Below are 141,363 nucleotides of genomic sequence, written 5' to 3'. Positions count from 1 at the left end.
CTTCATTCTCCTTTGCTCCAGGAGAGTTCAGTCCAATTGATGCATCTTAGGTGGCCACTTGCTAGTATTTAAGACCCTAGACGCCACTCAGCAAAGTGGGATGCAGAATCTTTTCTTAATAGATTTTATTATGCCAATTGACCCAGATGTCCCCTGAAACCAGGGTCCCCAAACCCGCACCCCTGCTACGCTGGCCTTAAAATTGTTCAGATACGGGATCTTTTAACCTCTGACCTGGAAGATCTCCACAGTCACCAGCCCACTCTGCTTGTCAGTAATTTCTGAGTTGGGTGCTTTAGTAGTGGGCGGGGCAGGGAGGGTCCGCGATTCCCATGTTTTCCATCTGACCTGAGCTGAGCCCAAGGCCAGGAACTGTAGACAGAGAGGTATTTTTCCAAAGGCTCGTTCCCCAAGCCACAGCCCCCATTTCTAAAAGGTTGCCTTCTCTTTGCTGACAAGTGGCCCTTTGTCTTCCCCTCTTCCTGGGTATCTCCGTAATCTAAGAGGGGAACCTGGCGAGTAGAGAACTCCGTATGTTCTGTTCTGTGCTGGAGGGAAAGTGGGTGCTGTGGTGGGGCAGTTACAGAGGAGGGGGAGGCTGGGGGAGGGGCAGCAGGCAGCACGAGAGACCCTTCCCCATCCCAAGCCTGGTTGTTCCCAGGATCCCTGATTCTCCACTCATTCATCCAAAAGTTGTTTAGTGAAGAGGTGCTCAGCCCTGGGAGGCCACCCACCTCCCCCGTCTGCTTTCCCACGGTGCTTGCCTGGCACCATTAACCAATGACCACGCAGACAAGACGCACTGAAGTTAGGAGGAGTGCTTTTCTAAACTGGTGTTATGGATTGAATTGTGTCCCCCCCTCCCCGAATATGTGTGGGGATCCTAATCCCTGCACCTGTGGCCACACTCCCATTTGGGAATAGGGGTTCTTTGTTATGTCGATGGGGCCATGTTACTGTAGGTGTGCCCGAAACTCAATCACCTCTGAGTTACAAGGAGCAGCAAGACATCGACACAAGCAAGCACCAGTGGGTGAAGATAGATGCCATGTGACAATCACTCAGGAACGGGGCAACAAGGTGTCAGAGTAGAACTGTGTAGCACAGGGTTTTCATGGCAGATTTTTCGGAAGTAGATTGCCAGGCCTTTCTTCCAAGGTGCCTCTGATGGGCTCCAACATCCAACCTTTCGCTTAGCAGCCGAGCAGGTCCATCGTCTGCACTACCCAGGAACCCCAGATACTCAGCTGGGCAGTGATAAGTGAATGTTCCTCAGACTGATCTCGTGCCACACACATCTCCACGGGGCACAGATTCGTTGTTCCTATTTATCAGTGAGTGAGCCTCATGGGAAAACAAGTAGGTGAGGGGACTGCTCTAGAAAGAGGTTCAAGAGACACAGCGCAGGCCTCAACGCACCCATGGAAAAAGGCGTTGGGGACATTTGTGGACATCTGATTGTGGAGTGGGCATGGGACATCAGGGAGCCGTGTTTACGTTGGAGGCCGTGGTCACCACTGTGGTTACGGAAGGAAACGTACTCCCAAGCATGCAGGGGTGAGACAACATGCTTGGAATCTTCACTGTAATCCCTCGTCATGGAAAAGGGGGATGGACAGATAGTGCAGCCCAGCCCTCGTTGTTCTAGGAGTGTGAGGGGTGGGGGCACACAGCTCGCTCCTTAGTGTGCTGGAAAAGCTCCTTAATACAGGAACAAAAGCCCCCTCAATTCAGATAACACCCACCCACTCAGCCCTGGTCAGCCCGAGGCCTGGAGTCCTTCCCCAGCCCGCCTGGAGCCCATTTGCTCTCAGTCACTGATCACTGCAGAGCCTGCCCTCGCTCCCACTCAGCCTTCCTAGAGGAGGTCCACCAGAGGGGTGACTGACCGCTGGTGCAGACCCCAGCTCTGCCTTCGCCCAGCCTGCACCTGGCAGCTGGCACCTCCTCAAAGGGGTACAACGGCACCCACACCTTGGAGACAGTTACACGAGGTAACCTGGCAAATCCCGAACCTGGCCCCGCTTTGCTAAATGCCTAACGACTATGTGCTATCTCAGGATTCAAGTACCCACCCGATCACATCAGGCTCCTGCTGAAACCATCAATGGTTCCCACCGTTAGGGGTTGCATTGTGTCCCCCAGCAAGATGTGTTGAAGTCCTAGCCCTTGTAATGTGAATGTGACTCTGTTTGGAAATGGGGACTTTGAAGATGTGGTCTGTTCAAATGAGGCCATTGTAAGAAGGTGATCCCAAACCAACCTGAGTGATGTCCTCATGAAAAAAGAAGAGACACAGAGGGAAGACGGCCATTGACAGCGGAGTTGGAGATTGGAGGGATGCAGCCACAAGCCAAGGAATGCCAGGGGCCAGCAAAAACTGGAAGAGACAAGGAAGGATCCTCTCCTAGAGCCCTCAGAGGGAGCATGGCCCTGCAGACACCCTAAATTTGGACTCCCAGCCTCCAGAAGTATGAATATATTCTTTTCTTATAAACCTGAAAATGACCATCAAGGCCACCCCTTCCGAGACCTCCCCTTTACCCTCTTGCCCCATGACAAGCCTTCATCCCTGTGGGGAAAGTGGCCACCCCGAATGCTGTCATCATCCTTGCTGTTCCCATCAGATCAGGAGTAGAATGATTGGGGGTGACAGGGAGGGCCAGTCCTAATGAACTCCTGGTGGGTCCCCGCAGTGTCTGACAAAGATTAGCCCCTCACAGACATGGTGCCTGTCCTCCCCATCGAAGAAGACTCTGCCTTGCTCATCACAGAACCAAGTGCCAACACCCCACAACATGGTCTGGGGCCAATGATGATGATACCCGCACCCCCTCAGCCTCCAGGATTTCAGGTGTTGGGTGGGACTTGCACCCTGTGGATGGAGCCCCTAGGCCTGGCCGACCTACCCCTAGACAGAGCATTACTCCTGACATGGCGTCTATGGCCAATTTTCAGTCCATTTCAACAGCCCACTCCATTTCTCCTGAGCCTGGTGCCACTGGTACCCCAACCATGTAGGTTCTGGGTGGGGCTGCCAGGGTGGGCAGCCCCTTCCCAAAACGGAGCCCAGGGCCTGTCTCCAAAGCCCTTGGTCTGATGGGACATGTGCACCCCTGCAGGGTTCTAGGCAACACCTCTCAGTCAGTGCCATGACAGAAAAAAAATCTAAAATACCAACAGTCACATCTCCTCAGATAGGGGGAAAAACTCACATGCTAACCACCACCTCCTCAGACAGGAGGAAAAACATAGCAACAGTCACACCTCCTTAGACAGTGATAAAATAACACGCACTCCCCGACATTCATATCTCCTTAGACAGGAAGAGAAAATCACATGCCAACAACAGTCACGTCTCTTCAGACAGAGACACTAACACAGACAATCACGTCTCCTCAGACAGTGGTAAAATAACACACAGTCCCCGACAGTCACATCTCTTCAGAAAGGAAGAAACATTAACACAGCAACAGTCACACCTACTCTGACAGGGTCATGGATTGAATTATGTCCCCCCAAAAATGTGTATCAATTTGGCTGGGCTGTGATTCCTGGTACTTTGTGATTTTCCTGTATGTTGTAAATCCTGCCTCTATGATGTTGAGGGAGGATGGGCAGCAGTTGTGTTAGTGAGGCAGGACCTCAACCTACAGGATTGGATTGTGTCGAGGCAATCTCTTGAGATATAAAAGACAAAAGTGAGCAGAGAGACAGGGGGACCTCACACAACCAAGAAAGCAGCGCCTGGAGCAGAGCACATCCTTTGGAAACGGGGTCCCTGCACCTGAGAAGCTCCTCGACCAGGGGAAGATTGAGGACAAGGACCTTCCTCTAGAGCCGAAAGAGAAAGCCTTCCCCTGGAGATGATGCCATGAATTTGGACTTGTAACCTACAAGACTGAGAAAATAAACTTCTTTGTTAAAGTCATCCACTTGTGGTATTTGTTATGGCAGCATGGTGACTCAGACAGAAACTCTAACACACGGACAGTCATGTCTCCTCAGACAGAAACAGTAACATACAGTCACATCTCCTCAGATAGTGATAAACTAACACGCACCCCCGGACAGTCACGTCTCCTCCGACAGGAAGAAACATTCACACACCAACAGTCACACCTGCTCAGACAGAACTACTAAAATACAATCATGTCTCCTCAGACAGAAACACTAACACACAGACAATCACGTCTCCTCAGACGGCGATAAAATAACACTTGCTCCCTGACAGTCACATCTCCTCAAAAGGAAAAGAAACTTTCACATGGACAGTCACATCTCCTCAGACAATGATAAAATAACATGCACTCCTCAACAGTCACGTCTCCTCAGACAGGAAGAAACATTCACACACCAACAGTCACACCTGCTCAGACAGAAACACATGGACAGCATGTCTCCTCAGTGATAAAAATCGAAAACCAACGTGATTTGGCAAAGGCCTTTTGTTTTTGAAATTTTTTTAAATAAAAAAAACAACCATTCCCACACATAAGATTCATCTTATCTGGTCTGAGGAAAAACATTAAAGATGGAGTTAAAAAAAAAAAAAAGTAAAACCCCAAATAATGATAAAAATAAGACACATCCTCCATAAAAACCTGGACTAAACTATCTAACCATTCACGTTTAGTCAGTATTCACAGCGTGAGTGGACCACCAGAGTATAAAAATAAAGCCGCGAGTCGCTGCTATGTGGAGTCCGTCCAATGTCTGCCGGCCCCCTGGACTCAGAGCTCCTCCTTGGCCCGACCCAGCTGTGTGGCATGCTCCTCGATGAACTGACTCAGGTGCTCCAGGTCCCTGTCGGCGCCCTCAAACCTGATGGGGTTCTGCTTGTCCCCACTGGGCGCAAAGTAGATGGTGGGGAAGCCATCCACCTTGTAGTGGTCGCTGGTGGCCTCGTTGGCCGTGGCGTCCATCTTGGCGATGACCAGGCCCTTGTGGCTGCGGTACTTCTTGCCCAGCGCGGTATACACGGGCTCCAGCTGCTTGCAGTGCCCGCACCACGGGGCGTAAAACTCGATGAGCACGTCCTTGCTGGGGTCCAGCACGATGTCCTCAAAGGTCTTTCCTACCACCACCTTGACCGGCCCCTTGTTGTTCTTGGGCACTGGCTGCGACTTGATGACTGGCTTCAGTTTCCCTGTAGGGGAAGCAAGAGGGGTGGGTCAGTGCACACAGGCCGCCAGCCCAGGAGGGGGCGGGGATGGCAGGGGGCCCCAGGGTGGGGGCGGGGGTGGCGGGTGGCCCCAGGGTGAGGGAGGGGGTTGCAAGCGGCCCCAGGGTAGGCCAGTGCAACCCTGCCAGGCTGGAAGGACCCAGCCCTAGAAGCTGAGGGCAAGGCCGGTCCTGGCCACCTATCTGGGGCGGAACGATCTGGGGACGCTGGCCCCACAGGACAGCGGACTGATGAGGCCCCAGCACCACGGAGAAGGAGGAGCCATGACTAGAAGACCCGAGAATGGGGGTCTGCCACAGCTCTGCCGGCTCCACCGAGCTCGGTAAAATTTCCCTGAAGCCTCAAAGTGAGTTGCCCACCTTTGCAAAACTTATGTCTACGTCCAAAATACTTCCAGTATTTTAAAAATAAGGTTCCTAAAAATTTCCAAGATATGCCTGCCAACTTTCTTAAGAAAAAAAGAAAGGAAAGGAAAGGAAAGGAGAAAAAAAAGGAGGAGAAAACGAGCTGGCGCTGCCCCAGGCCGCCCTCCCGAGGCCAAGAGGGTGCTGACGAGGCTCTGCGTCGAGTCATGGGACCCTACGTGGCTGCCCCTTCAGATATGTCCCACACCTCCCGGCTCCCAGATAGACACCCTGCCTGTGGGTAACCTGAAGAAGCTCTGAGCTGGACCCCAAAATCCTGCTTTTACTTTCAAGCTGACATTGTAGGGATCGCCCCAGAGGAAGAAAGAGGTTCCCACATGTTAGTGAAGGCTCTGCTGCACCGTCCTCCCCCTACTCTGGGGGCCACCCTGCCCCCGCTTACAAGATCGCAGGTGTGTTGTGGGGACCTGCTTTCTCACTGCAATGAGGATGTGAGTGGGGCCTTTGGGGGTGCCGCAGGCTGGCGGTGGGACCCTGATCTCCCACTGCAATGAGGACCTGAGGGAGGCCTCTGGGGGTGCCGCAGCCTGGCGGTGGGGGCCTGTGGGGCCCATGTGCTCACCCTCCTTGAAGGCTGTTACAAACTCGCGCAGGGCATCGGCGTCGAACTCAGTGGGCTCCATGGCGAACCTGCGTCCACCCTCATCCAGCACAGCCGCGTTGACGTCCTCCCCGCTCTCGCCAAGCCCCAGGTCCTTCACCTCCGAGGCATAGTCCTCCTCGTCGGCGATGGCGAACGTGTACTCGGGGAAGTCCTTGGCCACCTCCAGGACTTTGCTCCGCCAGAACTGCGTGGCTGGGGGGACGGAGGTGTTCCTGAGAGTCTGCTGGCTGCCCGCCTGACCCCCTTGACTCCCCACCTGCCAGGGCCCATCCCCCTCATCCCCACCTGCCAGGATCCTTCCCCCACATCCCCTTCCTGCCAGGATCCTTCACCCACACCCCCTACCTGCCAGGGCCCGTCCCCCTCACCCCGATCTGCTAGGGCCCTGTCCCCCTCACCCCCGCCTGCCAGGGCCCGTCCCCCTCACACCCTGTGTCCCCTGACCCCCACTCACCAGCTCTGTAGTCAAAGCTGAAGTCCACACTGAGGTAGACTACCACCAGAGGCCTCCGGGTGTAGCGCTTGGCCTCGGTGGTGACCCTGCGATGGCCTACCAGTGGCAGGGCGTGCTGCACCACGTGGTCCCTGATGACCAAGGCCTCCGTGGAGCCCTGGTGGGACGAGAAGGCGTGAGGGGGCACCCACACCCCAACCCCTGCTCATGATGGCTGTGGTCAGGCCTGGAGTATGATAGGAATCCTGGGTTTGCCTGTCAAGTACACCCGGTGGGGACACTTGGCAGGCTTCGGAAGTATAGGCCAATCTCACAGGTCAAGACTGGATTTACTAGCCGCTGACCCACTGCCCATGCAGGACCCTGCTACAGGCCCCCACCCTCACAGCCCTGGGTCTGGAAACACCCCAGCCACAGAGAAAAGCGCAAGACAGGCTGCCCTCCAACCTGAGAGGTCTCTACACCACAGTGCATTGCAGATGGCTTGTGTTTCCCAAAATATGTGCTGAAATCCTGTCCCCATATCTGCAAATGCAACCCTGCTTGGAAATAGGGTCCCCCTATCATGTTAATGGAAAACCTGGTGGTGTAGTGGTTAAGTGCTACAGCTGCTAACCAAAGGGTCGTCAGTTTGAATCCGCCAGGTGCTCCCTGGAAACTCTATGGGGCAGTTCTACTCCTTCCTATAGGGTCGCTATGAGTCGGAATTGGCTCGATAACACTGGGTTTGGTTTTTGGTTTTATCGTGTTAATGAGGTCATGTAAAAAGGTGGGCCCTAAACCTGATGCCTTCAGTTATCAAACAGCAAAAGAGACACAGACACACAGGGTGAATGGGAGGCCACGGAACTTTGAGGCTACAAACAAAGACCCTCCCTAGAACTGTTGCTCTAATTGGACTTCTAGTCCCCATAACTGAGACAGATTTCTGTTTCTTAAAGTCCCCTATGTGTGGTATTTCTGCTACGGTGGCCCTTGGGCACTGAGACAGGGTAGGAGTCAGGCAAGACAGCCAAAGGCTGCGGGGGGGGGGGTGGCGCAGGACTGCGGTCCAGCGGGGGTTCCGGGCTGTGGGGTTCCCGTTCCGGGAGTCACAGGGTACAGACTCAGACACATGCAGCAGTGGGGTCCTCTCGCCTAAAACCACCACCCTCCATGAGCCCTGACAACACACTGGGAATGGGGCTAAGATGGGAAAGTCCCAGGTTTCCAAACCTGGACACTCCCGGCCAGTGCCCACACTCACCTGAACATCCATCACATGGCTCTTGGGCTCAAATCGAGACTGGAACCTCTCTGGCTGCATCACGACTAGTTTCCCTGGGGTGACTTTCAAAAACTTGGCAATCTCGGCACTGAAGGTGTGGTGGAACTTGTAGTCCTCTCGTAGGCTGTTGGCTGAAGGAGGGATCGGACGACAGCAAGAATCTACCATGTTTCTTAAATGCCTGGGTCCACCCCAGCCACTCCGGCCACTTAGATGCTGGGGAGCCAGGAACCTAGAGCTGTGTATGCAGGTCGGAGACCTGAAACCCACTCAGAGTCTGTGAGAGAGACAAGCTGAACGTTCGTGGAGCCCAGAGCTGATGCATGGAGAGCCATCAGCTGCAATGCGGAGAAGCCGTGACAGGGGCAACACATGGTTCACAGACGGGGTTTCCGGGTTGGGTGCCTCCCGGGGGCTGTGCCCTCCTCCTCAGTTATGGGGGCCTGAACGTAGCACTTTTGCTCCAAACCAAAACCCACTGCCATCAAGTTTATTGCAACTCATAGCAACCCTATAGGCCAGGGTAGAACTGCCCTATAGAGTTTCCAAGGTGCACCTAGTGGATTCGAATTGCCAACTTTTTTGTTAGCAGCTATAGCTCTTAACCATTACACCACCAGGGTTTCCCTGGCACTCTTGCCACCCACACTTTTAAAACACTTATGAAAACTCCAGAGATGAAACTTCACTATCTAAGGACATTCTAGAACAGGAGTTGGCAAACTTTCTGCAAAGGATCAGATAGTATTTTTGGCTTTGTAGGCCATGTGGGCACCTCAATTCTTCTATGGTCATGCAAAAGTGGACGCTGTAAACACGTGGCAGTTGCTGAGAGTCAATCTAGCTTTATTTACACAGCCTCCTGCCCGGAACCTAGGTCAGCTCACCTTCAAGCCCTTGCCATCTGCCTGGCTGGTTCTATGATTAGCGCACAAGGCTAAGCCTCACCAGGGCCAGTTGGCCTATGAAGACCACGCGGCTCACCCACGATGGCCCCTGATCCAGGGGTCTGGGGTGTCCACGCTGGGGGGCAGGTGGGCCAAGAATGGGGCTGGGACACCAGGCGTGGGGCAGCCTCTGGACTCAGATTTAGATTTGATCATACCCGTGCCCTGCTGTGCGCCTCCAGGTACCCCTCCGTAAAAACAAACACTCAAGTCTCCCTCAGGCTGTTGTGAGGATTAAGCAAAGCAGCCCACCTCAGGACCCCCAAACACGGGTCTCTCCCAGTTCTAAGCCTCCTGGGGCTCTGAACCCTTGTGCTGACGGAGCTGCAGGTGGAGACGGTCACCACAGATGTCACCCCCCCGCCACAATCAGACCCCCGCAGCCCCCCAGCTCCCTCATATGGAGGGGAGCAGAGTCCACAGTGGCCTGGATGTGGCCAGTGTTGCTCCATCTCACACGCGCTGGACCAAGTGTCACCAGAGCAGCCAGAGACCGGCCTCCACCTGGCCCTGCCCCAGGCTCCACTCACCTGCCTCCTGGTACTGCTGGTAGGCTGGGTCACTCTCCCCCTGGAAGACCCCGATGATGATGACATCATCCCCGTCCTTCAGGAATTCCTGCACCTGCTTCAGTGCCACGACCGCCTTGGAGGGAGGCCCGGCCTGCTCCACCATGTAGTTCACAATGCCTGGGGGCAGGGGATGCTGAGGGTGGGCTCGGGGCCACGGTCTACCCACATCCACCCCATTGTCCACCCCACAGCCCAGGTCTGCCATATCCACCCCATTGTCCACCCCACAGCCCACATCTGCCGTGTCCATCCCACCGTTCACCCCACAGCCCAGGTCTGCCATGTCTACCCCATTGTCCACCCCACAGCCCACGTCTGCCATGTCCACCCCACTGTTCACCCCACAGCCCACATCTGCCATGTCCACCCCACTGTTCACCCCACAGCCCACGTCTGCCATGTCCACCCCATTGTTCACCCCACAGCCCAGGTCTGCCATGTCCACCCCACTGTTCACCCCACAGCCCATGTCTACCTCATCATCCACCCCACAGCCCAAGACAGCCCACGCCTGCCCACGTCCACCCGACTGTCCACCTTGCAGCCCGTGCCTGCTCACATCCACCCCATGGATGGCCCACGTCTACCATGTCCACCCCACTGTCCACCCTGTGGCCCCCTACCATATTTTTCTCGAGGACCATTGTAATCAAAAGGCTTCCCACGGCGAAAGATCTTCAGAGTCGGGTAGCCAGAAACAGAGAACCGTTGAGCCAGGTCTGTCTCTGCGATGGCATCGACCTTGGCCAGGGGGATTGGTGGTGAGCGTCGGCTGAGTTCCTTGGCTGCCTTCTCATACTCAGGGGCAAGCTTCTTGCAGTGCCCACACCTGCAGGACAGAGCCGGTCTGTCAGGCCTGCTGAGGAGGGGTGAGCCTTGGCCAGCAGGCAACAAACCCCAGCAGAGTCCCCAGAGCTGCGGCTCCAACCTGCTATGGCCACACATCCCAGGAGGGGGCAGACAGCCCTGGGAGGTTCACAGCCGTGGGGGAGGCATATAGCCGTGGGGGAGCCTTATAGCCCTGGGGAGCCTCACAGCACCTGGGGGAGGCTCACAGCACTGCAGGGGTGAGGCAACATGGCGGTGCAGCACGTGGTACAGACACCATAGGGATACAAGTCACTGTGGCAAGATGAGGGAGACCCCCATGGGGGAAGGGGTCTTCTGAGGGACAGAAGAGGACCTGACTCAGAGCAACGACCTCACAGCAGATGGTGGGAGCCAGCACAGGCCTACCGGGGCACAGGATGGGAGCAGAGGCACAAAGAGACACACAGAACACCAGCTCACACAGTGGGGCATCGCAGGAGGCCAGGCATTGGGACCCTGAACTCGGACCATGGACAGGAAGCCCAGGCAGATGCAGTTAGAACTGGCTCTGCTACCAACCCAGCCTCCAGCAGAGATGAGGGAGAAACTACAGTTCTACCCCAGGAGGAGCGAGGGGCTGGACCAGGCCAGGGAGCCCCGCTGCCCTCCCCAGTCAAGGCCAGATCAACATCAGCCACCAGCCAGCACGCCGCCGTGTCCTGGACTGTGGGGCCCGGCAGCAGCCGTGGCCTTGGGCTGGAGTGACTCCGTGTTACTCTCCACCCAGGAGTACACAGCGTCTCCTCAGGCTCTGTAGGATCTCCCTTGCTGGCCCACTTACGTCCCCGGCCCCATTGGAGGGCCCGCAGGCTGCAGCATGGCCCAGCAAGGCTGTGACGACAGACACCCCACAGCACCCCCTTACCACGGGGCATAGAACTCCACCAGGATAATGTCTGCCTCGTCCACAACACTGTCAAAGTTCTCCGCAGTCAGCACCAGCGTAGCCTCAGGCGGGGGTGTCCAGGTGGGCTGGGCGACCTCTCTAACCTTGGCAACAATTTCTGGAAAAAACAGATGAGTGTGACCACAAGCTGAGGATCCTGGCGGGGTGGGCAGGGGCAGACAGGCAGCAGGTGCCATGAAGGCCCGTGTCTACAGCTGGTGCCACCTGCAGTTAGAGGACCCAGAAAAGTCCAAGAGCCCTGTTTTCAGTGACTGGGAGCAGCCTTGCAGCCACCCGCACAGCCCTGGCTCTGCAAAGCCCCTCTGTCCAGGAAGGCAGTGCCACCCAGGGCCACCGGGCCCCTCTGTCCGTGCATGTACACGTATGCAGTATGCACAAACCCAGGGGACGTGCCTGAGGAGTCCCAGTAGCCGGACTCACGGACAGGGCACAGACAATGTTCCTCCAAGGAACTTCCCAAGAACCACCGGGAACAGCGCCCGCAACTTCCTTCTTCCTTTTCCTTGCAGAGCCCAGGCCCTAGGGGGTCCTGGTGCTCCCAAAGGCAGACCCTGTGCCCGACACACCCAAGCCTGGCCCCTCACCTCTGGCTTACTTAACTCCAGACCTTGGGCACCAGGGTCTGGGATGGGACACTACCTCCCACCTGAGTGGAATTTAGGCCTCAGTCCCCAAAATGTCACCACAGAGAGTACCTGCAGGGCCTGGGGTGCCCAGGCAAGCCTGCCACATTCTGACGACTTTTCTTCTTGTCTCTGTGGTGGATTCTGCGTGTTCACTTGGCCAGATTATTGGCACCAGCTGTTTGGTCCAATATGGTCCAGGTGTTGCTGAAAGGTGTCTTGTAGACATGGCTAGCATCCACTATTAGCTGACCTGAGTAAAGGACATCACTCTCCATAATAGGGGTGGGCCTCATCCATCAGCTGAAGGCCTTGAGCGCAAACATTGAGGTTTCCCCGTGAGAGGGACTAGGCCTCAAGACAGTAACAGAAATCCTGCCAGAGTTTCCAGCCTGCTGATAGCCCTACGGATTTCGGACTTGCCTGCCTACAACCATGTGTGCCGTTTCTTACCGGTTCCATTTCTCTGGAGAACCCTGACAGTCTCCACTGCCCAACCCCCACCTCCACTCTCTGTCCAGGGGAAGCACCCTGGCCACCTCCTGAGTGCGGTGCCTGCTCACCTTCCTGCGTCCTGGCACCCTCATAGTCGACAGCCTGCCCCTTCTTGAGGATCTTGATGGTGGGGTAGCCGTTTACGTCAAACCTTCCAGCCAATGTCGATGCTGTGGTCGCATCAATCTTGGCCACAGGGATGGGGGGATCGTCGCCCTTCAGCGTCTCGGCAATTTTTTCATATTTTGGCGCAAACTGCTTGCAGTGCCCGCACCTAGAGTTAGATTTAGGAAAAGCTAGTCACAGTACCCATGGAGGTTAGAATCCAGTCGTGCTCACAAAAACGGAGGCTCAGGGGTCAGAAACACCCGAGTTAGGAGGAGAGAGGCAACAAGCATGAGGTAGGCTGGGGGCTTTGAGGGCAGAGCCGGGCCGGAGCACCCTCACCACCAGACAGAGCCAGGCTCGAATGCCAGGTCTTCCTTGGCAAACACTTCCAGCAGCACCAAACTTCACATCTAAGTTTCTCACATCTGATCCTGGGACACTTCTGGGGGGTCTGTGAGGTCAAAACTCTGTAGCAAGCCACTGTCTATTTCTGTCCCTCACTCCTCAGGCAGGGGGCTTCCAGGGGCCGTGGGCCTGGAGCGTGCCCGCACACTGACATGAGATGTGACAGGCCACTGCAGTTAAAAACTCAACAAATATTCTAAAAATTTCTAACGTGGCAACACTGGACAGACGTGACCCACAGAAAAGCTCTCTGGGGCCTCGCAGGTCCTGAGACCTGCTGACTCATCAAGAAGGGACAGCACAGCCACCTCGGACACCTGCCATGAGGACGACCGAGTCAGAGGTCTAAAGTAAAACACCGTGTGGTGCCAGAACAGCAGGCATGCACAGGCCACCTGCACAACCTGACGACTCACAGGACGGAGGCAAAGAAAAGGTGACAGAACACCAGGTATTGCACAGGCTACCTGCACAACCTGAGACTCACAGGACAGAGGGAAAGAAGAGGTGACAGAACAGCAGCAAGGGGAGGGACAGAACACCAGACGTGGTTAATGCAAGGTGCCACACTACAGGGTTGAAAGACGGACAGGAGGTAAGTTTGCAACTGTCTCCCCAGGGCTATGTGCACACTTGGGGGGCCAGTGGGAAGGGGGTGGGCTGAGAAGTCTCTGTCATGACTCAGTGCCCCTTCGTTGCTCCCGGCACTGTCACCACCTGACAAACTCAAACTTCAGGCCCTTGGACGCTGGCGCGAGGCGTCTTCGTCCAGAAAAGTAGCATGTCAGGGCGGGTCGGTGAGTGACCGCACCCAGGGCTGCTAAGCCTGTCCCAAGCCCTCCTGCTGACCCAGTCTGAAGCCTCGGATGGGCCCTGGCCCACCCGGAGCCTGATGCCCGACTCTCACCAGGGTGCGTAGAATTCCAGCAGCACTGTGTCCCTGTCAGCCACGAAGGTGTCGAAGTTTGAGTCGTTCAGGACCAGGACGCCGTTTTCCTCCTTCACTTCCGAGTCACCGTCCACATCCTCCTCCTCGTCCTCTGCGTCCTCATCTTCGATGGCATCTTCTATGCTGGAAGAATCTGAGAGGAAACACCGGGTGTCAGGGAACTGGCTACTAACCCGGCTGCTAACTGAAAGGTTGGCAGTTCCAACTCACCCAGTGGCTCCACAGGAGAAGACCTGGTGATCTGCTCCTGTGAAGATTTCAGGTGAGAAAACCCCCATAGGGGGCAGTTCTCTTCGGTCACATAGGGTTGCTGTGAGTTGAAATCGACTTGACAACACCCAACAGCATTTTACGATGTGTAATCTTCAAGTTCTAAAACTGCTGTCACTCTTTTGAGATGCTAGGAACCTTCAGTGTGGACCCTTTCAAGAGCTTTACTTGTGTCCAAATTTTTTGTCTATTTTCGCTCCCGCCCTAGGCACTTCGCCTCTACTAGATTTTTTGACTAACTACGGCTGAAGACCCCAAGTAATACAGTTTAATGAATAGTTGATGAAACAGCTTCCTGGAGCCGAAAGCCTGGAAATATGTCGAGTCCTGGGGCACCTGGCCCAGCCATCCCACTCACCCGCACGCTGGGTGCCACTGAAGGCTGCATGTTGAGGTCTGGGCACTGCTGGTCCAGGGTCCACACTTGTCAGTAGCACCGAGGGTGACATATGCCCCCCTCTGCAGACCCGGCCCCACCTCCCTGATACCACTCCAGTACAGGTCCCTCCCGTTCCCACTGAGATCTGCCGCCTCAGCCCCACAGACCCACCCTCAGTGCAGACCCCCACATCCCTGTGCTGAGCAGCACCTCATCCTGCAGTTCCCCCCACGCCTATTTCCTCAACTGCTGTGCTTTCTCTGGGTGAGGGAAGGCCCGGCCTGGCTCCCAAGCCCTCCTAGACCCAGACGGAAACAGCTCCTTCCTGCTTTTCATGCTGGAGGAAGGGTACGAACCCCAGCTCTGAGCAGGGACGATTTCACTTCATATTCATAAGGCAGCCTAAGGGTTTGACACTCCTTCGGGGGCAGGAGAGTGGAACCACATTTCACTTCCATGGTCCCCCAGCCACCTCCAGGGTGGGAGCTACTCCATGAGGAATTTAGGGCCCGCTGAGCCAGATGCACCAAACACCCACAGGTTCTCTGCTTCAAAATGCTTCCCCCAGAGCACAAGAGACCGCCACATGTCATTACCAAGGTAGTTTGATTTTCCCAAACAACAGACACGTGGCATCATGGGGCTTTGGGTCTTACGCATCACCTTCTCCAGCCACTGTCCCACCGGCAGCCAGAGCAGAGCCACAGAGCATGGCAGTCTCGTTAACTCTGAGCTGCAAAGTGTCAGTGGGCCAAGGATTACTCCTTCTTGGAGATGCTTCCTGGGAGATGAGTCGACATGGCTTGTCACTCTGTTTGGGGCTGAGACGAGGTGAGGGCTTGAAGACCTGCCTTCAAAGGTGGAGGTGATGGAGGAGGGGGAGATGGAGGTTGGAAAGGCGGAAGTGATGGGCAACCTGAGGCTTGAGTCATTGGAGTTTGAGCTCATTTAGTGTTTGTACTTTGGGGACATTTAGGTGCTCAGAGACTACTGTTCTGTTTTAACCTAAGGAGATGCGAAAAAACAGGAAAAGCTTAAGGCTTAGAAAATCTGGGGTGGGGGTGGGTACAGCCTAGTATACCGGTTTTGTCAATTTATTGAAATGAAACGGCCAGGATGCCCTCAGAGGTGGCAAGAGGACTCTCCCTGGGAGGCTAACAAGCCAGGCATCCTGGACTCCCCCCAGAGGCAGCTCCCCTTCATCTCTCCTGTATTAGTCATCTGTGACCCACAGCAGGGCCGCCAGGGTACAGATACACCTGCAGGTCCTATCAGCCTGGAGGTGCACCCCACTTTGCCGTCCTCCGCCCCAGGCCTCTCAAGTGCCCTCCAAAAGCAGTGCAATGGATTGAATTGTGTCCGCCAAAATATCCTAACCCCTATACCTGAATTGGGGTCCTGGTGGTGGAGTGGTTAAGAACTTGGCTGCTAACCAAAAGGTCGGCAGTTTGAATCCACCAGCTGCTCCCTGGAAACCCTATAGGGCGGTTCTACTTTGTCCTATAGGGTGGCCATAAGTCTGAATCAGCTGGATGGCAATGGGTTTTGGTATACCTGAATTCATTCCTTCTGGAAATAGGGTATCTCTGTCGTGTTAACGAGGCCCTATCGGTACAGGGTGTGTCCTAGACTTAATCACTTCTGAGACATAAGCAGCAGCACAGACAAAGATGAGAACCACAAACTGGGAAAAATGCTGTGTGAAGTCGCCAAGGAACAGAGAAAGAGGCTGAGACAAGGACCTTCCCCCAGAGCCAACACTGTCTTCCCCTAGAGTCGGTGCCCTGAATTAGGACTGGGAGCCTCCTGAACCGTAAAAATAAATATCTGTTCTTTAAAGTCACTCACTTGTGTTACAGCAACACTGAGAAACTGTGATGAGCATGTTTGTTGGACCCAAGACAAACCTAAGACAAACTCATTCTGATTATTAGCTATGTTCCAAAAGGTACCCTCCAACCACACTGAGCCTCAAACTTAACCTGCTTCTCCTTTTATCCTGCCTAGGAATCAAGGAGGAACTACTTAAAATGCAGTTCCTGCTGCACTCCTGGTTCAGTACATTCTGGGAGTCTGCATTCAAATCATCCCAGGTGTGTGTCCGGAAACACACTTGTGGGCAACATTAGCAGAGACAGGTGCCTTTCACCACGTGCTGGTTTCACTTTTTTTTTTTAAAGACTACTGAGCTGGTAAGTGACCTGCACACACGTTACTTAACCTGTTTAAAAAGTATAAAGTTCACACTTCCCTGCAGAGGATTACTGGAAAATAGGGCTTATTTATTTTGGCACAAACTCTCTTGGAAAAAACTAGTGACGAAAAGAGCAGAGCAAAAGGAGATTAAGGGCAGTAATGGGACGCTGTCCTCTAGGAAGTTCGCCCTCAAATTTTCAAAGTTCCCAGGTGCCGCTGGCTGATGTCAAGAGGCGGCGGGGACGCTGACCTGCAGCCACGTCCTGGGTGTTTGTCCTGCCCGCGCAGCCGCTTTGCGCAGCGCCTCGCGGGAGGGTCGGCACCTGAGCCAGAAGGCCGGCGCCTCCTGGCTCCAAAGAACGCGAACAACGTCCCTTCCTCACTCAACCCAGAACCCTCGGCCCGCTCGCTCCAGCTCCGCCAACCGCGGTTCAGCAAGTACAAGCACCGTCCGCGCACTCCCGGGCGCGCCCTCCCCGGGACCCTGTGTGACAGCCCAATCCCCAGCCCCCATCCTTGGTCCGCTCACCTGCGCCTTCCCTGCTCACCTGCCTGCTCCCCTGCGCTCTCACCCGCGCCCTCCCTTCTCACCTGAGCCCTCCGCAGCACCTGCCCGCAAAGCGCTCGCTCACCTGCACCTTCCCTGCTCCCCGGCGCTCTCACCCGCGCCCTCCCTTCTCACCTGCGCCCTCCCCAGCACCTGCCCGCAAGCTGCCCGCTCACCTGCGCCTGGCTCCTGCGCACACGCCACGGCCAGCAGCTGCGCAAGCGCCAGGAGCAGGAGGAGAAGGCGCGCGGTAACCGGCCGCATGGCGGCGGCGACGGCTGCGGCTCCCGGTTCCCGGCCCGGCTGCTCCGACCCGCGACCCGCGGACGCTGCCTGCACCCCGCGCTGCCGGCACTTCCTCTTCTATGGCCGGAACGTGAGGTGCCCCCTTCCGATTGGCTGCGCCGCGACCGCCAATCCGGGGCTGCCACTCGGATCGCTGGGAGCGTGCGCGCGGAGGGGGACCGGGACGGTGCTGGCGAAGCGGGCGGACCGCGTCGAGCGGCGCCGGAGACGCCTCGTGGCGCCATTGGCTAGTACCGGGTGGGCGGGGCGAGGTTGGGAGACGACCCGGGGCACCATTCGCCGGTAGCGTGGTGTGTGGGGCGGGACAGGCTATGCTTCAGGGCGCCATTGGCCGGCAGCTCGGCGTGCGTGTCTGTTTGGGTGGGGCGACGCCCTGCGCCGCCATTGGCTGGAAGCGTGGCGGGGAGGCGGGGCGGGCCGAGGGGCGGGGCAGAGCAGGAGAGGAGGAACGGAAGCGCTACGCCTCGGGGCGCCATTGGCCGGCACCATGGGGGTGGGGCAGGAGACACCTTGTGACACCATTGGCCGGCAAAGTGGAGGGGGGCCGGGCGGCGCCGAGGCCACGCGGATGCGCGCGCCAGCTTCCGTCGCGGAGCGGCGCAGGGTGCACGTGCTGACGGCGTGCTGCGGACACGTCGGCTGGACACGTGCCGATGCTCTTCCTCGGGACGGGGAGCAGGGCGCGAAGGGAGGGGATGGCCTCTGTAGGTCGGAGAAGCACCTGGGCGCTACCCTGGGTCGAGAACGGTTGTGCCTGAAGGATGAACGAGACAAGGAGGCCAAAACACTAGACAGACAGGAGAAATCGGACGTATGCCTGTCTGTGCCGGTCGTTGAGTGAGGACCAAAGAGCAGGCCGGCCAGACTAGCAGTTCGTAAGCGGACCTGTTTAGCTTCTAGTTATTTGTCAGGTCCAGTTTGTCTTCTCAGCATTTCTTTGGCATTTTTTCTTCAGACTCCCTAAACCCTTATTTTCTAACACACTTTTATCACTTGGGCTAAAACCAATTAAGTAATTATAAACATACTTATAAAATATAAGAGAGTAACATAGAGAATAACATATTTGAGCAAATAAGTCATTCGTATTTTAATTTTTCTTTGTTGTTATTGGAAACCCTGGTGGCGTAGTGGTTAAGTGCTATGCCTGCTAACCAAAAGGTCGCAGTTTGAATCCGCCAGGCGCTCCTTGGAAACTATCTGGGGCAGTTTTACTCTGTCTTTTAGAGTGGCTATGAGTCGGAATCTACTCGACTTGGCAACAGGTTTTTGGTTTTGTTGTTAAGTGTGGTCCGGTCACTTCTGACGCATACTGACCCTGTGTACACCAGAAGGAGATACAGCTCAGTCCTGTGCCGTCATCACAGTCGTTGCTGTTTGAGTCCATTGTTGCAGCCACTGTGTCAATCCATCTCCTCAAGGGTCCTCTTTTTTTGCTGACGCTCTGCCATGCACGATGTTTTTCTAGATGAAATTTAAACTCTTCCTATAAAGAGTTTGTTTAAATGAAAGATGGGGAAAGGATGGGTATTGCCTTAAGATGAAGGCACAAGGAGATAGGGAAAGCCAGGGCCCTAATATTGCTGAAGATTGGAGTGAGGTGGAGAATGTATACTTACACAGAGAAGACCACACAGCCTTAGAACGTTTTATCTCTGCTTTGGGTCTTGAGCAGCCAAGAAATCAGATTTTAAAAAAGGATACATCCCCAAAACCCAAACCCATTGCCGTCAAGTGGATTCCGACTTCTAGTCAGCCCTACAGGACAGACTAAAACTGCCCCATAGAATTTCCAAAGAGTGCCTGGTGGATTTCAACTGGCGACCTTTTGGTGAGCAGTTGTAGCAGTTAACCTCTATGCCACCCAAGGATATGTCCATTCAGTGCTTTTGTCAAAGTCTTTGCCAGGCACTGTAAAAAAAAAAAAAAAAAAAAGGACACTAAAAATCAGAGCAGATCACTGTCTAAAAGGGCTTGGGGGTGGGGGTCAATTTAATTAAATTAATGTTTATAGAACTCCCCCGAAGTTTTGTAAGGCAGAAAGTCATGCAATTAACTTTAACACCGGGCAGAGCATACACTGAGTCATTTATTACAGTGCTATGAAAGTAGAATATTAAATAGTTCAATATCATTTTAAACAGAGAAATGAGGGCCTATTTACCCAGATGTGGGGCAAATACAACCAAATTTACTAAGGCCCTTTGTTGATACAAGGTATGGGAAGAAACTTCTCAAAATGCAGTGTGTGTGTGTATGAAATATATACCAAAATATGTCTGTATTCTCCAGTCCCTGGAGAAGGACATCATGCTTGGTAGAGTGGAGGGTCAACAGAAAAGAGAAAGACCTTCAAGGAGATGGATTGACACAGTGGGTGCGGCAATGAGCTCAAGCATAACAATGATTGTGAGGATGGAGCAGGACTGGGTAGTGTTTCGTTCTGTTGTGCATAAGGTCGCTGAGTCAGAACCTACTTGACGGCACCTAACAACGACAACATGTATGTGAAATACACATGTGAACTCAGTATTATATAAGTGAAGTCAGTATCATATTATTTGTGAAATTAAAGCAATATGTTCTTTTTAAATGCGTTTAGAGTATAGCAGAAGTTCATTCAACAGCAAAACACTGAGTTGGAAAGCCTCTTGTTCTTTATCCCTAAATCTCACCTCATCTGGTTATGTGTACAAACAGGCTGGGAGACCACTGTGTTGAGGCTCAGAATGGAAAGGGATATTTTCATGCTATCTCCGAGATCTCCATAAACAGTTGTATAAGTGGACCCCAGCTTGGAAACTTGTTGATATAAATGAACCTGCCTGGCTGTCCCCAGGGCTGTTGTCAGGCATAGTTTACAGGTCATTTAAACAATGATTTCCTCTACTCTCGCCAAAGCACTCCCTGGAGATGAGGCCTATGGGGAATAATCTTCCCCATCTAGATTGTCTCCAGGGGCACCTTTGACAAAGTCATTACCAGTCCTGGCACTTACATCAGCCATCACAGTGAGAGAACACGTGGTTCAGAAAGCTGTCAGCTGAGACCAGACAACCCCACAATCTGCATACCTTACAGGATTTTGAAACTTATGGTCAACCTTATTGAATTCCATCACGTGAGATGAATCAATTTCTTATATATGCTAGAGAACACAGGAATGGTCCTGATGACCTTTCTGTGACTCTGACATAATTCTCTTTCAGCACAAAGAGAAGGGGCAGAAGCCTTCAAAAATCTGTGCACCATGGATGACCCTGCTGGTTATTTGAAACACCAGTGGCATAGCTTCCACCATCACAGCAACACACAAGCCACCACAGTACAAAAAACTGACAGGTGGTAGTATGTATGATGTTAGCTATAGGTTTTTAGTAGATGCTCCACATCAGGTTGAAGAAGTTCCCTTATTTTTCTAACTTCCTTAAAGTTTTTAACAGCAATAAACCAAAACCCATTGCTGAGTCGGTCCTGACTCATAGCGACCCTATAGGAAAGAGCAGAAGAGCTCCATAGAGTTTCCAAAGAGCGCCTGGTGGATTTGAACTGCTGACCTTTTGGTTAGCAGCTGTAGCTCTTAACCACTACGCTACCGGGTTTCCTTTAAGAGGAATAGATGTTGGATTTTATCAAATCAATTTTATGCATCTATTGAGATGATCATAGAGTTTTCTAGTCTGTTAATATGGCTCATTACATTGATTTTTTAAATATTAAACCAACTTGAAGAAAAAAATTCAAGCCTCTAGTTGTGATATTGATGGATTCTATAGGGAAAATGCAGGAAGCATCAAAAGAAGACGGCATATACAGAGTCACTGTACCAAAAAGAATTGGTCAATGTTCATCCATTTCAGGAGCTAGTATATAATCAAGAACTGATGGTAATGAAGGAAGTGGTCCACTCTGCACTGAAAGCATTGGTGAAAAACAAGGCTTCAGGAATTGATGGAATACCAGTTGAGATGTCTCAACAAACAGATGCAGTGCTGGAAGTGCTCACTTGTCTATACCAAGAAACTTGAAAGATGGCTACTTGGCCACCTGACTGGAAGAGATCCATATTTATGCCTATTCGAAAAAAAGGTGATCCAACTGAACAATTTCATTAATATCACACACAAGTAAAATTTTGCTGAAGATCATTTAAAAGTGGCTGAAGCAGTACATCAACAGGGAACTGCCATAAATTCAAGCTGGTTTCAGAAGAGGACGTGGAACCAGGGATATCGTTGCTGATGTCAGAGGGATCCTGGCTGAAAGCAGAGAATACCAGAAAGATGTTTACCTGTGTTTAATTAACTATGCAAAGGCATTCGACTATGTGGATCATAACACATTATGGATAACACTGGGAAGAATGGGAATTCCAGAACACTTAATTGTGCTCATGAGGAAACTGTACATAGATCAAGAGGCAGTTGTTCCAACAGAACAAGGGGATACTGTGTGGTTTAAAGTCAGGAAAGGTGTGCATCAGCATTGTATCCTTTCACCATACTTGGTCTGTATGCTGAACAAATAACCCCAAAAGCTGGACTATATGAAGAAGAACAAGGCATTAGGATTGGAGGAAGAGCCATTAACAACCTGTGCTATGCAGATGACACAAACTTGCTTGCTGTCTTAGGCTGGGTTCTCTAGAGACGCAAAACCAGTAATGCTTATAAATATATAGAGATTTATATCAAGGAAACAGCTCACACGATTGCAAGGGTTGGAAAGTCCCAAGTCCTTGGATCAGGACAGAGTCCTTTCCCAATTCACGGAGCCACAGAAGCTGGTGAACCCAAGATGAGCAGGTCAGACAGCAGGGCTCCTGCTCACAGGTTGTGATGGTTGAGGAATCCCCAAGGTTGGCAGGCAAGACCAAAAGGTTTCTGCTGAGTCACTTAGCTGCAGGGGCTGGCGAACCCAAGACAGGCAGATCCAGGAGGACTCTTGCTCACAGGCCATGAAGATGGGCGAATCCCAAGATGGACAGGTAAGCTGCTAGCTCAAGTCCCAAGAACCAGAGGTCAGACAAGAGACAGCTGCTGGATCCAGAACAAGCCAACAACCTTTATAAAGCAAGCAGGAAGAAAGTAGGTGGCAGAAGGTGAAGAAATGAAGGCTGAGGGGGGCAGTGAGCTGCCACAGGCCCCACCCCCACCAGTACCACTCAGCAGATTCCATTATAGGAGTGATCACATATCAAATTTTGACAGGGAAACGATCACGACATTGTACAGCTGCCAAAATGCTGAGAATCATGGCCCAGCCAAGTTGACACACAATCTTAACTATCACACTTACTGAAAATGAAGAGGATTTGAAGAAATTACTGATGAACGTCAAAGACCACAGCCTTTAGTATGGATTATACCTCAACATAAAGAAAATAAAAATCCTCTCAATTGGGCCAGTATGTGACATCATGATAAATGGAGAAAAGATTGAAGTTGTCAAGGATTTCATTTTACTTGGATCCACAATCAACACCCATGGAAGCAGCAGTCAAGAAATCAAAAGATGCATTGCACTGGGCAAATCTGCTGCAAAAGACTTTTTTAAAGTGTTAAAAGCAAAGATGTCACCTTGAAAATTAAGGTGTCCCTGACCCAAGCCGTGGTGTTTTTACTCACCTCATATGCATGCAAAAGCTGGACAATGAATAAAGAAAACTGAAGAACTGACACCTTTAAGTTATGGTGTTGGTGACGAATATTAAATATACCATGGACTGACAAAAGGATGAACAAATCTGTCTTGAAAGAAGTACAGCCAGAACGCAACTTAGAAGCAAAGATGGCTAGATTATGTTTCATATACTTTGGATGTGTTATCAGGAGTGATCAGTCCCTGGAGTAGAACTTCATGTTTGGTAAAGTAGAAGGTCAGCAAGAAAGAGGAAGACCCTCAATGAGATGGACTGACACAGTGGCTGCAAGGATGGGCTCAAGGATAACAATGATTTGTGCGGATGGCACAGGACCAGGCGGTGTTTCGTTCTGTTGTACAGAGGGTCACTATGAGTCAGAGCCAACTCGATGGCACCTGACAACAGCAACACATATACATCTACTTTTTCTTGAGAGAGCTTTGCTAGTTAGTTGAAATTTGCCCACTTATATAAACTGTCAAATTTATTGGCATAAAAAGTTGTTCACAATATTATTTTACTTTAAATGAATATAGGATCTGTAATAATTTCACCTCTCTCATTTCTGATGTTGATTGCTTGTGTCTCCTTTTTTCTGATTAGCCTGGCTAGAGGTTTATAAATTTTTTTGATCTTCTCAGAGAACCAGCTTTTGGCTTCATTGATTTTCTTTATTCTTTTTCTGTTTTCCATTTCTTTGATTTTTTCTCTGATGTTTATTATTTCCTTTCTTCTGCTTACTCTGGCTGTCACTTTACTTTTATTTTTCTCCTAATTTCTTAAAGTGGAAACTGAAGTTGTTGATTTGTGGCTTTTCTTCCAATATAAACAGTTAGTGCTGTAAACTTCCTGCCAAGTACTGCTTTAGACCTTGAGTTAGGTGGGTGGAGGTGATGGATAGTCCAGACTAGGCTGGTTCGTGCGAAGAGATGGAACAGGAAGGATGGAAAAAGGTCACTTATGTACTTGGATGTATATTGTTGTTAGTTGCTAAGGAGTCAGCTGTGACTCATGATGATGTTACATATAACAAAGTGTTACCTGGTCCTGTGCCATCTTCATGAGGGATATATAGTGAGAGATACTCCATGAAAGAGGGGTCCTTCCAAAGACTTAGGATCAGGGAGAATTCAGAGAAATGCAGGTCATTTGACATAGCTGAACATAGTGATAGTGTAGCTGATAACATAGTGATACTGTATGGTATGTAAATAGTATAGCTATATATAGTTACAGGAAGTAGAGCAAGGGATCAACCTGGAGGAGGAGGGGCCAGATAATTAAAAGGCTTTGTCCTGAAGGTAATAAGGAGCCAGTGAAGGTTTTAAGCAGATGAGAGACATGATATTATTTGCATTTTATAAGATCACTTTGGCAGCAGTATGGAGTGGAAGCAACTATAATCAAGAAAAACAGAAATAGTCTGATAGTAATTTTTTTTTTTAATCCAGATGAGAGTTGGTGGTTGCAGTGGAATAAAGAAAAGTAGACATACTAAAGTGATAAGAGGTAAAATCAGTGTGGAAATTGGTGATTGACAGATATGTGTGGGGAAGGGCACAAAGAGTCCAATGGGTGGCTAGTGGTACCATTCAGTGAGACAGGGAACACAGAAGGAGGAACAAGATGTTGGCAGGCTGGAAGTAGGGTAGGAATGGGGTCAGGAATGATTTCAGTTAGGGACACGTTGAGTTCAAGGTGCCCATGAACCATCTAAATAAAGATATATAGTAGGCAGCTGTGTATGTGGATTTGGAGCTGAGGAGAGATACCTGTCCAGGAGATAAATTTGCAACCACCAGTAAGGAAGACTGAAGAATTGGTAAAGAATGTTGAATATACCATGGACTGCCAAAAGAATGAACAAAACTGTCTTGTTAGAAGTACAATCAGAAAGCTCCTTAGAAGCAAGGATGGTGAGACTACGTTTCATGTACTTTGGACATGTTATCAGGAGGGATCAGTCCCTGGAGGACATCATGCTTGGTAGAGGGTCAACGAGAAAGAGGAATACCCTTAGTGAGATGGATTGACAGTGGCTGCAACAGTGGGTTCAAACATTGCAACGATTGTGAGGGTGGTGCAGATGGTGCAGGAGTGGGCAGTGTTTCCTTCTGTCATACATAGGATCACTATGAGTCAGAACCAACTTGATACTGAAGGGACTTCCTATGTCTTAATTCAAGCTGGGATTTCAAAGGTGGCTTAGCATTTTGGGGAAAATTACTACTTAGGATGGTAAAAGGGCAAATGTTGAGATAGGATTAGGCTGGAGCAGGGCTGGTTGCCCGCCCCTGCCAGCACATAAACCAAAACCAAACCCAGTGCCCTCAAGTCGATTCCGACTCATAGGGACCCTATAGGACAGAGTAGAACTGCCCCATTGAGTTTCCAAGGAGCGCCTGGCGGATTTGAACTGGCGACTCTTTGGTTAGCAGCCATAGCACTTAACCACTAAGCCACCCCAGCACATAGGCCAGGGAAAAGGTCAAGCAGGACAGAGAGTAGAATAAACAACCTGACCCATTGGCGCTGGTTCAACCATAACCCACCTGGAGATGAGATGGGAATGCACAGGCTCTGTGGGGCAAAATGCTCCAGCTGTGGGGTAAAACTAACTGAAATGTTCTACGATGTTACCAATAAACTGTTGAGGTAGAGCCTGCAGGACTCCACAGGCGCAGAGCACATGCAAAAGAAGTAAGAGCAACGGCTGTTTGTCTTTCCTGTGCCTGCAGAAGGTGGCACTGTGGCCAAGGGACCCAGTGTGCCTGCATCACATCCCATAATGAGTTACGTCAAGCGGAACCAAACGACCTCCATCTTGAAGAAACCCTGTGTGCACACGTATATTTGCATAACCCCACCACTTCTCAGGAATCTCCACCCTTTCACCCCCCACCCGAAAAAAAAAAACCTCATGAATAGACATCAAGACCCCTCCTCCTCGAAACCCTTAAATACTTGGCTCTTAGGCAAATCGGAGAGACAGTCTCTCTGAAGGTTCTAGCCCTTACTGTCTCCTTTTGCTAGCTGCTGACAAAATTAATTTGCTTGTGTGACTCCAGACTGCCTGAACAGTCTTACTGGGAGGTGCCAATCCTGTTGGGTTCAACCAAGGTAGGGGCCTTGGTAACAGTGTCTCTTTTTATCAATGGATAGGAAATATAAGTGGTCATCTTTTAAATTCTTAGTGGTTTCTCATATTCGTAAGTACTATTACATTCTTACGGAGCCTTTCTGGTACAGTGGGTAAAGTGCTTGGCTGCTTGCTGAAACCACCACCAACACTCTGCAGAAAACGATGTGACAGTCTACTCAGATTTAGCCTTGGAAACCCTACGGGCATGTTCTACTCTGTCCTATAGGCTCTCTGAGTCGAAATGGACTCGACTGCAGTGGGTTTGGATTCACACTCCTGCTCAGAAAGGGCCCTTTTCAGAAAATCTGTCTACGAGCTGGGTTGGGCTGTGTTGCTGTCGATTCCCAGGCTGTCAGCTGCTCCGTCTGCCTCAACTCCAATCTGCCTCTATCATTGCAAGCAGCTGACTGAGCCTTTTCTGAATTTCAGGCTCACGTGGCACACCAGTGGACTTGGCGTGCACTCTGGCGTGTTCCGCCAGTTTGGACTTATAGATGAAGCCCTTGCCGCAGTCACCGCAGGAGAAGGGCCGCTCAGGCCTGTGGATGCGCTGGTGCCTCAGCATGTGGGCCCTTTCCCGGAAGTTCTTACTGCACTCGGGGCAGTGGAAAGGTCTCTCCCCCGTGTGCAGGCCTTGGTGGCTGAGCAGCTGCGCCTTCAGGCGGAATCTTTTGTCACACGTGGGGCACTGGAAGGGCTTCTCGCCTGTGTGCGTCCTGACGTGTTCCACCAGCTTGGACTGCTTGGCAAAGCCCTTGCCACACTGGCAGGAGAAGGGCATGGCGCCGCTGTGCAGGCGCTGGTGCGCCTTCATGTCGGCCTTCACCCGGTAGCACTTGCCGCACTCCGGGCACGGGAAGGGCCGCTCCCCCGTGTGCAGGAGCTGGTGGCTCTGCAGCTGGCCCTTCAAGCGGAAGCTGCGGTCGCACTCGGGGCACGGAAAGGGCTTCTCCCCACTGTGCACGCGGAGGTGTTCTGTGAGCTTCGACTGCCGTGTGAAGCCCTTGCCACACTGGCCGCAGGAGAAGGGCCTCTCCTCGCTGTGCGTGCGCTGGTGGGCCTTCAGGATGCCCTTGAGGCGGAAGCTCTTGCGGCACTCGGTGCACTGGAAGGGCCGCTCTCCGCTGTGCACGCGTTCGTGCTCGCGCAGCTTGCAACGGTGGGCGAAGCCCCGGCCACACTGGGTGCACGAGAAGGGCCACGGGCCCCAGTACCACCGCCGGTGGACGCGCAGCTGGAAGTGCGCGTCATACTCAGGGCCCAGGAGCGGCCTGTCGCCAGAGCCAGGACGCTGTGCCCTCGGGTGCATGTTCCTGACACAGGCCGCACAACAGGCGGCCTTGTCCATGCTGCGGGCTTGGCCGAGCCCCGGCGGTCTGCTTGTCCCAGGAAGCCCGCGGCCACAATCCTTGCAAGATGAGGACACGTCCGAGTCCCGCCTCGTGCCTGCGCCAGTATCCCAGGCTATCTCCTTCCCCAGGCATAGCCCCGGGGGCACAGCCCCTTCAGCGGCCGCCGGCCTTGGGTGCCCCTGCCAGGAGGCCTGTCTCTGTGGAAAGCGTGGGCCACGCTGGGGGACTAGCCTGGAACTCTCAGCCCGGGGCCCGTGGGGGCCGGAGTGCACAGCTGCCTCCGGGCACCGGGCTGGGGCTTCCCACACAGACGTAGCCAGAGGCCGCTGCAGACCCAGCTCCAGGGGAAAGGCCGGGCCACTCCCTAGCCGACACCACCTGGCCTGCGTGCCCACCCCTGCAAGGCTCTGCCCACGTTGCTTCTCCCCGCACACGTAGCCTGGGGCTCGGTCCCTTCTAGGCACCTCCCTGGAGCTGTGGGCGGTTGGAGGTGGCCCCGAGATGTCGCTTCCGTGGGATCTCCTGAAGGTGTCAATGGAGTCAGGTGGGAAGGACCCCTCTTCCCCTTTTCCTAGTAAGGCTCCAAAGGAATACTGGCTGTGCGGAGGTTCTCGACGGAAACGCCCTTGACTTTCTTCTGCCTTCACAGCTTGCCAGCACCCTGAAACTGGAAACGTAAGTTTAGTCAGCATTCCTGTCTACACCTTGGTACAACCAAGAGTTTATGTCGCCAGTGCCCCCGAACACCCAGCCACATGCATTTCTGGACCTCGTGGCAGGAAGATGCAGGCCCATGTAGAGCCTGACTGTGGACCTGCCCGCACGGAGCCCCACTGATGCCCCCAGTTGACTTTCTCAGGCCATACTTTGATACTTCCAAGAATCCAAAAATCTAGACTGCTCCCATCATGCCAGGAAACAAAAGAAGAGAGCTCATGTTTCAGCACGCAGACATAAAAAGCGGCCTCCAGGGAAGAAGGAAGCAGTTGAGGTCACAAGGCTCCAGGTAACCAGCGGTTGATTTTATGGTTTCCCAACCACTGGTAAGAAGAGCTTAGTTAACTGAGCCCTTACTGTGTGCCAGGTGTCATTTTAACACTTTTCATACATTTATCCATTTAATCCTCATGACAATCCTATCATGCAGGTACTTTTATTATCTTCATTTTACAGATCAGGAAACTAAAGTACAGACAGGTTGGATAACTTGTCCAGGATCACCAGAAGAGGTGAGATCCAGGCTCAGCCTCCAGAGCCTACATTTCTAACCAGGGGCACTTCTAACTGCCAGGATTAGAATATGGTAGTGGTGTCAGTCACCATGGAGTTGGTTCCCACTCACGGCAGCCCCAAATGTACAGAGTAAAACTGCTCCAGTAGGATTTTCAAGGCTGTGACCTCTCAGCAGCAGATCCCCAGACCTGTCTTCCAAGGTGCCTCTGGGTGGATTCGAACTCCAACCCTTCTAGGACTTAACCATTTGTACCACCCAGGGACTTCTCCAGAATATACCAGATGGCAAGCCTCATCCCAGCGGAACAGGAACACAAGACCTGAGAATGGGAACTGAGAAACTAAATGTGGTATCTTAAGGGCCAGACCCTAATTTTTTTTTCATTTTGCTTTAAGTGAACGTTTACAACTCAAGTCAGTTTCTCATACAAAAACTTATACACAAATTGTTATGTGACCCTAGTTGTTCTCCCTACAATGTGGCAGCATACTCCTCCTCTCCACCTTGTATTCCCTGTGTCCATTCAACCAGCTCCTGTCCCCCTCTGCCTTCTCATCTCATCTCCAGACAGAAGCTGCCCACATAGTGTCATGTGTCTACTTGAGCCAAGAAGCTCACTCCTCACCAGTATCATTTTATGTCTTATAGCCCAATCTAATCTTTGTCTGAAGAGTTGGCTTTGAGAACGGTTTTAGTTTGGGGCTAACAGTGAGTCCAAGGGCCAAAACCTCTGGGGTCCCCCCAGTCTCAGTGAGACCACTAACAGACCCCAATTTCTTAATACTCACCCCGAAACAGCTGTCCTTCAAAAACTGCATCAAAATGCATATTAGTGGAGGAACAAATTATGTTTTCAGATTTCTGGGATTCTCCCCAATTCCTGAAGGGCTCTCTGCCCTGTTCAATCCAGGATATTAGTTCCGGTTTGGGAATTCCACCACCTGCACAGAGAAGTCAGACAAGGTATATGGTTTCCTTGAGCACTAAGTTTAAAGCACACCAGCTTGTTTCTAAACTTCTCCAAATTCACTCCTGCGGCAATGTATGAGAAGAGCTGTCAAAACATAGGTCAGGCTGCTGGCTCATGGGCTGCAGAGGCTGATAAATCCAAGATCAGCAGGTGTCTTAGTCATCTACTACTGCTATAACAGAAATACCACAAATAGATGGCTTTAACAAAGAGAAATTTATTTCTTCACAGTAAACTAGGCTAAAAGTCCAAATTCAGGGTGTCAGCTTTACGAGAAGGCTTTCTTTCTGTCAGCCTTCTCATCAATGTTCCCCCAAACTAGGAGCTTCTCCATGGAAGGACCCCTGATCCAAAGGACTCGCTCTACTCCTGGCACTGCTTTCTGGGTAGTACGAAGTCCCCCCTCTCTGCTCGCTTCCCTTTCCTTTCCTTTTTATCTCTTGAGAGACAGAAGGTGGTGCAGGCCACACCCCAGGGAAACTCCCTTTACACTGGAACAGGGATGTGACCTGGGTAAGGTTGTTACAATCCCACCATAATCCTCTTTAACATAAAATTACAATCATAAAATAAAGGACAATCACACAATACTGGGAATCATGGCCTAACCAAGTTGACACACCATGACAGCAGGTAAGAAGGCAGGCTGCTGGCTTACAGGCTGCAGAGGCCAGCAAGCTTTGCCAGAATGTCCATATATATTGGATACAGGCCACATCCCCAAGGAAACTCTTCTTAAAATTGATTGGCTGATTATATCAGATCACATCATGAAAGTGATTACATAATATCACAAAAGGGAGGATAACTATATCATTACAGAACTGCCAAATTACATCATTACATAAGTGCTAAACCACATAATTATATAACTGCCAAATGACTGAGATTCATGGCTGAGCGAGTTGATACACAGCCTTAACTGTAACAGTCCACCCCTTGTCAACCTGGAACCTGTACCCATCTCCTTAAACGATACATAATCTGTAAATAAAGACAACTGGACCAGTAAGCAACATCACCATAAACAGAGAAAAGATTGAGGTTGTCAAGGATTTCATTTCACTTAGATCTACAATTGCTTATTGGTCCAGTTGTGAGGATTTTGTTTTCTTTATGTTGAGGTGTAATCCATACTGAAGCCTGTGCTCTTTGATCTTCATCAGTAAATGCTTCAAGTCCTCTTCATTTTCAGCTAGCAACATGGTGACATCAGCATAACTCGGGTTGTTAATAAGTCTTCCTCCAATCCTGATACCCTGTACTTCTTCATATAATCCAGCTTCTCGGACTATTCACTGAGCATACAGGTTGAATAAGTATGGTGAAAGGATACAATGCTGACACACACCTTTCCTGAGTTTAAGCCATGCAGCATCCCCTTGTTTTGTTCAAATGACTGCCTCTTCATCTATATACAGGTTCCTCATGAGCACAATTAAGTGTTCTGGAATTCCTAGTCTTTGCAATGTTATTCATAATTTGTTAGGATTCAAACAGTCGAATGCCTTTGCATAGTCAATAAAACACAGGTAAACATCCTTCTGGTATTCTCTGCTTTCAGCCATGATCCATCTGACATCAGCAATGATATTCCTCGTTCCATGTCCTCTTCTGAATCGAGCTTGAATTTTTGGCAGTCACCTGTCAAGGTACTGCTGCAACTGCTTTTGAACGATCTTCAACAAAATTTTATTTGTGTGTGATATTAATGACATTGTTCAATTATTTCCACATTTGGTTGGATCACCCTTCTTGGGAACAGGCAAGTGGTTGGCCAGGTAGCAGTCTTCCAAATTTCTTGGCATAGATGAGTGAGCACTTCTGGTGCTGGATCCATTTGTTGAAACATCTCAATTGCTATTCTATCAATTCCTGGAGCCTTGTTTTTCACTAGTGTCTTCAGTGCAGCTTGGACTTCTTCCTTCAGTACCATCAGTCCTGATCATATACGCTACCTCCTGAAAAGGGTGAACATCAACCAATTCTTTTTGATATAATAACTTTACGTATTCCTTCCATCCTCTTTTGATGCTTCCTGCATCATTTAATATTTTCCCCATAAAAACCTTCAATACTGCACCTCAAGCCTTGAGCTTTTTCTTCAGTTCTTTCAGCTCAATGCCAAGCATAATATTCCCTTTTGGTTTTCTAACTCCAGGTCTTTGAACATATCATCATAATACTTTGTCTTCTCAAGCCGCCCTTTGAAATCTTCTATTCAGCTCTTTAACTTCATCATTTCTGCCTTTCACTTTAGCTACTCGACATTCAAGAGCAAGTTTCAGAGCCTCTTCTGACATTCACTTTGTTCTTTTCTTTCCTTCCTGCTTTTTAATGACCTCTTGCTTTCTTCAAGTATGATGTCCTTGATGTCATTCCACAACTCATCTGGTCTTCGGTCACTAGTGTTCAATATGTCAAGTCTGTTATTGAGATGGCCTCTAAATTCAGGTGGGATATACTCAAGGTCATGATTTGCCTGGTGGGATGATCCAAACCTTCATTCCGGAAGGGTCTGGACCATTAGTAGTCATGACAGAATTGCGTTTCTGTAGTTTTCCATTGAGTTTAATCACAGGACATGGAGTACTAAGAGATGTCCTAAGGAATCTTCTGTATTTGAGACGTACTCTTTTTTTTTTTTTGAAAGTAGCCTTAAAAAAATTTTTTTTATTGAACCTTAGATAAAAGTTTACAGAACAAACTAGTTTCTCATTAAACAGTTAGTACACATATTCTTTTATGACATTGGTTAACAACCCCACGACATATTAACACTCTCCCTTCCTGATCTTGGGTTCCCTATTACCAGCTTTCCTGTCCCCTCCTGCCTTCTAGTCCCTGCCCCTGGGCTGTTGTGACCCTTTAGTCTCGTTTGTTTTATGGGCCTGTCTAATCTTTGGCTGAAGGGTGAACCTCGGGAATGACTTCATTACTGAGCTAAAAGGGTGTCCGGGGGCCATAATGTCAGGGTTTCTGTCTGGGGGCCATACTATCAGGGTTTCTCCAGTTTCTGTCAGGCTAGTAAGCCTGGTCTTTTTGTGTGAGTTAGAATTCTGTTCTACAGTTTTCTCCAGCTCTGTCCAGGACCCTCTATTGTAATCTCTGTCAGAGCAGTCAGTGGTGGGAACTGGGCACCATCTAGCTGTACTGGACTCAGTCTGGTGGAAGCTGTGGTAGATGTGGTCCGTTAGTCCTCTGCTAATCTTTCCCTTGTGTGTTTAGTTTTCTTCGGTCTTCCTTGCTCCCAAAGTAGTGAGACCAGTAGAGTAGCTTAGATGGCCGCTCACAAGCTTTTAAGACCCCAGATGCTCCTCACACCAAAGTAGAATGTAGAACATTTTCTTTATAAATTATATTATGCCAATTGAGCTAGATGTCCCTGAGACCATGGTCCCCACAGCTCTCATCCCAGCAATTCAGACCCTCAGGGAGTTTGGATGTGTCTATGGAGCTTCCATGGCCTTGCCTTGTACAGGTTGTGCTGGCTTCCCCAGTAAGAGACATACTCTTTTTTACCTCCATTATGCAACATCAATCCAGCTTCCCCTTGGTAATCAGAGTTATTCACACCAGCAAATATTGTAACTCACTTCTTTGCCTGCTGATCCAGGGGCATGAGAAGCCCAAAGTGGCCAGGTAGCATTCTTAACTTCCAGTTCAATGGAATCCCTACTGTGTCTCCAGGTGGGTGCACTCCTCCCCTTAGAACTAAGACTTCTAGACTCACAGAGCATAGGACTGCGGGGTTAAGAAGCAAGAATTTTGGCAAATGGGTCACTAGGCACGATACTGAGTGGTGCCAATCACATCTCCACCCCTTGATTTTTGGGACCGTGAATCCTGGCTATGGAAGAAACAACATTACATACTGGACATTGGTTTAAAGCACATACATCTTCCTGAAGAACACTGCCCCAACCCTGCAAAGTGTTGTCACCTAGCTAGCACTGAAATTGTGTTTTTAGAAGGTTATTCCATCATTCTATCAAGCCAGATACTTCAACATGTTGGGAAACATGGTAAGACCAATGAATTCCACGAGCATGGGCCAACTGCCATACTTCATATGCTGTAAAGTGAGTCCCCTGATGCAAAGTGATACTGTGTGGCATACCATGACAGTAGATAAGGCATTCTGTGAGACCACGAATGGTAGTTTTGGCAGAGGCATTCTATGCAGGGAAAGGAAATCTGTATCCAGAGTGTCTATTCCAATAAGAATGAAAAGCTTCTCTTTCCATGAGGGAAGTGGTTCAATATAATCAACCTGCCACCAAGTTGATGGCTGATCACCTTGAGGAATGGTGCCAACACTTAGTTTTGGTCTCATCTGATGGCAAATTGGGCATTCAGCAATGGCTGTAGCCAGGTCAGCCTTGCTGAGTTGAAGTCTATGCATAGCCCCCATCCCTGCCACCATGGCCACTTTTTCATGAGCTCATTGGGCAATGACAGGAGTGACTGGGGAAAGATGGTAACTGGTTTCCACAGAAAGTGAAATCCTATCCACTTGATTTTTAGAAACCTCCTCTGCTGAGGCCACGCTTTGGAAAGCATTCACCTGAAACCAGTTATCTTCGTTTCTTTGGCCCATTCAGAGAGTTTATCCACATAACTCTTCCCTATACCTCCTTGTGTCCAATTTTCCAATCTTGCTCAGTCAATTCCCTGACCATCCAGACAAACCATTGTCCATAGCCCATAATCAGTATACAGTCGCACCTCTGGCTATTTTTTCTTCCAAATGAAGGGAACAACCAGGTGCATTGTTTGGAGTTCTACCCATTGAGTGGATTTCCCTTCAGAGAGGTCCCAGAAAGGGGCTGTAGTGCTGCTCCTGTCCACTTTCGAGTGGTGTCTGCATATCGCACAGAGCTATCTGTAAACCAGGTACGAGTTTTCTCTTCCTAAGTTAATGGATCATAACGAACTCCCCATGAGGCCATAGGTGCAGATTGGGAGAGGGCAGGTAATGTGACAGAAGTGGAGGCTATGGGCATTTGGGCCACTTCCTCATGCAACATAATGGTGCCTTCTGGTCCTGCTCAAGCCTGGTCTCGTATATACCACCTCCATTTAATGATGGGGTGCCACTATGCATGTCTGACTTTATAGCTCTGTGGGTCAGACAACACTCAGTTCATGATGGGCAGCTCAGGCTGCATGGTGACTTGGTGGCCTATGGTTAAGCATTCAATCTCTACGAAGGCCCAGTAACAAGCCAAAATCTGTTTCTCAAAAGGACGGTAGTTACCTACAGAGAATGGCAGGGCTTTGCTCCAAAATCCTAAGGGTCTGCGCTGTGATTCACCAATAGAGGCCTGCCAAAGACTCCAAACAGCATCTCTATCCGCCACTGACATTTCAAGCACCATTGGATCAGTTGAAGCATATGGCCCAAGTGGCAGAGCCACTTGCATGGCAACCTGAATCTGTTGCAAAGTCTTCCCTTGTTCTGGGCCTCATTCAAAACTAGCAGCTTTCAAATCATTTGAAAAATAGGCTGGAGTAACACACCTAAATGAGGGATATGTTGCCTCTAAAATCCAAAAAGGCGCACTAGGCATTGTGCCTGCTTTTCAACTGCAGGAGGGGCCGTATACAGTAACTTATCCTTCACTTTAGAAAGAATATCTCGACATGCCCCACACCACTGGACCCCTAGAGATTTGACTGAGGTAGAAGGCATCTGAATTTTTGTTGGGTTAATTTCTCACCTCTAGCATGCAAATGTTTTACCTACCAATTAACACCAGAATCACTGACACATGTTCCTTACTAGGTCCAATCAGCATAATGTCATCAATGTAATGGAGCAGTGTGATGTCTTGTGGGTGGGAAAGGCACTCAAGATCACTGCAGACTCAATTATGACATAGGGCTGGAGAGTTACCGCTGAGGTAGGACACTGAAGGTGTATTGCTGGCCTTGCCATATGCAGGCAAAATGCTTCCAGTGTTCCTTCGAAACCAGAATCGAGAAAAAGGCATTGGCCAGATCAACAGCTGCATAGCAGATGACATGAAATGTATTAATTTGTTCAAGCAAAGAAACGACATCTGGAACAGCAGCTGCAACTGGAGTCACCACCTGGCTAATTTTTTGGTAATCCACTGTCATTCTCCAAAATTCATCTGTTTTTTGCACAGGCCAAATAGGCAAATTGAATGGGGATATAGTGGGAATCACCATCCCTGTATTCCCTCCAGGAATGTGGTATTGCTTTTGATTTACTATTTTCCTAGGTAGGAGCAGGTCTAATGGCTTCTACTTGGCTTTTCCTACCATAGTTGCCATAGTTACTCCACTTGTCAGAAATCCAGTGTGGTGGTTCTGCCAGTTGCTGAGTATATGCATCCAGTTATGCATTCTGGAACTGGGGAAATGCCTACAGCATGAGCTGGGACCCACTGGACCCACTGTGGACAAACCTGAACTAAAACTCCATTAATAACTTTACTTCTATATGACTCCACTCTGACTGGTGGGCCACAGTGACGTTTTTGGTCTCCAGGAATTAGTGTCAGTTCAGAGTTTGTGTCCAGTAATTCCTGAAAAGTCTGATTATTTCATTTTACTGAATGAACACTCACTCTTGTAAAAGGCTATAGATCTCTTTGGGGAGAGCTGGGAAAAAGATTAACAGTATAAATTTTTGATAGGGTAGTGGGGTCCTTTCTCAAGGGAACATGGCCTCCCTTTCTTTCAAGGGGTTATAGGCCTATAAACTGGCTCCAGTCTGGGAACTGATTGAGGGGACATGACTCTCTATTCTGGCAATTCAAATGAGACTACTGTTCACTTGACCTAGGATTCTTCTGCTTTTACAGTTCAAGTAAATATTTAATAGATTTCCCACCTATTTTACTTCTAGGAACACTATGACTAAGTAGCCAACACCATAAGTCCATACAGGTCAGAGTATTCTGATTACTGCTTGGACTCTGCTGTCCAGTACAGTAACCACACCCACTTTGTCTTTGTTGACTGAGTGCAACTACTTGGCCCCCACCACCAAGGAGGTGAATCAGCCCCATTGTAGTTAGGTGTCTGAATTAAGTTAAGGCAGTTCCCACTGTTAAATCTGACATACATAAAATAGCAATCACAGCAGTCTCCAAGGATGTTGGGGCTTCCTTCACGAATTTTTTCCTCACCATTGTAATAAAAGACTTGTCCTCTGAGCACTCCAGTGTGGGTCTGTGGGTTTAACCTGATAAATCCAGTCTAACATGTCAATTTCCCTAAGCCTTCTGATACCTTCTTCTACAGTGCATGATGGCAGGTCTAGTACTTCAACCTGATTTAGTGTAGGCCACTACTTAGTCCATGCTTCAGTGAACCAACCAAATAAACTTTTATATCCATTCCTAACCTCTCCAGCCAAAACACTGAATGAAGAATCTGTGATTAGTGGGACCATATCAGTAAACTCAGACTGATTCAACTTTATGGTCCTTGCACCATTAATAATCCCTCACCTTTAACAGCCATTCCCACACATATTCCCCAGGTTTCTATTTGTACATATTAGAAAAGTCAAGGCGGTTCTTCTGGCGTGTAGCTTATCTCCCCCTGGGTCATACTTTGTACTTCAGCTTTTGAAGCTTGCTGGGACTTAAATCTAGTTATAGTTCTAGAAGCAAAAATGGGTGGTGGGGATGTGTTCTGAGAACATTTAGCAATGTCATGTAAGGCATCTGCCTCAGGCAATGCCCCCAGCAATGACTCAGATGTCTCAAAGGCTCTTCATACATGGCTGGGTTAATCTCATCAGATGGGGGTAGAGGGGCTAATGGTTTTATTGGGGAGGTTGGCTTAGCAGACAAAGAGGGAGTAATCTCTTCAGATGGGAGTGACAGAGCTGGCTCTGTTGGCAACAGTGATTCAACTGAATTTAGGAGCTCTGTGTCCCCTTCTCAAAAAAAGCAAACCTGTTGCCATTGAGTCGATTCTGATTTATAGTGACCCTAAAGGACAGAGTAGAGCTGCCCCATAGGGTATCCAAGAAGTAGCTGGTGGATTCGAATTGCTGACCTTTTGGTTAGCAACCATAGCTCTCAACCACTACGCCACCTGGGTTCCTCAGCTTCCTGATTAATTGCTCTTATGTCCCCATTCCAAGTTTCAGGATCCTGATTCTTCCCAATCAATCCCCTTCCCCTCACTTTAACTTCAGACACCATTTGAGTTGGGATTTCAACTGGAGTTGTAATTCAGCCACTCTTACAATAAGACTGTGGATTTGGTTTTTGGTAATATCAGCTCTGTTACAAGAAATAAGGCTTTCTTTTTCAGGGCACGAGTGGCAACTTTGAGGTTGTTTATATGGCGCTTGAAGCTGTGACCCTGAAGCCCTGAGCTAATCTCTTTCTTTCACTTCTTTGTCTAGCAAAAGCAGTACCAACCAGCCAACTTCTTTATGCTTCTCATTCTGATAAAATTGTAGAAAAGTATCAAACATGTGATCACCCAGAGCCTCGCCTCTCACCAATACTTGACCTATTGGTGGTGATATTTTGCATTTTTCTATTGCCACCTCATGCCATGGATTAGTAGTGCCCTCTTCACTACTGGAAGTGGAGTCCTTGACATCTTTAAGACTAACCAGACTTGAGAACCAGTTTTAAAAACTCATAATTTTGTCTTTCTAGAACCACTCTTGATACTAAATGTCTTAGGCTGGGCTCTCTAGAGAAGCAAAACCAGTGAAGCATAGATATATACATATATATTCATAGATTTATCCACGAAAATGGCTCATGTGGTTGAAGAGTCTGGTAAGTCCCAAGTCACGTGTTAGGCTGGAGTCTTCTCCTGACTCATCTAGCTGCAGGGGCTGATGAATCCAAGCTCTGCAGCTAAGATGGCAGGCTGCTGGCTCAAGTCCCAAGAACCAGAGGTCAGATGATAAGGAGCTGGAATCAGGATCCAGAACAAGCAAAAGCCAGCAAGCTTTGCCAGAACATCCATACATATTGTATGCAGGCCACACCCCTGAGGAAACTCCCCTTACAACTGATTGGCTGATCACATCATGTAGATGATAATATTATGTCACAAAGTGGAAGATAACTACATCATTACATAACTGCCCAATTATATCATTATATAGCTGCCAAACCACTGAAAATCATGGCTCGGCCAAGCTGACACACAGCCTTAACCATCACATAGTCTACAGGTTTATGCAAAGAGGAAAACTGCTCACATATCATAACAGTGCTTCCTAATCTATCTGGACCTGTTGGGCCAGTTGCATTGTTTTAATTTTGCTCTGGTCCCCCTGTATCTCACAACGCTGCATTTCGTCATGGGTTTAATAAACTCACTAGTATTTTGCTCTGGGAATGGTGGGACAACCCATCAGATAATTGGAAATATCATGGGAAGAAGGGGTATAAAAAAAATAAGAACTAGAATGAATGTTGTAGGAAATTTCAAAATAGGTAGGCTCCAACTAAAACATTCTCAGAAGTACTTCTAGTGACAATGCTAATCACAACATATGTCACGGTTGAGTCCTGTTCAGAACAGGAGTTGCAATGAATGAAAATAGTTACAAGATTCTCTTATATTTGACTCCATTCCCCAAAATCCTCACAACTGGACCAATAAGCAACATCATGACGAAAAGAGAAAAGACTGAAGTTGTTAAGGATTTCATTTCACTTGGATCCACAATCAACACCCATGGAAGCAGCAGTCAAGAAATCAAATGACATATTGCATTGGAAAAATCTGCTGCAAAAGACCTCTTTGAAGTGGTAAAAAGCAAAGCTGTCACCTTGAGGAATAAGGTGCACCTGACCCAAGCCATGGTATTTTCAATTGCCTCATATGCATGTGAAAGCTGGACAATAAATAAGGAAGATCAAAGGATTAATGCCTTTGAATAATAGTGTTGGTGAAGAATACTGAATATACCATAGACTGCCAGAGGAACGAACAAGTCTGTCTTGGAAGAAGTACACCCAGAATGCTCCTTAGAAGCAAGGATAGCGAGACTGTGTCTTACATACTTTGGACATGTTATGAGGAGGGGTCAGTCCTTGGAGAAGGACATCATGCTTGGTAAAGTGGAGGGTCAGCGAAAAAGAGGAAGACACTCAATGAGATGGACTGACAGGCTGCAACAATGGGCTCAAATACAGCAACGATTGTGAGGATGGCACAGGATGGGGTAGTGTTTTGTTCTGTTGTGCATGTGGCCACTATGAGTGCGAACAGACTCGACAGCCACTAACAGCAACAACAGCGATCACCATAAGAAATGTTTGCTCTATGTACTTTCAAGTAAAAAACACAAAAACATAAAACTGTCTTTTTTTCAATAATACATATATTTAACAGAACTAAAAGTATGCTTTGTAGATCACTAAAGGGTAATTAGTAGACAGTCCAGATTCCTCCTTAGCCCTCTGAAATCTGATCTCAGCCTCAAAAGAATTTGAAGGCTGCTCTTATGAAAAAAAAGAATCACTACCTTTTATTTAAATGCAAACACCAATTCTCAATCTTCATCTGGGCTAAACTCCCAGCATCTTTTAAAACATAACTATTTTTCCAAAAATAAAGTTAACAAAACCTTAAGACTCATATGATGAAAACTACAAAACATTGAAAAAAACTTTTAAAGTCCTAAATAAATGGAAAGATATCCATGTTCACGGACAAAAACAAGTAATATTGTCAAGATGGCAATACTTCCCAAACTGATCAAAGAATTCAACGTAATGTCTATCAAAATGTCACCTGCCTTTTTTTTTCTTTTGCAGAAATTGACAAACTGATTATAAAATTCATGTGGAAATATACCAACTCAAAAAAACCCATTGCTGTACAGTCGATTCCAACTCACAGTGACCCTACAGGACAGAGCAGAACTGCCCCACAGGGTTCCCATGGCTGTTAATCTTTACGGAAGCAGGCTGTCATAGCTTTCTCCCAAGGAGCAGCTGGTGGATTTGAACCGCCAACCTTTTGGTTAGAAGCTGAGCCCTTAACCACTGCACCACTGGGGGCTCAAACTAACCAAACCTGTCTTGAAAAAGTTGGAGAACTCGCACTTCCTGATTTCAAAACTTACTACAAAGCAACAGCAATCAAAACAGTCTGGTACTGGAATAAGAACAAACACAGATGAATGGAATAGAGCTGAGAGGAGAATAATATACAGTCTTACCACACTGACATACTTGCTTCAGGTTTTTTAAAGATATGAGACATTCCAAGTTTAAGCCTCTATATATCCCACTCTCCAAAAGTAATCACAACCAGAATTTGGGGTTTATCATTCTCATGGATGTTTTCATTTTTTAAATACATACATACGAATAAATATTTTATTAGTGGTTTTAAATTTTGCATAGACCATACTGTATCACACTGCAACTTGCTTTTTTCCCCTCAAATTATGTTTTCAAAATTTCTCCATGCCGTCTCCATGTCACACCCACAAAGCTGAACTGTTCTCACCTAGGGAAGCAAGAGTCTCATAATTGGCTCTCATTACGTGCTTGTAAAGGTCCTTCTGCCAGGCCTCCAGATTCTGCCACTCTCGCTCGGAGAAATAAACAGCAACATCCTCAAACGTCAAAGGTAACTACAATCATAGACACAATACATACAGTCACAGGTGTTTCCAAATGACCCCAGCTCTTTCTCATCACTCATTTAAGAGACTTCTGTAGTAGACACTGTTTTGTCTGTTCAGCAGCCTCTCTCTTAGGGAACGGCTCCTCCCCTACTCATCATGTGGTTCCCCGTTAGCCACTGTAATCCTCTCCCTGTTCCTCTCGGCTCATCCAGTTCTATATGCACATGCTGTTGGGTGCCGTCAAGTCAATTTTCGACTCATCGCGACCCCATGTGTTAAACAGCGGCACTGCCCCACAGGGTTTTCTAGGCTATAACCTTTATGGGAGCAGATCACCAGGTCTTTCTCCTGTGGAGGCATTGGGTAGGTGTGAATCGCCAACCTTTCAGTTAGTAGCAAGAGCTTAACCGTTGTGGAAAGCTTTTCCCTTTTTAACACAAATGGAAATAAATTACCATGTAACTACATTCACTTAGTATGTCACAAACGTCTTTCCAGGTCAACATACACAGGCACACGTGGTTTTTTCCCAAGTTGCATTATATTCCACAGGTAGATACACGATGGAGACCTGGTGGCTCCGTGGCTAAGAGTTCGGCTGCTAACCAAAAGGCAGGCAGTTCAAATCCACCAGCTGTTCCTCGGAAACCCTATGGGGCAGTTCTACTCCGTCCTATAGGGTCGCTATGAATTGGAATTGACTCAACGGGAGTGGCTTTGGTTTTGGCTTGGTTTAGATATATACTACAGGTTAGTCAGCCATACCCAACTGAAGAGGCATGAAAAACTTTCCATTTCCTTTTCAAATGACGATGTTGTTCTGGTATGCTTTCTTACATAATAGTGTTTTTCCTTCTGTAGGATAAAGTCTAAAAGAAGGAGATACTAAATCAAAGGGTATAAACATCTTCAGTTTTAACAGATACTAGATTGCCTTCTAAAAATAATGCAGCACTTTATACCCTTGCCAGTAATGTAAGATAAACCCTCCTGTTCCTTTTCACCTTTGCCAGCGTAAGATGTTCTTAAAGCTCTTTTTTTTTTTGCTAATGCGAGTAAAAAATTGTGTTTTATTTTAATTCGCATTAATTTGTGAGGCTGAGCATCCCTTCAACTTTTCCTTGGCTTTCTGCGTTTCTTTGTGAATGTCTGCTCACATCCTTTGCTCAACATTCTAGCAGCCTTAGTATCCGAATGAGCTGTTCTTATATTAGGGTTAATAACCCTTTGGCTGGCAAATATTTTCTCAGTTTATCGCTTGTCTTTTGATTTCATCTTTTGCCAAACAGAATATTTTGATCCTTTTATTTAGTTAAATCTGTCAGTCTTTTTTACACTGTTTCCATGTTTTTCTCTCATTTAAAACAATGTTCCCATATCAAGGCTATACAAATATTCTGCTAAATTATGTTTTTTTACATTTAGATTTGCAATTCCCTACAAGAGATTGGAATCTTACTTCATTTACATACATATGTATAGCCAACCATACAACACCATCAAATACATTGTTCTTTTTCCTCTAAATGAAATATCAACTTCCAACAACTGCAAACATTAAATTTTTGTATGTATGTGAATCTCTATATTCTGAACTCTGTGTTGTTGCACTATCTATATGTATTTGATTACAGTACTTAAGCAATGTTGTATGGAGCCGTGGTGGCACAGTGGTTAGGAGTTCAGCTGCTAACCAAAAGGTTGGTAGTCTGAATCCAGCAGCTTCTCCTTGGAAACCCTATGAGGCAGTTCTAGTCTATCCTATAGGGCCACTATGGGTCAGAACCAACTCCATGGCAATGGGTTTTATGCATTGTTGTACCTGCAGGGCAAGTTCCCCCTCCCCCATTCTTTTATAAGCTGTTGTTATCAACTGCTGGAATATTTATTCTTCCTTGTAAATTTAAAAATCATTTTGTCTAGTAAGAACTATTAAAAAAGTACACTGGGATTCAGTTTGAATTGCATTATATTCGTATGTGCATTCAGGAAACAACGACGTCATCTAGGGACATGGTATGTCACTCCATTTATTTAGGTCTTTCATGATTTTCTTTATTAAATGTTCTGAATCTTTTTATTGACTTTATTTCTGGTATTCTGTAGTTTTCTAACAATCGTAAATGGGATCACCCCACTAGTATTAAAATAAGTTATTGATTTTTGAAAATTTATTTTGAATCCAATTAATGTCCCACGTTTGCTTATCAATCTTAATAAATAAGTTTTTGGTGAGATACAATCATTATAATCTTCAAATAAGAATAACTTCCCCTTCTTTTCTTAAAGTATAAACCAAAAAAAACCCAAACCCGTTGCGGTGGAGTCGATTCCGCCTCCTAGCGACCCTATAGACAGAATTGAACTGTCCCACGGGGTTTCCAAGGAGCGCCTGGCGGACACCGCCTTCATTCCCTAGTCTTGCTGCATTTATCAGAGCCTCTCCTGTGGCTTCAGGGTTAGCGCCCCGGCTCGGAAGGCTTCTCTCATTCTAGGCTTGTAAGAGATGCTCTCCTAACGTTCCGTAGCTTTTATTGCTTTATTAGAAGGAGGTCTTTACCCGGGACTGACTCCTGCGTATGGTATGAGGAAGGAACAGAATTAGTTTTACAAATGGATAGTGAGTTGTCACAACTTACTGAACAGGCTGTTCTTTTGCCATTGATCAACCAAAATGCAAACATGCGCGACCTTCCATCACCTCCCAGCTGCCTCAGTTTACCCCGTGTGGCTGCCCCCACCCATGCACACGTGCTGTTTGGTACAGCGCCCTCTAAAGCGCCAAGGCCCCACTCTTCAACACGACAACCACCGCCGTGCGCACCGCCTAGGTTTTCCGGCCTCTTCTCGTCCTTCTTGCTTCTCACACTCAGAACAAACTTCAACCCGTCGGCGGTTCGACCCCAGACCACCCCTGGGGCGCCGCGGCCACCGGCTCCATCAGGCCCGGTCCTGTGGATCCCGTCGCACCCCAGACCGCCCGCCCGGCCTCCGCCTCGCCCGGGCCGGGACCCTGCTGGCCGCGAGGCACCGGCGTCTCGGCGCCCGCTCCTCACCGTCCCGTCTTACCGGGGCCGGCCGGGCCATGGCCTCTGCGCTCCCGCCCGGCCCTGAGGAAGGGACCGGCGCCTGCTCCCGCCCGGCCCTGAGGAAGGGACCGGCGTCTGCTCCCGGCCGGCCCCGCCCCGGTCAGGCCGTCCCCACAACCCCCCGCGGGCCCGGCCGCACGACACACGCTGGGATTGGCCGCCAGCGGCTCGGCTCCCACAGCGCCGCCTGCGGGCGGGAGGAGTAAGAGACGTCCAGGCTCAGCCTTAAGTGTCTCTCCCCGCCTGGGGGTTCTTGGTGAGCGTCCTCGTGAGTGCGCGACCTTCAGCCTGCGGCAGTTTGCCTGTCATGGATCCTGGGACTGTCCTGCGGCTCCACAAGACTTTGGGGTGGGGTGACCCAGGGAAAGGGCCACTTCCCTCAAAGCTGACCTCCATTCCGAGTAGACGGCACACACACCAATACAACAGGCAGAGGAAAAGGAGCCTGCGTGGCGCAAGCGGTTTGGGATTGAAGGCTAACCTAAAAGTTGGCGGTTGGAACCCACTCTGCGACTCCGCGGAAGAAAGACCTGGCTAACTGATTACAGCCAAGAAAACCTTATGGAACAGTTTTACTCTGTAAAACAAGGGGTTGCCTGTGTCAGAATCAACTTGATGACAACTGGTTTAAGCAGAGGGAGAGATGGAGAGTGTGACACGAAGTAAAACAGGGAGGGAAACGGAGAAACTGAAAGGGTAAATGGAGACGGAGAGAGAAAGATGGAGATGGAGAAAGCTAATTGACAGAAAGAAGAGAGAGAGAATAAAGTGAGCGGCAAGAGGCTACAAAAATAAAAAACCATTGCGGTGGAGTCTATTTCAACTCAGAGCAACCCTATAGGACACAGTAGAACTGCCTGTTAGGGTTTCCAAGAAGCACACCTAGTGGATTCAAACTGCCAACCTTTTGGTTAACATCCGTAGCTCTTAACTACTACACCACCAGGGTTTCCAGCAGGAGGCTAAAAAAAAAAAACTAGTCCCCCAAAAATCAGCTTCAAACCAGAATGAACTGATTTGAAGTCCTGCCTCAAACTCTATCCTAGTAATATTTTATCCAGGTCTTAGGCTAAGGAAATGCAAGTGGAAAGGTGGGTAGCTTGGGGAAGGTATATATAAGAGACATAGTCCCTGTGTAGATATTGCCTGACTGTGTGTATATCTGTGACTGCCATAGACTCGTGAAATGTGTTATTAGGTGCTGTGGTTCTGACTCCTAGTGACCTGTGATGGTTAAGATTGTATGTGAACTTGGCTGGGCCATGATTCTCAGTGTTTATATGTGATCACTCCCATGATGGAAACCCTGGTGGCATAGTGATTAAGTGCTACGGCTACTAACCAAGAGGTCGGCAGTTCAAATCCCCCAGGCGCTTCTTGGAAACTCCACGGGGCAGTTCCACTCTGTCCTATAGGGTCCCTATGAGTCGGAATCCACTGGAGGGCAGTGGGTTCACTCCCATGATTGAATCTGCTCTGAGTAGCCAATCAGTTGAAAGGGAGTTTCCTTGGGGGTGTGGCCTGCATCCAAATATAAGTAGATAGTTCTGGCTTTTTTGCCCCACCTCCACTGGACTTGAGCTATCAGCTTATCTGCAGATCTTGGGATTCCTTAATATTCACAGCCTGAGAGCAGGAGACCTGCCAACCTTGGGTTCGCCAGCCCCTACGGCTACATGAATTGAGAAGCCTCTATCCTGATACATGGACTTGGAACATTTCAGCCTCTACAATCGCGTGAGCCGTTTCCTTGACATAAATCTCTATATATATTTATACACTTACTGGTTTGCTTCTCTAGAGAACCCGGCTTAAGACACGAACTTATGTACAACAGAATGAAACACTGCCCAGTCCTGCACCATCCTCACAATCATTGCCGTGTTTGAGCCGATTTTTATGGCCATTGTATCAATCCAGCTTGTTGAGGGTCTTCCTCTTTTTTGCTGACCCTCTACCAAGCGTGATGTCCTTCTCCAGGGACTGTTCCTTCCTGATAAGATGTGCAAAGTACATGAGACAAGTCTTGCCATCCTCACTTCTAAAGAGCATTCTGGCTGTACTTCTTCCAAGACATATTTGTACACATAAATTATTTAAATATTTTTATTTTTAAATGATCATACCATAAAATTTTTCTTTGGTGTAAAGTTCTGTGAATTTAAACACATGTATAGAAAAAAAATTTTTTTATAGATACATGTAACAGGCACCATGATGAGGATACAGAAAAATTCCATCATACCCCAAAATGCCTTTATGCTCTTCTTTATATCACCCCTCCCAACACCCATAACCCAATGGCAAGGACTGATTTGTTCCTATGCCTTTTGGAGAATGATATCTAAATGGAACCATACAATATGTAGTATTTTGAGACTGACTTCTCAAAAGTACAAGGCTTTTAAGATTCATGCGTTGTTGGGTGTGACTTTCTTTTAATTGCTGAATCGTATTCTACAGTGTAGGAAATCCTGGTGGTGTAGTGGTTAAGTGCTACGGCTGCTAACCAAAAGGTCAGCAGTTCAAATCTCCTAGGGAGTCCTTGGAAATTCTATGGGGCAGCTCTACTCTGAGTCAGAATTGACTCAACAGCAATGTGATTTGTTTATTCCATAGTAGGTATGTACTAAAGTTTATTTACCCATTTACCTATTGAAGTGTATTTGGGTTGTTTCCAGGCTTTGACAATTATAAATAAAGTTTCTAAAAACGTTTGTGTGCAGGCTTTTGTTTGAGCATAAGTTTTTTTTTTTTTATTTCTGTAGCTTAGACATCCCACACATCTGTTGGTTTGCCATACTGTGGTGGCTTGTGTGTTCCTGTGACAATGGAAGCTATGCCACTGGTATTTCAAATACCAGCAGGGTTACCCATGGTGGACAGGTTTCAGCTGAGCTTCCAGACCAAGACAGACTAGGAAGAAGGACGTGGCCATCTAATTCTGAAAAAATTAGCCAGTGAAAACCTTATGAATAGCAGCAGAAGAGTGTCTGACATAGTGCCAGAAGATGAGCCCCTCAAGTTGGAAGGCACTCAAAAGACAACAGGGGAAGAGCTGGCTCCTCAAAATAGAGTTGACTTTAATGACGTGAATGGAGTCAAGCTTTTGAGACCTTCATTTGCTGAGGTGGCATGATCCAAAATGAGAAGAAACAGCTGCAAACACCCATTAATAATAAAAATATGGAACTTACAAGGTATGAATCTAGGAAAATTGAAAATCGTCAAAAATGAAATGGAATACATAAAGATCGATATCCTAGGCATTAGTGAGCTGAAATGGAGTGGTGCTGGCCATCTTGAATCAGACAATCATATGGTCTACTATTCCGGGAATGACAAAGAGGGATGGCATTACAGTCATCATCAAAAAGAACATTTGAAAATCTATCCTGCAGTACAATGTTGCCAGTGATAGAAAATTATCTATATGCCTACAAGGAAGACCAGTTAACATAACTACTCCTTATATTTGTGCATCAACCACAAATGCCAAAGATGAGGAAATTGAAGATTTTTACCAACTTCTGCAGTCTGAAATTGATCAAACATGCAATCAAGATGCATTGATAATTACTGGTGATTGGAATGCAAAAGTTGGAAACAAAGAAGAAGGAACAGTAGTTGGAAAATATGGCCTTGCTGATAGAAAAGACTCCAGAAATTGAATGATAAAATTTTGCAAAACCAATGACTTTGTCATTGCAAACATTTTTTTTTTTTTACTAACATAAACAACAACTATACATGTGGACCTTGCCAGATGGAATACACAGGAATCTACTACATCGGTGGAAAGGGATGATGGAAAAGCTCAGTATCATCAGTCAGAACAAGGCTAGGGGCTGACTGCAGGACAGAATATCAGTTGTTCATATGCAAGGTAAGTTGAAACTGGAGAAAATTAAAACAAGTCGACGAGAGCCAAACTATGAGCAAGAGTATATTCCACATGAACGTAGACACCATCTCAGGAATAAATTTCATTCATTAAACACTGATGACCCAAGACCAGATGAGCTGTGGAATGACATCAAGGACATCATACATGAAGAAAGCAAGAGGTCATTAAAAAGACAGGAAAGAAAGACCAAAATGAATGTCAGAAGAGACTCTGAAGCTTACTCTTGAACATAGGGTAGCTAAAGCAAACAGCAGAAATGATGAAGTAAAAGAGCTCAACAGAAGATTTCAAAAGGCAACTCAATAAGACAAAGTAAAGTATAATGACTTGTGTAAAGATCTAGAGCTAGAAAACCAAAAGGGAAGAACACTTAGCATTTCTCGAGCTGAAAGAACTGAAGAAAAAATTCAAGCTCGAGTTGCAATAGTGACGGATTCTACCTGGAAAATATTAAATGACACAGAAAGCATGAAAAGAACACACAGAGTCACTGTACCAAAAAGAATCGGTTGACATGAAGAGTATGTTTGTAATACAGGAGATTCCTTAGGGCTTCTCTTAGTACAGCCATGCTTGGGATTAAAGTCAATGGAAAACTACAGCAGCCCAATTCCAACATGACTGCTAATGGCCCAGACCGTTCAGGAATGGAGGTTTAGGTCACCCCACCAGGCAAAGAACCATAACCAGCTGAGATGCTTGCTGACGGCAAAGGGAATATAGAATGTGTGGTGGAAGAACATAGTTCTAAATATAAGCTACGACCTTGTGACCAGTTGCAGAAATGAGGACTGTAAATGTTTTGAAAATTTCTTCCTTGTTTTCTTATGCACGTGTGTACATAGATATGTATATATAGTAAATATTTGTTTTCTTTCCTCCCTTATCCCATTACTCATTATAAAATATAAGATTTAAATAGGGTTAATGCATTTTCAGTTGATACATGTTAGTTGTATCATGTTGGGTTCAAGTATGACTCTATAATTCTCTTTATTTAGAGATTATGTATGATTTAAAGAGATGTGTGCAGGTGCCACGTTCACAAGAGGTGGAAAGTGGTGGTTATTGTTATGTGTCAACTTGGCCAGGCTATAATTTTCAGTGGTTTAGCAGACGCTGTGTATCACCTTCCATTTTATGATCTGATGTGAGCAGCCAATCAGTTGGAAGAGGAGTTTCCTTAGGAGTGTGGCCTGGATTCATGATATAAATGAATGTTCTGGCAAAGCTCATTCTCTCTCGGTCTTACATTGGTCTCATCATTCTCAGACCTCCGGTTCTTGGGACATGAGAAACCTTCAGCCTACTGCCTAACCTGCAGATATTGGATTCAACAGCTCCTGCAACCCCGTGAGCCAGCAGCCTTCTGCCTGACCTGCAGATTTTTGGTTCATCAGTCCTGCAACCACCTAAGTCAGGAGAAGCCACCGGCCAGCTGCCCAGCCCACGGATTTGGGACTTTTCAGCCTCCACAATTTTGTGAGCCATTTCCATGAAATAAATCTCTCTGTTTATATATATATGTTTCATTGGTGTTGCTCCTCTAGCCTAAGACATATTAAAAAAACATTACTCGTGTATCTCTATTCCCTTTTCCCCATTTTTGTGGTGTTATTGTTATTCATATTACATCTATTAATGTTACAAACCCAACAATGCATTGTTGTATTAGTTTACCACTTTTCATATTTCTTTAGCTCAATATAGTTTTGCTTCCACCCACCTTCTTGCTGCTCTTATTGGCAAATGTATTACATGTATACTGTACTTCTATATGTCATAGCCTAACATTATATACTTGCTTTTAAAATCAGTTATGAGAAGAAAGGAGAAAAAAATTAAGTTATACTATTTTTTGGAATTACATAATTGCCTTTACTGGTTGTTTTTAGATGCCACTGAGTCAGTTCTTACTTGTTGTTAGTCAGTTATGACTTATAGAGACATGACCCACAACAGAATGAAACACTGCTCGGTCCTGCACCATCCTCATGATGGTTGTTAAGCTTGAGCCCATTGTTGCAGCCATTGTGTCAATCCATCTTGTTGAGGATCTTCTTCTCCTTCACTAACCCTCCACTTTACTAAGCATGATGTCCTTCTCCAAGAACTGGTCCCTCCTGATAACATGTCCAAAGTATGAGAGATGAAGTCTTGCCATCACTGCTTCTAAGAAGCATTCTGGCTGTACTTCTTCCAAGGCAGATTTGTTCGTTTAGAGATCATCTCAAAAATAGATTTGATGCATTGAACGCTAATGACCGAAGACCAGATGAGTTGTTGAATGACATCAAGGACATCATACATGAAGAAAGAAAGAGGTCATTAAAAAGACAGGAAAGAAAAAAAAGAGCAAAATGGATATTAGAAGAGACTCTGAAGCCTGCTTTTGAAGGTAGAGTAGCTAAAGCAAATGGCAAAGTTGATGAAGTAAAAGAGCTCAACAGAATATCTCAAAGGGTGGCTTGAGAAGACAAAGTAAAGTATTATAATGACATGTGCAAAGACCTGGAGTTACAAAACCAAAAGGTAAGAACACTGTCAGCATTTCTCAAGCTGGAAGAACTGAAGAAAAAATTCAAGCCTTGAGTTGCAATAGTGAAGGATTCCATGGGCAAAATACTGAAATGACACAAGAAGCATCAAAAGAAGATGGAAGGAATACACAGAGTCACTGTACCAAAAAGAATTGTTTGACGTTCAATCATTTCAGGAGGTAGCATAAGATAAAGAACTGATAGTATTAAAGGAAGAAGTCCAAGCTGCACAGAAGGCACTGGCAAAAAACAAAGCTCCAGGAATCGATGGAATACCAATTGAGATGTTTCAACAAATGGATGCAGTGCTGAAAGTGCGCACTTGTCTATGTCAAGAAATTTGGAAGGCTGCTACCTAGCCAACTGACTGAAAGAGGTCCGTATCTACGCCTATTCCAGAAAAAGTTCATCCAACCAAATGCAGAAATTATCAAACAATATCATTAATATCACATGCAAGTAAAATTTTGCTGAAGATCATTCAAAAGAGGCTGCAGCAGTATATCAACAGGGAACTGCCAGGAATTCAAGCCAGATTCAGAAGAGGACATGGAACCAGGGGTACCATTGCTGATGTCAGATGGATCCTGGCTGAAAGCAGAGAATACGAGAAAGATGTTTACCTATGTTTTATTGCCTACACAAAGGTATTCAACTGTGTGGATCATAACAAATTACAGATAACATTGCAAAGAATGGGAATTCCAGAACACTTAATTTCACTCATGAGGAATCTGTACATAGATCAAGAGGCAGTCGTTCGAACAGAACAAAGGGATACCGCATGGTTTAAAGTCAGGAAGGGTGTGTGTCAGCACTGTATCCTTTCACCATACTTAATCTGTATGCTGAGCAACTAATTCAAGAAGCTGGCATACATAAAGAAGAATGAGGCATCCAACTCATAGCAACCCTCTATACAACAGAACGAACCACTGTCCAGTCCCACACCATCCTCACAATTGTTATGCTTGAGCCCATTGTTACAGCCACTGTGTCAATCCATCTTGTTGACGGTCTTCTTGTCCTCTGCTGACACTCTACTTTACCAAGCATGCTGTCCTTCTCCAGGGACTGGTCCCTCCTGCTAACATGTCTAAAGTATGTGAGTTGAGTTCTTTGGTTAGAAAATCAATAATATCAGGTATCAACCCAAGACTAGAACACTGGACAGATTAATCAGGTGTTAACCCAGACAGGGAAATCACAAAAATAAATCAAGATAAAAAAATGCTCAAAACAAGGAAACAGCAATGTCATTACGTAAAAGAAGACAACATTAAAATAATTAAGAGAGACTAAGAAATGTAGTCATAGATCTTTCCTAAGGAGAGGAAGACAAGGCGATATAAAGAAATAAAAGTTAGGTTTAAGCTTAGAAAAATAGGGTAAGTATTAAGGTAACCACAAAGGAGACTAACTATCCTACTCATCAACATAAAATACAAGAAAAAAATAGACTCAGCAGAAAAGAAATCAACAACGAAGAAGAGGAAAAGACAGTATATAAAAATAAACTACTTAGTACGAAAAATTAAGTGGGAAAAAGAAACTGTCAACAACACACACAAAAAAGACATCAAAATCACAGCACCAAACTCATACCTATCCATAATTACGCTGGTTGTTAATGGACTAAATGCACCCATAAAGAGACAGAGATGGCAGAATGGATAAAAAAACACTGTCTAAATGTTGCGTATGAGAGACACACCTTAGACTTAGAGACACAAACAAACCAAAACTCAAAGGATGGAAAAAAATATATCAAGCAAACAACAATCAAAAAAGAGGAGTAGCAATATTAATTCCTGACAAAATAGAATTTAAAGTAAATCCACCACAAAGGATAAGGAAGGACACTATATAATGATTAAAGAGATGATATACCAGGAGGATATAACCATATTAAATATTTATGTACCCAATGACAGGGCTGCAAGATACGTAAAGTATGTGAGTCGAAGTTTTGTCATCCTTGCTTCTAAGGAGCATGCTGGATATACTTTTTATACTTTTTCCAAGACAGATTTGTTAATTTTTCTGGCAGTCCATGGTGTATATTCAATATTCTTCATGAATACCATAATTCAAAAACAATTCTTCTTTGGTCTTCTTTATTCATTATCCAGTTTTTGCATACATATGAGGTGATTGAAAACACCATGGCTTGGGTCAGGTGCACCTTAGTCCTTAATGTGACGTATTGCTTTTGTACACTTTAAAGAGATCTTTTGCAGCAGATTTGCCCAATGCAACATATCATTTAATTTCTCGACTCCTGCTTCCATGGGCGTTGATTGTGGATCCAAGAAAAATGAAAGCCTTGACAACTTCAATCTTTTCCTCCATTTATCATCATGTTGCTTATTGGTCCAGTTGTGAGGATTTTTGTTTTCTTTATGCTGATGTGCAATTCATACTGTAGTCTTTGATCTTCATCAGTAAGCGATTCAAGTCCTCTTTGCTTTCAGCAAGCAAGGTTTTGTCGTCTGCATATGGCAGGTTATTAGTGAGTCTTCCTTAATCCCAATGTCAGGTTCTTCTTCATATAGTCCAGTGTCTCGGATTATTTGTGCAGAATGCAGATTGAATAAGTACGGTGAAAGGATGCAACCTTGACACACACCTTTCCTAACTTTTTTTATGCCTCGTTTTTTTTTTTCTTTTTAAAGAATTGTTTTATTTGGGTAAAAATATATATAACAAAACATTTGCCAATTCAACATTTTTGTAAATGTAGAATTTGGTGACATTTGCTATGTCCATCATGTTGTGAAATCATCACCACTATCCACAAGGTCTTTTTTTTTTGTACTTTAGATGAAGGTTTACAGAACAAACTAGCTTCTCATTAAACGGTTAGTACACATATTGTTTAAAAAAAATTTTTTTTACACATATTGTTTTACGACATTGGTTTACAACCCCACGACATGTCAACACTCTCCCTTCTCATTCTTGGGTTCCCCATTACCAGATTTCCTGTCCTCTCCTGCCTTAGAGTCCGTACGCCTGGGCTGTTGTGCCCCTTTAGTCTTGTTTTGTTTTATGGCCCTGTCTAATCTTTGGCTGAAGGGTGAACCTCGGGAGTGACTTTGATACTAAGCTAAAAGGGTGTCCGGGGCCATACTCTCGGGGTTTCTCCAGTCTCTGTCAGGCCAGTAAGTCTGGTCTTTTTTTGTGAGTTAGAATTTTGTTCTACCCTTTTCTCCAGCTCTGTCCAGGACCCTCTATCATAATCCCTGTCAGAACAGTCCCTTTCCTGACTTTAAACCATGTAGTATCCACTTGTTCCGTTCAAAGGACAGCCTCTTGGTCTATGTACGGGTTCCACATGAGCACAATTAAGTGTTTTGGAATTCCTATTGTTAGAAATGTTATTTGTAATTTTTTAGGATCCACACAGTAAAATGCCTTTGCATAGTCAATTAAACACAAGTAAACATCTTCCTGCTATTCTCTGCTTTAAGCTATGATACATCTGACATCAGCAATGATATCCTTTGTTCCACGTCCTCTTCTGAATCCAGCTAGAAATTCTGGCAGTTCCCTGTTGATGTCCTACTTCAACCACTTTTGATGTTCTTCAGCAAAATTTTACTTGCATTTGATAGTAATGATAAAAAACAAACAAACAAAAACACTGTTCAGTAATTTCTGCATTCTGTTGGATTGATGCTCTTTGTTTACTGGAACTGTGTGTGTGCGTGCGTGTGTGTGTGTGTGTGTTCAAATTACCTTCTGGGGTCACTTGCTTTGTGCCTGAAGAATCTCCTTTAGTATTTCTTATGAGAATGCTAGCAACAAATTCCCTCAGGATCTTTTTTTATATGGGAAAGTACCTAACCTACATCTTTGAAAGATAGTTTGCTGTATGTAGGGTTCTTGATTGACAGTTTTTTCTTTGAGCACTTTGAGTATGTTATTCTGGTGCCTTCTGGCCTTTGTTGTTTCTACTGAGAAGTCAACTGTTAATCTTATCGGGGTTCTCTTGTCAGGCATTATTTTTCTCTTGCTGTTTTCAAAATGTTCTTGTCTTTGACTTAGAGCATTTTTAGTACAATTTGTCTGCTTGTTGATCTCTTTGTGTTTATCTTATTTGGAGTTTGTTGAGTTTCCTGGATGTGTATATTATTAATTTTCCATAAACTTGAAATGCTGATTGTCTTTCTATAACACACACTCTCTTTACCTGAAACACACAAACTCCATAGGTAACACTTTGTTCTTTCCTGTTCATTAGCTCAAACCCAGCAAACCACAACCTTAGGCTTTTTCTTTGCCTGACCTCCAAGAATTCCAGACTTCCAGAACAGGCCTCAGGTGCAATAACATGAGATGTAAGGAAGACTGTAGGATAAGTTTTGGTTCTGAAACAGACCACCTAGGATGTGAAACACCCACCTGTACAGCCACATAATTTCTTCAAGTAATGTCTTCTTCATGCCATTTTTTAAATGCTCTCGGCGCCTTTTTCTAGTGCACAGATTCACGTGGGCCCTTGTGTTCCATCGACTCCCCACTCCGCCCATTTCACCTTTGTCAGTTTGGCCGCCCTGAGGCACAGGCGTCTCCCTTCAGGAGAGGCCCGCCTAGTGGGCCTCTGTGAAGAAAAGGGGGTGCTGGTGGAGCAGTGGTTAAGCGTTGGGCTGCTGACAAAAAGGTCAGAAGTTCGAATCTAACAGCCGGTCCTTGGGAACCCTATGGGGCAGTCGGTATTGAATCAGTGGCGATGGAGTTTGTCTTTTTTTTATTATTATTGGTTTTGAAGAAAGCAACCCTGGTTTGTGGTTGGGCCCAAACTACCATCTGCTGAAGAGTGTTAGGGGTATGTGAAAAAACAGAACACACTTCGGCTCCACAAAAAACAACACAAGGAAACGAAGCCGCCAAGGCCGAGGCCGGCGGAAGAGATACCGACGACCGTCCGGGGCGCTGGGTGCGCGTCGGGATCGTCAGGAACGTCCGGGGCGTCGGGTGCGTGTGGGCCGCCGGCGCGGCAGGGGGCGCGCTGGGAGCGGGCGGAGGGCGGCGCGTCTAGGCCGTTCCCCACCGCACTCGCTGCCACAAGCGCCGGCTGCGGGGCGGCTGCGGGCCGACAGAGGTGATCCTGTCAGGCGCCCGGAGCTCCGAGCCGCCGCGTTCCTGCCCCGCGCCCCGAGCTGCCGGCGCATTCGAGGAGGACAAGACCTAGCAGGCGGCGGCCCCGGGCCGGCGGACAGCGCGGGGCCATGGCCGAGGCGGCGGCGGCCCCGGTAAGCGCAGCCGCGCGGCGGCGAGCCAACGGTCCCGGCGCTGCAGGCTCTGCGACCAGGACCTGGGGCCCGGGAGGAAGGGGTCGGGCGCCCGGGGCGGGGGTGCGGGGGCGCGGGGGCCCCGGCGCCGCTGCGGTCGGGCCGGGGCCTGAGTGGCGGCGGGGCCTCCATCGGCCAGGACTGGGCGCGGGTCTGAGAGGAAACCCCCGCGCGCCAGCGCGAGGCCCGGAGTCCCCGATGTGGCGGTTTCCGCGCCGAGAGGCGTTTGCACCCTTGAAAGAAGGAAGCGTGAAGCGGGGCCGAGGGCCGCCGCTTGTTTGCACCCGGTCAGCCGTTGGCACGGTGCTGTACGGGGACGTCTGCGTGGGCCGGCCGCGCGAGGACAGCACCCGCGCGTGACAGCCCAGACACGGCTTGGGTCACGCAGCAGGCGTTCCCTGGAGGCCTGGCGTGCTCAGGCACCGGGTCACTGCTGGGCTGCAGAGGCGGCCAGACAGCCCCTGCGTGCAGAAGCCTTTTAGAACGAGGAGCCAAGAGCCTGGCAGCGTAAGAACTGGAAGGAGTTGCTTGGATTTGCCAGCCAGGAAGCTTCTGGTCACCTCAAGGAGCCATCTTGGTGGGTCAGGGGCACACCGGTCTCCTGAGGTGTGACTGGAAAGTGAGGAGAGGTAGCTCAAGGGAATGAGATGGAGCAGTAGTAATGTGGCGGAATAGAGCAGAGGGGAGTGCCACCTCTACTCCTGGAGCTCTTTTTCCAGTCCCCCTCTTTTTTTCTTTGAAGGTGACAGAAATGACCATGTGTCTGTGCCATCATGTCCAAAAGAAATATAATGGGAGCCACATGTATAACTAAATTGCCACATATAAAAAGTAAAATAGAAACATAAAAATTTTAATGTATTTTATTTAACCTAGTATAAAAAAATTTTTTTTCTAGTATGTCCAAATTTTTCAACACATAATCAATATTTGTAAATTATTAATGACATCTTTTACACTTTTTCCATACTGAGTTTTCAAAATCTGGTGTGTATTTTATATCCACAGCACATCTCAGTCAAACTAGCCACATTTTAAGTGGTTAGTAGTCACATGTGGCTAGTGGCTACTATTGTATTGGCAGTGCAGGTCTATCTTATGGAGAAAAATGAGGTGAGATTGAAAAAAGGTGGGAGGAATGACATTGTTCATAGGTGCAGAGATTAGCTTTAGGTAGGATGAACCTTTTTCCCTTGAGAAGGGAAGAACACAACATGGATGTTATTGGTGTGTAGTGGGAATTGGTGTGAAGAAAAGAAGAGAAAGTTGAGAGGATTTAGGTCTAATGTCTTAATTTTCTACTCAGAGTAGGAAGCCAGGTCATTTCCTGTGAGGGAAGGGGCCAGAGGGACAAGAGCCTTCCCACTTAAAGTAGGCTCCCTGAACCGGCAGCACCAGTATCACGTGGGTGCTTGTCTCAGTTTTCTCCCAGATCTACTGAATCAAAACCTGCATGTTAGCAAGACCTCCAGATGATTCTTGTGCACATTGGTTTGAGAAGTGCTGTACTGAAAGCTTGAGAGGACTGAGGGTTTGTAGTCACTTTATGGAATGGGGAAGGAAGCATGGAGGGCATCAGGCAGTTGGATACCTGCTGAGATTAGAGACCACTGGTGTGTGGGTGATGCCAGTTTACCGGGTTGTGTGGTTTCCTTGGAAACGCTGGTGGTGTTGTGGTTAAGTGGTTAAGGTTGGCAGTTCAAGTCTGCCACGTGCTTCTTCGAAACTCTATGGGGCAGTTCTACTCTGACCTATAGGGTCGCTATAAGTCAGAATCGACAGGACGACAACGGGTTTGGTTTGGTTTTTGGTTTGATGGTTTCCTTTGGTAGGGCTTACCAGCTGCTTACAGAAACAGAATGAGAGTGATCGGGCTGATTCAAGGCTGGATGGTGAGCTGAGCAGGTGAAACAGGCATAAGTGAAGGGGTTGAAGGTGGCTCAAGTGATCAACTGAGGAAGAAAGCAAAGCCAGGAACAGGCTAGCAAATGGGATAGTCAAGGGACTGGAACTGTTGATGGGATTGCAGATCAGGTGAAATGAGAACAAGGGAGTGGGTGAGCTGGACGATGGAGGTCGTGGCCAGAGAGTGGTTTATCAAGTTCATAAAGTCAGAGGCTTCCTTGAGGTAATCCTAGTCCAACCTCCTATATTTGTAGGAATTTCTTCCTGTTATACAACTCTAATTACCTTTAGTGATGGGACAGCCAGTTCCACGCATTAGTCCTAGTTTTGCCACCTGCAGTAACACAGTATCAGATTAAATAAATCTATTCTGTCTCTGTCTTATGACCCTCAAACATTTTAAAACAGACTCAACATTTCTCAGTTTATTCAACTGCCACTGAATGGCATGGTTGTGTTTGTAAACAGGATGGTGGCCAGGGCCAGAAGTAAGTGTGTCAGGGTCTTATCAGAGGACACAGAGCTGAGTGAAGCCTGGAGAGGATCCTTGTACATTTAGGCCTTCTGCAGAGGTCAAGAACATGCAGCAACCTGAGCTCTGGACGCTTGGCTCTTGGTCCTCACATCCTAGAGAATAGACCAGGATGCTTCTTAAGGATCCAGTTGCACCCATTCGCTATCTTACCTAATTGATTCCTGACCCACAAAAGCAGTTCTCTTGGTTTTTGATGCCAGTGCACTCCAGACAGATGAGGCTTATGCAGGCAGCAGTAAAACTCTTTAGATTAATCTGAGCTGACAGTTAAGCAACCCTGACTGGATTTCAGTTCTGGTTCAGGCTTCCTTCTGATGCGCAGTGTCCTGTCCATCTTTCCACCCACAGACTTCTGAGTGGGATTCTGAGTGCCTGGCGTCCCTGCAGCCCCTTCCTCTCCCCACGCCCCCAGCAGCAAACGATGCCCACCTGCAGACAGCAGCCATCTCCCTGTGGACGGTGGTGGCAGCCGTGCAGGCCATAGAGAGAAAGGTGGATGTCCACAGCCGGCGACTCCTGCACCTGGAAGGGCGGACAGGGACAGCAGAGAAGAAGTTAGCCAGCTGTGAAAAGACAGTGGCCGAGCTTGGGAGCCAGCTGGAGGGCAAGTGGGCCGTGCTGGGGACTCTGCTGCAGGAGTACGGGCTGCTGCAGCGGCGGCTAGAGAACATGGAAAACCTGCTACGCAACAGAAACTTCTGGATCCTGCGGCTGCCCCCGGGTATTAAAGGAGATATCCCAAAGGTAGGTAATACCTTCACTTCTGGCCGTAAAGTGGTACTAGTAGACGTTGGTGCAGTAATCAAGTGTTTGGCTGTTAACCAAAAGGTCAGCAGTTCAAATCTACCAGCTTTTTCTTGGAAACCCCATGGAGCAGTTCTACTCTGTCCTATAGGGTTTCTATGAGTCGACTCAATGACAATAGGTTTTATTTTCTAGACCTTAGACTAGTAGTTAGGGATAAAAACTCAGTCAATCAGTTGCTTAGATATTTTTATTTCTTTTAAAGTCTTAGGCTGGGAACCATGAAGTGGTTGCATGTTTCTATTAGGGAAGTGTTCCTTTTTAATTTAGTGCCTATTTAAAGTGTCAATCTTCAGATTGGGAAACTCTTTCCAGTCCAAAGTTGGTTACCTGCCAGATGGATTTTTTCTCTTGCCTTTTCCTACTCGTAACCCCTGAATCACTTTTTTCTTTGTTAACCTGTCTGTCAGAAGCTTGGTGTGGAAACTAAACTAAAAAAAAAAAAAAACAAACTAAGTGCTGTTTAAATCAGTCTGTTAGACCTTGTGGCAATTCTGGTGCAAAAGAGGGAAATGTGGAGACAAATGGTTACTCTCAGGACTTAGGATCACGTGGGTCTCCTGTTGGTGTAGAGCCTGTCTTTCAGCATCCTTTGCAGAAGTGCGCTGCCCTCACTGCTAAGGCCTAGCCCTTCTGAAGGGAGTAGCTTAATAAAAGGGAAATAAACATCGCTTAGTGAACTTCGGCAGACAGCCTTGGAGTAGCTGGTTTCCCAGCATGCCCATTTATTTACTCATTCGTTCATTCAACAGATACTTCTTGAACACTTACTACTTGCTTGATCTGCGTCCTGAGGACATAACCAAACCCAACAAAACCAAACCCAGTGCCGTTGAGTTGATTCCGACTCATAGCGACCCTATAGGACAGAGTAGAACTGCACCATAGAGTTTCCAAGGAGCGCCTAGTGAATTCGAACTGCCAACCCTTTGGTTAGCAGCCGTAGCACTTAACCACCACACCACCAGGGTTTTTCCTGAGAACACAGGTGTGAACAATTCACATAAACTCACTTTCCTGGAGCTTGAGTTTCAGTGGGGAAAGAAGGCAGTAAAAGCAAACAAGACAATAAATGTTTTTAAGTGCTCTGATAGAAGTGCCATTTGGGATCTGTTTGAGGTTGGATGTCAGAGAAGCTCTCAGAAAGGAGCTCATATTGAAGCTGAGCCTAAATGATGGATGAGGAAGCTTTCTAGGCAGATAGAATAGCTAGTGCAAAGTCCCTAAGGCACAAACAAGGTTGGAAAACCAAAAAAAACAAACCCGTTGCTCTTGAGTCGACTGCAGAAAAACCAGGCTTCAAACCAGTTTGTCTGGTTGGAACCCCTGCTGGGAATTTGGATTTCTAATAAGTTCCCAGGAAGTTATACTTAAGAATCACCTGGGAGTCTTGTTAAAAAGTAGATTCTGATTCAGTCTACCTGGGGTAGAAATGCAGATTCTCAGCAGGAAATGTTGTAAATGCAAATTCTCAGCAAGGGTTTGGACCTGAAGGAACTGGTCTGAAGCCCTGCTTGGAACACTGCAGAAAAGGAAAAAGGCCAGTTAGTTGGTATGAATGAATAGGACCATGATGGAGAAATGAATGAGGAAGGGACCTGATTATTTAGGGGCATGTTTTTCAGCCCCAGCTGTACACAAGAATCCCCTGGAGGGCTTTTTAAATTTTGAGGGCCTGGGTGGATTAACCAGTAAGCAAGGTAAGCACAGGCTTACTTGTGTTTACTTAGTAACCTATAAGTAAACACACCTTTGATGTGAAAAACAGGTGAAACTGTACACTACAAATTAGTAAGTAAGCACAAGTAAGCCGTGTGTAGCTCGCTCACTGGTTAATCCATCCCTGTTGGAGGGGCAGTGCACCTAGAGGTTCTGACTTATGTACTAGACCCAGAACAGGGCATGAGCATTGATAGTTTTAAAGTCCTTTATGCAACTAGGGTTGCCAACCACTAATGCGAGGCATAAGGCTTGGGTAAACAGTTTGACTTTTACTTTAAGTATAACGGGGAGAAGTTGGAGGATTTTAAGCAAAGGAATTTATTTTAGTTATCTAGTGCTGCTATAATAGAAATACCACAAGTGATGGCTTTAACAAAGAGAAATTTATTTTCTCACAGCCTAGAAGTCCAAATTCAGGGTGTCAACTCCGGGGGAAGGCTTTCTCTCTCCGTTGGCTCTGGAGGAAGGTCCTTCTCATTAACCTTCCCCTGGACTAGGAGCTTCTCTGTGCAGGAACCCTGGATCCAAAGGATGTGCTCTGCTCCCAGCGCTACTTTCTTGGTGGTAGGAGGTTCCCCTGTCTCTCTGCTTGCTTCTGTCTTTTATATCTCAAAAGAGATTGGCTTAGACACAATCCAATCTTGTAGATTGAGTTCTGCCTCGTTAACATAATTGACGCCCATCCCACCTCATTACTTCATAGAGGTAGGTTTTATAACACACGGGAAAATCACATCAGATGAAAAAATGGTGGACAATCACACAATACTGAAAATCATGGCCTTCACACAATACTGAAAATCATGGCCTAGCCAAATTGTTACACATATTTTTTGGGGACACAATTCAATCTATGACAGAATTATATCTGATTTATATTTTAAAAGAACCACTGTGGCTGATTTGTGGAGGATGACCCATGGGGCAAGAACAGAAGCAGGGAGGAAATACCAAGGCAGCTGTAATAGCAGGAGGGGTGCAAGTGGCTTGGAAGAGGGCCATCCCTCTGGGGTCATTTGTAGTGTTCCGTCTTTTGGTGCTGTTAGTTTTCTTTGAATGTTGGGTGATCCTTGGATGTTTGCTGGCATGTTTCGTCTGCACCATGTAGATTGTTTAACCAACAGATCTTTCCTTTCCAAGAAGGGCTGTCTCCATGGCAGCTCAAGAAAGGTGGGCTTCACTTTAAGGTGCCCTGGCAAGGAGCAACGAGGCAGTTCAGTAGCCACCCAGAGGCCAGAGGAGTGAGGTGGTGTGCTAATCTCCCACATCTGCTGGGACCCCATGCTGTCTCCAGGCAGGTTATTACACTCCTTCAGAGATGAGGTCTTCGGTTTCAGCATTGGGGTAAATGCCACTGCTACCTAGCTCTGCCAGGGCTGAACGGGGTAGCAGGGGAGGGGGCCCTGCTGTTCTAAAGATAGGCCTTCACACTTCGGTTCATACTTTTTACTCTTACTCATTGTACCTGCCAGCCTTGAGCTTGGAATTTCTGTGGATTCCTCAATAGCAGTCCTCCTGTGCATAGTCGGAGATGCGGCTTCCTCACTTAGTTCTGGACCTCAGCACACTCCTATCTTCTGCCTCAATGAGAAATTTATTAAAAGCATACGCCGATTGTTGGCCTCTCCTTCTTCATGCTGTTATGGATGTGGTCCCTTCTGATCTTAATTCTGTCATTTCAGAGGAGTTCTGGGAGGAGAGGTTATCCGTTGTACTCAATTCACAGTCTTGAACAGGAAGCCCTCCCTGATGCTGTGTTCCCATTTTGTCTTTGTTTTATCAGATGTATTTTTGCTGTAAGCTACCACAAATCTGTTGTGTAGTGAGGTAGAGGTAAGATAGAAGTAAGCTTCTTCACTGAGGTCTATATTTGCACTTTGTGTGGTTTGAGGTGCTGAGCAGGATATAAAGAGGAGTGATTTAGGCTCTAGCCCACGAGGAACAGAAAATATAGTTGGGGAGAAGAAGCTGACACAAATGAATTAATTAGGAAAAGATCAGTTGCTTAATAGTATTGTATAGACCTCAGAATCTTAAGGGATATGTTGTTTATGATGATGAGGATGTTAAAAAAAAAAAATTTTTTTTTTTTGAGGATGTTAAGACCCATAAAATACCAATAAGTAGTGTTCTTGTAAAATACGGTAAGTTAATATGTGATGCAGGCCATATGGAGTCTAGAAATGCACTGAGAAGAAGAAAATGTTAGCATTTACCTAGCTAAGTTCACAGTCAGCTTCCCTGCAGTGAACGACAGTTTATGTGGCACCCATAGCAGAGTGCAGCTGATGTGAGAACCAGCTCCCTGCTGCGATTCTATAAATATCAAATAATCTATTTTACCATGCTTTGATCCCTGAGTAGAACAGCTGGTGTCAGGCCAGGTGGCGTTCTAATATAAATTAAACATACCTTCATCCTTATTTATTATTCTGTCTCTTGTGAATGTGTTCTTTTTTGGATCAGAGCTCCAGGACCTGAATACCGTCAGGTGAACTGACCTCTAGTGGAGGTCCTGGCCCTGGAGAGCTGACTCCACCAAGGTGCAGGCAGGTCACTCTGAAACAGCTGCTCACCAGCTGCTGCTGCAGCAGCAGGTGGGGTCCTCAGTGACAGAGGGCCACCAGAATAACACTGGGGTCACCCCAAGCAGTTTCAGCTATTTGAGTGCTCTTATCCCCTACCACAGAGTCCTCACCAAGAGATAGGGCAGCTCAGAGATAAAGTTCCTGCTGCCCTTTACTCGACCATCCCGGCAAGTCATTTGAATTAGGTAGTGGACCCGCACAGAACTATGAAAACTGTAGGAGGGGAAGTATCAGTAGAGGGGGACCAGAAGTACAGCCAAGCCTCTTTTCACCCATGAACCACCTGTTATGGATTGAATCGTGTCCCCTAAAAATGTATGTAAACTTGGCTGGGCCATGATTTCCAGTATTGTGTGATTCTCCACGATTTTGTCATCTGATGTAGTCTTATCTGTCTTGGTCATCTAGTGCTGCTGTAACAGAAATACCACGAGTGCATGGCTTTAACAAGAGAAATTTATTCTTTCAGAGTCTAGTGGGTTACAAGTCCAAATTCCGGGCGTCAGCTCCAGGGGACATCTTTCTCTCTCTGTTGGCTCTGGAGGAAGGTTCCTTGTCATCAATCTTCCCCTGGTCGAGGAGCTTCTCAGGTGCAGGGACCCCAGATCCAAAGGACATACTCTTGCTCCCGGTACTGTTTTTTCGGTGGTTTAAGGTCCCCCTGTCTCTCTGCTTGCTTCTTTCTTTTATATCTCAAGAGATTGCCTCAAGACTTAATCCAGTCCTGCAGGTTGAGTCATGCCTCACTAACACAACTGCCCATCCTCCTTCATTAACATCATAGAGGCAGGATTTACAACATATAAGAGAATCACACAATACTAGGAATCATGGCCCAGCCAAATTGATACACACATTTTTTGGGGGATATAATTCAATCCATGACAGGAGGTATTAGTAGAGGAGTACAGCCAAGCCTCCTTTCACCTGTCATGCATTGAGTCATGTCCCCCAAAAATGTGTGTAAACTTGGCTCAGCCATGATTTCCAGTATTGTGTGATTCTCCATGATTTTGTCGTCAGATGTGATTTTCTTATGTTTTGTAAATCCTACCTCTATGATGTTAATGGGAGCAGGATTAGAGGCAGTTATATTAACGAGGTAGGACTCAATCTACAAGATTAGGTTGTGTCTTAAGTCAGTCTCTTTTGAGATATAAAAGAAAGAAGCGAGCAAAAAGACAGGGCGACTTCATACTTTGAAGAAATGAGAGCCAGGAGAACAGTGCGTCCTTTGGGTCCAGGGTCCCTGTGCAGAGAAGCTTCTAATCCAGGGGAAGATTGATGACAAGGACCTTCCTCCAGAACTGACAGAGAGAAGAATCTTTATCCTGGAGCTGATGCCCTGAATTTGTACTTCTAGCCTGTCGCTATGAGTTGGAATCGACTCGACGGCACTGTTTTTTTTTTTTTATGAGAGAATAAATTTCTGTTTACTGAAGCCAACCACTTGTGCTATTTCTGTTACGGCAGTACTAGATAACTAAGACAGAATTTGGTACCAGGAGTAGGGTGCTGCTCTAACAGATACCTAAAATGTGGAAGCTGTTTGAAACTGTGACTGTGTAGAGACTGGAAGAGTTTTAAAGTGCCTAATAGTAAAAGCCTAGGTTACCTTGAAGAGACAGTTAATGGAATTAAGAATGTGGAAAGCAGTTCTGGTGAGGCCACAAAGCCTAGGTTACCTTGAAGAGACAGTTAATGGAATTAAGAATGTGGAAAGCAGTTCTGGTGAGGCCACAGAAGGCAGTGAGGGGAGCTATTACACTGGAGAGGGTGCAGATGATGAGAAGTGGCAACAGAAAAACAGCAGCAGCAGCAGAACCAGGAGACCAGCCTGAGACAGCACCGGAGCTGACCCACGAAGCAAGAGAACTGAGTGCCTTCTGGCCAAAGTTTACTGGTGGAGTGGGGTGCCTACAGGCACTTACTGGTAAAGCTAAAAAGCTTCGGAACGCTTGCCCCAGCAGGGCAGACATGGGAGGTGAGGGCCAAGGGCTGAGAGGCCAAGGAACCGGCAAGCAGAAGCTGAAGACACAAGGAACACAGGAAGGAGAGCTGCCTCAGTTTCAAAGGATAGGGCCATGACCTCTAGGGTCTCAAAGGGTGGAGTCACCACTCAGATGAACTAGGAAAATGGGGCTGCCCAAATTCAAAGGAGTGGAGGAATGGAGTTGCCCTTGGGCCTGGAAGGTGGAGCTGAAGCCCAGGGCCAAGGGTACTCCACTCAGAATCTGGAGAGTGTGGCTAGTACCTGGAGTCTGGAGGGCAAGGCTATTGTGTAAATGGCTTCAGAGAGCAGAGGATTATTTTTAAGCCTTGAGGGCTAATGTAATGTGTTCTGCTGACTTGCTTGGTGCCTGTTATCCCTTCTTTTCCTCCAGTTTCTCCCATTTCTAATAGAAGTGTCTGGCTTGTGCCTGCTCCACCATTGTACTTTGGAAGCAGATAACTTGTATTCTAGATTTCACAGATGAAGAGGAATTTTGCAGATGAGATTTTGAACTTGAAGCTGACTTTTGCTTTGATACAGTGGGGTGAATATGTTTTACATGTGTCAAGGACATGAATTTTTGGGGACCAAAGATTGGAATGTCATGGATTGAATTGTGTCCTTCAAAAATGTGTGTAAACTCAGCTGGGACATGATTACCAGTATTGTGTGGTTGTCCACGGTGGTGTCATCTGATGTGATTTTACTGTATATTGTAAATCCTACCTCTAATGATGTTAATGAAGCAGGATTAGAGGCAGTTATGTTATTGAGGCAGGACTGACTCTACAAAATTAGTCCGTGTCTTAAGTCAGTCTCTTTTGAGATATAAAAGAAGCGAGCAGAGAGACAGGGGGACCTCATACCAAGAAACAAGAGCCAGGAGAGCAGTGCATCCTTTGGACCCACTGAGAAGCTCCTAGCCCAGGGGAAGATTGATGACAAGGACCTTCCTCCAAAGCCGACAGAGAGAGAAAGCCTTCCCCTGGAGCTAACACCCAGAATTTGGACTTCTAGCCTACTAGACTGTGAGAGAATAAATTTTTATTTGTTGAAGCCATCCACTTGTGCTATTTCTGTTATAGCAGCACTAGATGACTAAGACCGCCCCATCTCACACAACAGCGAGCTCCCCATCTTGTGAATGCCCCAAATGCCCATCCATTCAACAAACATCTGGCGAGCACCCAGCATCGCACTCACTGCTGTGGTGGCTTGGTGTGCGCAAGACAGGGCCCTGCTTTCAGAGAGCATTGCCTCCTTTGACCCTGCCTTGGGAATCTGGCCTGTCTGTCCTGCACTCTTCCCACTGCGGCTGCACCCTCATGGCTTGTCTTAGTTATCTAATGATGCTAAAGCAGAAATACCCCACAAGTGGATGGCTTTAACAAATTGAAATTTATTTTCTCACAGTTTAGGAGGCCAGAAGTCCAAATTCAGGGCGCTGGCTCTAGGGGAAGGCTTTCTCTCTCTGTGGGGTCTTGGTGAAGGACCTCATCTTCTTTCAGCATCTGTTTCCTAGTTCCTTAGAGATCTCGGGCATGGCATCTATCTTCTCCTATCTCTGCTTGTTTGCTTAATCTGCTCTTTTTATATCTCAAAAGAGATTGATTTAAGACACGCTCTACACTAATACTGCCTAATTAACATGACAAAGAAAACCCATTCCCAAATGGGATTATAATCACAGGTGTAAGGGTTGTTGTTATTGTTAGGTACCATCCAGCCAGTTCAGACTCATAGCATCCCTATATACAACAGAGCAAAACACTGCCTGGTCCTGTGCTATCCTCACAATTATTATGTTGGAGCCCACTGTTGTAGCCACTGTGTCAACCCATCTTGTTGAGGATCTTCCTCTTTTTCGCTGATCTACTTTACCAAGCATGATGGCCTTCTTCAGGGACTGGTCCCTCCTGATAGCATGTGTGAAGCATGTGAGGCGAAGTCTCACCATCCTTGCATCTAATGAGCATTCTGGCTGTACTTGTTCCAAGACAGATTTGTTCATTCTTCTGGCAGTCCATGGTATAGTCAGTGTTTTTCGCTAACCCCATAATTCAAAGGCATCAATTTTTCTTTGGTTTTTCTTATTCATTGTCCAGCTTTCACATTTATATGAGGTGATTGAAAACACAGTGGCTTGGGTCAGGTGCACCTTAGTCTTTAAAATGACATCTTTGCCTTTTAAAGCTTTAAAGAGGTCTATAGCAGTTAAGATTTACAATACATATTTTTGGGGGACACAATTCAGTCCGTAATGTGGCTCTTTCTTGGTCTATTCCCAGATCCCAGGTAGAAGCAGGCCACCCTCACGCTCAGGATTCTTCAGCTCTCCACTACCAGCCACATAAAATCCAAACCCCTTCGCCTGACTCCATCTTCCCTGTTTCCCACCACTCCCCTTTCCACACCCCACCCTCTGGGCACACTAAATGAATTGTTTTTCCCCTGTACATACCCCGTAATTTCTCCTATTTGGGGCACATCACCTCATTTAGAATATCCTTCCCATCCTTAAAGGTCCAGTTCAAAAGGCACCTCTCATAAAGCCTTTCCAGATGTCTTCCTTAATATCGCGCAGCTAAAATAATTGTTCTCTGATTCTTATACCCCTTTAGCCTCACTTATCTTAAAACACTTAATTGTACTCATGCAAAACCTATATATAGACCAAGAGGCAGTCGTTTAAACTGAACAAAGGGATACTACCTGGTTTAAAGTCAGGAAAGGTGTGTGTCAGGATTGTAGCCTTTCACCATACCTATTCAGTCTGTATGAGGAGCAGGTAATCCAAGAAGCTCAACTATATAAAGAAGAGTGGGACGTTAGGAGGGAGACTCATTAACAACCTGTGTTATGCAGATGACAGAACATTCCTTATTGAAAGTGAAGGGGACTTGAAGCGCTTACTGAAGAAGATCAAAGACCACAGCCTTCAGTATGTATTACACCCCAACATAAAACAAAAATCCTCATAACCGGGCCAATACGTAACATCGTGATAAGCAGAGAAAAGGAAGTTGTCAAGGATTTCATTTTACTTGGATCCACAATCAATGCCCATGGAAGCAGCAGTCAAGAAATCAAATGACGTATTGCATTGGGCAAATCTGTGGAAAAGACCTCTTCAAAGTGTTAAAAACCAAAAATATCACCTTGAGGACTAAAGTGCGCCTGACCGAAGCCACCGTATTTTCAGTCAGCTTATATGCATCTGAAAGCTGGACAGTGAATAAGGAAGGCTGAAGAAGAATTGATGCATTTGAATTATGGTGTTGGCAAAGAGTATTGAATATGCCATGGACTTCCAGAAGAAGGAACAAACCTGTCTTAGAAGAAGTACAGCCAGGATGCTCCTTAGAGGTGAGGATGGTGAGACTTCATCTTACGTACTTTGAACGTGTCGTCAGGAGGGATCAGTCCCTGGAGAAGGACATCATGCTTGGTAAAGGAGGGTCAGCGAAAAAGAGGAAGACCCTCAATGAGATGGATTGACACAGTGGCTGCAACAAGGGGTTCAAGCATGACAGTTGTTATGGGGATGGCACAAGACTGGACAGTGTTTCCTTCTGTCATACTAGGGTCACCTAACAACAATAGCAACATCTTAAACTGTGTGTGTGTGTGTGCGCGCGTGTGTACACCAACCTATGCTGGGAGGTGGGGACTTCTGTTTTGTATATAGACTGTCAGGTAGTCTCAGGCATTTCCTCCATGGAGGCATGACTCCATCCAGGCAGAATCCATAACTGCCTTCTGTCGTGCTCTCCAATCTCCTTGCTTCAATGCTTTTCGCATTCCCCCAGGCCTGTTCATAGCCTCCCTGCCCTTTAAGACTGATGGAGTCCTCTCCCTTCTGGAGTCATCCCAGCCCTGTTATAGGTCTATTGACAATGCCCTTTAAGACTGATGGCATCCTCTCTGTTCTGGAGTCATCCCAGCCCTGTTACAGCTCTGTTGACAATGCCCTTTAAGACTGATGGAGTCCTCTCTCTCCTGGAGTCATCCCAGCCCTGTTACAGCTCTATTGACAATGCCCTTTAAATCTGATGGAGTCCTCTCTCTTCTGGAGTCATCACAGCCCTGTTATAGCTCTGTTGACAAAAGTTGTTTCCATGACACTAATTTGGCATGCAGTCATATTGCTCTTTAGGGCAGAAACCATATTTTTATAATCTTAGTGCTTAGGACAAACATATTTAGGTGATATTCAGAATATGTTGTATGAATTAAGTACTACTTTGCATTTATACCCCTGTGAGTGACTGTATAAGTAACATCCTCTGCCTTTCCAAAACTCACGTTACTAAGGTTTATGACCTTTCTCCTCGAAAACACTGCAAACTCCTGGAGGTTAGATCTGTGACTTTAGTTTTCATGTGTCCCTTTAGTACTTCACTTTGCAGCTAATAGGCACTTAGTAAAGATCTATCAAATGATTGAATTGCCGTGGGAGGAACTGACCCCAGTCGTTGTAATTTCAGGTACCTGTGACATTCGATGACATCTCCATCTTCTTTTCTACTCCAGAGTGGGAAAAATTAGAAGAATGGCAAAAGGAACTGTACAAGAATATCATGAAGGGCAACTACGAGTCTCTCGTCTCCATGGGTGAGGCTGAATTGGCGCCTTTTGACTAAGGTGCCGGCAGCTCCAGGGAGCTCAGCTTTCCCCCTCCTCTATGTCCTTGTTGTCTCTCTCTGTCCTCACACACCTCAGATTCTACTTTCAGGCCAGGAAGGACCAACTCATCCTTGCTAAATAGGAGATCATGTCTCTCCTTTTTCCCAACCATAGGGGGAGAGGGAAGGTTAGGGTTTCCATGGGCATCCTTGGAAGGAGTTTGATTTCGCCCCAAGGCACACTGTTGCCCTTACTCAGTGACAGTGGCAGCGGGCAGTACTGAAGGAGCCCAGGCGCCTTTCCCACACATGACATCTTCTCTGACCGGCTCTCCCGGGTGGATGTCATCACAGTGGGAGGCAACCAACGGGAACGAGTAGTGTGGAGTCCAAAAGACATGTCGGTGGGACTGTGAACCTCAGCCTTGCTGGGGTTAAGTTGTCCTCATCAGTCTTCTCTTTGTCATGCCCCCTTTTTCCTCTCCTAGATTATGCCATGAATCAACCTGATGTCTTATCTCAGATTCAACCAGAAGGAGAACATAACCCAGGGGGCCAGGCGGGGCCAGAGGAAAGTCAGATTCCCACAGACCCCAGCGAAGGTGAGTGGGGAAGGGATTATCCACCCCTAGTCTTCCGTTTAATAAAAATCTCATGCAATTAGTAGAGAGTAGCCGTGAATGGGAGAACACAGAAAAATGTACTTTTGAGATTTTCTGAATTTCTCCTTTAACTCTGTTATTAAGACTGAACTGCAGACCATTAGTGTGTGTGTATGTGTGTGCTTGTCTACTAGTTGGTCACTTATGGGTTTAATATTCAGCTCCAACATTACCCAAAAAGTTCAGGTGGAATAATAATTACTGGGAGTCCATTATCGAGCCCTTCTAGTTTGGAAGACATGAACTCAGGGATCTTTTTAAAGGCTCGTTCAGTTTTGTAGTTCAGTTGGAAATAGATATTTAGGCAAAACTTAGTGATCAGCAAACCAACATGATTATTTTCGCTTTCTGGTTCAAGTCCCTGAGGTCATTCTCTTCTTTTCCCACAAGTAGAACCTGGTATTTCGACATCAGATATTCTCTCTTGGATCAAACAAGAGGAGGAGCCTCAGGCTGGGGCCCCGCAGGAGTCCAAGGAGAGTGACCTGTACTCAAGTGCCTATGTGGGTGAGTGATGTGGTGAAGGGGTGCTCAGGCCAGGATGGACACAGAAATGGTGGCTGGAATGGGGCTGTGGAGGGAAGGTGGGGGGACGGAGTCCAGCATGAGTAAGTTAGAAATGAAGCCAGAAGTTTATTAACATAAATTGTAAGCAAGAAAACACTTACGTGCAAAGACAAATTAGAATTGTCAGAGGAAGAAAAACAAGTGGGTACAAAAGCGAGAGGATGGGGAAAGACAAGAATATTTGAAGATCATATGGAAAGGCTAGAACAAAAATGAGGGTGGGGTGGGGAGACAGGAAGATTGCTAGAGGGGAGCAGATGGAAACATTGACTAGAGCCCTTCCTCCTGATGTGTGGCACCCTCTGCGTTTTGCCATCTGAGTTACAGGAGGAGAATCTCCTGTAAGTTTATACACCTGGTAGTTTATACACATGAACGCAGCCTGTTATTCAACATCTCTCCTGAGTTCTATTAGATTTTGGGAGACATGAATGAAAAACACGACATTTCTGCTTTTCGGGAGGCTCACGTGGGGGACACGTGTCAATGCCAGGCATACTTACTGCTAAGTGCCGGGATGGGAGGTGAACAATTTCTATAAAAAAAATGCCGAGCTTGGAGAAGAGGCATCTGTTTTGGTTTAGGCATTTAGATGAGGCCTAAAGAGGGCTGTGAAGCTGAGTGGGCCCTGGAAGGTTGGTGTGCTGGGCTGGGTGTGGTTTGAGAAGAGGGAGGGCAGTGCAGTCCACAGGAGGACAGGATGAGCCAAGATGTGGAAGCACAATCAGTGCTTTTTGTAGGTGATGTCTGGAGACAGCTGACACCAAGGAAGACTCACTTGGTGGAGCCCCGAGGGGCAGGAATAGGTAGCTATGCCACGTTAGGCTTTGTTGCAGTGGACAACAGAGAACCTTGCAGAGTGGGCAGAGGAGAGACATGGGCTGGGAAGATTGACACCAAGGCTCTTGTTTCCCAAGCAGAGAGCATCTAACAGGTATAGCTTTGGCTTCTCTGTGACCAGGTGCCTGGTTCTGATCTCAGCCTCTCTTCAGGGTCTTGCCCGGGCCAGCCGAGGGCAGAGGCAGCCTGTCAGAGCTGGCGGGCCACTGGGCTCAGTCATAACTCTTCTGTCCTCTCTTTCAGAGGAGGGGCTGGCGGTCAAAGCCGAAGACCTTGCTGGCGCACCTCTGTGCCCTGAGGTCCCTGTCACCTTCCCCTCTCCTTCAGCAGCCGCGGCAAAGGACGCCTTCCCAGATCTGACTTTCAAAGGCCAGCAGTCCGCACCCATGACACCCTTCGGACGTCCAGCCGCTGACCTGACTGAAGCCTCTGAGGGACCGGTGACTTTCACCCAGTTGGGGAGCTACCCCCTGCCGCCGCCCCCTGGGGAGCAGGTGTTCTCAAGCCACCACTGCGGCAAGAGCCTCAGCCGGGACACGCTGCCGACCCACGAGTGCAGCCATGCGGGGGAATGCCCCCCACCCTGCACCCCATGCCCCAAGCACTTTCCGCAGCCGGCTAGCCTCGGTGGTGCCTCCCAGGACCCTGCCCGCGAGCCGCCCCCCACTTGCCCACATTGCGCCCGGACCTTCACTCACCCGTCTCGGCTCACCTCCCACCTCCGGGTGCACAGCAGTGCCGAGCGACCCTTCCCCTGCCCCGACTGCCCCAAGCGCTTTGCTGACCAGGCCCGGCTCACCAGCCACCGCCGGGCCCACGCCAGCGAGAGGCCCTTCCGCTGCCCCCAGTGTGGCCGGAGCTTTAGCCTCAAGATCAGCCTCCTCCTGCACCAGCGGGGTCACGCCCAGGAGCGGCCCTTCTCCTGCCCCCAATGTGGCATCGACTTCAACGGCCACTCGGCCCTGATCCGCCACCAGATGATACACACGGGCGAGCGGCCCTACCCGTGCGCCGACTGCAGTAAGAGCTTCATGCGCAAGGAGCACCTACTGAACCACCAGCGGCTGCACACGGGCGAGCGGCCCTTCCCGTGCGCGCTCTGCGGCAAGAGCTTCATCCGCAAGCACCACCTGCTGAAGCACCAGCGAATCCACACGGGCGAGCGGCCCTACCCCTGCGCCCACTGCGGCCGGAGCTTCCGCTACAAACAGACCCTCAAGGACCACCTGCGCTCGGGCCACTGTGGCGGCTGTGCGGGTGATGGTGACCGGTCCTCACGGCCGCCTGACCCCCCTGGGCCCCTCATAACTGAGCCGGAGACTCCTGGCCTGGGTGTTAACACTGCGGGTCTAGAGGCCAGCCACTGGTATGGGGACGGGAGTGGAGGGGGCGGTTTGTGACCCTGTCGTTTCATGGCTCCCTAAGCTTACAGCAGGCAGGAAGTCCGCGAGAAAGCCCATGAGCCTCCTGCCCTGCATTGGTGATTACCTGGCACATCGGTGAATTGGAGGTCTTGTGCTTCTGACAGGATGGGCGTGAGTTCTCTCACCACGTTGCAGGAACACTACATTTTGAAGCCCAGAGAGACCTGGAAAGGAGCCAGCCCGATGTCCCCCATCTTTTCAGAGGTATCACACGAGGAGATGTGCTGGTGTTGTAGAGAGGCTGAAAAGGAAGATGTGGCCACTGGTGATTCATCACAGGATGACAGGCTGGTGATAGATGGCGACTCTAGGTAGAGACTGGTACATGAGGAGGGCCTCCAGAGCTCGAGGCCCATCATGAGATGTGAGAACCACTAACTAAAGCCTTTCTGTAATTCCTTGATAGGTTAGGTGGCTGCTGGAAGAAGGTGCTCATTAAGCCACTTTTTATGTGACTTCCACGCTTCTCTTGATTCCAGCTAAGATCTGCTCACAAACCTGTGTAGCTGCCTTTCCCTAAAACATGATAATTCAAAACTATCTTCCTAAGTTTCCTAGGTTAATTCTTCTAACACATTTTGTTTAATATTGGGTGAACAAGAAGTCTGACTTTCAAAGCTTTTTAAGGAGAGCAGCTCTTTACTTTCACTGGCTTGATTTGAAGCATTCAGGCTCTTCGCTGGCATTTAAACTTCTAGATACCTTTGCCAAGGTTCTGGTTAAGAAATGGGTTAAGAAAATGTTCTCAGCCTCAGCTTTAAAAGCTAGAGATTCCAGAGAAATAGCTGGCGTGTCACTGACTTAACAGCCTAAAACTTGTCTGAAAGGTGTTTCTTAGAGTCATTTATATCCAATTCTTACCTTTTCCATGCCAGTAAGTTGGCTTTTCCATTCCTGATGTCCGATATTCTTGACAGCCATCAGCAGAAAAGATCACAGAACTTTCCAGAAGCGGTATGGAGTTTCAGAGAGCACTGGTAGACTCTCAGCTTCCACTTCCTAGGTAGTGAGTTGATAACAGTGTGAAGACCTGTGCATAGACAAGGACAGGCTGTTGCTGCTCGTCTTGCTTTTAGGGACCTTGGCTGCCATGTGTTCTTCTGTCAGGGTCATTCAGTCACCTGGGAACATCTGAGCCTGGTCCTACTCCCAGGTGACTTTGTGACTGGGTATAAGTCCCTTTCCCTTTACTGAGCTCACATTTTCATCTTCAAAAGGAGGCTGTTGAAGGGGAAAAAGCGAGCCTCTGGAAACTAAAAAAATAAAATCATCTTGTGATACATTCCTTTTCTTGCCAAAATCCTGTCTATATCTCTGGCTTCTATCCAGGCAAAACCAAATAAAACAGCAAAATCAAAGCAGAGAAGTTCTTGCACAAACTTGACTGAAATCATTTTGATTTGTTGTTTTGCTTCAAGCCTGAGGGAGAAGACAGGAAGAACAGGCAGAAGCCCTAAGTCGTGGGCAGAAAGGCTGTTTATTCCTGCGCCCCTTTTTTTCTCTTGAGTCTTCCTGAGATGCCTGGAGCCAGGCCCGTGAGGTTTTCGACAGGACACTTTTGATGGAGTGGTGAGGGAGGCACTCTTTCTCATCACCTGGCCCCGCCTTCACCCACCTAACTGCGTAACCAGCCTGGGAAGAAGTGCTGCCCTTGGCTGGCTTTGCTCCGGGAATGCTCTGTCTGAACATGCTGCTCTTTAGGATAATCGTAGAGCATCTGCTACGTGCTATTCACAGTACCAGAAACCATGGAAGACATAGACGTGTGAGGCCTGGCCTGCTGTCATAACTTACACTCTGAGGTGATGGAAGAAGCCCAAGGGTATAGAACAAACCAAGACAGATGAAGGGCAGAACCCCAGCATATTAGGATTAAAAGCTTTCTAGCCAAAATCTAAACCCTCACCATGGGAAAACTCGGGGGTTCTGGGAATCCCAAAGGCGGGGTTCCGGCCTAATGGGTGACTTACTAGGAACTTGAGTGTTAGACTCAGCCCTGGTGCACCTTGATTACCCTCATGAAAATGGAGACAAATGAAAGCGCTCACCAGCTGGCCAGTCCGTTTTCTGAAGGGATTCAAATGTGTCAGTGTGTGCGGGAGGAGGAATTCCTGTACCAGGTGTGGTGATGGACTAGACAACATCTAAAATTCCTTTTCACTCAGCGCTTATCAGTGGAAAAGACCTGTGGGTAAAATGTTGCAGGTAATTTCTGTACCCATTCTGGAAGGAACTGTAGCCAGCAGGGAGCCAAACTTTGGCAAAGAGTGAACACAGCTCAAATATCCATCTTTTAAGTAAGAACCGTGAAGCTGAATGACAGGGAATGTGCAGGCCACCCCAGAAACACGGAGGTAGATGTTGACCCTAATCCTCAGCCCTGGGACAAACCAGGGCGTTCAGCTCTGATGATTCTGTTCTCCGTACCCTACACTGATCCCCACCAGGTGGAATTCCAGGCCAGCTCTAAAGAGAGATTAAGATTCAAAGGTGTATACGTACAATGGATCAATGAGAGAGAAGCTAAGCTCCCACTGAAAAGTTCAGCATGGAGAAGAACCTCTTGGCCCATCAAGGGCTCCTGAGAGAAACTGTGTGTTTAACTCTGGAGCTGAAGAAATACCAGAGGAAGGTTTTCATGACCATGCAAGATAGGAAAGAGGAAAACCCAGACATGGGCTTTTCCCCAGTCTGCCTCTGGGCTGAGAAGTCAGCTTTATCACGTCTCGACCTCTTTGAGCGTTGGAGTGACCAGCGGATCCCGGTGTGGAACGTAACCAGATCCGCTCTGCCCACAAAGGCCTCCGTTGGCACCATTGAATGAACCTCTGGTTCAGCCACAGAACTAAATGGAAGGTGACTGCTTGTACAGAAAGTAGAAGGCGGCAACTCTCATCCTATTCTGCTGGCTTGACGCTAGAAACACCTGAGCTGGGCTCTAGCCAGAGCGGTGCTCCACATGACGTCCCTCAACGTTAATCAGGAAGTCTGCGGAGTCCCCACCGGGGGGCTCTGCTGGGCTTCTCTTCAGAGCACGTTGAAGAGGTGTGGGTGTCTGTGCTCATCTCAGCCAGCACCTTACCCTCCGGAATATTGGGGAGGAACAGTCACTGTCTCAGTGTGCAGAAGCCTTGTGAATAAAAAGGACCTAAGATCTCAAATACTTCCTCAGCTCACATTCCTCTTGAGAAGAGGCAGACCCTCCCCTCCCAATCTATCTTAGCCTCTTAGACAATAAAAAAACAACTTCAGCGTCTGCCTGAGGACTGCTCAGGAGCAATGAGTAAAAGCCTTTAAAAAAAAAAAAAGAAAAACTCTTAGGAAGAGGACCTCTGATATCATTGTGTGTGTTATGTGTGCTTGGTGGGTGCCTATGACCCTGTTCTCTTCACTCTAGTTCTTGTCACCAAGGAAGTGGCCACTACTTGTCATAGGATTTATACACAGGGCCATTCTTCATCTTGGGATGTGTGTCGGGGAGCACATAGGGTCTTCACATAAGGATGTGCCTGGGTTAGTACAGCCAAATGGTTACAAGCATAGACTCAAGTTGGACCTAGATTCAAATCCTGGCTTCATCACTGGCTGCATAACTGGTGTGTTACTTAACCCCCTTAGTTTCCTTGCCTGTAAAATAGGGGTAATACCTATGTTGCAGAGGTGTTAGGGCTTAGAAGGAAACCCATGTAAGGTGTTGAGCACAGAGGCCAACACGTAGATGGTGCCCAGTATGGTGGCTGCCAGGAAAGATTTTACAGGACCAAGCAGGGAGAAGGTGGTAAGACTAAGCTGAATTCCAAGTGGAAAGTATCAAGAAACAGGCCACTCCACGAAGCGGCTCCTCCCTGGCTTGTTGACCACGATTGCTTGATGTCTCAGCTCTTTACCTCCTGTCATTGTTTGCGTCCATTTAGTGCCCTCTTACTCTGTCTCTTCTGTACTTCACGGTTCCCTAGCTGTGTGTGTGCCATGATGACACTGTGGCTCCGACACTCTGCTTTTCTTAGTTAAGATTCTGAGGAAGAACTGACCCAGCTCCTCTTTCTATATCAGACCACAGAAAGGTCGGCTACCCTGGGAGGGGGCTACTAACAGGTCTTGTAAAAGCGGTAATTTGCCACTTTCCTCCCTTTCTTGTAATTTCCTCCCTTTCTTGCCCCAGCTTCTCTTTCAATGAGTAGCCCTGGCCACGATCACACACACACACAGAGAATTAATGTGTGTCAACTTGGTCAGTTAAATAGCTTCAAAACAATTACTTTAACCCTAAAACCACCCATCACCAAAGAGGGCAGATGGCTACAGCCCAGTCAGAGAAGCCTTACAAGCAGGCGGCTGCAATGATCTAAAGATTGCCAGGTTACGTTTCAAATAAAATGTTAGCTAAAAACTCAGGTTATGTGGCTTTGTGTTTGTTTACTAGCAAAGCCAGAATTCACTGTAGAATCTTGATAGATTTAAAAATTAAGCTACCCAGGAGTGGGCCATGTGCTGCCAGGCACAGTGTGCTTTGTAAGTAGTGGTCTGTGGGAGACTTCGAGTAGGATGGAGTACAGGATTCTGGCCCGACCTTAGCATCCACACTCAATTTAGGGCCAACCACCCAACTTTTTCTGATACTAATGTGAAGATCAAACAGTTGTGGAATTTAAGATTCTACTTCCTGGGTCATGTTTTCCTTGTCTTGTTTCTCCTGATTCTGCCCTACTGAGTGATTGCTCCAACATGGCAGAGTAAGCACCTTGGAGAGATGTGTGTTATTACGGAATAAAAAGTTCCATTCTAACCATAATTGCTCCAAAACTACAAACAGAAATTTCTAGCAAGACTATAAAATTTTTATCTTAAATGTTTATGCAGTATACCTTTGCATTTTTTAAATTTTGTTTATTTTGTTGAGAATATATACAGCAAAACCTACGCTAATTCAACAGTTTCTACATGTACCACTCAGTGACTGATTACATTCTTTGAGTTGTGCAACCATTCTCACTTTTTCCGAGTTGTTCCTCACCCACTGACATAAATTCACTACGCTTTAAAGTTCTTATCTAGTCTTTCAAATTGTGGTTGACAGTTTGATTCCATATAGATGTTAAAAGAGCATAATGCTCAATATAGACATTATAAACTATTGTTTGGTTTTAAGAAGACTTCAGGGGATATTTTGATTTAAAGTTTAAAGATTATCTCAGGGCAATAGTTTTAGGGTTCATCCAGCCTTCATGGCTCCAGAAGGTCTGGAGTCCAGGAGAATTTGCAATTCTGTTCTGCGTTTTCCCCCTTTTGATCAGGACTCTATAGACTCCTTGGTCAAAGCGTTTAGTAATGGTAGCCGAGCACCATGCAGTTCTTCTGGTCTCATGGTAAAGGATGCAGGCATTCATGGATGTTATTAGCCACACATTGCATTTCCTTCTATTCCTGACACCCTTTCTTCTTCTGTTGCTCCAGGCGAGTAGACCAATTGTTGTGCCCTGGGTGGCCGCTTGCAAGCTTTTAAGACCCCAGGCACTACTGAACGAATTAGGAGGTAGAACAGAAGCGCTAAACAAGTTATTAGGCCAATTAGCTGGGATGTCCCATGAAACCATGACCCTAAATCTCCAAACCAAGAAACAAATCCCATGAGGATTTTGGTTGTACATAAGCAGCCTTGGCAGCTACTTTTTTTTTTTTTTTTTGTCATTATTGTAAATATGTCTATCACACAACTTTTGCCAATTCAACTTTTTACAGGTGTAGATTGCATTTTTTTAAGGATAGGGAAATAAAAGGAAAACACATCAAAATAACAATGATTGTGGATAGTGGGGTCATTCAGTGTTTTTTTTTCCCTGTACGTTTTGTATAATGAAATACCAATAACAAGTTGCTATCTAGACAATTTCAACTCAGCGATCTTATGTGTGTAAGAAAGCTGTGTGCTCCACAGGGTTTTCAGGGGCTGGTTTTCCAGAAGTATCAGGCCTTCTGAGGCACTCTGGGTGCACTCACACCTCCAGCCTTCCGTTAGTAGCCAAATGTAACCATTCGTGCCACCCAGGGACTCCATGTAATGAAATAACACTACTTAAAATGTGATTGTAATGCTTTTCATAAGAATAAGGATTATTATAATGAAAAGGTTCTTGAATGGACTTAAGGAGGCAGGGTTCTAAACTTGCTCCCGTTTTTTCACCTGTAGTCTGAGCATAGTACCTGCTTTACCTGATTGACGTAGGTGTTGTAAGGATTAAATGAGCAGAGATAGTTCAAAGTGCTTGGATTCTGTTTGGGGTGATGAAAAAGTTTTGGAAATAAATAGTAGGGATTGTTGCAATTTTTTTTAAAAAGTGCTTTGAAGCATATATTGCAGGCGTAAGAAGAAAGCGTTGATGTACTGGATACAGGAGAAATACTTGCCGGCCAGTTAGACAGTTTCCTGGATGTTGGTGCTTCTCTTCATCCAAACTGGGCAGTAGTCGTTTCCGCACTTGCACTTTGCTTGCCTGTGCTGGGGAGGAGCTTGCTCAGACTGCAATCTGGGGAGCAGCGGGAGGGGCAGGATTACGTTGCGGGCAGAGGTTGAAAGCAAAATTTAGTGTGTAAGATACCAGGTCGACCTGTATAACGTGTTAACTTCTACCACAACTTGGGTAAGACAGCCAATTTGGTGTATCTATATGGAGAATTATGACAGGGTCAGGAAGGCAGGCACGTTACTGGAGAGGTCAGGTTAAACAAGCAAAATTCAAAATTAAGGATGTACATACAGCTACGTATATCAAGTCAGTTCTTAGCCTTGAGGTTATGATTTTTTAATCGTTAAAAAAAATCTACAAGGCAACTTCAGTGAGTAAACAATAGGATAAAAACAATGAGAATATTAAAACATACTTCTGTTATTAACCAAGAAGTGGTAACTTAGGGTTTTCATTTCCCCGGGGTGATCTTGCGGGCCTGAGACAGGACATGAGGGTTAAAAGGAAGGCCTGTGCGCCGGCTTGTTCTCATAACCTTGCTGAACATTAGATTGCCCTGGGGGCTTAAAAAGTATCCTTGCCAGAGCCCACTTTGGTATAATTTAAATGGGGCCTGGGTTTTTTTAAAACCCGGCCCCCACCTCCCACCCCGCCAGCCCCAGGTGACTCTGGTGTGCCTGCAGGTTTAGAAGAGCAGAGAGAGAGTGAATTATTGGACTGCAGATGGCTAGTTGGCTTTACTGGAGCAGGAAGCCTTGGGCTGGCGATTATAAAGGGTCTTTGAATGCACCTTGGAAAGACATAGTTCGATTCTAGAGGCAGGACTTGGGAACAAAGAAGGCTATGGACTGATAGTCGAGGAAGTTCTGACTGATGTCAGTAGTGAAGTGAGAGGATCTAGAGGCAATGGGAGAAGCAGTGTGCAGGTCAGCTGTGCTCAGTGCAGCTGTGTCCAGACACCTGGTGTATCAAGTGCTGGCAAGACACTGGTAAGCATGATGACAATGATGCCTGGTGCCTGCTGTGTCCAGGGACCTGGTATATCAAGTGCTGGCAGCACGTCGGTCAGCACTGATGACAGTGGTACCTGGTGCCTACACTGTAGACCTTCCTAACCTCATGGCTAGTGTCTCCCCGTAAGAGCAGAATATGCTGAAGAACAAAAGGGCACCTTAGTGATATTGCCAGCTTGGATTTGACAATAATATGCAGTTTTAATGTTGCATTTGGAAAAATCAGTATTATTCTGCAAGAGCACCAGACTTGATGTTGAATGAGTTTTGAACATTTTTAGTCATGAAATCCACACTTATAAGTTCAGAAGATTCAAAAGAACATACTGCAATTATTATCAACATAAAACCTGTCTTCTGCATAGAGTTTCAGAGCCCCAGATTTCCGTCATGTTATTTACTCAGTCACCCAAGCAATTACGTATTTATTGGGAGACTGAGAAAGGTACTATGGGGTCATTAAAATGGGAAAGAAGCCAGTGAGCGTCACTCATGCAGTATCAGTGCTTATAAAGAAGATGAAGAAATGCCTCATTGAAGCTGTTGGCTCCGACTCATAAGGACTCCGTGTACGACGGGATGAAATGCTGCCTGGTCGTGCACTATCTGATTGAAAAAGGCTAAGGATAAACTTGGAAGCACTAGCGGCACAGTGGTTAAGCACTCAGCTGCTAACCAAAAAGTTAGTGGCTCAAACCCACCAGCTGCTCCACAGGAAAAGATGTGGCAGTCTGCTTCCGTAAAGGTTCCCAAAAAAAAAAAAAAAAAAAAACCAAACCCACTGTCCTCAGTCAATTCTGACTCATAGCAACCTTACAGGACAGAGTAGAACTGCCCCATAGATATTCCCAGGAGCGCCTGGTGAATTCGAACTGCTGAACTTTTGGTTAGCAGCCATAGCTCTTAACCACTGTGCCACCAGGGTCACTCTGAGCTGGAACTGGCTCGACAGCAACAGGCAAGAAAAAACTTGAGGGAAAAATTAGTATTTTCTCCAAATTTAAATACAGAATTTTCAGAAGTTAGTGAGAGGGAGTGTGTATGTGTTAGAGTATGTTTGAATAAAAATGTTGGCAAAAGGTGGGTGTGAAAAAGGCAGGGATATTAAAAACTCATTAATAAGAGCAAGATTGTCCTTAAAACTTTAACTGTGACCCCGCATTTATACTTTCTGCCTCTTCTCAGCAACCTGGAACTTCACCACCCCCAGCATCCCCCTCCCCTCCATGAAGCCTGGCCCTCTGGTTGTCAGCCACACGGGATGTGACCTAAGGAGCTGCCTTCCTTGGAGGCTGGCATATAACAAGGGACAGTGTCCTAAAGCGGATATGGGGATTTGGAACCATGGATGTGCCTGTGGAGGGTCTTTTCCCAAGTCGTCCTCACTCTGACTGGTAGTCCTTAAACCTGTGTGTTAAGTTAGGCTTCCCAAGATAGGAAGGGAAGATCTCTTAAGTATGAGACAACGTAGAGGTCTCCTTCCTCATGCAGAGCTTGTAGTTGAGAAGACAGAGTGTACAGCACCAGAAGTCCTCAGGACACAGTGGCCGTGACGACATTCTCCACTTCCTAATCCCTGTCCTTAGGCCCCTCCTCAACCTTCAGCTCAGCATCTGTCACTTCAAACACCCTGTCCAGAGCGGCAGTTACAGAATTCCTAGGTGAGGACATGAAAAGCAGCCAGTTCCTGCTGCTCCCATCTGAGAGGTCTCAGGGCCAGCCCTGGTGTTCTCCCCTTGTTAACAATGAGGCACTTAAAATCCACTGCACCCTGTTGAATTAGACGCCTCATCTGTGAATTAGCTGCCTCTGTCACTTAGCGGTTCATAGACACCCGTCCAGTGATGGACACTTCTCCCAGGCCAGGTTCTCCCTCCGGCACAGTCTCAGTCTCATCAGCCCACTGGCCCCTGCACTCCCATAATGGGCACTGTGGTCCTTGATCTCTCCTCCTGCCCTTCCTGTTTTCCTTCTGGGAAGTGCCCCTTAGTCACTCCCTTCATCTCTGCTTGTATCAGCTATTTGCCTCCATGGCCTGCAATTGCTGGACTTGGTGGTTTAAAATCATACAACGAAGCCCGTGTATTCAAATCCTGTTTGAGTTGAGTGGCTTTGCTCAGATGGCAATGAGCTGAGCCTCCAGCCTTGGGCAGCCATGCCCTTCCACAGAGTGAAGGCGGGATGGCCATGTGCGTGAAGTGCGTATACCACTTACTGTGTAGAAGGGGGAAGTAGTTAATATAACTGCCTAAATGCTGCTTTTACTGAAAAGATGGCTCAGACACTTGGATAATCTAGCCCTCACTGTCCACCACTGGGAAGGAGGGACGATGGCTAAAGTGCTATGGATCAGAAGGTGTGCTCTGAGATGCATCTCACTGGTAGAGCTTTCCAGACTCTACCTGCCCAGTTCCTCTAATCTCAGTGGATGTGATATTTACACTCATGGTGCAGCCTGTGGCCAGCGAACAGAGGGGCGAGAAAGCTCTGACTCTGGGAGCTTGCCAGCCAGTAAGCTGCTGGAAGGTAGGACTCAGTGTACGAGGCCTCTGGCTGTCCTGGAAGGGTGCCTGACAGAGACAGGTGCTTGATCCTTCTGAGTGTGGTGCACTCACCACAGGTCTCACCCGGGCTGACAGTGGCCTTTATTTCATTAAGAAAGATGTCTTTTTTCTTGGTGCAATAGAGCTAAAGGTATTGCCTGGGGTGGCTCTGCAGCTGGTCACCTCTGTGGGGTGACAAGCCCTGGCGATCTCTATCATGGATATAGGGCTGGCCATTTAGGAAAACAAAGTGGATGTTACTTTGAGGGCAGTCACAGGACTTACCTTTTAGGGGCAACTACCTCTGCTGAGCGCCTCCGCTGTGCCAAGCTTTACAACTATGGAGTATGCCTTGTTTTCCTCATGTGCAGATGAGGAAACTTGAGTGAGGCTCAGAGAAGTTAAATGAAGTCACAGCTGCTGAGTGGTGACTCTGCAGTTTAAGCCCAAGGTACCCAACTGCAAAGCCCACCCTCTGCCTAAACAGCGCCTGGTACACAGTAGGTGCTCAGAAACACCTGGGGGATGAAGGAAGGACGTTCTCTGCCCCGCTCTTGTCCTCAGCCAGCGCTGGCCTCCAACTCGGCCTGAAGTTTCAAAGACGCCGTCAACCTGCATTTAAATGTTTCTGAGAGAACGCAGTGCCCCTTCCTCGTCCTCTCGGGACACATTCGCCCAGGTGACTCCCGTGGTTAGGCCAGTGCAGGCCATGGGATTTGGCCCGGGTACGCTTGGAGGGGGAAGGAGGGTGGGAGGAGGGAAGGGGAAAGGCAGGAAGAACGTGAACGAGGACAGACTGACTCTCGCACAATTCTCGGAGGGCCGGCCCCGCTGCTCGGGGGCCCGGGCCGCCTGCTGACCTAACCGAGGCGAAGCCGGGGCCGCGCCGCGTGGGACCCGGCGGGCTGCGGGGCGGGGCGGGCGCCGAGGGCAGTTTGCTCCTTCGGGCTGTAGATGGAGCTGTCCGGCCCGGCGCGGGGACTGCGCCGAGGAACCTCCTTCTTCTCGGCGGCCGGCCGCGAGGGGAACCGCGCTCCCAGGATGCAGTTTGTGTCAACACGGCCGCAGCCGCAGCAGCTGGGCGTCCAGGGCCTGGGGCTGGACGGCGGCGGCTGGAGCTGGGCGCAGGCACTTCCCCCGGAGGAGGTGTGCCCGCCGGAGCCGGCGCTGCGCGCGGACATGGCCGAGGGGATGCCTCCCATGCAGGTGGGCGCGCGCCCGGCCGCCCGCGTTGGGCCGCGGCCGCCTCCCCTCCGCCGTGCGCGGGGTGCCGGGGATGGCGAAGTGCGGGACTGCGGGGTTCCAGGGTGCCGGGCGCCGGGGTGCGCGCGGGAGGGGGTGGGGGTGCGGCCGGGCCCCATGCAGCGCGCCGGGACCTGAGAGCCTCGCCGGTCCCTGGTTGTGCCAACGTGGGACCCGGGGCCCAGGCAGGCCGGCGCCGGAGCTGAGCGGGCCCGGAGGCAGGTGCGCTCTCTGCGTGGAGTTCCGGGCGGCTCCGCGCACTGCTCTGGCCCGGCCACCTCTCAGAAGCGGCGACTCCCACAGGCAGAGCGCGGGCGCGGCGGGCCGGGCACTCGGGACCTGACACCAGCTGGGCCCTTCACTGAACGAGGCCCGGCCTCGTCGCGCTGGGCCCGCAAGAAAGGCTTGCGGCGGAGCTTGCGCCGGGCCCGAGTGTGCGCACGCGTGTGCCTGGTGTGAGTGTGCATGCGTGTGCGCGTGCCTGTGTGAGCGCGCTTTCGTTCCTTGTGGCGTGTGTGTGCGCATGTGTTTGTGTGCCTGCATGTGCGTGTGCGCGGGTGTGCGTGTATGGCCATGTGCACATATGTCTGTGTGCACAAGCGTAGTGCATGCGTGTTTATGCGCATACGCCTGTGTGCGTGTGTGGGTGTGTGTTTGTATGCACATACATGGCTGTGGGTGTGCTACAGGAGTGCCTCCTCAGTGCTTGCGTTGTAACCAACTTGACAAGGTATTTCAGCTGTTCTGTTGTGCTCTGTAACAGAGCGTAACAACTGAATGGCTTCTCCTTTGCCCTGACTTCAGGCAGAGCAGGGCAGGGCCGTGGAGAGGGCGGTTGCCACTGCTGGTAGTTGTGAACTGGGCTGCATGTTAGAGTTAGAATCTCCTGAGCAGCTTTTAGGACTCCTGATACCCCAGCCTCTAACTCTGACTGTCGGGGGTGAGACTAGGCCCCTTCTGACCTGCCTTACACACCGGCCCTGAACTGGGCTCTGGGGCTCTGCCTGGCCGCCTTCTGCAGTGGTGTCTGTGGCTGTCTGTCCTGCTGCTCTCTGGCCGGGCACCAGGAAGATCTGCACCCCCAACCTTTGGTCTGCTGCTCTTCACTGTTGGGGCTGTGCAGGCAATTCTTACGGAGCCTTGCTTGGAATTAGAGGCGGCAGGTACTGACGAGGCCAGAGAGCTTCCTGAAGTGTCTGCGGCTGCTGCTGGCTCTTCAGATACCTGCTCTGCTCACCCGGCTGTGCTGCGTGGTCATTTCCCGGTGTTAGTCTCTAAACCTGTGAATGCCAGATTGGCCTGTGACTTCTGAGACCCCCGCTGCCACCCCGTCTCCTTCTCTAGGCCCAGTGGGTGGCTTTGATGGAACCATTGCCCCCCTAGCTTGCTGCGGTCTGGGGTCTCCAGAGTCCTGCTCTTCTTCTCCCTGTCACTGAGTCACCACCCTCAGGACGCTGCAGGGTGCCCCCTGCACTGTCACAGTGCTCCGAGTGTGAGGGTGAGACCTGCCGTTGCCACCCTGAGCAGGGGAGGACTGCGGATACCTTGAGTCTCCAGGACAGAGGTTCGCTGCTGACTGGCCCAGAGATGTCAGTGCCCTGCTGACCCCTCACCCTTCTCTTGGCCAGCGTGGCTCGGCTGCTGCCCTGCACTGACAGGGCTCCCCCCCCAGTAGAGGGCTCTGCACTGGAACATTCCAAAACCCAGTAACCGGAACATTAGGGGAGGCCTAATGTAAAGGGAGCCCTAGTGGCGCAGTGGTTGAGAGCTCAGCTGCTAACCAAAAGGTTGGCAGTTGGAATCCACCAGCTACTCCTTAGAAATCTGTGGGCAGTTCTGCTCTGGCCTGTAGGTCGCCATGAGTCAGAATTGACCCAACAGCAACAGGCTTTAATGTTGTGAGCAGTGAACATGCTCGGCTGCTGACTGAAGGTGGGAGGGTCGCATCTGCCCAGAGACACCTGGAAGAGAGGCCTGACGATCTGCTTCTGAAAAATCAGCCACCAAAAACCCTGTGGAGCACAGTTCCGCTCTGCACACATGGGGTTGCCTTGAGTTGGAGTCAACTTAATGGGAACTGGTTTTTAAAATTTTTTTCCAGGCCATGGGAACCCCCCCCCACCCCCCCAGGAAGCAGCTGGTCGCAGGAGGTCTGCTTTTTCTCTGTTCTTTCTCTCAGCCTATCCCAGGGCTTGGGGGTGCAGCTGCCCCTCCCCCCTTCCTGGAGAGGCACAGCTTTTGGTAAACCTATTTTCATTTTGGGGAATATTTATGAATATGTAGCGCATATGGGAAACATAGCTGCTCCCTGCCCTTCACTGGGGACTGGGGCCTCCCGCTTCCTGATGAGGGACAGTTTTGGGTAAACTTATTTTTATTTTTGGAAATATTTATGAATACGTAACATATATGGGAAACACGGAGCCCTGGTGGCACAGTGGTTAAGAGCTACAGCTGCTAACCAAAAGGTCAGCAGTTCAAATCCGCTAGCCACTCCTTGGAAGCCCTATGGGGCAGTTCTACTCTGTCCTGTAGGGTAGCTATGAGTTGGAATTGACTCGACAGCAGTGGGTTTGCTTTTGGTTTTATGGGAAACGCACCTGCTCCCTGCCCTTCACTGGGATCTGGAGCCTCCCCCTTCCTTCCTGGTGAGGGACAGTTTTGGGTGAACTCATAGCACATAGGGGAAACACAGCTGCTCCCTGCCCCTCACTGGGGTCTGGCGTCCCCCTTCCTGGCCTGAGATGGGCTGCAGGTCACCGTGGCGGCTCTCGCAGACGCGCTGCAGGGGTGTGGGGCGTCTCAGAGTGACCGCCACTTCCCTGGGCCCCAGCGTCTCCATCTTAGAGCAGAGATGCTTGTTCCTGCCCAGACCTGCTCACAGATTGCTGGGGAGATTAGAGGAGTATAGCTGATGTGAAAATGCGTATTTCGAAAACCAAACATGAGGCGTGTGTAGTTTATCCTAAAGTCCAGCCCCGGAGGATTTTCTACGCAAAGAAAGTGGCACGTGACATTCCAGACAGGGGTCACAGCCTTGGGTCCAGGCGGTGGTGCTGTGGCCAGGCTGGCCCTGCAAACAGGGACAAGAGGAGGGTGGTGGCTGCTCCAGCTGTGGCTGGGGTCACACTGGCATCGCAGCCTGCGAGTGGGGCTTGGCAGAAGAAGCCAAGTCCGCGGCATTTGGCTGCTTGTCCTTGTCCCCAGGCTGTCCTCCTGCTCAACTGGGTCTTACCCAGTGGCCACTCTCCCTCTGCCCACAGGCTCAGGAGTGGGACATGGACACACGGCGGCCGGTGCCTTTCCAGTTCCCACCGTTCCCAGACCGGGCCCCCGTCTTTCCTGATCGCATGATGCGCGAGCCCCAGTTGCCCACGGCCGAGATTTCCCTCTGGACTGTGGTGGCTGCCATCCAAGCTGTGGAGAGGAAGGTGGATGCCCAAGCCAGCCAGCTGCTAAACCTGGAGGGGCGCACTGGGACGGCCGAGAAGAAGCTGGCCGACTGTGAGAAGACGGCTGTGGAGTTTGGGAACCACATGGAGAGCAAGTGGGCCGTGCTGGGGACGCTGCTGCAGGAGTACGGGCTGCTGCAGAGGCGGCTGGAGAACATGGAGAACCTGCTGCGTAACAGAAACTTCTGGGTCCTGCGGCTGCCCCCAGGCAGCAAGGGTGAGGTGCCCAAGGTATGTGGCCGTCCCCAGGGCAGAGGTGGAGTGGGGACCAGCAGAGGCTAGCAGAACCCTGATTTTGTTGTCAGCCCTTCACTCCCTTCTGGGGCCTGGCTTGGGTGTGCTGTGGCCCCAGGGTGGTAGCCCCACTGCCTCGGACCCTTTGCTCTCATGATTCCTGGGCCTCCCCAGCTGTCTGGCCCTGTGTGTGATAACATCGTGCTACTCTTCACTTAGAAGTGACCCATCTCGTTTGTATTCTAGCATACATACGTTGGAATGTGGTCTCCAGGCTCCAGAGGGCCTGCAGTATAGCATCCAAGCTACATGTCCAGTGCAGCCACTCCCCACTCCCCAGAGATACCCATACCTCCCCATCTCCCTCGCTCCATCTCACCTACTCCCACTTAGCAACCTCACTGAACATCTTGACAGGCAGCTACTGCATGTCCACACCTTCGGCTGTCTGTGCGCTGCCACTGCACAGCTGGTCCCATCCCTTCGCTCACTCCAGGAAGTCTCTCTGGCCCTCCCACTCCTCTGTGCCGTGAGCCCTTCCCTCCCTCTGGCTCCTTCCTTGGTGGAAGGTGGAATCTTTTCTAGTGCTGCCTGTCTCAGAGGTGAAATCTCCCTGGCCCCACCACCTTACAGCTATCACCTCCTTTCTTTGCTTCCCTTGGAGTGGAAGTCCTTGAGAGAGCTGTCTGTATTTGCTGTCTCTAGTCCCCCCCCCCCACTTCCCACTTTTGTCTTTACCTTTTTAGTACAGAAAATTCAAACATATACAGTAGCAGACAGACTAGTACAATGAACCCCCTTATCATTCAGCTTCAACAGCTATCCGCTCTTGGCCAATCTTGTTTCATATAAATCCCTAACCGCTGCCCCCTCCCATTTTATTTTGAAGCAAATCCCGGGGGGGAAAAAAACTTCAATATTATCACCACCATCACCACAGAAAAAAGCCTCAATATGCTCAAATATCCAGTCGTCACACTTCAAATTTTCAGTTCTTTCAAAAATGATTTTTTGTTTTCATTTTCCGAATCAGGACTTAAATCCACACTTTGTCAAGGATAGGCCACTTATGTCTTTTTTAAGCTGTAGGTTCCTGCTCCATCTTTTTACATCTTCTTTACAGTTTATCCACTCTCCTGCTCCCTAGAAGAAAACTCTATCCTTTCCACACACTGCACTGCGTGTTTCTGCTGACGGCCGTGTCCTCTTGTGGGCCCTGTGCCCTGGACACGAGCTGTCAGGAAATGAAGGGGTGGCTGTGGGTTTGATGACTTGGGTTTGAATCCTAACTCTGCCACATGCTGGCTTTTGTATTATTGGACAAGCACGTTTTTTGTTGTTTCTGAGCCTCCCTAAGTCCTTTTGAAAGAAGCAGAGTCTCAGTCAATCAATCCCTACTGGTCTGAGTTTCAGTGTTCTCATCTGTTAACTGAGATGTGGACAGGGCTTACTTTATGGAGCTGTGAGGAGTGATTTTATTTATAGGTATAATACGGTGGTAGTGGTAGCGTGAGAACTTGTCTAATCTCTGGGGATAATGACCAGCATCAGCCCAAAGCTAGTCCCTGTGAGGCGGAGGTCAGACATACCTCCTCTCTCCAAACTTTTTACCAATTCTGAGACCAGCCGTCCTCCCCATGGCACTTTCTGCCTCTCTGCTGGGTTCCATAATTTGTTGCAATGGCCACACAGAACTCTCAGGCCACTTACGGTTAAGTGGTTTATTAAGGAAGTAACAGGCTACAACTTGGGATCAGGGTCAGGAAGCACGTAGGCAGAGCCCGGAAGGCTCCCCCAAAGAGGAGAGCACATCCCTCCCTTCTTCAGTGCAGGATAGCTCTCTCGGCAACTCTTGGCCATGCAAGCAAGCAGGCCCTTCTCTCTGCTATACACACCCCTTCTCAGTTGTGCAGGCCCCCCCAGGACAAGCCTCCTCTAGGCCCCCTCAGGGCAGGCTTCTCAGCCCCCTGAGGACAGGTCTCTCTGCCTTTGGCCTCCCTGCCATCAGCCTCTCTGCTGCAGACCTTCGGCCTCTCTGCCGTCAGCCTCTCCGCTGCAGACTGACCCAGCTCATAGCCAGTGGAGCAGTTTTTCAGCTCGCCTAGGGCAGTCCTAGCAGCAGGTTTCTGCTGTCACCACCTACTCTGCTACAGGGCCTCTCGTTGTCTTCAGTGTTACAGCTCTGTTAGGAGGTTCCTTGCCTCCTCTCTCTCTGATTCTTCTCTCTTATCTCTTATTGCCTCTCTTGCTTTTTCTCCTTTCTCCCTTCTACTCTGCTGCCAACCTCTGTGAGGTATATAAGCAAACTCCTTATTAATTTCAACGTATGGCCCTCCTACCAGGGCCATGAACTGACCAATCCCCTCTCAGTAGGCCACAGACACTTCATTTGCATAGTAGGCCATCATTGTTAGATCTTGTGTAGTCAGCTCTGACTCATAGTGACCCCATGCACAACAGAACAAAACATTGCCCAGTCCTGCACCATCCTCACAATTATTGCTTATGTTTGAGCCCATGGTTGCAGCCACTGTGTCAGTCCATCTCATGAGGATTTTCTCTTTTCCACTGACCCTCTACTTTACCAAGCATGATGTCCTTCTCCAGGGACTGGTCCCTCTTGATAACATGTCCAAAGTATGTGAGATGAAGTCTCACCATCCTCACTTCTAAGGGGCATTCTGGCTGTACTTCTTCCAAGACAGATTTGTTTGTTCTTCTGGCAGTCCATGGTATATTCAACATTCTTCGCCAACACCATAATGTAAAGGCATCAATTTTTCTTCAGTCTTCCTTGTTCATTGTCCAGCTTTTAAATGCATATGGGGCAATTGAAAATACTATACCTTGGGTCAGGCACACTTTAGTCTTCAAAGTGAGGTCTTTGTTTTGAAATGCTTTAAAGAGGTCTTTTGCAGCAGATTTGCCCAATGCAATACGTCATTTGATTTCTTGACTGCTGCTTCCATGGGTGTTGACTGTGAATCCAAGTAAAATGAAATCCTTGACACCTTCTGTGTTTTCTTTGCTTATCATGATATTGCTTATTGGTCCAGTTGTGAGGGTTTTTGTTTTCTTTATGTTGAGGTGTAATCCATAGTCACTTCATTTGCATAAGTATAATGACCAGTTCCTGCAAGTTGAGTAAAATAGACCAATCACAGCACAGGCTGCAGCCCAGGGCCAGACAAAAAGTATCAAACTATCAAGTTGTTTATGGCTTACCAGGAAATATCAATCAACCTGGAGAAAAGTGTCAAACCCTCTGAGGTAGAAAACTAGGGCAAAGATAACTCCTCAGGGTTTAGGGCAAAAAGCCCTCAAGCTGTTTTTCTAAAGAACCAAGGCAAAAGGCCACCTAAAGGCACTCATTTCACCACAATAGGAAAACACTGTGTAACTTGTACTCCCGATTGCTGTGTAACAAATTTCCTCAAAATTCAGCAGCCTAAAACAACAAATATTTATCACCTGGCAGTTTCTGTGGGTCAAGAATTTGGGAACAGCTTAGCTAATTCTCAGAGTCTCTCATGAAGTTACATTCAAGCTACCGGCCGGGTCTGCATCGTCTGAAGGCTTGGCTGGGGCTGGGGGATCCACTTCCAAGATGACTGCAGTCACTTGCTGCTGTTGACAAGAAGCCTTAGTTTCTCATTAGCTGTTGGCAGGGCATCTCAGTCCTCAGTGACTGCTGGCAGGGGACCTCAGTTACTCTCTGGCTGTTGGCAGAGGGCCTCAGTTCCTCAGTGGATGTTGGCAGGGGGCTTCAGTTCTTCATCATGTGGGCTGCTTGAGTGTCTTCATGACATCAGCTGGCTTCCCCCAGAAGGAGTGATCTGAGAGAGAGACCAAGATGGAAGCCACAACGTCTTTTATGACATAGCCTCGGAAGTTGTACGGTGTCAGCTGTGCTTTATTTACTTGTTAAAAGTGAGTCACTAAGTCCTACCCATACTCAAGGGAAGGAGGACAAGGCTCGCTCTATCTTCTGTAGGGACTGTCAAAGAACTTGTGGACATATTTTTAAACCATCACAAAGATAACACACCACAATATTGTTAATCAACGTTGTTAGCAATAGTTATAACCCACAGTGTGCTCTCGGGCATGCTAGGCCCGTTCTCTTTATCTGTCAGATTCTAGGAAGGATGTTGTTTCTCTGATCCTTTGTGCCTCTTGGATTGTATTGTGTCTGCTCGTTGATTCCTGGGTAGAGTGTGAATAGTCATTTCTGTCCAGCTAGACAGCGGGCTCCCTGCAGTCTAGACTTTCTCAGACATCTGCTGCATCCCAGCACAGTGCTGAGCATGTAGTAAGTCTCGGAAAGTACTTGGTGAAGCTGCAAAGAAGTGATGTGTATTTTCAACTGTGAGAATATGATCCCACAGTTCGTCACAGAAATAGTGAAGTGAGACAGAGGAGTTGGTATGTTGGGGAAGATGATGCATTTGGGCTTGGATCCACTTAGTTTGAGGTACTTAAAAGATGATCAAATGGAGCTACTCAGAAGGCTGTTGAAAATGTGAACTTGGGAGGGAGCAGGAAACTTGGAGAGCGTCATCTGCAAAGAGGCAGTGGTTGAAGTTGTGGGGAGAATGGAATAGCCACTGGAAAAGTGAAGACCTAGGGAGGGTCAGGGCAGAGCTTGGGGTCCGGAGGAGGGGAAGATGCAGTGAAGAAACACCTGGGGACAGGAGGCAATGGTTATGGAATATTCCAGGATGGAGGCATGTGGCCCCAGTGCCCCATGCAGGTCGGAAAGGGTAAGAGTTGATGCAGAGGTCATTGATGAGGGCTGTCAAGTCTATGGTTTCAAGTGGGAGGTACATGGGCATTTTTTGAGGGGTTAAGTGAGCATGGATCATGAAGGAGAAAACAGAGACCCGTCTATCTCTCAAGATGTTTCAGTGAATGGAAGGAAGGAGAGGGTGATAACAGGAGGTGACAAGTTGATGAGGCTCTTTTTAGGTTGGGGTGACTCTGAAGGGCAGGAGCCAGTAGAGAAGAGAAACTTCAGATATGAAAAAGAAAGGTTGTTAGATTGCATTCCCCACGCAGGAGGTGGAGGAGAAGTGAAGGGTAGGTATCAGGGGCATTGCCTTGGCAGGAGAGAGAGGCAAGGAACGGAGTTGTGGTCGCCTTCCCGAGGCCAAAGACAGACCATGAGAAGGAGGAGGCGGTGAGAGCTTGGCGAGTGAGTGTGTCTGAAACCAGCACCCCAGGGAGCACAGCCAGTTGTCCACAGGGACCAGGAGAGGCTTCTTAAGCGGTTGAGATGAGTGCGAGAGCTGGTGGTGGGCATGGCCTGTAGAGTTTCCTGAAATTTATCTAGCAACAGGGTTTTAAAATGAAGATGTGATCTTCAATTTTCCAGGTTGGGGGTTTGCCCTAGAGCATGGGGGTAGTCCAGGTTGTTGAAAGTTCTCTGGTTCTGGAGATGGACAGTGAGTGTCCCTCGGTGGTGATTAGGTTTCCGCCCCCCCACCCCGGGTTACTCGCCAGGGGTCACTCTTCTCCCATTGGAACAGAGGAGCCCTGCAGGGGTGAGAGGCTGACAGCCAAGGCTTGGGGGTGGCTTTTAGACTGAGCTGGAACAGCTGGCTCAGGGTGTGAAGGTGGAGGTGGTCGAGGTGTCATGGTGGAGAAGGGAAGCCCTATGTAACGTCTTGAAGCGAGCCCATTTGGGATGGTCTGTCCAAGGCAAGGTCTTGGTGGTGAGTGGCTAGCAGGAGTTTAGGGGAGGGTCCTTTTCAGATGGAAAAAACAGCATTCTAGAACAGACCCGAACACTATGGATCATCAAAGACTTGGGGACAGTGGAAGTTTCAACAAATCCAGCAAACGTGTTGACCCCCTGCCCCGCACTTCTAGAGGCTTGAGGTGTAGCCGTGAGCAGAACAGACAGCCTGTGCTTTAGCTCATGCCTTTAGAGCCCACTTGTTTGAGTGAGGAGTGTCACTGTGCGTGCAAAGGCAGCTTGGCCTGAGACACAGGTTTACAACAGGATCTACTGCATGCAGCTGACAATGCCAGTCTGGGAACATAACGCACTCTGTCACCCTGCGCCCATAGTCCACACTGAGTGCAGCTTCACCCCCAGGTACCCCTACCTAAAGGGAGGTAACAAAGCAGGACAGGGTTTGGTGAAACGCTGCCCCCCACCAAGTAAGGCAGCATTGACCATGAGCATTGTTGAAAGCTCCAGGATATTAAGAGTGAAGTGGATGGACTCCATTGAAATGGGACAAGCCAGGCTAGGCTTTGGAGGGTGAGAAGCCAACGTCCTGGGCCAGAGCTGGTCCTGCAGCAGCATGGGGGTGAGTGGGGAGGCACGGTCCAGGAGGCGCTAGAGCCACACTCTTGCTGTCCCAGGTTCCAGTGACCTTCGTTGACATTGCTGTCTACTTCTCTGAGGATGAGTGGAAGAGCCTGGATGGATGGCAGAAGGAGCTCTACAACAACCTGGTCAAGGAGAACTACAAAACCCTGATGTCACTGGGTAAGGACGTCTCCCTCCAAGGGAGATCACTCTCTGGAGAGGCCGTGGAATGCTTGTTAACCAACGTTAACCCCTGGGGCACGCTGCTTCGTGTTTATGCCAAAGGGAGCCCCCAGAGATTATTAGTTCATAGGCCTGGAAGACAGGATTTACGATGGGATAAAAATAAAAAGCCCAGTAACATGGCCTGTTGCATAGAACTCAATGCAGCACTACTGTTTAGCCAGGTGCCATCTTGTACACCTCGCCACCCAGGCCTTTCCACCCCTGCTGGGTCCACACGGCCTTGGTCTGCTGTTGGCTTCCAGAAACCAGCTATTTCTACACTAACGATTTGGGGATCTGTTGACTTGTTGTCAGCCAGACTTATGTAACTGCGACCCCCTAAGCCCTGGGGGGATGAGAAGTTGGGATGGGTAGAGCTCTGCCATCACCCCTGATCTCGACACATTGGTAAACCCCACCCAGCACTTCCTTCCCTTCTGACTTGTTTCAGATGCAGAGGACCCAGCACCCAAACCAGATGCTCCACCCCAGGTCGAGCCAAGGGAAGAGCCGTGTGTGTGGGAGCAGCGTAACCCCGAAGAGAGAGACATCCCAATGGATCCGGACACAGGTGATGGTGGCCATGATAGCCCCAGATTGCAGCAGGGCAGAAGAGGAAAGGCCAGCTGCCCCTGCCTCTGCCCTGCATGCTTTCAGGAGAGCACCTCTCTGGAGCTGCTCATGGGGGCCAGTCACTTATGGGAAGAGACTTCAGGGCCTGGGGTCCCATGGTGGGCATTTGTCTTGGGTCAAACCATTGCAGCTCTAGAATCACAGGTAAGTTAGGTGGAGTAGGTCCCAGGCCTGGGTGGACCTACAGTGAGAGGCCCTGGATTTGGGAGCACCCTAAGCACCCCAGGCCCAGGATCAGGGTGGGTGGCTGAAGAGGTAAAAGGGAATCTACAGTGCTAGTTTTGGCTTGGCCCAGTCCTGTGGTGTGGCAGCAATCCAGTCTCTTCATCGCCTTCTTTCACAGACACTCACACCACACACCGCAGACTCCTGCAGAGCCCTTTCCTCACTCAGGAAAGAGTCTTAATTCCTGAAGAAACCCAGTTCTCTGGGAATGTTGCACTTGATCAGCCTTCAAAGGGATGGAAGTTTCTAGGGTTCTTGTCCTAGCTCTGCTCTGACTCATCAAGGGGTCCTAGAGAAATCTTTTAGCTCTGGGGGTACAGTTTGCTAAACCATGTTGGTCTTGGTGAAATCTGGTGCTTGAGCTGTACTTATTCTGTGCCTTGCGTGAGCTTTCTGCCCCCTGTGCCCTCTGCCTTTTCCTTCTCTTCGAGTGGAGACCCTGTTTCCAAAATGATACTTTCCTTAGAAGGTGGTTCTAAAGGTAGCCTCCTCTCCTTGCCAGCGTTTTCTTGTTGTTGGGATATAATTCACATAGCATGAACTTCACCTCTTTAAAGTGGACAATGCAGTGATTCTATCATCACTACCATCTAGTTTCAGAACATTTTCATCACCCCAAAAAGAAACCCCCGTACCCATTAGTGGTCATTCCCCATTCCCTCCTCTGGTCTTTATGGACGTTTCATACCAATGGCTCCTTCCCAGTCAGAACCAAGCACTGCATGTGTCTGAATCCAGCCAGGAGGGCACGTGTCATTGTTGTTAGGTGCCGTAGAGTCAGTTCCAATTCATAGTGACCTATGCACAACAGAACAAAACACTGCCCGGTCCTTTGCCATACCAGGGGCACACCTGGTACTTCTGATGTTGAAGACACTGTAATCTCAGCAACCCATTGAGTCATCATGCCCCCCCTCTTCTCTGGATAGAACAAGGGTCTTTAGGTGCAGAGGATGTGAGGGACCAAAACCCACAGAGGCTCAGTGACTGTTCTCTGAGCTGGTGGCAGAGCTGGAACCAGAATATAAGTCTTCTGCTTCGTCTTCCACTGCTCTCTCCTGCTGTTGGGGCTGTCCCCTCCAGGGGACGGTGCCTTGCGCTATAGGCCACCATGAGAGGACCGGCCTGCTTGTCATGTTTTGGGGTTCTGTATAGGAGATATGTCATGGTCTTTTGTGGATAAGGATGGTGTGCACCATCCATTTGAGAGTAGGATGTGGTTGTGTCTCTTTGTCCAGCCTAACTTCTTGCCAATTACATACATAACACACATGCCTGTGTTGGTATGTGAGGGCGGCTCTGGCCAGAGCTCAGCCAACTCTTTCTGACCCCTACACAGAGGTCAAACTTATGACCTAGTTCTAACACAGCATGAGGTTACTTCCAAACATCTCTCCAACATTTTCCACCTTACTGTGCTGCTTGGCTCATATCTTTTTATTAGATGTTGACACTTTTTGCTCCCAGCACCTTCTGCTTCTTGGGGTACCCCAAAGCTGCCATTGGAGCCTCACACCACTTTCTTCTCCTTGACCAGACCCAGGACCTCTGTCCTCCCCGCTGACCAGACCCGACATCTCTCTCTTCCCCCCTGACCAGATCTGACATGTCTGCCCTCCCCTGGGTCAGACCTGTGACCTCTGTCCTCTCCTGGGTCAGACCTGGGACCTCTGTCCTCTCCTGGGTCAGACCTGGGACCTCTGTCCTCTCCTGGGTCAGACTTGGGACCTCTGTCCTCTCCTGGGTCAGACTTGGGACCTCTGTCCTCTCCTGGGTCAGACCCATGACCTCTGTCCTCTCCTGGGTCAGACTTGGGACCTCTGTCCTCTCCTGGATCAGACCCATGACCTCTGTCCTCTCCTGGGTCAGGCCTGGGACCTCTGTCCTGTCCCCTTCTCTGACCTGACCTGACATCTCTGTCCTCCCCTGGGTCAGACCCATGACCTCTGTCCTCTCCTGGTTTGGATCTGGGGCCTCTGTCCTCTCCTGGGTCAGACCTGGCCTCTGTCCTCTCCTGGCTGGTGCTATGGCCATGCTCAGTGGCTGGTGCTTGTTCAGCCCAAACCCCAAGAACGTCCTGGTTATGGTGATTCATAAAAATGGGGCTGAGTTGTATGACTCTTTGTCCCTAGGAGCGGAGCCCCTGATGCCCACACAGGATGCGTCCTCTCAGGTAAAGCGTGAAGAAGCCCTGAGTGTCCGGGGACAACGGGGCATGGAGGAGAGGGAGCTCCCCGCTGAGCCCATCTCCGGTGAGTGAGCCCAATGCGCCCACACGAGGGGCTGTTGTCAGGCTGTGTGGCAGGCCAAGGGTATAGCTAAAAATGGAAGGCTGTGGGTCCTGGGCTGGGCTGGGCTGAGGGACTGGAATCTTTCACAGGACACAGATGGGCACCCTAGGTATATAACCAAGAGTTTTGAAAGCAGGGACTCAAACAGAAACCTGCCCACCAATGTTCATTGTAGCACTTCTCACAATAGTCGAGAGGTGGAAACAATTCAAGTGTCCATCCGCAGATGAACGGATAAACAAAATGTGGTTCATTCATCCATGGACTACTTCTCAGCCATAAAGAGAAGTGAAGCTGAGACACTACACATGGATGAACCTTGAAAACACCATGCTGAGTGAAAGAAGCCAGACACAAAACGAGAAATGTGCTGTGATTGCACTCACCTAGCGTATCTAGAACAGGCAAATGTCAAGACAGAGAATAGGTTAGTGCTACCAGGGGCTGAGGCAGGGAGTCACGGGCCGCTGTGTTAGGGGTGCTGCGTTTCTGTTTGGGAGGATGGAAGCGTCCTGGAAGTAGATGTTGGTGATGGTTGTGCAATGTGGTGGATGCGATTTAACGCTACTGAATTAAAATGGCAAACTTTATAAAATAAAGTATCTTTAAAAATCACATGGAACTACTACACGTGAGCACTCCGCAGGCCCGCTGGGCAGGGACATGCGGGTCACAGGCCTCTCCCTGGCCCTGAGAGGCCTTCCTCTTCCAGACAAGCGTGTACGCCTGCCGTGGGTGTGTTGTCTGGGTGGTTCCTCCTGGAGAGGCTAGGCTCCTGCTGTGTGTGAGAACTCTGTGAGAGCCGAGGTGTCACCTAGGTGGCTCCTTACTAATCCCCAGGTGGGGCTCTCCCCCTTAGTCAGAGCCTCACCCCACAGGGACAGTAGCCTCAGGGAGGGCAGCCCTTGGCTTTTCCTCCACCCCTCGAGCACTGCTGTCATCTGAGAGAGCCTCAGAAATCAGGCAGTAAAGGGCAAAGCAGCCTTCACAGACCCCAGAAGAAAGAAAATGTGGGATACAGCTTAGAAAACTTCTGCTAAAATGGCCACGATGAAAGCCTTCCTGAAAGGCATCATTCTCCTGGAAGAGCCCTCGCGAGGCATCCGAGGTCGTGCCAGAGAAGCAGTGGTGGTGCCGGGGGTTGAGCCCACTGAGGAGCTGAAAATGGCTCCTCATCTCCAAGCCATGGCTGTATCATGTCCCTCTACCAACCGGTGGCCGGAGTCGACTCTGACTCGGGCGCCCCCCTGTGTGTCAGAGTAGAACTGTGCTCCACAGAGTTTTCATGGCTGATTTTTCAGAAGTAGATCGCCAGGCTTTTCTTCTGAGGCACCTCTGGGTGGACTAGAACCTCCAACCTTTTGGATAGTAGCCTAGCATGTTAACCGTTTGCACCACTCATGGACTCCACTTGCAGCAAAAGTGCCATTAATTGGAGGCAAGCTGCCTGAAACCCTTAATTAATTAGGCTAATTTAACTATGCCTGATTTTTAGGGGAAAAAACTAATTGCATGAAATCAGAAATTTGCCCAAAACACCAATTCCAGATACTTTCTCTAATGGCTCTGCTGGTCTTATCTCCACGGGTAGACTCGCCGATCTCTGCCCAGGACCTGCTGTCTCGGATTAAGCAGGAGGACCACCAGTGTGTATGGGACCAGCAGGATTTGGTGGAGAGAGATATCGCAACGGACCCCAATTCAGGTGAGAGAGAAGCTGGAGGACAACCAGCACCTCAGTCAACTGTCCAGCCACTGGGAAACTCACTATATTAAGTTGCTGTTAGTCAAAGGCCAAGACAGGCTCACAAAGTAAAATACAGCACAATCCTCAGTCCGCAGTGGGGCAGATTGTGGAATGCGACCACTTGTAAAATGGAGAGGGCTTTTCAGAAGGGATCACTAAATTGATAATTTATTGTGTCAGGGTCACTGATACTAGAATTACTTCAGCACCAATTTTTAGACAAGAAAAACAAACTGAAGAAGCTTCTAGAAGTTCAGTATATTTCTGTGTCAGAGAGAAAGGAACTTAAATTTTCTGGAATTTCTCCTGAGTGAATACCAGGAAGGTGTCACACAAGAAACGTGGGGAGGGTCCAGGTGTATTGGGGTGCTAAGAGAGCAGTGTGGGAGCCCCACCCCAGGGCCTGTGCGTGCTTGAGTGCGTTTGCCAAGCTGGGTCGGTTGCCAGGATGGGAAGATCAGAAACGAGACCCAAAATTTCCTGAGATTCCTCAACTTTGCAACTTTTCAGCAAGGAAACCGAGGGATGCAGGGCCAGAGGCTCGGTGGTGAAGAGCCCTGAGTCTTCCTTGCAGCCCTTACCAATGCCCTGAGCCACTGCTGCTGCCTCTGCTCACTTTTAAACCCCAGCCACCAGGGACCAGTTTTCTCTATCACAACCTGGTTCTGCCGTACCATCTCTGGGCCTTGTTAAATGTCTGTGCTGCAGGCAGGGCCCCATTTATGAAGTCACTTTTATGGGCATGAAGTTCTTTCAGGATGGGAAACACAGATTCCAGAGCTGGCCCAGCTCTGCCCACTGAGGCAGTGACCTTTGCATGAACTAGTCTTTAGATCTTTGATGGGCGTTCAGCAGCACAACAAACCCTAAGGCTGCCTTTTTCCCTGACAACAGAGTCTCTGCTTTCAGCACATGACATTCTGTCATGGATCAAGCAGGAGGAGCAGCCATTCCCGTGGGGACCTCGCGATGCAGTGGAGGGAGAGCTCGGGTTAGACTCCAGCACTGGTGAGTGATGCCCACCTGGGACCCCGGGTGTTTGGGGCAGAACGATGGAGGCCTGGACTGGGCTGGGTGTCTCGCCCCAGCCTGCCCCTTGCAGGGTCTTGTCTGTCGACAGCAGCGGTTCAGAGGTCCATGCCCTGCATTGTCCTCTTTCCTTTGGGAGTGTGGCCATGCAAGGAGGGGGCAGGTGGGCACAGAGCCAGCGCCTGGCAGGAAGTGGGCTTGCACATCTGGCCAACAACTTGCAATGCAGCAAAGAAGCCCTTCTGCCGCTAATTCTGGACCGTACGTGGGCATTAGGAAAGGAGCCAGGGTTGATAGCAAGTGGCTTCCATATTAGAGAATACTGATCCGATTACCCAAGTCAGCCCTGAAGATTCTGTAGTTCAGATGGGGTGAGGGGCCTGGGACCAAACATCACACCAGACTTGAGTGTCTTGGTCTATTTTGAAGCTCTACTTATTGACCTATGAGCTCAAGGAATGGGCTCCTGGATTATTTAACATGCTTAGCAGCAAGCAGATACACCTTGCCTCATACACGTTATCTCTGGCTAATTGAATTTTTTCCATCTTACACTGTCGGTGAGCAGGAATTCAATGCACACTCACTCATACGGGAATTCAGGAATCCCTTTTTTGCTGAAGTATGTGTCCAGTTAGTGTGAACTCTGGCTTTTGAGTCAAACAGGACACAGGCTCTTTCTCCCAGGCATACGCCAGGGCAGGGGAAAGGGGCTGGCCCAGACAGGTATCATTTCTACTTTTCATTCTCTACCCCACTACTTCTCCCTCCTGACCTCTTTCAATAAGACCATCATACCTTACCACTGGTTCACCAGGGTGTCTATGGCAACCACAGCACTAGATCGTTTTTGAAAATCATAGGAACCACAGATAAGACACTAGTTTCCAATTCAACACACAAACAGAAGGAGGTTCACTTTGGGAGAGAGAACAAGAGGACCTGCTAAGAGGCTTTTGTGACTGGGCAGGCAGGAGAAGCATTTCCAGATACCCCTGTCTCCCAAATTCTGGCCATTTCCTCCCAAATGCTAAGGATCAAATAGGACTTTGGATCCAGTGGTGTTTCTGGAGTGAGTGGTGGGTCAGAAGCCTGGGACAGCCGCCCAAACAGATGCCAACACCCATAGACTGTAGTGTGAAAACTCTCCCCCGCATTACTTACTGCCTTGAGTTAATGGTGGTCCTGGTCTTAACAAACATTTGCTGACTGCCTACTGCGTGCTGTACAGTGTTACAGGCCCTTGGAGTAAGCAGTGAATAAGGACAAGGCCCCTGTTCTCAGGGCTTTACATTTTGTGGGAAGGAAACGGACAATAAGCTAAAGTCACATGGTGGTGTCTTCATTTCCTGGGGTTGCCAAAACAAAAGACCACCAAGTGGGTGGTTTAAAAGAACAGAAATTCAGTATCTCACAGTTCTGGAGGCTAGATGTCTGAATCCAGGGTGTTGGCAGGGCCACAGTCTATTTAGGCTCTATGGGACGATCCTTTCTTGTCTCTTTAGGCTTCTGGTAGCCGTGGATGTTTCTTGGCTTTCCTTGGCATGGAGGCTGCGTATAATTTGTTCTTTTTTTTAATATCCATTCTGCCAGTCTCTGCCTTTTTGATTGGAGAGTTCAATCCATTTAATATTTAAAGTTTTTACTGATAAGTACTTCTGTCATTATTCTGCATGTCTTACGCATTTTTTGTCTCTCATTTTCTTCTTTATTGCCTTCTTTTCTGTTAATCTTTTGTAGTGGACCATTTTGATTCCCTTCTTGTTTTTGTGTATATTTTTTGTCATTATCAAAGGGATTACATTTAACATACTAATTTGTAATAATCTAGTTTGAATTGATACCTAATTAACTTTAATAGCATATGAAAACTTTGTTCTTGTACAGCTATGTTCCCCACTTTATGTTGTTGTCACAAATTACATCTTTATGGGTTGTGTGCCCAGTAACATAGATTTATGATTATTTTTTATATGATTGTATTTTAAATTTTATAGGACATAAAAAATGTGGTGCATAGTGTGGGAAATTTGGTGGGTGTAAGTGTGACCCTGGTGTCTGACCCCAAACCCCATCCCCTTTGGACCCTGATGACATTATGACTTGGCCTCTTTGTACTCCCATGTGGAAAGGCTGGCCAGCCAGAAAATGGCTGTTCTTGCCCCTGCAGTGATACCTTTTCATCACACTCTAAAGTCTCCAGGCTGTGGGTCCACAGTTCTTTATTACCTTGAGGCTGAGGATAACATCCCAGTACTGGGCATTAGAACACTGGTCTCAAGCAATAGAATAATACTGACTTTTATATTTGTCCATGTAATTACCTTTACAGGAGGTTTTTATTTTATTATACAGCCTCAAGTAATTATCTAGTGTCCTTTCACTTCAAACTGAAGGACTCCCTTTAGTATTTCTTGTAGGGCAGGTCTAATGGTAGCAAACTCCTTTAGGTTTTATCTGAGAATATCTTAATTTCATCCTCTTTTTTTTTTTTTTTTGAAGCACTATTTTGCTGGATATAGAATTCTTGGTTGGCAAGTTTTTTCTTTCAGCATTTTATACAGGTAGTACCCGACTTATGATGGGATTCTGTTCCAATGACTCCATTGTAAGTCAGTTCTGATATAAGTGGAATACCTTTTTTTTTTTTCAGTTTTCATTGTTATTGCCTTTTATCATCAGTATGTTTTAAATTTATCATCAGTATGTTTTTATTGGTCAGCGTCAGAGTCACAACAATGAAATCGTAGTCATGACAGCCGTTGGGTGCGTGCACAGTTCAACTGTCTTATGTCATCAGGGTGGAACATTGCCCAACTTTCTGTCTGTTATGACTCCCTACAGTGATACCAACACAGACTTCATTGTAGACCAGGCCGAGTTTTGGCAGAGTTTTGATCAGTAAATCATAACATCAAACATCTCAGAGTGAACATCTGAGAATGATAACATCAGCAAATTATATGCTGCAACATTGTATGTAGTACATACTACTAATGATAAGATGTACAATGACCAAAAACCAGATGGTCATAAGTACAGATTGTTGTAACTCAAATATGTTGTAAGTCGGGGACTACCTGTATATGTCATCCCACTGCCTTCTTGCCTTCATGGTTTCTGATGAGAAATCAGCTGATAAATCTTACTGAGGATCCTTTTACATGAGGAGTCACTTTTCTCTTGCTGCTTTCAAGATTCTCCCTTTGGCTTTGGCTTTTGACAGTTTGATTATAATGCATCTCAGGGTGGATGTATTTGAATTTTTCCTACTTGGAGTTCATTGAGCTACTCGGATGTGTAGATTCATATTCATTTGGCAAGTGTTCGGCCATTATGTCTTCAAATACTCTTCCTGACCTTCCTCTCTTCTCCTTCCAGGATTCCCATAATGTATATGTTGGTCCACTTGATGATGTCTTAACAAGTTCCTTAGGCTCTGTTCACTTTTCTTGATTCCTTTTTCTTTGTCTTTCAGACCTAATAATTTCAGTTTTCCTTTCTTCGTGTTCATTGAGTCTTTCTTTCATCTGCTTACATCTGATGTGAAACCTCTCTAATGAATTTTTCATTTTAGCTATTGTACTTTTCAGCTCCAGAATTTGTTTGGTTCCTTTTTACAATTTCTGTCTCTTTATTGATATTCTCATTTTGCTCATATATTACTTTTCTTTAGTTTTTTTATGCAGCTCTTTGAGTATATTTAAGACAGTTAGTTGTTTTACAGTCTTTAGTAAATCTAATGTATGGAATTCCTCAGGTACAATTTTTGTCACTTTATTTTACTCCTTTGAATAGTCCATTCTTTATTTCTCTTTATGCCTGGTGATTTGTTATTATGGAAAACATGACATTTGAATACTATAATGTGTTAACTCTGAGAATCAGATTCTCCCCCTCCTCAAGGTTTGCTGTTATTTTAATTGTTGAAGGCTGTAGTCCACTGGTTTAGAGATTTTTCCAAACTATTTTTGTAAAGACTGTATTCCTTGTCGTGTGGTCACTGAAGTCTCTGTTCCTTTAGCTTGTGTTCAGCTAGTGTTTTGATAGAGGTTTTGTTAAAGCCAGAAGTTGAAGAAAAACAAAAAATAAAAAAGTTTAAAGAAATTTTTTTAAAAACCAGCTATCTGTCCCTTTTTCCCCTTGTTTTTTTTTTTTTTTTTTTTGCAGATTGGCTGTGTGCTGGAGCACTTCTTTAATACTTACCCAGGCTTACACATAGCCTAAAGATCAACCTGAGGACAAAGCTTAGAGCTTTCTCAGGTCCTTTCTGAGCATGCACCTAGTCCTAGGCACGTGTGTGGATTTCTAAGTTTCCCTGTGTATCCTAATGCTTTTGAATGTCCTAATTTCCAATGAAACTCCCTTCCTTTTCCGCCCAGTCCTTAGGCAGTCTTTTCTATGTTTTTTAAATCATACTCTTTTGTGTTAGGTAGCTACAGATTGATTGTTTACCTTACAGTGTTTTGGAGAATGCCTTCCATTTTTCCCCCTACCGTGTGAGTTCCAAGATAGACAAATCAGACGAGTGCCTTGCTTCAGTTCTTTACGTAGCCACCTAACAGGTTAGAACAGAGAAACTCAATAATTTGTGAATAAGGTCTGCTCTGCTCCCTCTGGAAACCCTGGTGGTGTAGTAAAGTGCTACTGCTGCTAACCAATAGGTCAGCAGTTTGAATCCGCCAGGCGCTCCTTGGAAACTCTGTGGGGCAGTTCTACTCTGTCGTATAGGGTCGCTATGAGTCAGAATTGACTTGATGGCACTGGGTTTGGTTTTGGTTTTGGCTGCTCCCTCTGGAACAAAGGACCAGGGTCCCACACTGAGAAAATGAGCCACATCTTCAAGCTGACCTCTGAGCCAGGGAGGGGGTAGGGCATAGGCAAATAAAAAAGCCACAAAACTTCCCTAGTATCTTGAGCGTCTTTTTCTTGATCCAGCATTCACTTGGTTGCTGTAACCCTTTGGCTATTCCCAGAGTTCTGACAAAGTTGGTTTGGTTCTGACAGTTTTTGCTTATTTTTTTTGATGTTTCTGTGGGGGACAGGAGCATAGAGCTGCTTATTCCACCATCTTGCAACATCACTCCTCCCCAGTCAGTTTTGACGGAAATGGAGAAAAGGGGAGGACTTAGCAAAGTCTGTGTAAGGTTGGCTTTTTATGAAGATAGCCTCAGTGGGTGGGGGAGGGGCCCTGAAAGGGAACATGGTGGAGCTGTCTGAAAAGTGGCCTCTAGAGAGAGGAAGAGGTCCTGGCAAGGGGTAGGATGGGAAGACAGATGAGAGTAATTACAACAAGAGTCCAGCTTCACCTTCCACAGGCTGCCCCTAAATGGGGGTTTTGCTCCTCTAGGGAGAAAGGACTGTGAGCTGGAGGTTGTTTGGCCTTGCAAAGGTGATGAGGGTGAAGGGAAACCCAGAGATACTGTGGGAGGAATAAGAAGACTCCTAGAGATAGTTAAGTAAACTGAGTGGTTTCTGGGTCAGAGGTCCGAGTTCTGGGCCTGAGACCACTGTTCTTATGCTCAGAGCCAGGATGTTGTCCCCACTCACCCCCAAAGGGTAACTGTGGACTCATGGCAAAGAAAAGGCATCATACAGGGGGCAACAACAGCTGTTTCCTGGGGAGGCAGGCTGGCCAGCCACTTCCACATGGGGTACAGACAGTAATATCATCTGGGGTCAGGCGCCAGGGTCAGACTCACATCCATCAAACTTCCCACACTAAGTCAGAAAGCCATTTGCTTAGTGGAAGCAGGGGTGGGGTCCTGTGGTCTCACATCTGTGGACACCATTCCCTTAAGCCCTATGGACAGGTCTTTCACCTTGGGGAGGTTCTGGCGAATTCTTTCTCTCCAGTTGGAAGTCTCCTTGCATAAATTAGCATTGTCCATCAGACTAAAGACAAACGTTGTTATTTCCGTTCTGAGCCTGGGAGCATTCTGCCTTCCCAGGTGATTTCTGCTTAGCAGCCCCACCCCCACCCCCACCCCCACCCCCACCCCCTAGACCTCAGTCCTTCCTCTGTGGCACCTGTGGCCAGCTTCTGAGCTCTAAGCGGTAGCTCTGGGCAGAGCAGGTGGTCAGGGAGCACTAGAACCACAAAGAACATGACAGACCATTTTGTCCACCCCCTCGTTTTTTAGGGAAACTGAGACCCAGGTAGCCAGCGACTCGCAAAAAGCCACAGCGCAAATTGGTTAAAGATCCGGGCCTCCTCCAGGGGAGAGTGTGGGGCCCCAGGTGCCAGCTACCAGCGTCGTCACTTCTCCATGTCTCCTTCCCCAGGTGACGGCCTGCTGATAGTGAAGAACCCGCCCCCGGCCCCGCCGCAGCCCCAGCCGCAGCCGCAACAGCCGAGCCTCCCCCCGGCCCCTGTGGCTGAGGGCGCGGGCGGCCCCCCGAGCCGGGGCGCGGGCGGAGGGCTGGAGGGCGGCTTCCCGGCACTGCCCGGGGAGCGGGGCGCCTGCGGGGCGCCCGGGGGTGCGGGGAGCACCGGGGGCGGGCCCGGCGGGCCGCGGGGTGGGCCCGGCGGCTGCGGCGGCTGCTGCCCGGGCCCCGGCGCGCCCCGACGGGCCCTCCCGGCGCACGGAGGCCGCGGCAAGCCCTACGCGTGCCCCGAGTGCGGCAAGAGCTTCGGCGTGCGCAAGAGCCTGGTCATCCACCACCGCAGCCACACCAAGGAGCGGCCGTTCGCCTGCGCCGAGTGCGAGAAGAGCTTCAACTGCCACTCGGGCCTCATCCGCCACCAGATGACGCACCGCGGCGAGCGGCCCTTCCGCTGCGCCGACTGCGACAAGACCTACAGCCGCAAGGAGCACCTGCAGAACCACCAGCGGCTGCACACGGGCGAGCGGCCCTTCCAGTGCGCGCTCTGCGGCAAGAGCTTCATCCGCAAGCAGAACCTACTGAAGCACCAGCGCATCCACACGGGCGAGCGGCCCTACCCCTGCGCCGAGTGCGGCAAGCGCTTCCGCTACAAGGAGTCGCTCAAGGACCACCTGCGCGTGCACGGGGGCGGCGCGGGCCCGGGCCTGGGCGCGGCGCGACCTGCGCACGCGCCCCCCGAGCGGGACTAGGCCGGGCCGGGGGGCGGGCTCTGCCGACCTGCCCCCGGGCTCGGCGCCTCGCCCTCCGCACCCCGCCGGGCCCTCCCTCCGCACCCCGCGGGCCGCGAGATTCCACTCCGGGGGCGGGGCAGACGCCGTGGGAGAGGGCCCGGGAGGAACCCCCAGACGGAGGAGCCCCCAGACACCCTGGGAGAGGGCCCGGGAGGAGCCCCCAGACGGAGGAGCCCCCAGACACCCTGGGAGAGGGCCCGGGAGGAGCCCCCAGACGCCCAGGGAGAGGGCCCCGGAGGAGCCCCCAGACGCCCAGGGAGAGGGCCCCGGAGGAGCCCCCAGACGCCCTGGGAGAGGGCCCCGGAGGAGCCCCCTGGCACCCGTCTGGCCCCGGGGTTGCAGATTCTGGTCGGCGAGGCCCCCGGGCGTCTGGAACCCTTCCGAGATGGAGGAAATAGGTCCTCAGGTTGAGAGGAGTCCTGAAACAGGAAGCTGAGGTGGAGCGGCGGCGGCAGGAGGGCCACGCTGAGGGGAACATCGTCCTGACGACAACACTGCCTCGCGTTTGAATAGCGCTTTATACTTTTTTAAAAAGTGTTTTCTATGCGTTACCCATGTCACCTTTAGCCTGTCCCTCTGAGATAGGCGGGTGGGATTTTCCTGACATGGTGTAACTTAGGTGACATGTCCAACCAAGGCCGCACGACAGGAGGGCCCCTGTCCCTGTGCAGTGCTCACCCACACTGCCTACCTCGGCGTCTGGGACCTCTCAGGCCTGGCTTCTCCTGTCCCTTTCTTCCCGTTCCCCACACCCAACGAAAAAGAGAAGTCAGAAGCAAGAGGGGCCAACCTGCGGGGTTATGGGGTGGGGGCCCAAAATGCCCCCAGGGGGGCCTTTGAAAGACTCTTTCTACCAAGTTGCTCTCAGCCGCCTCCCTTCTCCGACCTCCTTTCATGCACAACAGCGACCTGGGACCTGGACCAGTCGGCAGCCATGCCCTGGTCAGACCGTGTCCTGATGGTCATCTGGGTCTCCCCAGGGCCGCAGGGCTGAGGGAAAGCAGCCATCCAGGCAAGGGCCTCTGCCCAGGAGAGCCAGGCCATGGGGTGCTAGAGAATCGTAGAGCCTGGGTCTCTCCTACCCGAGCCTCCCATTGGTGCTATCTGCTCGGGAACAAGGACACAGACCCTAATATGCTCCAGAACCCGCAGGCGCTTTGGGAACCGCCCAAAGGACTCCCACGTTGGTGCATTTGCTCAGCGGCCCCAGCACTGCGTCCTGAGGCCCAGTCTCCATTTCTGCATCCTGCATGGCCAGGCCCCGGGGTGGGGTGGCATGCCCCAGAACCCCATTTGTGTCAAGAATGACTCCCTGCTCCTCCCTGAAGTCCCGCTTCTCTTCCAGCCTGGAGCCCGGTGGGCGGCAGCACTTGGCACCACTCTGAGCGCTCAGCCTCTGCCCCCTGTCCTCGCTGCTGTGCTGCTTTCCTCTGACCCCTTCTTGCCATGCAAAGGGAATTCTTGAGATTCAATAAAAGGTATCCAGATTGCAGAGTGTGTTCACAGAGCGGAGGGGTCTCCAGCTCGGCTTCCTGTAGTGGCTCCTCTGTGAACTGGAACCCAGTTAACTTTTTTTTTTTTTTTTTTTGGTTGGGGGGCTCCATTCTGTGTTTTGAAGGAGGCAAATCTTAACAAGTTGAGAAATTAAACAGACAAGGTTCAATTGAGTTTTTTAGAGAGGGGGGCCCAGTGCAGTGATTTGATTGGGAGGGGGCAGTGCCACTTTTTAAAAGCATTTGCACAAAGTCCACATTGTCATAATATAGATCATGGAGAATTAGTCCAACGAATTTTATTGGCTGTTGGGAGAATGAAGAAGAGTGAGGAATCACTACAGAGGCATGGGTTTAAAAGTGTGAGCACATACATCTAGCCTGGTCCCTTCATTTTACCCTCAAGGAGCTGATTGCCAAAGAGGTTTTGTGAATGAGCTAGTGAGGGAGCCAAGACCAATTCGCTGGTTACCGGGTACCAGTCTGGTGGATCTCGCTGCACCAAGCATCCCTCAGCATGCCCCAGAGAGTCCAAAATTGAGCTTGACCACAGAACTTACCTGAGATTGTGATATTCAGAATGCCACCCTCTGCCAGTTCCCAGGCAGTAGGAGCCTCGGCATGGACCCCGGAGTCCACCTACTGAAGCAGAACAGGGGTCTTATTTTCCTCCTAAAAAAATATTTTAATGGTAAAAATTCATAGTAAACCAAGAGAGTGAAACGCTTTCCTACCAGACTGCTGAGAAGCATCCAGTGCTAAGAACTTCAGTGTCCTTCCAGATCTATAGTCAATTTCCCAGACGTTTGTTTGCTTCCTCATCTCAGGGTATGCTTTCTTTTCTGGGCTTTCTGCCCCCCGTCTGCCTGGAGATTCCAACAGGGCCGTGGGATTGCACTGCACAGCACTGTCTCTACCTGGTCGCCAGATTCCTGGTGATGAGTGGGCCTCTGCAGAGGCTGCTGCTCAGAAGTAGAGAACTGGAGTGGTGGCCTTTTGAGCAGCCTCATGGAAGCTCATGGCCTCAGTCCCTTTACCTTTTGTCAATTTGTGTCTTAATGTATAGAAAAAGGAAGGCTGAGGAATAGTGGGGGGACTGGATCATTATTCGACATTTAGTAAACACCTCCTTTTAGGGAACAAAGAAGTACAAGACCCAGTCCTTTCCCTCCAGGAGCCCGAAGTCTATGATATCTGTGAGAACAAAATCATATGGCTATATGAATGTGGTGGGGGCTTGAGAAGTACACACTTGATCTCCCCAAGTCACCCTACAAGGATACCAGACTAGGTAACCTTGGGAGACACTGGTCTAAAGAGGCCATTTTGTTCCATAAATCTCCTTTTTAGTGTTTAACCATGTCTAGTCAGGATGGCACTATAGGGGTACAGGTGATTGGAGTTGAGTGTCTTAGTCTCCTAGGGCTACCATAAGAACAGAAATTCAGTTTCTCAGCCATGGTTTCCAAACCAAATCTCCCAACACACTATCTCACAGCAGCACCAAGACGGGATTAAGTATCTGAAACCAGGGTGAGCTTGGAAAATCCAAGGCATGTGAGTACCTTAGTTAGGCTACGGTGGGTTGGCCTGGCACCTGACCCCAACTGTTTATATGGGGAAGTGTGTTTCCAGTTTCTAAAAAAGCAAGTTGCAAGGGGTGAACTTTTGGAATAACCAGGCCACTTGCCATTTGGGGCCACATCTCTTTTCCCCGACTAGATTACATGTTCTTCCCTCAGGACAGAATCTAAGTTTTGTACAATCTTTAGTCCCTTGGCACGCCTCGCGGAGTGCTGGGCACATGGAAAACTCAGCCAAGGGCCTTCGTCGGCCTTTTGTTCTGAGCGTGCCCTTGACAGAGACAGACAGGGCCCTCCTGAACCGTCCAGCCCAGAGCTCCAGGCTGCTGTTCACCCTCCGGCCACAAGGGGCGCGGCGGGGATGCACTCGGTGGATCCAGGCGGCAAAGACCGTCTTGGCTGGAAGGCCCCCGCTCCTAGAATGCACCGCGCGTCTCCCAGCATGCCCCTGCGTCAACACAGCGGCGGCGGCTTCCAGCTGTGTCCGGCGCGGCCGGGAAACCAGGCGTCGCGGGCGTCGAGGGCGGCGGTGACGATGGCGGAGGCGGCGCCAGCGTGGGTAAGAGGCGCCTTGGCCCTGGGCGAGGGCGCGCCCGGCGCAGGACGGGCTCCGTGTCCCGGACTCAGTGGGGGCTTGGTCCCCGGGGCTGGGCCGGCGCCGGTGGACCCCGGCCCAGCTCCCGCGACCCCGACGCCGCCCTGACTCTACCCGGCTCTGTCCGCGTCGGGGTGGGAGCCCAGTGCTTCGCGCCTTCTTGGAGAAACTTCTCTGAGGCTGGTTTCGCCGCCGCACGGTAGCTCTCCTGCTAGTGCCAGAGCCCGCTTCCAGATTGGAGAGTCTTGGTCCCCATCGCTGCCAGCGAGCGCACCGGGCACTCGGGGAAGCCAGGACTCGTTGCCTCTCTGCGACCCGCTTGTTCTTGGCCTGGTGTGTTGCTCGTCCCCTGTGGGGGGACAGCCCCGCAAGGAAAGACCCTCACTGTGCGTCCTGGGAGAGAATCCGAAGAACTGACACGTAGCTCCTTCCAGATTCATGAGTTTACTCAGGGAAACTTACCGACATGGGCAAGCAGCTGCTCTCCAGTGGCAGCCGGCTGGAGTATTTTCCGCAACCACCTAGCAAGGGACCCAAGCCCATATACCATGCCAGCTGGGACCAAGGCTTATTGTTTCTCCCACGTCCTTGGGCAGTCAGTGTTCCCAGGGACTTCACATCCAGGCCCAGAGGTTTTTCTTCTTATTGCTAAGACGTTCTTCGGTCTTGGCTGCTGGCCCCGTCATGCCACTCCCGGCCTGGTACCTTTAGCCTGAGTCCATCTCGAATTCATTCCCAGCATGCTTCAGGGAAGAGCAAAGCTGATTCCGATAGGGAGGGGATGCATATGGCTGAGTAGCATTACCCTACAGTCCGTCCCTGCGTACCCTCCTGAGGTCCCTACAGTCCATCCTTGCGTACCCTCCTGAGGTCCCTACAGTCCGTCCCCGCGTACCCTCCTGAGGTCCCTACAGTCCGTCCCCGCGTACCCTCCCGAGGTCCTCACGGTCTTACCGCCCCCTCCTCCCCGATAGCCCTTGGACTTGGTATGCAGAGGAGCATTGCAAAACCAGACTGCATACTCAGTGTAACTAGCAACACAGGAGAAGACATAGTAATAAAAGAGTCCCAATATCACCCAGAAGCCTCTTCCAGGCGGAAGGGAGGGATTGTAGCCAGCTGGAGACAAGGTTAGCGACATCACGTTTGATAGCAGTGATGTGTTGCTGCAAGTCCTGCAGAGCCAAAGACATTTTTAGAGGCATCAAGGCTATACATGCAACATTCAGTTTTTATCACAGCACAGGTGCCACCCTGGGTGGCAGTCAGGATGTCAAGGGCCATCCTACCCTGAAGGACGACCTTCTGTATTAAGTCTCCCCATTCAGAAGGGTGATAGCCCACCTGGTGTTAAGTGCAGCTGTGGTGTGCCTGGCTAGTGCCTCTACCTGCCACTCCACATGTATAATGGTGCCCTGGGGCAAGAACAGGGACAAGGGGCAAAACCACCATGTTGTGCACTGGTATCTGCGCTGGGCTGTTACAGTTTTCCAGTTGCTGGGAACACTGGGGAGGGTGGTGTAAATATTAGCAGCTATGTACAGCTGCCCCCAGGTGCAGCACCTCACCCAGTTGTAGGGCAGTTATGGCCACCCATGCAAGCCACATGTCCAAAGCCACCCCTTGGGCAATGGGTATGCCCCTGCCCATAGGCTTTGCTTTTGCTTCCCTAACCAACTATTGGCAACAGCTAGCAGGGTTCTAGCACACTGTTGTCGGTGATCGAACTTATCACCCTGAGAGGCCAGAAGGTATTAGTCCTGTTCGACGCTCCCAGTAAAGGGGAACTTGGCCCTTTATAAGGACTTGCTTCCACTTGCAGTAGGGCATTATACACTGTGCATGACTGTTTCTCCAACATGCTATACCTCTCTCCTCTCGCCACAACTGGGACCAAAATCCCAGTGGCACTCTTGTTGCTTTGCTGTGGCCATAGACCTCACCTGTACCCCTCAGGGTAACAGGCTGTGTCCAATTGGCACAGCTGACCTTGTATTAACACTTCTAAAGCCTGTATTTGTTTTACAGTGACCCTCGCTTGCTGGAAGGCCTCCTCTTCTTTTGTCTCTCAGTCCCACACTGCTCCTTTCTTCGCATTCTCTGTCTCTTACGGGCTCTGTCTTCTCACACCCTCACTTTCTAGAACTCTTCCCAGTTTCACCTGTCTCTCTCTCACTCATTCTCTTCCCCTCTAGTCCCCCGTATCACTTTCTTATACAATCTTTTTGTTTCTCTCTCCTTCAGTTTCACTTCTTTTTTCACTAACCTATATAGGGGTTGTAGAATATGGGCTACATGGGGTATGAAGGGTAACAATGCCCTAGGAGCCTGACAAATGCCTGTAGTTGCTTCACAGTTTCTCAGCGGGGGTAGGCTTGGACTTTATCTATCACCGCTTCAGGCATCACTCCTGTCTTACTGACCAGATAACACCCAAGTACTTGACTGACAAACCAGGGCCCTTCATTTTTTCCTCACTCACTGCCCATCCCCGTGACTGGAGGTGCCTGGCTACCTCACCAGCTGCAGTCTGTAAAGAAGCAGATGAGTTAGAGGTCAGCATGACATCATGGAAATAGTGGAATACGGCCTTCTCAGCAGGGGGAATCCACCACGTGAGGTCAGTGGCAACCATGCCATGGCATATGGTTGGACTATGCAGGTACCCTTGTTGGAGCACAGTGAAAGTCCACTGCCTCACCTCTCAACTGAAGGCAAACTGGTCCTGGCTGTCTGAGTGTAGAGGGGTGCTAAAGAAAGCATTAGCCAAGTCAAGCACAAAGTGGTAAGTGCCCAGTGCCTCCCCCATTTGCCCCATCATCTGTGCGATGTTGGGTACAGCTGCAAACAATGGGGAGTCACCTTATTCAATTCCCAGTAGTCTACCGTCTTTCTCCAGGAGCTGTCTGGCTTGCGCATTGGCCAGACAGGACTATTGAAGGGGCTCTTGGGTGGTTTCAGAATCCCCACTGGGTGTAGGTCCTGCATGGCCTCAGTGATTTCTTGGTGCCCGCCAGGGAGGCCGTACTGCTTAAGGGCCATGACCCGAGCTGGGGAGTGCAACTGCACAGGGGACCATTCAGCATTACCTTGTACTACAGTTTGTACGGCTCTCGCTTACAGGTGGAACTCACTGGAAGTCTGCAGCTCCAGCCCCAACGAGAAATCTCTGCCCAGAATGTATTCCGGTATTCTGGCTATGTATACTTGGTAGGTCTTTGGGGGTAGCCTTCCAATCTGCAGCACTAGTTTGATTTGGCACACCCTGACAGCCCCACCGCCCTACTCATCAATAGCTACACTCAGACAGCCAGGACCTTTAAACCTATCTGGGTTATCATACATCAGGTTGCATTCTGCTCCTGTGTCCACCAAAGCCAAAACACGTTGCTTGTTAGTGGGGGTCCAGCGTATGATCATTTCAATGTGTGATCTTCAGTCCCCTGTCACCCAGCGGAGGGCTTCCTGCACCTGTGGCACACCTTGGCCACACCCCCAGTTGAGGGGTGAGGGAGACTCCTACCCCTCGGCAGGGGAAGCCGTAGGCTTGGCCTCCTCTCCTGGGCTCTGGTCAAGTGCCTTTGTGGAACACAGATCTTTTGTCAGGAACAATTCTACACCAAAGAAACACATTGTATAGAATAGACAGTTTGATCAAACTTACGGCACAAATAAGAAATGCCCTTGCAGGGAACTGCTGCATCGAGACCCCAGACTGCTTGTCTGAGATGCATGGTCCAGGCTGGGGTTGTCTTGTTGCCTCCCATCAGCCATTTAAACCTGTCCATTGAAGTGCTCAATTGCCCTTATGTTTTGGGGTGATAAAGAGTGTGAAGAGTTCATTCAAGATCCAGTGGAAGCCTCTGTATAGGATAAAAAGCCCTGATATGATTTATCTGCTGAGAATACCCTGGCCTGTTGGCTTGGGGATCTGTCCCTGCACAGGTTTTAGCCTTGGCCAGGGTCTCATGGGCGGGTCAGCTTTCCTGTGCTATCCAGTGTTTTCTGATGGCAGTAGCAGTCCATGCATGTAGGCCCAGTCTAGAATGCTGTGTGAATCTCTCTGGACGGTCCTCTCTTAGATCCAGAAGGTGGTTGATTGCACATCCCTTTACTGTGGAGCAGACAAGGTTTCAGCCTCTGCAGTCAGCTGGTAAGACCGGTCTACTCATTGACTGTTTTCCACTCTCAGCAGGGGGGCTTTTCTGATGACTATCCAACCAAGTAAAAAAAGGCTTATCAGGAACAGAACTGATTTTGTTATTTTTTTGTCCAGAAGTCTCATTTCTGTAGGGACTTGCGTTATATGTCAGTCTGAGGGTTGTCAGTGGCCAGATTGAATGGCCAGGCTGTTAGCTATAGCCTGTGTCACAGTTTCCTTGTGTCCCTCCAGGGACGGCCCAACTGCAGCAATTCCCATCAGGACTTAGAGGCGAAAGTTTACAAAGGTGTGCATCAATACATCAACATTATCAGTGTGTACAATAAGCATTTGTAGGGGCCCCAAGGGACCTATCCATAGTCAGGCTGGGGCAAGTGTCTCAGTAATAGTGACCTCAGACCCAAAGTCTACCTCACTGGACTTTAATTGTAACACACGGCCTTTGCTCCTCACTGGTGACAGAGAAATTAGGCTTAATCCTCAATCTTAGTTATTTCTGAAAGAAGATCTGGTAAAAGTTGGCAAAGCCCTTACTCATTTGTGGAGCCACACCTCCACCACACCAAGTGTAAGCATGGGTCCAGCCCAGTTGCCTGGTAACCTGGAGGTGGGCCCCCTCTTTTAGTTTTTCCCTTACCATTGCAGCTGCAGCTAGGTTGCTATTCAGTTACCTTGGCAGGGGCAGCTATCAGAGAATGCCGAGGTCTCTTCAAGGTCGCTCAACAGAAGCTTTCTTGAAGGGCTTTTTACTCCTTTTTTTTTTTCTTTTTTCCCTGCTGTTTTAACTCTTGCTTTGCACTGGATGTTACAGGGTGTTCTCAGCATCAGGACCTGTTTATCCCCTCCAACTAGCTCTAGTCCCATGCTCTACCAACTGAGCTAACTGGTTTTCGCTGGCCACCCCAGGATTTCTCCCACAGAAAAGCATACAGGCCAGACCTCCCCACGTAGACATCTCTGGCCATCCTGGGATTTCCCCCGAAGATGCCTCTTGCTTCCGCAAAGGGGGCAGTAATGTTTTAGTGGAGGAGGAATATGCTGAACACAAATCCTCCAGTTGCAGCTCTGCTTCCAGCTGCCTAATTAGGGCCCTAGCGGCTGGCTCTGATTCGGACACCCCTCTCAATGCAGCCAGTAGAAGCCACCCCACATAAGCCGCCTCAGCACAGCAATCTGGCTTTTGCTTTGGGGCCTCCCATGAATATCACTATGCCCACAACAGTGGCCGCGCAACTCCCACAACCAAGACACGAACATCCTTCTTTTCTTCCTCAACATGCAAAGACTCTAGTAACTGCAACAATCCCTGTGGTGTTTTCAGGGCATCCTTGTACTCACAAACAAGTACCCAGGCATCAACAGCCTGGGCTAGTGGTCCCAGGACATGTGTCCCTGGCCACCCTGGGATTTCCCCCAGTGGAGCCTGCTTTTTCCCATGCATCTGGAAAGGCATGATGTGCCCTTCGGATCCTGCCGACTACACCACTTGTCGGGACAGCCCCAGCAAGGAAAGACCCTCACTGTGCGTCCTGGCAGATAATTCTAAAAACTGACACATAACCCTTTCCAGATTCGTGAGTTTATTCAGGGAAACTTACTGACACAGGCAAGCAGCTGCTCTCCAGCTGTGGCCGGCTGGAGTATTTTCTGCAGCCATCTAGGAAGGGACCCAAGCCTATATACCATTCCAGCTGGTACCAAGGCTCATCGTTTCTCCCACGTCCTTGGGCAGTCAGTGTTCCCGGGGACTTCACATCCAGGCCCAGGTGTTTTCCTTCTTGTTGCTAAGACATTCCTCCACCTTGGCCGTTGGCCCAGTCATGCCACCCCTGGCCTTGTACTTTAGCCCGAGTCCATCCTGAATTCATCTCCAGCATGCTTCGGGGAAGAGCAAAGCTGACTCCATTAGGGAAGGAATGCATATAGCTGAATAGTGTTACCCTACATCCCTTCTGCCACACTCTCCGGCTTCAGACTTCTGTACATGGGGCAAAGCCACAGGTTGAAAGCAGGCTGAGCTTCCTCTCCTTGAGGACAGATGTTACTTCACAGTGTATTCTCCGGGTTTTGTTTGTGAAACTGTCTGACACTCCCCGCTCCCGCCCTTCCCCAACAAATGTCAAGACACAGAGCTGGGTTTGAGGAAAAGCCTGGACATGAACTCTTAGCTCTTCACTCTCAAGCTGGGTGATTTTAGGCACCAGTGTTCATCCATCTGTGCCTCTATTTCTGTACGTGTAAATTGAGAGTGTTCAACTAGTTACTAGATGATCTCTAAGGTTCCTTCCAGCTCTGACATTCTCATATCATTCCAAAGTTGTATTTAATAATACAGGGTGATTTTCTGTGGCAAAGGCAGGTGAAATTTAGTGGGTTTTTAATGCAGCAGTTTTTACTCCAGGAACACTTTAAAAATCATGTCAGATCTGTATGAGAACTGAGAGCCGAGAAAGTCCTGTGGTGAAGCTTTACTATGAGGAGAGTGTACTGTATTTGATTCTTGTAGGAAATGGGTGAGAACTAAGAGGGAAAGGATCGGAGGACTTACAGAACACAATGCTTGTTTTCAAGGAAGTTAGAGTTGAGTTAGGAAGACGACACAGATGTTCACAACATTTAGCTCGTGTGAACCCTTTAAGCTAAGCTGATTCAGAGACTTAGCTTTCTTCACAATCAAATTAGTGCTAAAGTGGGGCAGGAGGACAAATTATAAACTTCAGAGTGCTTCCTTATGACTGGCTAGTCCACATTTACCAATATGTCATCAATAGACCTTGTTAAGAGGAAGCCGTAAAGACCCACCTAAAATCCCAAATTTGCTTTAAATAACTTGTTATGGATTTGTCATCATAGAGCTTATTTAAATTGTCCTTGAACATAGTTTTATTCTCAAATGTTATCTCTTCAGTTGAAGATTCTGTAACTCTCAATTGAGAGTCCAAACAACTAGATGCCTGACTGATTCTCCTGATGAAAACGCTAAAAATGCTGGGGGGAACCCCACTCAAATATATAAAATATTTTAAAATATATATTAGTAAAGAATACTTGGAGCCCAAAAACTAAGTGAAAGAGGGAACTCTTAAGCAGAGTTCTGAAGCCAACTTTGAGGGCATTTGCTGAGCATTGATCTCCGGTGTTTATGGCCTGAGGGGACCTGGAAAATAGAAGACAAAACTCAGAGTCTAAGACGGGGAGTCTAAGAAGCCCGCTACGCCAACCCCATTAAGCTGAAACTTCAAAGAGCAACATTCTGTGTAAGGATGAGCTGAAAGTAAGCTCTTATTCCCAGGTGATTGCAGAGAAAATGGTGCCAGACCTTGGTGCTAAGAGGTGCAGGGCAGAGGACGGGGATGCCCTTTGAGAATTCATGGTGACTCTCGTGTAACCAGACCTTGGTGCTAAGAGGTGCAGGGCAGAGGACGGGGATGCCCTTTGAGAATTCATGGTGACTCTCGTGTAACCAGACCTTGGTGCTAAGAGGTGCAGGGCAGAGGATGGGGATGCCCTTTGAGAATTCATGGTGACTCTCATGTAAGCTTGTTGCCTGGATTCATACTACCTGGATGGTCCAAGAAGCCTCAAGTCAAGAATTTAAAGTAGAGTCCCCAACTCTCTAGTAGAAGTAAACACAGATCTTCTCTGGAAGATCCTACATTTAACACAGACTTCATTTTTAAAATTTAATTTCTCATTCAAAAATGTATACACATATTGTTTTGTGACATTAGTTGCAATCTCCGCAATGTGACGGCACACTCCCACTTTCCACCCCGGGTTCCCTGTGTCTTTTCATCCCACTTTTTGGACAGGAGCCGCCCATTTGGTCTTGTATATCTGATTGAACTAAGAAAAGCACATTCCTCACGTGTATTATTTTTTGTTTTATAGTCCTGTCTAATCTTTGAAGAGTGGGCTTTGGGAATGTTTTCAGTTCTGGGTTAACAGTGCGTCCGGAAGCCACAGTTTCAGAGTTTCCTCCAGCCTCTGTAACACAGACTTTAGATAATTCTCATAAAGCTCTAAGAAATATGAGCTCACAATCAAAAATTACTAAAGCAGCAAGGAAAAACCATGAGGAAGAGCCAGTGAAAACAATGTGTAACAAAATTAGACCCTCAAAGATTTCAAGTATCAGAATTATCAGATACAGAATATGAAATAAGTATGTTTAGCATATTTACAGATTAAAAGAAAGCTTAGAAAATATGAGTAAAGGCCAAGAGACTGTAAAAATGACTAAACAGGCTAGAAAAAAATCAAATAGAACTTGTTAGAGTGAAGAATGTAATTAAAATGAAAACGGGGAGATTGGGATTCTTATACACTGTTGGTGAGAATACAAAATAGTGTAACCATTTTGGGAGACAATATGATGCTTCCTTAGAAAGCTAGAAATAGAAATACCATTTGATTTAGCAATTCCACACCTAGAAGTATATCCTAGAGAAATAAGAGCATTGCAGGAATAGACATATGCACACCAATGTTCACTGCAGCATTGTTGATAGAAAAAGTTGGAAACAACCTAGATGCCCATCAACAGATGAGTGAATAAACTATGGTACATACACACAATGGAGTACTACGCAGTGATGAGGAGCAACGATGAACCTACGAACCATCTCAAAGTGGATGAATCTGGAGGGCATTATGTTGAGTGAAATAAGTCAATCACAAAAGGACAAATATTGTATGAGACCAGTACTATGAAAACTCGTAAAAGGTTATACACAAAAAGAAACAATCTTTGATGGTTACCAAGGAGGGGAGGGATGAGGATGGAAAAACACTAAGTAGGTAATAGGTAAGTGGTAAGGTAAGACGGTAAGTAGATAATACTAGAGAAGCCAGTACAACTCTGTCAGAGGCAAGGTCATGGACGCTCCATAGACACATCCAAATTCTTTGAGGGACTGAATTACAAGGCTGAGGGCTGTGGGGACCATGGTCTCAGGGAACATCTAGCTCAATTGGCATAGCACAGTTTATGAAGAAAATGTTCTACATTCTACTTTGGTGAGTAGCGTCTGGGGTTTTAAAAGCTTGTAAGCGACCATCTAAGATACTCCGCTGGTCTCATCCCACCTGGAGCAAGGGAGAATGAAGAAAACTAAAGACATAAGGAAAAGACTAGTCCAAAGGACTAATGGACCACAACTACCACAACCTCCACCAGACTGAGTCCAGCACAACTAGATGGTACCCAGCTACTACCATCGACTGCTCTGACAGGGATCACAGTAGAGGGTCCCAGACAGAGCTGGAGAAAAATGTAGAACAAAATACTGACTCACAAAAAAAGACCAGACTTACTGCCCTGACAGACTGGAGAAATCCCAAGAGTATGGCCCCCAGCCACCCTCTTAGCTCAGTAATGAAGTCACTCTTGAGGTTCACCCTTCAGCCAAAGATAGGCCCATAAAACAAGACTAAAGGTGCATACCAGCCCAGGGGTGAGGACCAGAAGGCAGGAGGGGACAGGAAAGCTGGTAATAGGGAACCCAAGGTCAAGAAGGGGGGAGTGCCGTCATGTCATGGGAATGGTAATCAATGTCACAAAAAATATGTGTGCTAATTGTCTAATGAGAAGCTAGTTCTGTAAACCTTCATCTAAAATACAATAAAAAAAAAAGAAAAAGTCGGTGGAAAGCTTTACTGAGCACATTAGAAATCCTGAGGGGGTAAGTAGCTTGATGGTAGAGTGGAAGAATACAGCACAGAGTAAAAAAAAAAAAAGACAGAAAACATGAAAAGGGAGATAAGAGATGGAAGATAAAATGAAAAAGTAACGTAATTGGAATTCACATATGTGCACACAAAGGTGCACACACGTGTGTGCAGACTGCACTGGAAGCCATATTTGATGAGGACCTAATGGCTGAGAGTATTGTAAAACCAAAAAACCAAACCAAACCTGTTGCTATTGAGTCGATTCCGACTCATACCAACGCTATAGGGCAGGGTAGAACTGCCCCATAGGGCTCCCAAGGAGCGACTGCTAGATTCGAACTGCTGACCATTTAGTTAGCAGCTGAGCTCTTAACCACTGAGCCACCAGGGCTCCAAGAGTATTGTAAAACTGATGCAAAATATTAATACATAGAAGCCTAGTGGATCTCAGTTAGAATATATGAAAAGAAATCACCTTGATGTATAGTAGTGAAAGTATAAAATGCAAGGCAGAGAAAGATTTCTAAAGCATCCGGATAAAGATACATTCAAGTGAACCACAGTACAACTAAGGGGTTAACTTCTCGACAGCAGTGATGGAAGCCAGGATAGCAATGACACCATCAATGAGCTGAAGGAAAATAACTGTGATCCCAGAATTTAATACTTAGCAGAAATGTTTTCCAAAAAGAAGAGTATACGTCATAGGCATCATCAAACACCTCGCGGGGTTGAATTTCTGGGTTTGAAGTATTAGAACCATGGTCTTGTGGGACATTGCAGTTAAATGGCGTAGTATAGTTCATAAAGTTTATGTTCTATACCCTAGTTTGGTGAGTAGTGTCAACTGGGGTCTTAAAAGTTCGGTAGCAGCCATCTAAAATACAACTAATTATTCGTCTCTACTTGTCTGGAGCAAAAGGGGAAGACGGAAACCAAAGACTCAAAAGAAAAAAACTAGTCTACAGGGCGAACAGTCCATGCAAACCACAGCCTCATCTACCCTGATACCAGAACAGCTAGGTGGTGCCTGGCTACTCCTGCTGACTGTTCTAATCAGGGCCACAATAGGTGAACCCTGGTAGAATGGGAGAAGAATGTAGAACAGAACCTCAAAATCCCAAAAACAAAAAAACCAGACCTACTGGACTGGTTGAGACTGGAGGACTCATTGAGACTACTGCCCTGAGATAACTCTTCAAACCTTGAACCTAAACTAACCCTTGAGGTCACCTTGTAGCTAAATAACAAATAGGCTCAAAAAATAATGACTATCACCTGTAAGTACTGTGCTGCTTTAAAAAATCAGCTATATGAGACCAAATGCTTGACAATTACTTTAAAACAAAGATGAGAATATAAGGGGGGAGGGAAGTGAGATTCATGGAAATGGGACAGCCAGGATGGAAATACTGAGAATGTTATGCGTTGTGAAGAATGTAAGCAAGGTCACTGAGAAGCTTGTGTAGAAACTGTTGAATGGGGACCTAACTGCTGTGTAAACCCTCACCAAAAGCACAATAAAATAAAAATTTTAAAGGGTAAAATAGACATTTTAGGCAAATTAAGACAGTTTGCTACCAACATACGCATTAAAGGATATCCTTAAGTATCTACTTGAGGTAAAAGGAAAATGATCCTTAAATGGAAGGCCTGAAAATGTAAGAAACTATGATGATACATGAAAATGGGTAAATCTCAACAAATTATCGACTGAATAAAGTAGTAATATTTTGTCAGATTAAAAACAAAGGCATAATTAAAATACGTGACAGCATTGATGTAAGTCAGGAGGGGATAGTCAGAATTACAGTGTTTAAAGGTGTCTGTGTTTGAGAAAACTGTAAAGTTTAGAGTTTGATATTCATCCTGTAATTTCTAGGATAATTGATAAAAGACTAGAAACCAGCTGTATAACTTCCAAATTAGAAGGGCGAAATAATAGTTAAGAAAAAAGTCATCTTAAAAAAAAGGAGATGAAAAGACAGATGGGATAAAAAGCACAAAACAAGGTAAATATAAAAATACATCAACTACAATAAATAGACTAAATGTTCTAGTTAAAAGGCAAAAATTGTTAGAATGGGGAAGAATCCAGTTACATGGTTTATAAGAGACATAACTAGAAGGTAAAAATATAGAAAAGGTTGACTGTAAAAGACTATGAAGATCCTGCCAGGAGGGGAGATGAGAGGGTAGAGGGGGTTAGACGCTGGCCGAATGGACACAAAAAGAGAGGGGAGGGAGGGAGCGGGCTGTCTCACTGGGGGAGAGTAATGGAGTGTGTAGCAAGGTGTGTATGGGTTTTTGTGTGAGAGACTGACTTGATTTGTAAACTTAAAGCACAATAAAAATTATTAAAAGAAAATATGAAGAGATACACAAGGCAAATACTAATCAAAAGAAAGTTGGCTTATCTGTATTAATACTGCTAGAGATAGGGCTACTACCTTTTCTGTAACAATAAAATACCCAAATTACCAGATTGATAAAACATTTTAAACTTGGATATACCTTGGTTGTATTTGCATTCCTGACTTCTAATGTGATTTCGTTTGTTTATTGACCATCTGCGTTATCACTTTCATAAATTATAAATAGTCTTCATTTTAACTTTTGGGTTAATTTTTCTTTCTACGTCATATCTTGGTTACAAATATTCTCTTTTGATTTGTTTTTATACTTTCGTATATTTAATGATAGCTATTTAATATTAAAAATACTCTTCCTGGAGATGAGACACTCATTCTAAGTCAGGAGTATTTAGATACAGTTCACACAGGAAAATTCACTCTCTAGGTGTACAGTTCAGTGAGTTTTGACAAACGTGTAACTGTCACTGTTACCAGGATATAGACTAGAATATTTCCATCTTCCCAGGAGTTTCCGTCTTGCCCTTTTGTAATCAGTCTCCTCCCCTGGGCAATAACTCATCTTTCTGTCCCTGTAGCTTTGCCTTCTCCAGAATGCTGTGTAAATGGAATACAGTAAGTAGCTTTTGTGTCTGACCTCTCACCCTTAGTACAATGCTTTAGAGAGTCCTTCATGGTACATGTATCAGTAGTTTGTTCCTTGCTGAGTAATATTCCTTTAAGGAGCCCTGGTGGTATGGTGGTTAAGCACTTGGCTGCTAAGTAGTGTGAACCCACAAACCCACTGGAGGCAGATGTGGCAGTCTGCTTTCATAAAGACAACAGCCTTGGAAGCCCTATGGGGCGGTCCTACTCTGTCCCACAGGGTCAGTATGAGTCCAGATTGACTCAGTGGTCCACTGTATGGATGGACCACAATCTGGTTATCCATTCACCAGCTGATAGACTTCTGGATTGTTTCCGTCACAATAGATAATGCAAAACAAAGGAAAGAAACTTGCTATCTGGAAGAGCAGGAGGTTATTGTCCTGCTCAGATCCCCACCCTCTTTTATCTGGAAAAAAAGCTGGCAAACAACAAAACCCTGAGCCACAGAAAGGAAAGAGGAGACTACAAAAAGCTAGCTGCTTAGAGATCTAAAGTTAAAAGCAGAACGGGTGTGATAAAATCTTTTTATCCAATAATCTGTTATTTTGGCTTGTTTCACTTGTATTCATCTTTTACGTTAACTTTTAATTTTTGCGGGGGGAGATATTTAAGCTTTTGACCTACGTATGTTTGACAGTGAATTAACCGAATGGAGGAAGTGGAGTAGGTCACGGCCTGGCTGTGTTCGATCATCCATTCTGCCCTTTCCCTCCAGACTTACACCCTTGGTCACAGCAGCTCTTTCAGATACTTCCTCTCAGTGTCTTCACTGTGGTTAGAGAAGCAGCCTCAGTGACATGTGTGCCATGTAGAAGAACATGAAGATTTGGGGATTTAGGACTAAAATGACATACAGTGGGAGATGGTGGTGAGAGGGCAGTTTTGACAAATGTGTGACCATCACCTTTACCAAGATAATATTTCCATCACCCAGAAAGTTCCCTTCGACTCCTAGCTGGCTAAGTGTTGGTTTCTTCAATCACAGTGACTCCCCCACTGCAGGAACAGAGCATAAAAATGAGAATTCTAAGGAAAAGCCAGTAGGTTGAGTGAAGTCATTTCAGAAAGTAAATGTCTATGGAAAATTTAGTATATGTTATTCACTGAACTAGCTGCTATGTTGCAAAGATGAATGAGTTAGGGCCTATAGGCCCTGCCAAAGAATTTTGTCTCTACTGTGGGGGAGCCATTGAAAGGTTTTTAGAAGGGGTAAAATGATCAATTTTGAAGTCTAGTGGGATTGTGGAGGCAAGACAAAAAAACAAAACAAAACCTGAGTTAATTTTGGGTCAGTAACCCTATAGGACAGAGTAGAACTTCCCCATAGGGTTTCCAAGGAGCAGCTGGTAGATTAGAACTGCCAACCTTTTGATTGGTTAGCAGCCAAGCTCTTAACCACTGTCCCACCAGGGCTCAGTGGAGGCACTGTTGGCAGTAAATTACATTTATTTATCATGTTGTTGTTGTCAGGTGCCATCAAGTCGGTTCCAACTTATAGCGACCCTATGCACAACAGAACAAAACACTGTCCGGTCTTGCGCTATCCTTACAATCGTTATGCTTGAGCTCATTGTTACAGCCACTGTGTCAATCCACCTCGCTGAGGGTCTTCCTCTTATCCGCTGACCCTGTGCTCTGCCAAGCATGATGTCCTTCTCCAGGGACTGATCCCTCCTGACAACATGTCCAAAGTATGTAAGGTGCAGTCTCGCCATCCTTGCCTCTAAGGAGCATCCTGGCCACGCTTCTTCCAAGACAGATTTGTTCGTTCTTTTGGCAGTCCATGGTATATTCAATATTCTTTACCAACACCACAATTCAAAGGCGTCAATTCTTCTTCGGTCTTCCTTATTCATCGTCCAGGTTTCACATGCCTCTGATGCGATTGAAAATACCATGGCTTGGGTCAGGCGCACTTTAGTCTTCAGGGTGACATCTTTGCTCTTCAACACTTCGAAGAGGTCCTTTGCAGCATATTTACCCAATGCAACGCGTCTTTTGATTCCTTGACTGCTGCTTCCATGACTATTGATTGTGGATCCCAGTAAAATGAAATCCTTGACAGCTTCAGTCTTTCTCTGTTTATCATGAAGTTGCTCATTTGTCCAGTTGTGAGGATTTTTGTTTTCTTTATGTTGAAGTGCAATCCATACTGAAGGCTGTGATCTTTGATCTTCATTAGTAAGTGCTTCAAGTCCTCTTCACTTTCAGCAAGCAAGGTTGTGTCATCTGCATAACGCAGGTTGTTAATGAGTCTACCTCCAATCCTGATGCCCCGTTCTCCTTCATATAGTCCAGCTTCTTGTAGTATTTGTTCAGCATACAGATTAAATAGGTATGGTGAAGGAATACAACCCTGACGCACACCTTTCCTGACTTTAAATCAATCAGTATCCCCTTGTTCTGTCCGAACAACTGCCTCTTGATCTCTATAAAGGTTCCTCATGAGCACAATTAAGTGTTCTGGAATTCCCATTCTTCGCAGTGTTATCCATAGTTTGTTATGATCCACACAGTCGAATGCCTTTGCATAGTCAGTAAAACACAGGTAAACATCCTTCTGGTATTCTCTGCTTTCAGCCAGGATCCATCTCACATCAGCAGTGATATCCCCGGTTCCACGTCCTGTTCTGAAACGGGCCTAAATTACTGGCAGTTCCCTGTCAATATACTGCTCCAGCCGTTTTTGAATGATCTTCAGCAAAATTTTGCTTGTGTGTGATATTAATGATATTGTTCTATAATTTCCACATTTGGTTGGATCACCTTTCTTGGGAATAGGCATAAATATGGATCTCTTCCAGTCAGTTGGCCAGGAAGCTGTCTTCCTTATTTCTTGGCATAGACGAGTGAGCACCTCTAGCGCTGCATCTGTTTTTTGCTATGTATCATAGCAAAAAAAAAAAAAAATTACAAATAGTCCAGAATATCAAATAGAAAGGAACTGGTTTTAAAAAATGAATACTGGCATGGAAAAGTGCTTATAAAATAATGCTTAGTGTGAAAAGCAGGTAACAAAAGATTATATACAATATGACTTCAATTTCATCAAAAAAATTTTAAAGATGAAAAAAGCTTATGGGAAATACACAAATTCTAACAGCTTATCTCTGGATGGTGGTAATTTACATTATTTTTCTTATTTTCCAAAGTTATTACAACGTACATGTATGGTTTTCAGTATCAGAATAGAGAATATGTGTATCTTAAAAGTAGTATTAAAAACCCAAAGCCAAACCCATTGCCATCGAGTAGATGCCAACTTAGAAAGCTACAACTGGGAATTAGGTAGTTCTCAGCACCTCTGGCATGTGCGCATTGTTTTGTTTACTCCATGTTTGGAAATGACCTTGTCAGGCTGACTCTAACTCTCTTTTTCACAGCACAAGAGAAAACGTTGCTCCACACCTTTAAGTTCTTCCACACTTCCTCCACAAGCAACAGAAAAAAGCTCATACCTGCAGACTGCAGAGATCTCACTCTGGACCGTGGTGGCTGCTATCCAGGCCGTGGAGAAGAAAATGGAGTCCCAGGCTGCCTGGCTACAGAGCCTGGAGGGGCGCACGGGGACGGCCGAGAAGAAGCTGGCTGACTGTGAGAAGATGGCCGTGGAGTTCGGGAACCACATGGAGAGCAAGTGGGCCGTGCTGGGGACGCTGCTGCAAGAGTACGGGCTGCTGCAGAGGCGGCTGGAGAACATGGAGAACCTGCTGCGCAACAGAAACTTCTGGGTCCTGCGGCTGCCCCCGGGTAGCAAGGGCGAGGTGCCCAAGGTCAGCTCATGGGATTAAAAGGGAGGCGAGAAGGGAGACCAACCCTTTTCATTTAAGACTCTAAACCGCTGCCTTTTCCTTCCTGGCTACAGCTAGAGGCACTCACCATGTGGCATTGGTGATTTCAGGTGTCCAGGTCATTTGTGGATGATGAAGTCTGTCTTTCAGAGCAGGAGTGGGAGAACCTGGAGGACTGGCAGAGGGAGCTTTACAGAAATGTGATGAAGAGCAACTATGAGACTCTGGTCTCTCTGAGTAAGTTGCGTTTCCACCTCAGAATTCTCCCTCAGACATCCTGCAACTCCTGACCTGTAGCTTGTCACCTGGATTCCTAGAATCTGAGGTTCCAGTTTTGTTTGGGTTCTCAGTTGGCCTGTGCGGGGTTGAGAATGGGCATCACTGTGTCTTCTATTTCTGAGACATTTGGGAAGGTCTCAGTATTGTTTGTGCCTTTCGTATTTAAGATGGGGCGTATGGAAGCACCCAGATTTTTGAGGGATAAGAACCAGGATCAGCACAAAGCTGGTTCCTGTGAGGTGGAGGTCAGATATACCTCCACTCCTAGACCATTTCTGACAATAGCTGTTCCCCCATGGCACTCTGTACTTCTCTTCTGGGCTTGGTAATTCATTGCAGGGGCCACACAGAACTCACAGACCATACTTGTAGTTATGTGGTTTATTAAGGTTGTAACAGGCCACAACTCCGGGTCAGGATCAGGAAGCGTGTGGACAAGGTCGGGAAGACTCCCCCAAAGTGGAGAGCATACCCTTCTTCAGTGCAGGGCAGCTTCCAACCAGGACAGCTGTGTCAGCTGCCCACCACTGTGCAAGCAAGCAGGCCCCTCTCCGCCCTGCACTGCGCCCTCTCCGCCGTACATGCACCCTCTCCGCCATGCACTCACCCTCTTTGCCATGCACTTGCTCTCTCCGCTGTACACGCACCCTCTCTGCCGTACACGCGCCCTTTTGGCCATGCATGCACCCTCTCCACCATGCACTCGCTCTCTCTGCTGTACACACACCCTCTCTGCCATGCATGCACCCTCTCCACCCTGTGTGCACCCTCTCAGCCGTGCACGCTCCTCTGTTGTGCGTGTACCCCCTGAGCCATTCAGACCTCTGCCTTCAGGGCTCCCCACGGCTAACTGGCCTAGCTCGTAGCCAGTGTTTAGCAGTTTGCTCAGCTCTCTTAGCTGTTTTCCTAGCAGCAGCTTTCTGTCATTTGCCAGGCCCTGTTCCAGGCCTCTTGCAGCTGGTTCTTCACAACTGCACCCTCTTCTGGTCCTCTTGCTGCTGGCTCTCTGCCGCAGGGCCGCTTCCAGGCTCCTCACCATCTTCAGCTTTACAGTCCTTGACCCATATTACAGCTCTTATAGGCGATTCCCCTCATAGGAACCCTGAGTCCAGAGTGCCCCGCTCCAGGTTCTTCCTGGTCATGAGGTTCCCTCCTTGCCTCTTCTCTCTCTTTGCCTCTAAAACCTCTGTGCGGTTGGCTGCTTGTATAAGCACACTCCTGTACGATTTCAGTGCGTGTCCTTCCCAGCAGGACGACAAAACAACCAATTCCGTTGGTGGGCTGCAAGTCACTCAGTCCTGTTGGGTGGATTTTCAAGCCACTATTTGAGTAGTAAATTAACTAGCCCAGCTAGTCGTTTTGGGAAGGTCATAAGACCATTAGATGTCAGTCAACTGATGTCTTATATAAAAGTAATTTCCTTGGGCAAAATGAACAACTCATTGTGGTAGAAAGCAACCTGGGAGGTCCCCAAGCAGTTCTCTCCAGGGAACTAGGGCCAAGGTAACAACTTCTGAGGGCTTAAGGGAAAAATTTCCCAAGCTATTTTTCCCAAAATCCAAGGCAAAAGTCTACATAAAGGAACTCATTTCAGTGTAGTATTTCTTCTCAGGGTCATGTCGGTAATATTCACTAAGATGTCATATGCGTGTATTGTGGTGTAACACAGCTAGAGCTCCCCACGCTGTTGTAATGTTCGAGAGCTTGGCAAGGAATCGCGTGTTTCCTGGCCTGAGGTGGGCTGAACAGGCCAACCAAGGTATTTTCTTTGCATTTGGCTGGATTCTAGCCAATCATTGTGGTCTCGTTTATTTCATGTTGGTTAGAAGTGTTGCTTGGCAGGTATAAATCTTTATATATATTAACTATTACATACTAAATGCATTTTATTTGGTAGATAAAATATTTCAAAACCTAGGTCCGTGGAAGAATAGCAAGAAGGCCAGTGTGCCTGAAGCAGAGTGGCAGGGGAGACAAACCGAGGTCAGGAGGTAACTGCCCTGGGCGGGTTGTGCTCTCTGGGTGCCTGGCTCCTGGCCTGTGACCATGGGGTAGAGGTTCCTGCCTTACCTGCGGTGCCTTGGCAGGATGGAGCTGGGTACCCTGGAGGGAAGCACTGCCCAAACCTGCAGCACAAGCAGACATGAAGAAGAGCTGGTGCTTGCCGAAGGACGGTGGGCTCTGGGCTGCCCCAGGCTTTGGAGGCTCTGGCGGGCGAGTGAGCAAAGGCAGCCGGGGGTTGGCTGGATGATTAGAATGGACCGTTCTTTCTTAAGTGTGCCAAAGTGCCAGGGAAAAGCGATGAGGACAGCAGCCTTGGACTCTTGCTCTTTAGTACTGACCCCTGACACTGGTCACTGTGCTCATCAGCACTTGACCAGTGCTCAGTGAGTCTCTAAGCTCAGACTGTGCCGTTTCCACCCAGAGGTTCTTGGCCAACCCGATGGAGAAGCAGAGTTGGGTGCAGAGATGCTGGGTGGCTTGGAGGAGGAAGGCCCTGGTGATGCCCACCCAGGTGAGTGGTCCCAGAATATTCCCCCACTCCCCGTCCCCCACAGCCTGTGGTGAACTCTCCCACTGCTAGACTGCCAGACGCTGATTGTGTATTCTCCCCTGGCATTACTTATTCTGGACCCTATGGTTATTGTTAGTTCACCTACCTGTGTGTCTTAACTCCTTACACTACACGGGGGCCTGAGATGGAGGGCTGTGCCATACTGCTCTGCCTTGCAGAGTAGAGCCCGTGACAGGCATTGTCAGAGCTGCCGGACACTGAGAGCAGGCGGCTCAGATCCCTAGGAGTGATGCTGACTGCGGGGGAGGCAGGAGAAGAGTGCATGGTTAAGATACAGGTTTATTTATTTATTTTTTGTAATCATTCAAGTTTATTATCTTAACACTTTTACATTAGTATAGGTGTTAAGGCATACTCTGCCATTTTCACAGGGATCAAATAACACTAGAAGTATTTCACAGGAGAACTATCATTTATAACATTGTTTTTGGGACTAACATATTCAGAGTCACCATGTAGATGGATGAACACAGGTTTCGTTTTTACACGTCTGACGGCCCAGTCAGCCTCTCTTTCTCTGGATATCCTGATCCCCTCACCATTCCTGGGTGCTTTGGTTTGAGCCCTTCTGAAACTTGCAGATGTTTGTTCACCTCCAGCCAGAGGTGTAGGATTTGATCTTTTCTCATGGTCTTTCCCTTGCAGTAGACAGGGGCACGATCAAACAGGAGGTAGAGTACCAGCAGGAAGGCTTTGCAGAGCTTTCTGGAGAGTTCCTGGGCACAGCTGAAGAGCAAGCTCTCCTGAGCCCAGAGCAGACAGTGCTCTGGGATGGTCAGGGCAGCTCTGTCTCCATGGAGTCAGGCCCCAGGGGCTTGGATGCAGAGGAGCCCATTGAGAGCAGTGGAGACCCCAGCAGGGTCAGGACTCAGGGAGGCCGCCGGAAACCGGCATCCAGTAGGCAGGCACAACTGGGTCAGGAAGGGCAGCCGGGCCTGCAGCTGCAGAGGGACACCACTGGCCCCTACGGGTGTTCTGAGTGTGGAGTCAGTTTCTGTGGCAAGCAACAGCTGGTCCTGCACCAGCAAATCCACTCGAGGTGGGTGTCTCACGAAGACCCAGAGCCCAGGGAGGACCTTCGACCCAGGCTGCAACTCAAGCCTCAGGCCAAGAAGGCCAGGCTGCATCAGTGTGGCCTGTGCCCACGGATCTTCAGTTGTAAGGTGAGCCTGACCACCCACCAGCGCTGCCACCTGCAAGAGGGGCCCGGGGCCGACCCATGTACCCAGGAGAGGTTCTCGCCCAACAGCCTTGTCCCCCTCCCCGGCCACATCCCTTGGAGGAGAAGCCGGAGCACCCTCATTTGTGGCTACTGTGGCAAGAGCTTCAGCCACCCTTCCGACCTGGTGCGGCACCAGCGCATCCACACGGGCGAGCGGCCCTACGGCTGCCCCGAGTGCGGCAAGAGCTTCATCCAGAAACAGCACCTCCTGCAGCACCAGAAGACCCACCAGCGCAAGCGTGGGGGGCCAGCCCTTGAGCCTGGGAGGCCCAAAGGCCTGCTTTAAGGGGGCTGGCCCCTCGCCGTCCAGGGGGGCGGGGGGCGCGGCACTGGTCCCCCTGAAGAGCCGCTGCAGACAGGCAGGTTGGGTAGGCAGGCACAGTCTCCAGTGGTTTGCCTTCCTCTGACCCCAGGCTGGTACAGCGGCTCTCCTGAAGCCACGTGGGGCAGAGGGGTCTGGGGCCGGGCCTCTGGTGCCTCTCCACCTGCTGAGGTAGCTCTCTTGAGGTCCCCCTTGAGGGGCTGGGGAGACAGTCTCAAGGCCAGACCCAGCGTGAATGTCTTCCTGTCAGGGTTGAGTGGGGCCAGAGGTCGAGCAGGTGTATGGAAGAGCTCCAGGACGCACAGCCTCCTTTTCCTCCTGTTTTCATAAAACATAGAAGTAACTTTTAGTCAACTGCTTACCCTGCTCTGAAGAACCTTCTTTGGAATTGGATTTTTGTTGATTTAAAAAAATATATAGGCCAACACTTGTTTTCTAAATTTCAAGAGTTGTTGAAGTCGTTCCTGACATGGGGACTGGGCCTGCCCTGTAGGAGGGAACAGTTTTGGGGGCTCCTGGAGCCCACACATAGGTCAGAGATGAGGGTACAGTGTGCTGGGTGCCTCTGGGGGGCACTTGGCACTCTTCGTGGGGGCTCCTTATCTGAAAAGAACCAAGAGGAAGAGAGGAGGCGGCTAGAGCCCACCACCCAGCCGGGAGTGAACGCTGGCCCTGGGGTTGGTTTCTCAGCACACCTCCGTGCCTCTGCCAGCCCTGTCCTGCCTGCAGCCCTGTCCTGCCTGCAGCCCTGTCCTGCCTGCAGCCCTGCAGCCCTGCAGCCCTGCAGCCCCGCAGCCTCTGGGATGGAAGTCTGCTTTGTTCCCTAATGCCGTTCAGATTGTACCAGCGTTGGCTGAGCTTCTTCAGACTGCACCAGTTGTCACTTGAGGTTGTTCCAGCCACACAGTGTCCAAGACGATGGAGAAAGGGCCCATGGCTGCTTGCTCAGGAGTGTGAATGGGAGTGGGCTCCTGGGCCATGGTAAACGTCCCGAGGATTTGCAGCTGCCTAGAATAAAACCTGCTACTAGCAAAAACTTGCGCATGTTGGGTTGTTTTTCTCCATTCCTTACGAATGCTTTCCTGGGCCAAGCTGGGGAGGGCCTGGAGCCTACCTAGCCTGCATCTCCCCGTAAGCCCAGGACAGACAGTAGGAGGGCAGGCATGCCTGAGAGTCTTTGTGGGACCGTGAGTGTGGTGGAGAACGGGCTGTCGCAGTGCGTGTCTGTGGTGAACAGGGGCCATCGCAGCATCTGTGTGTGCACATGTGTGGTGAACGGGCCATCGTGGTGTGTGTGTGTGGTGAACAGGGACCATCACAGTGTGTGTGTGTGTGCACACGCCTGTGGTGAACAGGGGCCATTGCAGTGCATGTGTGTGTGAGAGTGTGATGAACAGGGGCCGCCACAGTGCATGTGTGTGTATGTGTGCACCTGTGGTGAACAGGGGCCATCGTAGTGTGCGTGCGTGTGGTGAACAGGGGCCATCGCAGTGCATGCGTGTGTGTGGTAAACAGGGTCCATTGCAGTGCGTGTGTGTGTGTGTCTGTGTGTGTGGTGAACAGGGGCCATCGCAGTGTGTGTCTGCGTGTGGTGAACGGGCCATTGCAGTGCGTGTGTGTGTCTGTGTGTGTGGTGAACAGGGGCCATCGCAGTGTGTGCGTGTGGTGAACGGGCCATCGCAGTGCGTGTGTGTGTGTGCACGTGTGGTAAACAAGGGCCATTGCGGTGCGTGTGTGTGTGTGGTGAACAGGGGCCATCGCAATGTGTGTGTGTGTGGTGAACAGGGCCATCGCAACGTGTCTGTGCGTGTGGTGAACAGGGGCCATCTCAGTGCATGTGTGTGTGGTGAACAGGGGCCATCGCAGTGCGTGTGTGTGTGGTGAACGGGGGCCATCGCAGTGCGTGTGCGTGTGTGTGGTGAACGGGGGCCATCGCAGTGCGTGTGTGTGTGTGTGGTGAACAGGGGCCATCGCAGTGTGTGTGTGTGCACATGTGGTGCACAGGGGCCATTGTGGGGTGTGTGTGTGTGTGGTGAACAGGGGCCATCGCAGTGTGTGTGTGTGTGTATGCATGTGGTGAACAGGAGCCATAGTAGTGCATGTGTGTGTAGTGAACAGGACTATCTGTGTGTGTGTGTGTGTGGTGAACAGGGGCCATCTCAGTGCATGTGTGTGTGGTGAACAGGGGCCATCGCAGTGTGTGTGTGTGTATGCATGTGGTGAACAGGAGCCACAGTAGTGCATGTGTGTGTAGTGAACAGGACTATCTGTGTGTGTGTGTGTGTGGTGAACAGGGGCCATCGCAATGCGTGTGTGTGTGGTGAACGGGGGCCATCGCAGTGCGTGTGTGTGTGTGTGTGTGTGTGTATGTGTGGTGAACGGGGGCCATTGCAGTGCGTGTGTGTGTGTACTGGAGAACAGGGTCCATCGCAATGCGTGCGTGTGTGTGGTGAACAGGGGCCATCGCAGTGCGTGTGTGTGCACATGTGGTGCACAGGGGCCATTGTGGGGTGTGTGTGTGTGTGGTGAACAGGGGCCATCGCAGTGCGTGTGTGTGTGGTGAACGGGGGCCATCGCAGTGCGTGTGCGTGTGTGTGGTGAACAGGGGCCATCGCAGTGCGTGTGTGTGCACATGTGGTGCACAGGGGCCATTGTGGGGGGTGTGTGTGTGTGGTGAACAGGGGCCATCGCAGTGCGTGTGTGTGCACGTGTGGTGCACAGGGGCCATTGTGGGGTGTGTGTGTGTGTGTGGTGAACAGGGGCCATCGCAGTGCGTGTGTGTGTGGTGAACGGGGGCCATCGCAGTGCGTGTGTGTGTGTGCGTGTGTGTGGTGAACGGGGGCCATCGCAGTGCGTGTGTGTGCACGTGTGGTGCACAGGGGCCATTGTGGGGTGTGTGTGTGTGTGGGGAACAGGGGCCATCGCAGTGCGTGTGTGTGCACGTGTGGTGCACAGGGGCCATTGTGGGGTGTGTGTGTGTGTGGTGAACAGGGGCCATCGCAGTGCGTGTGTGTGTGGTGAACGGGGGCCATCGCAGTGCGTGTGTGTGTGTGTGTGTGTGTGTGGTGCACAGGGGCCATTGCGGTGCGTGTGTGTGTGTACTGGAGAACAGGGTCCATCGCAATGCATGCGTGTGCGTGTGTGTGGTGAACAGGGGCCATCGCAGTGCGTGTGTGTGCACGTGTGGTGCACAGGGGCCATTGCGGGGTGTGTGTGTGTGTGTGTGTGGTGAACAGGGGCCATCGCAGTGCGTGTGTGTGGTGAACAGGGGCCATCGCAGTGCGTGTGTGTGTGGTGAACGGGGGCCATCGCAGTGCGTGTGTGTGTGTGTGGTGAACGGGGGCCATCGCAGTGCGTGTGTGTGCACGTGTGGTGCACAGGGGCCATTGTGGGGTGTGTGTGTGTGTGGTGAACAGGGGCCATCGCAGTGCGTGTGTGTGTGGTGAACGGGGGCCATCGCAGTGCGTGTGTGTGTGTGTGCGTGTGTGTGGTGAACAGGGCCATCGCAGTGCACGCGTGTCCATGTGTACGCATGTGGTGGAGAACAGGGACCGTCGCAGTGCCCCTACAAGGGAGGCAGAGAGGCTGATAAGATAGCGGGTAGCCAGGGAGCAGCAAGTAGTAGATACGCTGGCTGAGATGCCCACGTAGCCACAGGGATCAACCTTAAATACAGCACGCTGAGTTAACAACGTAAGAGATGGAGTTGAGATCTCCAGTATATCGCTTGTGTCAGTCAGAAGTGCTTACACACAAATCACACAGAAACTGAACCGGACATATTGAGGATGTAGGGGGTGAGGGTGGGCTGTGGGGATGAAAATAATAAAACAGAAATGATGTGGCTGGCTGTCGGGTGTGGGGTTGTCTTGTCACGGCAAGAGAGCAGTAGAGGTACCCACTCTGCCCCATCCTTGACTGTTCTGACCTCCCGGCTCTTTGTTGAGCATTTTAATGGACTGGCCTTGTGGGGGCAAAGAGCAGTGGATATGCTGTGGTCCTGGTTAAGCTTCCTGGTGGCAGGGCAGTAAGGGTGGTCAACAGCTGGGCTGCTGTAATGCTAGCTAACATTTACAAGGCACGAGCCATGGCTGCTAACCAAGAGGTTGGCAGTTTGATTCCCCAGACACTCCTTGGAAACCCTGTGGGGCAGTTCTATTCTGTCCTATTGGGTTGCAATGAGTTGGAATTGACTCACCGGCAGCAGGTTTGGTTTATGTGTGCGTGTCTTAGGCGTTGTTTAAGCGCTTTCACGAAAGCTCACACAGCCCTGTGTGGTGAGCAGATTATCACATTTACGTGTGAGATGCTGGAAGGAGCAGTGCGGCTGCATGGCAGCTGGGGTGTGGACCCAGAGCCAGTGCATCTGACCCACGGGCACCCTTGGCTCCATGGGAGGGTGGCCACAGGTGAGCACCTTGGTCCAGGTTGTGTCTAAGTTCTTGTCCTCAACGTGTGGTCCCTGTGCTGCAGGATGGCACTCTCCAAGACTGTTGGAAGTGCCACCCCGCTCCAACCCAGCCCACTGAGCCAGCACCTGCCCTCAGGCAAGACCTCTAGGTGCCTTGGGCACAGAGAAGGCAGTTTTAAGTGACTCGGTGGTGCAAAGCCTGTTCTGCTGAGAGTGGGAGCAAAACAGGAATGCTGTCTGGAGGACAGGGATGGTCTAGTTAGATTTAAATCAACATGTGTGGGAGAATTAAATGCCAAGCATTCGTGACTCATCTGCCCTATCTTGGTCTCCTTCCTACTCCACACTTAAGGTCCTTGTCACCACTCATTCAAATGACTCGGTGACCTAACTGGTCTCCCTAATCCTCATCATGCACGCTTTGCTACCAGGGTCATTGTCCTAGAACACAAATGGGACACGGATTTCCTCAAACACATGTCATCTGACTGACTCTATCTCCCTTGCCACTGCCGTAGCCATTCTTCCCCTCACAGAACACCCGTCTCTGCTTAACCAAGTCCTACTTACCAATCACTGCCCAGTTTATAAACCTGTGAAAGCTTCCCTCAGCCACTTGTTTTTTCAACACATAGATATTTGCACCTGTTATGTGCTGACGCTGTTTTAAATAACTAGATACCTCAGTGAACAAAACAGGTCTTTGCCTGTGTTGGGTTTCCGTTCCATCAGAATCTCCTCTCCCTGCGATCACACGCAGCCCTTCCTTCCTAGGTGAGTGCAGCATTCCGTTCTGTCCCGGAGTCTGCCCCTCAAAAACACCTGAGTGCCTGCCGTGTGCAAGGTGTATGAGGGATGCTGGGCGGAGCAGACACAGGTTCTGAGCTTCAGGCTGTTAAGGGAATCTAACACAAAGCAGTTACAGGTCTTAAGTGAGGCTGAGGGCTGTTAAGGGAATCTAACACAAAGTAGACAGTTACATGTCTTAAGGTAAGTGAAGCTGAGAGCTGTTAAGAATTCAGAGAATTATTTAAGATATGAGGCATTAAAGAAGACATTGGGGAAGGCTTTATGAGAGGTGCCTTTTGAACTGGACCTTTAAGGATGGGAAGGATATTCTAAATGAGGTGACATGCCCCAAATAGGAGAAATTACAGGGTATGTACAGGTGAAGAACAATTCATTCAGTGTGCCCAGAGGGTGGGGTGTGGAAAGGGGAGTGGTGGGAGACAGGGAAGGGGATGGAGTCAGGCAAAGGGGTTTGGATTTTATGTGGCTGGTAATGGAGAGCTGAAGAATCCTGAGCATGAGGGTGGCCTGCTTCTACCTGGGATCTGGGAATATTAATCTAGTAAGTGTTATAGAAGACTTGTTTTGGGGGGGCCTGAAGACAGGAGATAAGTTAGAAGGCTTTTGAGGGTGCAGCTGCAGTGGGAAGAGTGCAGGACAGACGGACCAGACTCCCAAGGCAGGGTCAAAGGAGGTGATGCTCTCTGAAGGCAGGGCCCTGTCTTGAGCACACCCAGCTGCACAGCAGTGAGCACGGTGCTAGGTACTCACCAAATGTTTGTTCATTCACACGTTGGGGAGCTCAGTGTTGTCTGAGATGGGGTGGTTCATGGGGGAAAGGCACCTTGGTTGTATTTCTGGTCCCCCTCTACTAATCTTCCCCTCCTAGAGTCTTCATAGTTCTGTGCGGGTTCACTACCTAATCCAATGACTTGCCCAGATGGTTGGGTGAGGGGCAGCAGGAACTTTCTCTCTGAGATGCCCTATCTCTTGGTGAGAACTCTGTGGTAGGGGACAAGAGCACTCAAATAGCTGGACCCCTTGGGGTGACCCCAGTGCTATTTTGGTGGCCCTCTGCTGCTGAGGACCTCACCTGCTGAGGACCCCACCTGCTGAGGACCCCACCTGCTGAGGACCCCACCTGCTGAGGACCCCACCTGCTGAGGACCCCACCTGCTGAGGACCCCACCTGCTGAGGACCCCACCTGCTGAGGACCTCACCTGCTGAGGACCCCACCTGCTGAGGACCCCACCCGCTGAGGACCCCACCTGCTGCTGCAGAGGCTGACAAGTGGCTGTTTCAGAGTGACCTGCCTGCACCTTGGTGGAGTCAGCCCTGTTTCTCCAGGGCCAGGACCTCCACTAGAGGTCAGTTCACCTGAGGGTATCCAGGTCCTGGAGCTCCGATCCAAAAAAGAGCACATTCAAAGATGAAAAAGCCAAAAAACCAAACCCATTGCCATTGAGTTGATTCCAACTCATAGCGACCCTATAGGACAGAGTAGAACTGCCCTACAGGGTTTCCAAGGAGCGCCTGGTGGATTCCAACTGCAGACCTTTTGGTTAGAAGCCGTAGCTCTTAACCAGCCACCAGGGCTCCAGATAAGGATGAAGGTAAGTTTAATTTCCATTAGGACTCCACCTGCCCTGACACCAGGCTGGTCTGCTCAGGGATCAAAGTATGACGGGAAAGTTTTTTGCTTTTTAATTATAAAACCAAAAGTTCGGGAAGCACCTGTGGGAGCCTGCTAAGTGGGTCAGTGATTCTCAGAGTGGGATCCCCTGACCAGCAGCGTCAGCATCGCCTGGGAACTAGCTCAAAATGCAAATCCTTGCACCCCACCCTAACATTATACTGGCAGTATTTTATAGTCCTTAGTACATTGGACTGACCCCCTGGTGAGATCCTGGGAGTGCTTTCAATGTCTGCAATACACATCTGGAAATTGTCTCTCAGGCTGGGTTACTTCACCAAGGATTTCCACAATAAGCAATGCCATATATTGATTTGACTTCGGGTTACCTTAAAGTAAGGCTTCCCGACCTTGGTTCAAACTCCAAGGGTGCACCCTACCTGGAGAGAGTATCTATTTATTAGTTTAACACACTTGTACTAGGATCAACTATTAGGTCAAATAATTTTCTCTGCAAACACACACAGACGCACACACACAAAGAAACAAGCTACAGAGTGATTTGCAGTGGGAGGTTTTCTGACTTGGTGGACAAAGAGCACAGGCAAACGGAAAATGCAGAAAAGATAGAAAATGAAACTTACTTCTCTCAGAGGTTAGTTCTGGGTTTCCAGACTGAGCTCCCGGCTACAGGTGGGGGAAATGGGCCCTAGATCCCTGGGTTCCTCAGGTGCCTGGGGCCTGAATTGGCGGAGGGATGGGGGCAGCGAGTCAGGGGCCCCGGGTGTGGCCAAGAGGAGACCCCAGGGCAGGAGACCTACACTCACCCAAGGAAGTGAAGTTCCTGGGAAAGATCTGGGGAGCCTTTTTGATTTTTTGTAAATAAGTTTTTCCTGTGGTCTTTCCATTTGTTCTGGAAAACTGAAAAAAAGTTTTAAAACGCTTTTCTCTTTCCCTGGCACACAGTGAATACTTTTTCTCTTACCAAACCAACAGTCCCTGTGGGTCTGTCAAAGGGGCTCCAGCAGCGAGTCTGAACACGCTTGGGATCACCCAGCCGACCGCCCTGCTCCCCAAAGCCTCCTTTACTTCCCAGGAGCCTTTGCAGCCTTTCCTGGGGGGCCGTGGACCTTCCCTCCGTCCCAGCCCCTGCGGGGAGGTCAGAGGCGGCCCCTGGCGTCCACTCTCGCGACCCCGGCAAAGGGCGGGGTGCCGGGTCCCCGTTCCCCGTGACCCCGGGGGACCCACAGGGCGGAAGGGCAGGTCCGGGAGCGCGGTTCTGGGGCCAGGGACGCGGGGGGCCGAGGAACGCGGTTCCGGGTCCG

The 141,363-nt window shown here is 48.7% G+C and overlaps 5 protein-coding genes across 9 annotated transcripts; 3 read left to right on the top strand and 2 right to left on the bottom strand.

Moving 5' to 3' along the window:
- Positions 1-4,429: 4,429 nt before the first annotated feature.
- Positions 4,430-17,512, bottom strand: PDIA4 (protein disulfide isomerase family A member 4). Of its 2 annotated transcripts, XM_064289580.1 has the most exons (11): positions 17,380-17,512; positions 13,770-13,944; positions 12,418-12,623; positions 11,193-11,328; positions 10,490-10,494; positions 10,161-10,301; positions 9,413-9,571; positions 7,915-8,066; positions 6,669-6,825; positions 6,173-6,406; positions 4,430-5,149 (listed from the first exon to the last, which is right to left on the bottom strand). In XM_064289580.1, the coding sequence occupies exons 1-11, from the start codon at positions 17,465-17,467 to the stop codon at positions 4,734-4,736; spliced, it is 1,869 nt and encodes a 622-aa protein (XP_064145650.1). In that variant the 5' UTR covers positions 17,468-17,512; the 3' UTR covers positions 4,430-4,733. The 2 variants fall into 2 exon arrangements, with proteins under 2 accessions (XP_064145650.1, XP_064145649.1); XM_064289579.1 differs by lacking the exon at positions 10,490-10,494 and having other exon boundaries at positions 10,078-10,283; positions 11,190-11,328.
- Positions 17,513-19,495: 1,983 nt separating this feature from the next.
- Positions 19,496-44,613, bottom strand: ZNF786 (zinc finger protein 786). Its single transcript, XM_064289578.1, has 4 exons — positions 44,526-44,613; positions 41,336-41,462; positions 29,670-29,822; positions 19,496-28,314 (listed from the first exon to the last, which is right to left on the bottom strand). Exons 1-4 carry the CDS (start codon positions 44,541-44,543, stop codon positions 26,666-26,668), a joined length of 1,947 nt encoding a protein of 648 aa, XP_064145648.1. The 5' UTR covers positions 44,544-44,613; the 3' UTR covers positions 19,496-26,665.
- Positions 44,614-56,108: 11,495 nt separating this feature from the next.
- ZNF398 (zinc finger protein 398) lies at positions 56,109-82,209 on the top strand. Its single transcript, XM_023539557.2, has 6 exons — positions 56,109-56,250; positions 59,078-59,473; positions 70,324-70,450; positions 70,950-71,063; positions 71,517-71,630; positions 72,774-82,209. The coding sequence occupies exons 1-6, from the start codon at positions 56,227-56,229 to the stop codon at positions 73,928-73,930; spliced, it is 1,932 nt and encodes a 643-aa protein (XP_023395325.2). The 5' UTR covers positions 56,109-56,226; the 3' UTR covers positions 73,931-82,209.
- Positions 82,210-85,000: 2,791 nt separating this feature from the next.
- ZNF282 (zinc finger protein 282) lies at positions 85,001-109,981 on the top strand. The gene is made up of 8 exons (XM_064289575.1): positions 85,001-85,180; positions 88,480-88,899; positions 95,275-95,401; positions 95,898-96,017; positions 98,437-98,556; positions 100,187-100,300; positions 101,237-101,350; positions 107,657-109,981. Exons 1-8 carry the CDS (start codon positions 85,016-85,018, stop codon positions 108,445-108,447), a joined length of 1,971 nt encoding a protein of 656 aa, XP_064145645.1. The 5' UTR covers positions 85,001-85,015; the 3' UTR covers positions 108,448-109,981.
- A 99-nt stretch (positions 109,982-110,080) lies between these two features.
- On the top strand, positions 110,081-135,740 carry ZNF212 (zinc finger protein 212). Of its 4 annotated transcripts, XM_010600116.3 has the most exons (7): positions 110,081-112,124; positions 115,284-115,370; positions 128,399-128,788; positions 128,917-129,043; positions 131,511-131,600; positions 132,306-132,823; positions 132,910-135,740. In XM_010600116.3, the coding sequence occupies exons 1-7, from the start codon at positions 111,927-111,929 to the stop codon at positions 133,138-133,140; spliced, it is 1,641 nt and encodes a 546-aa protein (XP_010598418.3). In that variant the 5' UTR covers positions 110,081-111,926; the 3' UTR covers positions 133,141-135,740. The 4 variants fall into 4 exon arrangements, with proteins under 4 accessions (XP_010598418.3, XP_010598416.2, XP_010598415.2 ...); XM_010600114.3 differs by having other exon boundaries at positions 132,309-135,738; XM_010600113.3 differs by having other exon boundaries at positions 132,306-135,737.
- Positions 135,741-141,363: the final 5,623 nt, after the last annotated feature.

Source organism: Loxodonta africana, chromosome 8 (assembly GCF_030014295.1).
Source record: "Loxodonta africana isolate mLoxAfr1 chromosome 8, mLoxAfr1.hap2, whole genome shotgun sequence".
NCBI classification, from domain to species: domain Eukaryota; kingdom Metazoa; phylum Chordata; class Mammalia; order Proboscidea; family Elephantidae; genus Loxodonta; species Loxodonta africana.
Note: the sequence above shows the minus strand (reverse complement) of the source record. Positions and strands in the feature narration are given on the sequence as shown.

Coding starts and splice junctions, on each gene's coding strand:
- PDIA4 (XM_064289579.1), bottom strand. CDS start 17,467: ATGCGGCCGGTTACCGCGCGCCTTCTCCTCCTGCTCCTGGCGCTTGCG. Junction 8,067..9,412: donor CCAGCAGTACCAGGAGGCAG/GTGAGTGGAGCC, acceptor TCCCTCCTTCAG/CCAACAGCCTACGAGAGGAC. Junction 6,826..7,914: donor GCCATGTGATGGATGTTCAG/GTGAGTGTGGGC, acceptor TCGTCCCACCAG/GGCTCCACGGAGGCCTTGGT.
- ZNF786 (XM_064289578.1), bottom strand. Junction 29,823..41,335: donor TGAGACTCTTGCTTCCCTAG/GTGAGAACAGTT, acceptor TTCTCTGTGCAG/GTGGTGGAATTCCCAAACCG. Junction 28,315..29,669: donor TGAAGGACAGCTGTTTCGGG/GTGAGTATTAAG, acceptor TTACGTTTCCAG/TTTCAGGGTGCTGGCAAGCT.
- ZNF398 (XM_023539557.2), top strand. CDS start 56,227: ATGGCCGAGGCGGCGGCGGCCCCG. Junction 56,251..59,077: donor CCGAGGCGGCGGCGGCCCCG/GTAAGCGCAGCC, acceptor TTCCACCCACAG/ACTTCTGAGTGGGATTCTGA. Junction 70,451..70,949: donor CGAGTCTCTCGTCTCCATGG/GTGAGGCTGAAT, acceptor TTCCTCTCCTAG/ATTATGCCATGAATCAACCT.
- ZNF282 (XM_064289575.1), top strand. CDS start 85,016: ATGCAGTTTGTGTCAACACGGCCGCAGCCGCAGCAGCTGGGCGTCCAG. Junction 96,018..98,436: donor CCCAATGGATCCGGACACAG/GTGATGGTGGCC, acceptor CTTTGTCCCTAG/GAGCGGAGCCCCTGATGCCC. Junction 101,351..107,656: donor CGGGTTAGACTCCAGCACTG/GTGAGTGATGCC, acceptor CTCCTTCCCCAG/GTGACGGCCTGCTGATAGTG.
- ZNF212 (XM_010600113.3), top strand. CDS start 111,927: ATGCACTCGGTGGATCCAGGCGGCAAAGACCGTCTTGGCTGGAAGGCC. Junction 115,371..128,398: donor ATTCTGGCTATGTATACTTG/GTAGGTCTTTGG, acceptor TCTTTTTCACAG/CACAAGAGAAAACGTTGCTC. Junction 131,601..132,305: donor CCCTGGTGATGCCCACCCAG/GTGAGTGGTCCC, acceptor TTTCCCTTGCAG/TAGACAGGGGCACGATCAAA.